The sequence below is a fragment of the Vigna angularis genome, chromosome 5 (assembly GCF_016808095.1).
Source record: "Vigna angularis cultivar LongXiaoDou No.4 chromosome 5, ASM1680809v1, whole genome shotgun sequence".
In the NCBI taxonomy this organism is placed as follows: Eukaryota; Viridiplantae; Streptophyta; class Magnoliopsida; order Fabales; family Fabaceae; genus Vigna; species Vigna angularis.
Window position 1 is genome coordinate 225792 of NC_068974.1, and position 142932 is coordinate 368723.

The 142932-nt window shown below is 34.7% G+C and overlaps 13 protein-coding genes and 1 long non-coding RNA gene across 31 annotated transcripts; 6 read left to right on the forward strand and 8 right to left on the reverse strand.

The window, feature by feature from the left end:
* The first annotated feature begins 325 nt into the window (after nucleotides 1-325).
* Nucleotides 326-2063, forward strand: LOC108339597 (peroxidase 17). The gene is made up of 3 exons (XM_017576751.2): nucleotides 326-643; nucleotides 738-929; nucleotides 1294-2063. Exons 1-3 carry the CDS (start codon nucleotides 425-427, stop codon nucleotides 1927-1929), a joined length of 1047 nt encoding a protein of 348 aa, XP_017432240.1. The 5' UTR covers nucleotides 326-424; the 3' UTR covers nucleotides 1930-2063.
* A 7183-nt stretch (nucleotides 2064-9246) lies between these two features.
* LOC108340272 (SCY1-like protein 2 B) lies at nucleotides 9247-20599 on the reverse strand. Its single transcript, XM_017577527.2, has 14 exons — nucleotides 19886-20599; nucleotides 19334-19438; nucleotides 18664-18774; nucleotides 17928-18110; nucleotides 17457-17583; nucleotides 14060-14121; nucleotides 13879-13965; nucleotides 13476-13562; nucleotides 12860-12973; nucleotides 12628-12756; nucleotides 12163-12225; nucleotides 10895-11056; nucleotides 10637-10755; nucleotides 9247-10525 (listed from the first exon to the last, which is right to left on the reverse strand). The coding sequence occupies exons 1-14, from the start codon at nucleotides 20375-20377 to the stop codon at nucleotides 9583-9585; spliced, it is 2784 nt and encodes a 927-aa protein (XP_017433016.1). The 5' UTR covers nucleotides 20378-20599; the 3' UTR covers nucleotides 9247-9582.
* A 3042-nt stretch (nucleotides 20600-23641) lies between these two features.
* Nucleotides 23642-52136, forward strand: LOC108340378 (molybdenum cofactor sulfurase). Of its 4 annotated transcripts, none has more exons than XM_052878398.1 (22): nucleotides 23644-23922; nucleotides 24064-24162; nucleotides 24286-24344; nucleotides 24737-24897; nucleotides 25504-25655; nucleotides 25724-25850; nucleotides 29837-29942; nucleotides 30024-30069; nucleotides 31359-31397; nucleotides 31471-31627; nucleotides 37146-37248; nucleotides 38316-38432; nucleotides 38592-38669; nucleotides 38842-38943; nucleotides 39248-39320; nucleotides 41090-41200; nucleotides 42873-42937; nucleotides 45428-45579; nucleotides 47095-47327; nucleotides 50646-50785; nucleotides 51656-51760; nucleotides 51852-52136. In XM_052878398.1, exons 1-22 carry the CDS (start codon nucleotides 23790-23792, stop codon nucleotides 51957-51959), a joined length of 2466 nt encoding a protein of 821 aa, XP_052734358.1. In that variant the 5' UTR covers nucleotides 23644-23789; the 3' UTR covers nucleotides 51960-52136. The 4 variants fall into 4 exon arrangements, with proteins under 4 accessions (XP_017433208.1, XP_052734358.1, XP_017433207.1 ...); XM_017577718.2 differs by having other exon boundaries at nucleotides 23646-23922; nucleotides 51656-51766; XM_052878397.1 differs by having other exon boundaries at nucleotides 23646-23922; nucleotides 41096-41200; nucleotides 51656-51766.
* On the reverse strand, nucleotides 26210-31545 carry LOC128196779 (uncharacterized). 2 transcript variants are annotated; one of them, XM_052878400.1, is made up of 2 exons: nucleotides 31418-31545; nucleotides 26210-28272 (listed from the first exon to the last, which is right to left on the reverse strand). In XM_052878400.1, the coding sequence occupies exon 2, from the start codon at nucleotides 28221-28223 to the stop codon at nucleotides 27591-27593; it is 633 nt and encodes a 210-aa protein (XP_052734360.1). In that variant the 5' UTR covers nucleotides 28224-28272; nucleotides 31418-31545; the 3' UTR covers nucleotides 26210-27590. The 2 variants fall into 2 exon arrangements, with proteins under 2 accessions (XP_052734360.1, XP_052734359.1); XM_052878399.1 differs by having other exon boundaries at nucleotides 26210-28280; nucleotides 31418-31541.
* Nucleotides 52137-53523: 1387 nt separating the features above from the next.
* On the forward strand, nucleotides 53524-57229 carry LOC108338849 (SUN domain-containing protein 4). 2 transcript variants are annotated; one of them, XM_017575895.2, is made up of 5 exons: nucleotides 53524-53677; nucleotides 53777-54026; nucleotides 54339-55636; nucleotides 55741-55826; nucleotides 56947-57229. In XM_017575895.2, exons 2-5 carry the CDS (start codon nucleotides 53849-53851, stop codon nucleotides 57191-57193), a joined length of 1809 nt encoding a protein of 602 aa, XP_017431384.1. In that variant the 5' UTR covers nucleotides 53524-53677; nucleotides 53777-53848; the 3' UTR covers nucleotides 57194-57229. The 2 variants fall into 2 exon arrangements, with proteins under 2 accessions (XP_017431384.1, XP_017431383.1); XM_017575894.2 differs by having other exon boundaries at nucleotides 53525-53677; nucleotides 54330-55636.
* A 697-nt stretch (nucleotides 57230-57926) lies between these two features.
* LOC108340293 (dynamin-2B) lies at nucleotides 57927-71329 on the reverse strand. The gene is made up of 22 exons (XM_017577571.2): nucleotides 70893-71329; nucleotides 70765-70815; nucleotides 70553-70673; nucleotides 70350-70442; nucleotides 69949-70010; nucleotides 69725-69842; nucleotides 69242-69584; nucleotides 68870-69017; nucleotides 67809-67910; nucleotides 67567-67686; nucleotides 66674-66757; nucleotides 66363-66490; nucleotides 65081-65168; nucleotides 64662-64809; nucleotides 63452-63528; nucleotides 61678-61734; nucleotides 60814-60958; nucleotides 60560-60714; nucleotides 60228-60341; nucleotides 60067-60134; nucleotides 59065-59234; nucleotides 57927-58702 (listed from the first exon to the last, which is right to left on the reverse strand). The coding sequence occupies exons 1-22, from the start codon at nucleotides 71040-71042 to the stop codon at nucleotides 58467-58469; spliced, it is 2778 nt and encodes a 925-aa protein (XP_017433060.1). The 5' UTR covers nucleotides 71043-71329; the 3' UTR covers nucleotides 57927-58466.
* Nucleotides 71330-75727: 4398 nt separating this feature from the next.
* On the forward strand, nucleotides 75728-81160 carry LOC108340655 (uncharacterized). 2 transcript variants are annotated; one of them, XM_017578165.2, is made up of 8 exons: nucleotides 75728-75930; nucleotides 76010-76121; nucleotides 76200-76390; nucleotides 76659-76753; nucleotides 76838-77263; nucleotides 77854-77962; nucleotides 78764-79409; nucleotides 80717-81160. In XM_017578165.2, the coding sequence occupies exons 1-8, from the start codon at nucleotides 75796-75798 to the stop codon at nucleotides 80836-80838; spliced, it is 1836 nt and encodes a 611-aa protein (XP_017433654.1). In that variant the 5' UTR covers nucleotides 75728-75795; the 3' UTR covers nucleotides 80839-81160. The 2 variants fall into 2 exon arrangements, with proteins under 2 accessions (XP_017433654.1, XP_017433656.1); XM_017578167.2 differs by having other exon boundaries at nucleotides 75790-75930; nucleotides 75997-76121.
* An 880-nt stretch (nucleotides 81161-82040) lies between these two features.
* LOC108339101 (uncharacterized) lies at nucleotides 82041-88023 on the forward strand. The gene is made up of 11 exons (XM_052877557.1): nucleotides 82041-82237; nucleotides 82325-82411; nucleotides 82607-82740; nucleotides 83539-83597; nucleotides 83670-83724; nucleotides 84820-84873; nucleotides 85113-85286; nucleotides 85732-85836; nucleotides 86644-86691; nucleotides 86942-87061; nucleotides 87216-88023. The coding sequence occupies exons 1-11, from the start codon at nucleotides 82189-82191 to the stop codon at nucleotides 87276-87278; spliced, it is 948 nt and encodes a 315-aa protein (XP_052733517.1). The 5' UTR covers nucleotides 82041-82188; the 3' UTR covers nucleotides 87279-88023.
* A 106-nt stretch (nucleotides 88024-88129) lies between these two features.
* Nucleotides 88130-89977, reverse strand: LOC108339655 (organic cation/carnitine transporter 3). Its single transcript, XM_017576835.2, has one exon. The coding sequence runs from the start codon at nucleotides 89767-89769 to the stop codon at nucleotides 88243-88245; it is 1527 nt and encodes a 508-aa protein (XP_017432324.1). The 5' UTR covers nucleotides 89770-89977; the 3' UTR covers nucleotides 88130-88242.
* Nucleotides 89978-92256: 2279 nt separating this feature from the next.
* LOC108339103 (organic cation/carnitine transporter 3) lies at nucleotides 92257-93951 on the forward strand. Its single transcript, XM_017576252.2, has one exon. It carries the CDS (start codon nucleotides 92298-92300, stop codon nucleotides 93819-93821), a length of 1524 nt encoding a protein of 507 aa, XP_017431741.2. The 5' UTR covers nucleotides 92257-92297; the 3' UTR covers nucleotides 93822-93951.
* A 3861-nt stretch (nucleotides 93952-97812) lies between these two features.
* Nucleotides 97813-99587, reverse strand: LOC128196780 (uncharacterized). Of its 2 annotated transcripts, none has more exons than XR_008249153.1 (4): nucleotides 99440-99587; nucleotides 99209-99299; nucleotides 98303-98638; nucleotides 97813-97978 (listed from the first exon to the last, which is right to left on the reverse strand). It is a non-coding gene; the product is annotated as an uncharacterized LOC128196780 (long non-coding RNA). The 2 variants fall into 2 exon arrangements; XR_008249152.1 differs by having other exon boundaries at nucleotides 98303-98681.
* Nucleotides 99588-102632: 3045 nt separating this feature from the next.
* On the reverse strand, nucleotides 102633-114060 carry LOC108338908 (uncharacterized). Of its 8 annotated transcripts, none has more exons than XR_008249157.1 (10): nucleotides 113886-114055; nucleotides 112963-113099; nucleotides 107931-108411; nucleotides 107109-107564; nucleotides 105575-105959; nucleotides 105014-105082; nucleotides 104834-104878; nucleotides 104635-104708; nucleotides 103120-103252; nucleotides 102633-102933 (listed from the first exon to the last, which is right to left on the reverse strand). XR_008249157.1 is itself a non-coding variant. In XM_052878401.1 (6 exons), the coding sequence occupies exons 1-5, from the start codon at nucleotides 107964-107966 to the stop codon at nucleotides 103155-103157; spliced, it is 414 nt and encodes a 137-aa protein (XP_052734361.1). In that variant the 5' UTR covers nucleotides 107967-108217; the 3' UTR covers nucleotides 102633-102933; nucleotides 103120-103154. The 8 variants fall into 8 exon arrangements, 2 of the variants coding, with proteins under 2 accessions (XP_052734361.1, XP_052734362.1); XR_008249156.1 differs by lacking the exon at nucleotides 104834-104878 and having other exon boundaries at nucleotides 107109-107178; nucleotides 107428-107564; nucleotides 113886-114049; XR_008249158.1 differs by lacking the exon at nucleotides 105575-105959 and having other exon boundaries at nucleotides 113886-114060.
* Nucleotides 114061-115304: 1244 nt separating this feature from the next.
* LOC128196493 (signal recognition particle 9 kDa protein-like) lies at nucleotides 115305-116000 on the reverse strand (the record flags this gene model as incomplete). The annotated part of the gene is made up of 2 exons (XM_052877558.1): nucleotides 115305-115616; nucleotides 115841-116000. Coding segments are annotated over 2 exons (237 nt in total), but the record flags the coding sequence as incomplete, so codon positions are not given.
* A 12336-nt stretch (nucleotides 116001-128336) lies between these two features.
* On the reverse strand, nucleotides 128337-136803 carry LOC128196781 (signal recognition particle 9 kDa protein-like). Of its 4 annotated transcripts, XM_052878404.1 has the most exons (6): nucleotides 136397-136748; nucleotides 136041-136306; nucleotides 134371-134507; nucleotides 134047-134115; nucleotides 128829-128922; nucleotides 128337-128604 (listed from the first exon to the last, which is right to left on the reverse strand). In XM_052878404.1, the coding sequence occupies exons 3-6, from the start codon at nucleotides 134440-134442 to the stop codon at nucleotides 128528-128530; spliced, it is 312 nt and encodes a 103-aa protein (XP_052734364.1). In that variant the 5' UTR covers nucleotides 134443-134507; nucleotides 136041-136306; nucleotides 136397-136748; the 3' UTR covers nucleotides 128337-128527. The 4 variants fall into 4 exon arrangements, with proteins under 4 accessions (XP_052734364.1, XP_052734363.1, XP_052734366.1 ...); XM_052878403.1 differs by lacking the exon at nucleotides 136041-136306 and having other exon boundaries at nucleotides 136397-136803; XM_052878406.1 differs by lacking the exon at nucleotides 136397-136748 and having other exon boundaries at nucleotides 136051-136288.
* Nucleotides 136804-142932: the final 6129 nt, after the last annotated feature.

The following is a 142932-nucleotide window of genomic DNA, read 5'->3' on the forward strand; positions in this document are numbered from 1 at the left end:
TTGTCACCTTATTTCCATCCAATGAAAGAAAGGTTTAGTGGTGGCCAAGGAAACACATTTCAAGTTGCCAAAAATATTTATTTATTTTATTCCAATAAAGTTCCTTCGATATTCAGAATGCACCAATACAAAAATGAAGAAAATGATGATCTTGAAGAACTACAAAAAATAGAAATTAGTTTTTAAAATTATATTTAGTATTTTTATACATTAAACGTAAAGATTAAGCAGCACTTAAAATAGATAATTTAGCGGTTAAAAGAGATTTTACTTTATCTTTGAAAAAGTGAGAGAGTAGCAGCTGAGCTGACACAAACCATATATAGGCATCATCTGATTACTGTCTGTGTCCGTGTCTGGTATACAGTGTGAATAGAAACTTCAAAATCAAAAAGGGGCCACCTTTGGAATCTTTGAGACATTCATGAGGATGGGGATGGAGACGAGAATGATGATGGCCATGGTTGTTCTCATGTTCCTTCTGCAGATGGTGGCATCATCGGATCTCCGACCTGGGTTTTATTCAGAAACATGTCCAAACACAGAAGTTATAGTACGAGATGTGATGAAAAGGGCCCTTGCGGTGGAACCCAGAAGTGTTGCCTCCGTTATGCGGTTCCAGTTCCATGACTGTTTTGTGAATGTACGTACGTAATTCCTGTTTTTTCTTCTTCTGTAAACTTGAAATTTTGTGAGTGTTTCTTTGATTTCTGATTTGGTGGTGCATGATGGTTCAGGGGTGTGACGCCTCCATGCTGCTTGATGATACACCCACCATGGTTGGGGAGAAGCTTGCTCTTTCCAACATAAACTCCCTGAGATCATTTGAAGTTGTCGATCAAGTTAAGGAAGCCCTAGAGAACGCATGCCCTGGTGTTGTCTCCTGTGCTGACATCATTATCATGGCATCCCGAGATGCTGTCGCTCTGGTTCCATTTTCTTTCTCTCTTCTCAAAACCCTTCCCTCCTTCCATCTCTGTTTTACATACAAGTTCCTCTGCCTATTACTTTTTTATGCACTGTTCCTTCCTATTTTCCATCAATGAAAACTATTTTCAGTATAGAAAGTTAACCTAATTATACAGATCTTGATTTTGATCGCATTTATTTTTCTTTGTCTACAGTTTCTTATCTAAATGGAAAAAAGTTAAATGCATTTTGTTTGAAACTGTATCTGATAATTAATTACTAGTAAAATTGAAATCAGTATTCTTTGAAAGAGGTGCATGCAGATGTTTGATGATGAAGCAATGAGTCTGGTATGAGTATGTGTTGTTTTTACTTTGATTGCAGACAGGTGGACCCGATTGGGAGGTGAGGTTGGGAAGATTGGACAGCTTGAGTGCTAGTCAAGAAGACTCAAACGAAATAATGCCGAGTCCAAGAGCCAATGCGTCTGCTCTTATCGATCTGTTTCAGAAGTACAATCTGACTGTGAAAGACCTTGTTGCACTCTCAGGGTCTCACTCCATTGGTCAAGGTCGGTGCTTCTCCATCATGTTTAGGCTGTACAATCAATCTGGAACTGGAAGGCCTGACCCTGCCATTGAGGCTGGCTATAGGGAAGAGCTTGAGAGACTTTGTCCGCTGGATGTTGATCAGAATGTGACAGGGAACCTTGACTTTACGCCTCTTGTGTTTGATAATCAGTATTTCAAGGACTTGGTTGCTGGGAGAGGGTTTCTCAACTCTGATCAAACACTTTTCACATTCCCACAGACAAGGGAGTTTGTCAGATTCTTCAGTACAAATCAAGATCAATTTTTCAAAGCCTTTGTGGAAGGAATGCTTAAAATGGGTGACTTGCAGTCTGGTCGACCTGGGGAAGTTAGGACCAATTGCAGAGTCGTCAATGCTCGCCCTGCTCATTTGCTCTTTGAGTCTCAACACAACCTCCTCAGTAATAATAAATCAATTTACGATATGTAAATCAATAGATGATGCATCATGTCTCTTCAGATTCATGCCTTCTATTTATGTTATCCAAGTTTTCAACTATGAACCAAACTCCACTGTTAAGGTTTGAACCATCTTTGGCTAATTAATTTTCGTCTTTTTCTTCACATTCCAACTTTTCAGATTATAAACTCTTGGATAGTTTAGTAAATGCATTCAATTTATAACGTACAAAATCAGTATATTCATTTAGTAACTATTAGTATGTTGAACCGTAAACATGTCGTGGAATATTGCTGCCAATTTATAAATTGATCAATGATTTATACAAGTAAACATCAACTTCGATTAGCAACTTTAGCTGTTATGAAAATTTCTTAATTTCTTAGCAAAGCTTAGACTTGTTTTTCTTTTTCTGAGTTCTTATAGAACTTAGCTAAAGAAATAACAGAGAAAGCAATTTCAATCATAATTTAATATGAACGTGCTAAATGAATATAATTATGATATATGGTCACTAATAGAGATGCATACAGAAGTAAATAAAAATTGTCTTATACATGAAAATGTGAAACTTTCAAAAAAATATGAGGATATGAAAGATGACTATTGATGTCCATGAATCCATAATTAACTCTACAGATTCTGATAATGTAACTCTTGATGTTAGATAGATGGAAGATTTTAAAACTTTCTCACAAAAAAGTATTTTTCATCACCAATGCTAGTAAGTCTATTATCACCGGAGAAGGAACTGTTTTTATTTCAATTTGAATTTTGTTGTTTCTTTTCTAAAATATAACTTATTGTTAGTACTCTTGTGATTTTAGTGACATTAAAATGAGAAAAAAAAGTTATGGTATCAGTTGGAGAGTTTTCAATAGGATAAAAGATTAAGAAACTCAAACTTGGATAAGTTTGTATACTCACTGTAATCATTTCTCATAAGTTGTGTGCTTAAGAAAAAGTTAGATGTAGTATGTGAGTTCAGTGAACTAGTATAAAATCTGTTAGTGCAGATGATATTACTAATCTTAATGGTCTAATCTACTGTTATAAACTTGGATAAGTTTGTATACTCATTGTAATCATTTCTCATAAGTCGTGTGCTTAAGAGAAAATTAGATGTAGTATGTGAGTTGGGTGAACCAGTATAAAATCTGTTGTGCAGATGATATTACTAATCTAAATGATCTAATCTACTGCTATACAAAAATAGTCTAAAGCTCGATTGATTGTCCTAACAATTACATTTATAACAAAAAAAAATGCTAACTTAAATATTAAATAATTATCTATTGTATATATTCTTCACAATGTGCATGAAGCTTTACAAACTCATTGTAATCATTTTTCATTTCTCATAAGTTTAAGAAGGTCAATTATCTATTGTATATATTCTTCTTAGAAAAATTTAAGAAAGTCAAACCTAGACAAGTTTGTGTACTCGTTGTAATTATTTATCATAAGTTGTATGCTTACGAGAAAATTGGATGTAGTTTGAGAATTTGAGTGAACGAGCATACTGTTCTGCACATGATAGTAGTGATCTAAATGGTCTAATCTACTACTATGCAAAAATAGTCTAAAGCTCAATTAAACTCATCCTTCTAGAGTCCATTGTTCTATCAATTACATTTATAACAAAAAAATTTCTAACTTAGTCAATTATCTATTGTATATACTCTTAACAATGTGCATCAAGCTTTAGCAAACTCTAGATTGAAGAAGGTGAATGAAGAAATGAGATCATTGAAAAGAAATAAAACATGGGAATTAGTAGATTTTTCAATTGGAAAGAAACCATAAGATGTATATTGGTGTATATTGTAAAATTTAATGCAGATTGTACTTGCCTGAACAACTTTCAATCTGAGAAAAATTTAAGAAGGTCAAACCTAGACAAGTTTGTGTACTCATTGTAATCATTTCTCATAAGTTGTGTGTTTAAGAGAAAATTGGATGTAGTCTGAGAGTTATAGTGAACCAGTATACTGCTCTGCAATCTAAATGGTCTAATCTACTGCTATGCAAAAATAGTCTAAAACTCAATTCAACTCATCTTCTAGAGTCCATTGTTCTATCAATTACATTTATAACAAAAAAAATTCTAAGTCAATTATCTATTGTATATATTCTTAACAATGGGTATCAAGCTTTAGCAAACTCTAGATTGAAGAAGGTGAATGAAGAAATGAGATCATTGAAAAGAAATACAACATGGGAATTGGAAAAAAACCATAAGATGTATATTGGTGTATATTGTAAAATTTAATGCAAATTGTATAACTAAGAGATTCAAAGCTACATAGAATTATACAAGCATGTGGAATAGATTTTACTGAAATATTTGTTCTCATAGTCAAAGTTAACATACCTTGATTTATGGTCAGAAGATCGTACTACTAGAATTTCACAGAAAAGGATTCAAGCAAACTCGGTCAAATGGTAACAAAAAAAAAGTCTTAAGAAGTGAGAAAACGCAAAGATATTTAGTTGTGGCATAATCATTTAGGACTTGCATTTTTTGGTTAAATAAAATAATTATTTGCCTGAAGAGTTTTCAATCTAAGAAAAATTTAAGAAGGTCAAACCTAGACAAGTTTGTTTACTCATTGTAATCATTTCTCATAAGTTGTGTGCTTAAGAGAAAATTGGATATAGTCTGAGAATTGAAGTGAACTAGTATATTACTCTGCACATGATATTAGTGATCTAAATGATCTAATTTACTGTTATGCAAAAATAGTCTAAAGTTCAATTCAACTCATCCTTCTACAATCAATTTTTCTATCAATTACATTTATAACAAAAAAAATTTTAACTAAGTCAATTATCTATTGTATATATTTTTAACAATGTATATCAAGTTTTAGCAAACTCATAGAGAATTATACAAACATGTGGAATAGAGTTTACTGAAATATTTGTTCTCATAGTCAAAGTTAATATAGTTTGATATTGTTATCTAAACCTTGACTTATGATAAGATTTTACTGCCAGAATTTGACAGAAAAGGATTCAAGCAAACTCAGTCAAATGGTATGGTAACAACAGAAGAGTTTTAAGAAGTGAGAAAAGGCAAGGATATTTGATCGTGGCATAATCATCATTTTTTTGTTATATAAAATAATTATTTGCTTGAAGAGTTTTCAATCTAAGAAAAATTTAAGAAGGTCAAACCTAGACAAGTTTGTGTACTTATTGTAATCATTTCTCATAAGTTGTATGCTTAAGAGAAAATTGGATGTAGTCTGAGAGTTGGAGTGAACCAGTATATTACTCTGTACATGATATTAGTGATCTAAATGGTCTAATTTATGTAAAATTAATCTAAAGCTCGATTCAACTCATCCTTCTAGAACCAAGTGTTCTATCAATTACATTTATAACAAAAAAGATACTAAGTCAATTATCTATTGTATATATTCTTAACAATGTGTATCAAACTTTAACAAACTCTGGATTGAAGAAGGTGAACAAAAAGATGAGATCATTGAAAAGAAATAAAACATAGGAATTCGTAAATTTTTCAATTGGAAAGAAAATATAAAATGTATATTGGTATATATTGTGAAATTTAGTGCAGATTGTATAACTAAGATTCAAAGGTAGATAAGTAACAGAGGATGATACAAGCATGAAATAGGTTATACTAAAATATTTGTTCTCATAGTCAAAGTTAACATAGTTTGATATTGTTATCTAAATCTTGATTAATCCTTACAGTAATTTGTGGTGAAAATTTCCTTTTTAAAGAGGGAGTTTTCTATAAAAAAATTATATGGAGTTGATTTCCAAGATACATGAAAAGAAGTTATGGAAGATAAGAACATACTAAAGCTACACCGCAAGCATGAAGTCCATATATTATGTCATGTTGTTTGCAAGATTATGATTATACAGGTTAAGATAATATATATTTGATTAACTAAATTATAGGTTTGTGTTTAATTTTTGTAATCAAAATTATAATTTTGTACAAAATATCGTATAATGAGAGCTTCCTCAATTTAGTGCTGATTTATATAAAGTAATACTATGTAGGGATACAGTACTACAATAATCATCATTTATAAACTCTGGTTCAAGTAATACTGTATATGGAGTACTACAATAAGAGTCTATCATTGTATAAAGGGATAAAACAAAATATTTGATTAAATTATAAATTTGTCTTTAATTTTTCTTACAAAATTATAATTTTGTACAATTTTGTACAAAATTATAATCTCATCTCTGGTTTAACTCATACTATGTTGGGATAAAATACTATAAGAAGAATCTATCATTATACAAAAAGATATGAATGGAAATCATAGAACAAATTCTTTTTCAATTTCTATATTAGCATTTTTCTTACTTTCTCTTGATTCTTAGAGAACTTAGACAAAGAAATCAATTTTAATGTAATATTAACATGCTAAATTAATATAATTATGATATGTGGTCACAAACTAATGCAGATACACAGAGTAAATATTATCTTATATCCATGTAAAGGTTATAGAAGATAGAATATGAAAAATGCTATGCTAAAAATCAAATAATACAAAGATGAATACTGATGTCATTGAAGCCATAATTGACTCTGCATGTTCTGTTCATTCATGTCACCCTCTTGATGTTAGACAGATTTAAAATCTTAAAACTTTCTCACAAAAATGTATTTTTCACATTGTATCCTTATCTAATTAGTTATTATCATTAGTTATCTTTAATATGTTTTCTTAATTACATTTATTTAAAATGTTATAATACATAAATTTCATTTATTATAGTAATTTTTTAATACAAATGTTACTATAAATAATATAATTGTGATATTTGATAAATGAATATTATTGTAAGTAAAATTAAGATAATATATGATATTATTTTTCTTGAATTTATGACATATAAAGTTGTATTTTTTTGTGATATTGATCTAAATAAAACAATATAGACAAACAAATTATAAGGGTCAACCATTAAATTTAAGTACTTCTAATTTTTAAAATACTTAAACTTTTCCACCTATACCTCATCGCACCCGGCAGCAGTACCTGCTTCAAGTTCCTCATTTTCTCATATTTGAAGAGCAGGTTTGTCTCTTATTTTTGCATATAAAATTATAATTTTGTAAAAAAATATTATACAATAATATATTTCATTAATTTTGTTTCTATAAATGTTACAATCATATATTTCATTAATCATATATTATACAATCATATATTTCATTAATCTTGACCAAGCCTTTGGCTCCTTATTCTTTCAAACAGTTTCAATCCAAGCATGTCATGTTTGATCTTTATATGTCAGCTTGCAGAGAATGTTAAATGAAACTTCTGTTCATCATCCTTTTGTCACAACTTCTATATCTTTTTTTATTATTATTTTAACTTTGTATTTATGTGTGTATAACTTGAACTATGTAAAAAAGATAAAAGAATTCTTTTATTGATAAAAAGTATATCAATTACATTCCAACGATTTCTATTTATAATAACCAAAACGTTTAAAATAATAAAATAAAAATATGTTAAAATGAATGGAAAGATTATGAAGATATGGTTTTCCAAATTATTACCAATATATTGAAAGCATTTTTATTCTATAAAATTCGGCTTCTGCACTATATACTTTTTTTTTTCTTTTTTTTTTTGCTTATTAACGTCATCAAACTTTCTTCAAAGAAACATGCATTTCTCATAGGTAACTTTTTTTATCCGTAAAAAAATATGCATAGCATAGTTTGCGTCATTATATTTCTTCAACATAAAAATATTTTTCTTTCTTGAAGAGTAACCCATTTAAGAGAGCAATTACATTTTTCTTTGGAAGATGAAACTTTCCTTCTTCTTTTTAATAAATAACCTCTATTTCAGGGAAATACTTAAGTTTTAATATGTTTTTTATATTAAATTTGGCCACAATTTTTTTTCTTTAAATCCAAATTCTATATTTCATCATCCCTGAAATAATCATGCCACATATATCAATAGTAATGTAAGTTGACTTGTAATAGAGTGTTTTATAAATAAAATATGATCTTCTTGATTTTGCATGTACCCTAAAGAAACTATTGTTTCTGAATCTCTCAAACCATGCTCTTTAAGATATTTTAAGACCATATAGGATTTTGGGGGGTAGAAATTTGTATGACATCAAAGGTAACATTAAAGTTATGATGTCTATTAGAGATTGTTAAGACAAGCATATTAAGAAATAAGATATCTAGTATTTTCTTAATAACACTTACCTCCTTATTATATTACCTTTAAGGCTCTTCAACTTTAGGTTAAACAACTTTTCGTCCTTTTAAAGTAAAAGTGGATTGTCTTATTTGGTTTAATCCCATTTCTGGTGACTTCATAACTTGAATCTTGAGTCCACTTCAAAGATATATATATGGTAATAACAAGAAAGAGGACTCTTCTACTTCAAGTGATGTCTCCACTCAAAGCATAAGACATAAGGATGACAAAAAAGAATGTTATTTCATAAGTGACATCCATGATGGTAAATGCACAATGATTATGAGGATGATAATATTTGTAAGACTAGACAAAGTAAATTTCACAATAGGATAAAAGAGATAAAAAAACAAAAGGAACTTATTGCAACGAATGTTATTTAAGATATGAGTGAGTAATCTATTATTGTCAATGTTAATTTACAAAGTATGTTAATTAACATACTTTTTACCTATTATTGTCAAAGTGAGTAACAAAATATGAACAAAACACCATGTGTTTTTTTTCCTTTTGCTTTTGCAACCTTTTTCCTTGATCGTGATAAAAATTTATTATCGACATCGATCGTAAATTGATTAAATGATTTTTTCCCGTAATGTTCTTCAAATTTCATAAGACAAGCAAATTGAAAGTTAAATTGAAAGTGAAAACCTTCAAATAATCATCAGTGTAGGAATAAATAATACGAGGATACCAGTTCTCTACTAAAGCAAAATTTATTCAAATCTTGTGAATGAAAGATAAGAAAAAACTTCATCTCTCACACTAATTCATTTGCCTCAACTCAAATTACTCTAACAAATGTGAATCCTATATAATGAGTCACAATTGTTACACTAATTTATTCATTTCTTATACTAATCCAAATTACTACTAAAATACTTTTAAAAAAAATGAAAAAATTGGATGCAGCATAGTTCACAAATGAAATTACACGTCTAGTCAAGAGTTACAACCAAAAGCTCAAATGAACCTCAACAGTAAGAAAAACAAAACCTGTTCTTAGCGTTTCAGTCCCAACATCATTTCTTCCCCCAGGACGTCTTGCATCTCAACCTACGCAATTTCTAACATGCTAACTGTCAAATCATACATATCAGAATTCAAATCCTTGTGTACAAAAGAAACTTTATGACAGACTTTATTATTTCCAACCCGGTCACAGTAACAAGGACTTTTCTGAATACACTTTGCCCGAAGCCCTAAGAATGAAATATAACATAGCAAGGACAAAAAAATAAGAAATAATAATCCAAATTTCGCAAAATCACTATAGACTAAGCAACATACAACAAAACCTTTACATAGAGTAGCCGTCCCTTAAAACATGTTGCCTGGCAAGATTTTCTGGAATCTCCCATCACACTAAATGTCTCCAAGCACGGGATGTTGCACAAAATGTACAATCTCAGCAGTAACCTACTAATACATGGGCAATAGAAGCAAGTTACCCTAACAAATCCAAAAGGGGTGGCTGCTCAGCGTGTGACTTAGTGTGAGAGGACCTAGTGGTTGACGCAGCTCCCCTCCCTCTTCCTCGTCCTCTACCCACTGCAGATGATGGGGGAGGTGCAAGTTTAGGCGCAATGTGTTCATTCTTGTTGGAAGAAAATATTGATCCTAGATCTGTTGCTGGTGACTGAACATTATTGTATGAAACATTGGATGCTGGAAAAGCTTGACTTTGCTTTAGGAACCCAAGAGAATTCTGATGCCCAAGGCCACTATTCAGGCTACCCACTGTGGAACTAGTCCTTGAGTTCAAACTAATGGGATCTGCAGAAATTTGGGGACTAGCAGACCAACTCATGCTAGTTTGGGAACCAATATTGCTTGAAGTATTTGTCATCGAATTAAACCCAATGTTCAGTGGCATTCCTGAACTACCATTGTTGGGAATTCCAGATCCACTTGATACTGAGCCATTAGGACGTGGAGGCCAATCAGCAAAAGGATCATCAGATTCAAGATTAGACGTGGATGAAGTTCCTGCTCCTATTGTGTGCTTCTCAGTATCACTAAATTGTGGGGTAACACCAGGAGATGCCCGAGGTGGCCATTCTACATCTACTGACGGGCATGACTTGGTTGTTTGCTGAGCAGATAAAGCAGTTAAGGACAAATGCTTTTGTAAAGATGTTACTTGACCCACATGGCTGCCTGCCAGAGATGGACGGGCTGCATCAATAGAATTCTCAGTAGATGAGGCACTGTACTCTGTTTTGGGACCCCAATCTTCATCCCAAGAGGAGCTGCTTTTAGCTGAAGCAGGCACAGAACTGCTGCTTGTCCGCAGGGCTTCGGATTGAACACCATTAACCACGGGAGACCGTTTTACCTCTGGCATTCCAGAATCAGTCACAGCCACTCCTCGCTTCTCTTCTATTTTGCTGTACAAAGCAAACAATTCCAAAAAATATAAGAGGTTTGTCAGAGATCAAGAACAGAGGGGAAGACAAAGAAAATGTAAGAGTTAGAGGGTGTGAAAAATTAAAGAATACTGGAGCATATCCTTGACAAAGAGCATGTATTTGGCAAACTGTTGGACGTTCAATTGTTGAGCAGACAGGAGGGGCATAAGCAATGGAAGAACATGCTCGGCAACAAATTCTACTCCGTACTGAATACGAGAAATCAAACAAGACTTAGGTATTACTCCAAAATGCTATTTAACAACAACTCCAAATATCATTGATCATAGCAGTCAATAATATAAAAAACTAAGATTCATGTTTGGCAAATATCATTGGAAATATCACCTGCTTGAAAATAGAATTTGCAACCCCCAGGGTACACATAAGGGTTGGAGGGGAACGGTCAACAGCAGTACAGCGTTGAATTGTTTGCAAGATGTCCAAGACAGAATGTTTATCAAGTCGGTTAACCATGTCTCCTAGGCACAACAATGCGTTGACTCTAACCTATCAAACAAAAGAGAGAAATACAGATATGTGTGCATATAAGGAGAAAAGACCAGCTTACTAACACAATGTCAAACTCAGATCTTACCTCCGATCGGAGGCAGAAAAGAAAAACACAAGATTATCACACGAAAGTCCTACCAATTATATAAAATTAAATTCAAGGATACACGCACATCAAATAACACAAATAAGCCATAATAATGATAAAATAACATACACATCTAGCTGGGTAAAACAAAATCACGTTAAGCATTAAAGAATCTCCCAACTCTGAATGCACATCAGATACAAGTTTGTAAGGTTATGTACAAGCCAAGACAAAGGATCCTAAACTACCAAAGACAAGCCTTGTAAGAAAACAAAAGGCTTCTAACCTATCAAAGACAAGTCTTGTAACAAAATAGGTTTCTAAAACAGTTGAAGTTAGTTGTAGCAATTCTCAACATTAATGAGAAAAGACTGAGATTATGTGGCAGAAACAGGGGTACCACAAAAGCATCACTCACAGACCAGCACAGCTCAAAATTTGAATACCCCAAAACAGATTAGCAGACCCACAAACCAGATTGCAATAACAGAGTAAGGTTATTGCATTCACGGAATCCAACCAAGAATAGAACACTCATTTATTCAAAAAAAAAGGTGCCAGAAATCAGTCCCATCACCCATTCCAGAACCCATCCAAAGCACAAAAATCAAGGTTGAGCTTCAAAAATACAATAGCAAGAAAGGTTCAAAGAATTAGAAACCCATAACACTTGTCCAGCAAGAGTTTGAAGAATAATGCGCGGACCTCACAGTAATGTTCATAATGCAATTTGAAATAAGATAATAACAAAAACAACAGTATTGACACCAGAATGTCCATTTGTTAAATGAAGGAAATATGTGAAACATGAAAAAAAAAATTATATGAAACTTTGACATGCTAATAACTACAATTTAATTAAATAACAACCCTACAATCAAATAAGGATCTAATTATTCTGATTTAGGGTTAGATGCTACAAAAACACCATATATGTGCATCTGAGTGTGTGGGCAGAGTGTCAAGCTGAGACATTACAAGTAAAGGTAAAAGTTCAAACAAAATATTAACATACCGCTGCAACCGTTGTTTTAAGTGCTAATCCATGAACGCGGGGCAAAACCACTTGCTTGACAAGCTGATAGGTAGAACAAGAAAATTAAAAAATACAACAGATGTTCCTACTTTGAAAACAAACATTTGAATTGAAGTTTAAAAAAGTGTTAAGTTTATCTGGTTATGGGCTGGACAACACTAGGGAAATGGAGAAATAAGGTGACAATTAAGATGGCAAGAATTATTCAATTTATTGTAACTTATTACAATAAGGTACATTCATTATAACTGTTAGCCTTTCTCTCCATTTTTCCTTTTCGTCGTTCAAATCATAAAGTTTAAACAGTCCCCAAAAACAAATATTGCAAGTTGAAACAACAGAAGTTAAGAAGTTTGTTCCCAGTTTACAAAGTACTAACATTCAATGGAAAACATTTGACAATTTGAAGAATTCAAGTCTACTCCATTAGAAAAGAGCACTCACCTGGGGATCTAGTTGTTTGGAAAGGGATGTAGACTTTTTCAGGACCTCTTCTTGCAAACGAGCATCATTATCATCATAGGCCCGAACAATCATTGGAAGAACATGAGAAACTAAATGCTCTTGACTAGTCTAAGATAACAATAATGATCTGATAAGTTCGAATAAACTTAGCCACTAGATACATAGATTTTCAATCAACAAAATAAGGAAACTTATATAAACTCTCAACTACCTTGTTTATTATAAGATCAGCATGCTTCACAAGCAGTAACAGTGTCTCACCAGAAGCAGTACTCAACGCGGGGACAAGAGCTGGAAGTGTATATTGCTCAAAATCGTTCTTGTCCTGAAAAAGTATATTATTCTTTGCACTTCAATTTCATGAATTTCCATAAAATTAAAAAAGAAACTTAAAATATTAATCAATCCCTTGCATGTATGTGATTTATTATTGATACACTACTCTTGTTTATCAAAAACCAAAAAAGAGGTTAACAGTTGCAACAAAATATTAACTCATTTCATCTTTGTAGAGACTGAATTGTTAAATTTCCTAAACCATAGATCAAGATAAAGCAAAAAACAGAATGTCTGCTTCAAAATAAAGCAAGCAGACACAAGTAATGAGATATCTGATAAATTAACAACCAGTAGGTCAGGAGAAACAACCAAAGCCTCATCTCACAAGGATGGGTGGGGGATAAAAATAGGGACCGAACCACACCATTGGTCTCCATTAAAACCAAATTAAAAAAAAAATCAGAGCAATACAATTATTAATAACTTCAGAGACTCAAAAATTTAGATATTCTAAGGAAGTGAGGAAATGTAAGAGGGGATATTAGTACCTGAGACTCTGCAATAGTAAGAACCATTGGTAGAATCATTGGCTGTATCACCACATTCCTAAGCTCTGCACAAAGTGGTGGAAGGACCTGCATGAAAATTTATTTGTCCAAATTACATTAATGACAAAATTAGAAAATCATAACTTAGAAGCAACCATATTTGGAGAAAGCAGAACAACATGACTTTAACACATGCAACATAAATTCAAAATTCATGAAAGATAGAGAGTACATATTGGCTATCAAAGTTACAGGGCACAGGACTAAGTAATCGACAGAGTAAGATTATACTGAATTGTAAATGCTAGCAAGAGTACATGAATTGTGTATGATGGGAGAGAGCTAGATAAAATTGACTAGCGGAAACAAAACAGAAATTTTAGCAAAACAGCATATAGCATACCTTGTATCGCAAGACACGGGAATCAAAATCTTTCCACATATCTGACAATGCTTTTAAGAACTCTGTCTTCTGCATGTTATCTCTTTCCTAAAAGAAAAGAAGACACATAATCAAGAAATTCAACTCTAAAATTTGCATGTTATCCATTTTGTAATACTAACAGACAGCTAAAAATTCTTACAAGCATGTGGTCAAGGAACCGTAGGGCACGCAACCTAGTGTCATGCCGAAAAAATGGTGATCCTGCAAAAGTGAGAAGCACATATTATCATGATGACAGATTATAATGGAGCCAAGAAATACAGCAATCATGTTCAGCAGACTATCTAAAGGCTCCAACAGCCAGCAGAGACTATATTAATTGCAATATTCAATGACAACCAAATGATTTTGCTTACTCGATCCTGTAGAATTACACATGTAATCGATGCAGACCATAAACAGTACAGGCAATAACACAATAATCACCGAACGAACTTAAGAGAAGGTGAGTGTTAATTTCAGTGAACTAAGAAATTACAGTATAGAAAGCCAGGTTCCTATGTAGAGATACTGCCAAAGAGCAACACTCCTATAGAGAACTACTAGCAGCAACCCATACCAAATATACTTAATTTTCACACAGACGTTTTATTACTCTAATCCCATCTCTAGTAACCGCACCACACTCGCATAACTAATTTCCTCCCTACTTCCCTCTCTCTTCCAACACAACCATCACAGCATCACCCTCTATTCCTCCTAGTGCACACCTTCCAAGTCTTTTAGGCCCACTTGACATGTTTAACATGAATGTGCAAGACCTCTCTCTGGATTTCCAAATTCTTTAAATTATTTTGTGCCCTATCACTGCCACTGTCTTCAGCTTCAGCCTTGGCGTCAAGGTTGAACTTTGGAGGCTTGCTAACAGTGCAGCAGGCTCCAGCACATCAGCATATTCTCTCTCCAAGCCTAACAGGCAACTCTTTCCACATGACAATTCCCAACAGCCCTCTTTAATAATGATACAAGAACATGAGATGTATCCTTGAAGTGGAAGGGAGTTCAGGCTTATAGGCCACTTCAACCAAACATTCCAGCAACTAAAAATGTCCATAGAACCATCCAGACCGATCTTGGCACTGATTCTTGTTTATGGGGATGCAATTTCAGAGAGAAAAAAAACCCATTCTCCTACTTCAAAGCTCCTCTCTCAAATATTTATCCTCCCTAGTGCTCTCTGGGATGATATTTCAGTGTCCTAAGATCCTCATCCCAACAAATTAGTTCTCTTTGAACTGCTTGCAACCATGTTTCACCCGGTACGAACATTGTACTCATGGGTGGCTTTCTTCCATAAGCTGCTTCAGAGGGTGTCACGGCTATAGTTTCATGAAAATTAGTGTTAAAACTCATACCAGTATTCAGCCCAATGCAAGCATTGAACCAAGTCCAGAGTTGATCAGTAATAAAGCATCTCAACATTCTCCAATCTAAACACACCTACTAACAACCTTGGTTTGCCCATTTGTTTTTGGAAGCCAAACTCATTTTTTAAGTTGAGTCTCTAGTAACTTGAAGAATTCTTTCAAGAAATTACTTGGACAATTGCAGTGGACACTGAATGCAACCTTGTCATCTGAGCCTTCAACCTCTCAAACTCCTATACATTTTCATTAATACTGGCCCATTGATGTAGAGTTTTTAACAGCTCATAGCTTGTCCCTCCATACCTTTTTTATAGCTCTGATTTGAGCTGCTCCCATATCAACCCTAGCTCATAAAGCAGCCAATTGAAAAAATGGATAGTGGTCATTCCATACATAACTGTGTTAGATTCACTTCTGTGTCCTGCACCTGGAAGTATATTTACACTCTAGAGATCTCAACAGTGTGGGGATCGTCACCATCAAACACTGGCAAGAACTGCTTTGGAATTCCTCCAATGATTCCCCTTGCCTTTACCGTAATTACTAGCTTGTTCAATTCTTGGAGACTTCTAATCTTTTGCACCTTCGTCATGCTCTGATGTCATCTCATCATTGTGTTTTGCTTTTGACCCAAACCTTTCTCCAGCATTGACACCGATTTCTTCCACCATCAACAGCATTGTTGCTAAGGTTGTCTTGAGGTTTGTCATTTCATTCTCCAGAATGGCAATCTTAGCATCCATTTTTTAATGCGACCTTCAACTACCCCTTTCCTAAAATTCTGATCCCTTTCCTCAAGACTTCCCCTCTCAACAAATCCAGTAGATGGGAAAAGTTTGATGCAATCAAGAAGCGGTATAGGTAATAACACAGAAATCATTAAACGAAGTGAAGAAAATGGTGGGTATTGTTTCTGTAAAGAACAAAATTATAGTGGAGAAACCCTTCTACAGCAACCAACCGCCAAGCTCCTACAAAGAACTACTGCCCCCACCCAAAATAAACATGTTTAATTTTCACCCAGAGGACTTTCTACTCTGCCTGCATTATCTAATAACTGCACCACACTTACGTAACTAACTTCGCCCCTATTTCCATCTCTCAGCCACTCACAGCATCATTCTCTGTCCCTCAACCATTCAAGAAGATTCCTAAAGATATTATGGATCTGTGTGATGTAGGGATACTGCACAGAGCACAAATTGCTCCCTAAGATCTCAACCGGTGAGATTTACTTTAACAGCAAGGGTAAGTAGACCCAGTCTACAAAGATTTTCCAGAAAAGTAGCTGCAAGGCTGTGAGAACAGCTGCCACAACCTACAGCACAGTGAAAACAGGAGAATAATGGGGGAATCAAGACACTAACTATAGGGAAAAACACAAGTCCCATGTTAAATATAAATAAGGCCAAAGTAACGTATATATAGGAGTGGGAGACAACCATCACCTCACAAGCCTGTTCTGTAGGGTTGAGATAAAGCACAAACCCAACTTTTATGATGGTATCGAGTTGTATCTTAGCCTTGTCAATGGATCCACCTACTATATTATTCACTCACCAAACCGATATGGCTGGGCATGAGAGGGTGTCCTAGGACAAACCCAAATCCTACATTAACTAGAGATAAGGCGAAAAGTGTGTATATAAGTGGGGAAACCTTATCTTGAAAGCAAATATGTATGATTGAGTTAGGATCAAACCCAAATTCAAAGAAAAACAATGGTTTTGATACCATGTTGATATGTTTAGGAGAAAAAGAAAGGAGACTCACAATAATATTCTGAATGAATGATAATAGATTGATATTGATGTGATATAAATTACAAAAGTTTTACCTATTTAGTAATGCACTACAAGCAGTACTAGCCTAGACCAGTGAAACAACCAACCTAACTAGATAATATAATAGCACTCAAATATTCTAACTTTCAGGTTCAAACACTTCCTAAGAATACGCCATCAAGGTAACCAACTCAAGAGTCATCTGTTGTGAAATGTAGAATTATACCTTCCTGTTCAGATATGTCACCAAAAGCTTTAATTAATGAAATTAACACCTATTAGAAATTCATTTACAAGAAATTCACCAAAAAAACTACTCTAAGATGTCATGTGTTTTTTATTTAAGCAATGGAGAAAATGCATTGATTCTCCAAGCTATCTTTACCTGTAAAATCCATTGCTGTTGGCCTGGAAGACTCATTCGGAGAAAGCATCCTTTGCAGGTCATGAACCAGTTCTGATGGGATAGATGAGAATGCATCACTGGATAAGTAAGTCAAGGTATTTGTGTACTGCATAAGTACAAAACCAAAATTTCTTATTACCTTCTAACGAATGAATAATAGAGCCTAAAATCTTGTCGTCAAGTAATGAAACTAATAATTTTCCTTCCTTCTACTTAAGTAATTAAAAAGTCTCTTCAAGGACAAGACACGTGCAACCATCAATGAGAATCTATTCAGAAAGTTTAAAAACAAAAATCTATAACTTTAAAATCAGTACAACTTAATTGCAGTAGAGGGGCAATTAAATGATTTGTACCTACCACCTTCACATTGTTCTTCACATTGTTGTGGCAGTCCAAAAAAAAAAAACTTAATTACACAAGGTAAAAAAATAAAGGATTTGTATGTACCATCTTCACATTGTTGTGGCAGTCAAACAAAGACTTGCGGGTGATTAAATGATAGGCAAGGCATCCCAAACTGAAAATATCAGATGAACTCCCAGCTGAAGACCCAGTGCTCCTCACCAGCTCAGGAGCAGTGTAATTAAGTGATGGCTGAAGAGGCAAAATAGAGTCCTCGACATCATATTCCTGTACAGAAGTTGAAGTGAAATAGCATCCATTACAGATTGTTTAAGCAAAACTTACTTTGCCCCTGAGGATGAGAATGAGATAGAGATAGAGATAGTATATTTCTCTTTTAGAAGTGATAACTTTATGTGGCCTTCTTATAAATCGCAGTTTAGACCCATATATTACAATTATAATCACGAAAATCAAGCCACAATATACACAATCATGTTACATGTACCAGGAAGAATAATAGCACAGGTATGATTACAAAATGCAGAGACGTCTACTTCCAGAGGAATATAAGGGTACTGAAAGTAGAGTTTGTGTCTAAAAATAAGCAAAGGAAGAAAATGTTGAGATCCTGATGAAGATGAAACATATAACACGAAAGAATCACTTTGTAAAAAATTATATAATATAACTGGTAATATAACACTGAATTGATCAAATATATATAACAAATTTATAGAAATGAGTTATTAGTATTAAAACCAAAAAATAGACATCATATACACATCAAGGAGATCAAGTGAACAAAGTTAATATTAATCTTATTAATTGTTCCACTCACAGCATAATGGAAGGGTTGCAGATTAGATGAGTCACCAGAAGTCTGAGTGGCAGAAACTGCAAAACCAAATCCAGCAAGTTTCCAGGCTCCACTCAAGGTGATAAGAATGTTCTGCAGAACATATACAATTATATTTAATTCACCAATCTTAAATTTCACAATGAAGGAACAAAAAAGGATTTGTACCACAGGGTAACTATTAAACGAAGAAGCGGTCCATATGAATGAACTGTGAAAGGTTAAATAGGACACCTCCGAAAGAATTCAAAGAGCATAAAATACCTTTAAGGTTAAGCTAGGCTGTGAAAGTGACAATTAGAAATACATAGATGCTACCGACGGGTACAAAAAAAATTTACAATACAATTAATTGCTATAAACCATTTCCAGTAATATGCCATACACGGGCAACTTACTAGCCAGAATTTCTTCGTTTATAAAATATGGGGCTAAACAAAAAAGAAAAAAGAAAAAATATTAAGGGGGAAATTAAGTTGAAGCAATATTTTCAAATAGTCCACAACTGTATTTTAAGTCGCGTCAATACTTTTTTAGGTGTCAACGACCACAATTGTGGCCCCATTGTCCACAATTTCCTACAATATCATGAAATCCGAAACTGCGACCCATATTAAGACCATGAGTTGCAGTAATGCTAAAAGATTATCACCTCGGGTGCTATAGCTCGATGAATAAGATGAGCTTGGTTGTGGAGAAAGTCCAGGGATTCTGCAATCTGAAGTAAACCATGCTTCACCTCCAACAGTCCCATTTCCTGAAAAGCAAAGGCTCTATCCTCAGCAAGAAGTGAAAATAAGTGTAAACCCCATTCTAGTCCCCTAAATTTAGAGAAATGTAAGTAAATCCCAAAAATTTAAAATTCGAGCCTCTAATATGCACAATTTACTATGCTTACAGTCCATCGCGAAGTTAAAGGCAGAACTAAAGTGACTAATGGATTCAAAGACAGGGACCAACAAAAATAAAGACAGAGACTAAAGCGAAAACAGATTTAAATCCCAGGGATTCATGTACCACGGTATTAAAATTCTGAGACAACTGAATCAAAACATCACGAACTCAGACTAGAATAGAAGTCTATTCCGAAAAGAAACAGCAAAGCAGGAAGTAGATCGAGTGAAGCTAGCAGATCACGTAACAAAACGAAACGAGATGTGGATCATTTACTACGTATAAGAAGGAACTGAAAAAAAGAAGGTACCATTCCCCTGAGATCTTTAGGAAGAACAGGAATGTTATCAACAATGGCAAGAGTATTGGCAGCGGAAGCAAACAAGGGTTCGGTGACCATAGCCATGGCGTTCTTGCTCTCGTCGAGGGCCTGGACGACGTGAACGACCCCAGGATGCCTGAGGCGAACGAGCTTGGCGGCATCGGTCCGAATCAAATCGAGAAAGGAATCCTCGGCGGCCTTGGTAAGGCCCGCACGCATTCGGGCCTCGGAAAGAGAGCGCTTGTCCAACACCCAGACACAGACGACAGGGTATTGGTGCTGGCGCGCTGGATCACGGGCCCGGGCCGAGTAGAGCCTCCAGACGAGCCCGGGCCCCGCCGAGCCGATCTGGTCAAGGAGCTCGTAGTCCTGAAGTGCCTTGGGGCCCGTGACCTCCTGCACCGTTGTCTGCACTCTCTTCTCTATGACCGCGGCGGTTTTGGCCAATGCTTGGGTTAGGGTTTTCATATTGAGCGACATTTTTCGAAGATTTTTATGACTGAATTAAACAGCACGTCACAGGGCACAGCTCCCTCTAATTCAATTCAGTTTTTGAAGATGGATTGCAGATTTACACTGTGCCCCGATCACCTTCTCTCTCTCTCTCTCCTCCTTTTCCCTTTCTCTTTCTATTTCTCCTTCTATGCTCTTACATTCATCTTCCTTAGCACACCCACCTTCTTCTTTAGTCTATTTTGTCCTCCTTCATCTTTTTCTTCTACCATGCCTTCCTTCTTCTTTTTTCTTTTTTTCTAAAAAAATTATTATACCATTCAACCCTTCTAATTTATTAACTAAAACCATAAATATATCTTTAAGATTTTTCAGACATATTTACTTTCAACCTATTAGAGTAAGTTGTGATAAAAACAAGAACTTGAAAAAAAAACATTATAAGTAATTATCAATTTCTAGAACAAAATTAGTTATAGTTAATAAATATTTAATGAACTTGGTCTCAATAGAGGAAGTCAAAAACGATTTCCTATTGGGACATTGTTTTATATTCGAAATAACATGATATGATGATATAGCAAAATTAGTAGACAAATAAAATTTTTATTTAATTTCTTATGAAAGATGATTCTTCAAATCCTAATTATTAAACTAATATATGAAATTCAACTATATCCAATATTTCAACTAGTTTCCAATAATACTTAAGCTAGTAATCTAACCACATAATTTAGTATTTTAAGATTAAAATAACCAAACAATGTGACATACACGGTTCTAATAACTAACTCATATTTGGTGGTATACTGTGTGGTTCTCAACTAACAAAGTCATTCTAACTAGGAAGATAGAGTCTAACCTCCTTAACTTAATGTTTTTTATAGATGCTCTAAATTTTAAGTAGTCTTAATTGATATTAAATATTATTTCTTTTGTAATACGCCTTAAACTTTAATTTTTTTTTTCTTATTGACTTTTTTTTAAAAGTTAATACCTACATATAATAGAACTTTATTTTAATTAATCCTTAAAAAAAATTCTAATAAAATGAATTGCAGCAAAAGGAAAAACAACGAAATTAAAGCTCAAGGTATATATTTATGAGAGATAAAGTTTGAGAATAATTTAAAGTTTAGGCTATCTGCTTTTAAAAAAAAAGTCTAAGACAATTATAGCCTTGTGTGTGCAAATAATAATAGAAAGATAAAAGTAAACAAATCCCTCTCTGCCTTGTAGTTTAGGTCTTTCACTTGTAACAGATAATTTAGCAAGTAATATTTACTCATGAGGCTAAAATGGTCATATTACTTGGAATTAAAGTCTCACTCAAAAATGACAACACCTCATTATATGTTCCTATCGAAAAAATTTAACTTTTGTTTAATTGATGAAAACATATTAAAAATGAAGAAATTGACTATTTTTATTAAAAATAAAATATTGAAAAAGAAAAAAAAAGTGTTGTCATATATAAATAAAGTAGAAATAGTAAGGTAATTTAATTGAAGTATTTAACAATTTTAAAATATTAAACTCCACGTTCTTAAATACCCGGGGTTCAGTGAAAAATAAACTAATTTCTCACGATAGTTTTTTGCATAAATATTTATAAGAATAAAAAAATATAAGATGACTTTTCTTATAAAGTAAAATTAGTTCTGTACAAATTTTAAAAATATAAAAATTGTATAAATTCTTTTACAAATTCTTGTTTGTTTGGTAAGATATTTATGAGGATAATTAAAAAACATCACAAATCCTATCTCTACCTTTCTCAAAAAAAAAAAATCTTTTATTTACTTTTCTCAACTTTCTCATTATATTGTCCATCTTAAATTTAACACTTAAACAATGTACCATAAGGTTTTTTGACGTCACCAGATCGATCACCTAAGCCAATTATTAGGTTAACCACCATATTGACTACTAGGCCAATCACTTAGGACGACCACCAAGCTGACCATCAGGCTGACCATCAGATCGATCACCTAAGTCGACCACTAAGTTCATTACCAAGCTGACCATCAAGCCGACCACACAAGTCGACCACTAGACTAACCATCCACCAGGTCAACTAACCACCTAGTTTATTGTTTTACATTAACTACTGGAGTTTGTTGTAAAATTTTATGTTATTTTTTGACCTAACATTAGGTTATGTTTTAAGGATCCTGATTTTTTTAATGCTACGTCTCACACCAATAACCACCTCGAGTAACTGCCCATTGTGTTCCTCTTTGTGAGTTTTAGTTCAACTTTCTTATTTCGTAAATTTAATATTGATATAGTACACATTATATTTTTCCAAATGCTTTGGTTATATTAGGTTGAATAAGAATAAAAAGTAACTAGACACACATTTGTGTGTTTATTTCCACATAAATATTGTTTAAAATAACATAACTATTTTCATAACGTAAAGAGCAAAATATAACCATAAATATACACAAATGGTATGTCTTCACCAAGGATGTCATTTTATTTAAATATCATCATTGTAGAAAATAAATGACAACAACATATAATTGACATTCAACCGTTTGAAAATTGTTGAACTTCAAATAAAGAAGTGGAGTTTTGAAACATGTTAGTTCCCATAATTCGTATGTGTTTTGATTATATAGTATTGGTGAAAGCGTTACCTCGCGTAGACTTTTGCTTCTTGCATCCCATGGCTATTATTGCACCTTAATTAGGGAAAACTTTCAAATTGCATAATCTGTAATGTTTTTGAATTGCTCACTTTGTAAAAGAAAGACAAATGTTCATGTAGTATTTCAGAAAATATTTCATATTGGTTTGGAAATTTTTTTCAAAAAAGTTTGTGCCAAAATATTTTTAAAATAAATAATCTAAAAGTCACCATTTTATAATTTTTTTTTCATTTTAAAAATCCTAATCAGAAATCTTTAGGATCATTCGTGATCTTTTCGAATTATGGATCTTTTATGAGAAATGAAATTTTATATAGTATTCCGAAAGGTATTTATCATATTCTAAAAAAAAACAAAAAACATCACATATATTTTGGAAAAATTATTCTATTTTTATTTTATTTTTATTCAAAAGACTTATTTTAAAGAGTTTCTAGAATAAATAATCAACCAATCACCATAAAACATCAATGATAATGTTAAAAGTTATAGGTGTGCAAGCAGTAGTTATGGGGTGCAGGAATAAAAACCTTTTATCACATGATGTACAAAAAAACGGCGCACGTGGCATATATATCTATCTCTCTCTCCCTCTCTCTCTCTCTATATATATATATATATATATATATATTGTCCATGTGTTGGCTGGTTAGCTCATGGAAGAAGCTTTTGGGCAGTCGCTTTCCATCTTGTTCGCAATACCCTTTAGTTTATTTGTGCCTTTGGAGCTTCGTCGGGATTCTTTTTACGGTTCCGTGTCACACTAGCATTCTACTCGAGTCATGGCTTCACACATGGGCGACGGTGCCAAAGAAGAATTCCTCAGAGATTTTGGTGAACATTACGGCTATCCTAACGGCCCCAAATCCATTGATCAAATTCGAGCTACTGAATTCAAGAGATTACAAGTTCAAGGTCATACTCATACTTCCCATTGATTATCCAGTTTCAAAACGCTATCAACATGATAAAATAATATCTATTTCCACTTGCGAATGGATTGTCAATTTTCTTCTGTTTTTCTTTTGTTTATTTTTGGTTTTCCTGCTTTTACAGATCTTGTCTACTTGGACCATGCTGGGGCAACTCTATACTCTGACCTGCAAATGGAATCAGTTTTCAACGATCTCACTAATAACGTATATGGAAATCCTCGTATCCTAACATGTTTCACAATCTTTATTGTTCAATATTCTTAAGACTGACTGCAGGGTGAATTTGCGTAAGTGGTGGTTGACACCGACTTTATGAAGTGAATTTCCTTAACATTGATACTAGATAGCCAAAGTGACTCCAGTTCTGCAACTCTTGACATTGTGAAGAATGCCCGCCTCCAGGTATATGTAAATTTTTAATTATTTAGCATGTTAAACTTCTTTGCAACTAAATTATGATAATTTTGTGATTTGATTCGGGATGATGATGTATCTTTTGTAGTGAAAAGTGGATGTTAATATTTTATGCAAGAATTTGTTAATCTATTTCTGGAGATGATAAAGGAGAGAGTAATAAAGTTCAATGGCAAACTGAACGTAATTAATTTTCCTGGGTTTACTTTGTCTTGCTTTGGTTGACTGGAGTGGACCATGTTGGGTCAGCCAAATAGGTGTGTCCAACTAGTAGTTGTTCACTAGGAAATTGCTATTGGTGTTTCTTTTTTGTACTTTTTCATATTTGTTCTGGAATTTTTTCTACATTTGGACGTATTATTGAACTATCAATCATGCAGGTCCTTGACTACTGCAATGCATCACCTAAGGAATACAAATGTATATTTACCTCTGGGGCAACAGCAGCGCTGAAGCTGGTTGGAGAGGCTTTTCCGTGGAATTATAGCAGTAGTTTTATGTATACAATGGAGAATCATAATAGTGTTCTTGGGATAAGAGAGTATCCTACGCAATTAAAAAATGATACATTGTTTAATTTTATAATAATTGCCTTTGGCCAACTTCTGGATACCGAAGGTTAACAATGCTCAACAACGTGGAGGTGACATCATGATATTCTAGTGTTCACTTTCCTGTCACTGAGCTGTTGTAAGGAAAAAGGATGAGTTTATCATGATAGTTACTGTTCAGTATATCACTGTACTGATGAAACAATACCTTTGTTTAAGTTTAGTAAAATGGGATGAATCTTGGCATTAGATGTCTTGAAGTCATTAAGATATTTCTTTTGGTCCTGATGTGACTTTAATTCCATTTCTTTTCAAACCATTTTTCTGTTCAACAAGATTCGAGGACTTAACTATTTTATATAATATTTTCAGTGATTTTTTTTTTTACTTTACCAAGTTTGTCTTCAGATAATGTCTTATTTTTTCATTCTGTCTGTTATTGAAAATAATTTTCTCTTGCAATAAAACTGCTGTAGTACAAATTTCCTGTTACTTTCTGATAGATGTGGATATGTTTTTAATTTTTTCCATTGTGACTGCTCTGCTACATTAGATGACTAATAACACCATCCTGTGTACCCCCTTAACTAGTATAGATATGCTCTTGATCATGGAGCACAGGCCATTGCAGTAGATATTGATGAAGATATACATCCTGGAATGACAGGAGAAACACTTTCTACAAAGATGTCACTGCACCAGGTTCAAAGGAGAAATGTCGCTGAATCACCAGAAGGAGAGCCAACAGGTAAACTCTTTAGGTCATGGATATGTTGCTGGGTTGGATGACTTATTATATTTGTTTCTTCAATGCAGGTGATGTGTATAATTTGTTTGCCTTTCCCTCAGAGTGCAATTTCTCTGGATTAAGATTTGGTCTAGACTTGGTGAACATTATCAAGGAAGACTCAAGCAATATTTTGGGAATTTCTTCAGTTTGCAAGTAATATACTTCATTCTCTCTTATTGACTCCTTCAATATGGCATTGAATCTTTTGTCCAAATAACATAATAAAGACTTAGTTATACATATCTATTTGATAATGCAGACTCTATCTATCAAATGACTTGTATGTCAAACTGATTATGCTGTGCAATTTATTATTTTCTTGTTTTTCCTCATTCAAAATATTCTTTATGTTTTCTTTGCGAGAGGTAAAGTATTGTTTTTGTTGAAAATAGTATATGATAGACAATAATTAAATAAACTATAACATTCAAATGTGAAACCATGTATGCAAGTTTTGTTTTTACACTTATTGTATATGCTAAATTCCTAAATAGTAGAGCTGCAGTGTGACTTGGGATTTTTGGGTGCATGTGTTATGTTTAAAACCCAATCCCTCAAGAGAAGCAGTAATTTAAAACAAAGGATGAAATCTGTGTGTGTATTATCTCAAGTATGGAAGAAAGCTACTGGAGTAGCATAAAAAGAGAAAGGACTGAAAACCGGAAATTGTTGAATTGCCAAAAAAAGCAGAAAGGAAGGGTTTGAGTCAGATTCTTTTCCCTTTCTCCATAACAGAATAGCTACATATTAGACCCTGCCTGTTAGGTTTCTGGGCAATGAAACCTAACCAACTCCCTCACAAACTCTCACAGAAGACACATATAGAATGATTAGAACTTCTGTATTAACCAAAAGAACAAATGTACACCTATAGTGATCTAACGGGAGCCTAATCCACCCCACAAGCCAATATCCTGTCTTTACACAAAGAATACAAAAAAAACTCCCTTCTAACAAAGAATAGAACTCTATTTATACAAGACCTCCCTTCCCACCCATCCTAATTGCTAGAACAGTTAGGATATTAACTCTGTATTAACTCTTCCTGCTCTCCTAAACCCACTATATCCTATTACTTTATATCCTATCATTATACCCCGCTGCAGAACAACCTTGTCCTCAAGGTTGGAATCGTGAAACTTGATCTCCTGGCTCCTCTTCATCACCGTGTTATCATATGAAGGGAACCCAATGGCTGCTGCCTTCCGATTCAGGTCGGGAGGCTTGGGTGGTGGCAAATCATTCTCCAATGTCTTCCATTCTTCTTGGATTCTATTAACTTCCAGCATTTTGGTCACCTCTTTTCCAGAATCATAAGCCCTGAGAAAATGGTCTTCAATGTCTTTCAATGCTTCAAGCAGCTCTCTCCCCTCTGCAGGTGTATCAATAACTACAAGCCCCCTTTGCTTCCCTTGGTCCTCGGTGGCCACATCCACCACCTTCACTATTTAAACACCGCTAATCGCTTGCTCCGCAACACCTTCACTGTTACTTTTATTATTATTATTATTCTCTTCAACTCTCACCAGGTTGTGCTCAACTTCTTCTCTTTTCACCCACGGAAAAACTGATTTTTCCTCACCCTTATTATCACTTCCCACCTTCGCCACCCCACTCACCCATGTTTCCTTCCTTCCGCACGGACTCCACACTCTCGGCGCCTCCCGATCGTTCCGGGTTATAGCGACTGGGCTCAGACGGCGTCACCGCTCTTGTCGTTCGCCCCCAAGACGCTTGATTCTTGGTTGTGCTCCAGTTCCCAGCCTTTGCATCGCTGTGGGCCTCCCTTATATCCCTTGCGATCCTCATAGCCTCCCTCAATTCTTGTGGGTCATGGGGTGGAACTTGATTGCAGATGCCCTCTTGCAGTCATGCAAGAAAGTACCTCATTAGCTATTCTTCCGCCACTCCCTTTGTCTGACCCACTAAAGTTTCGAAATCTTGATTATATTCTTCCACCGTCCCCGACTGCTTAATGGCCGCCAACCTTTCACAGATTGTACCCCTGTTCTTTCCTCCAAATCGCACCACCATTGCTCCCTTCAGACCTTCCCAAGGACGATTCTTGGCTTTCTCCTTCCAGGTCCGGAACCAATACCCAGCGCTTTCCTCCATGCTAATGTATGCCAGGCGCACCTTTTCGTCCTCCGCCATCCCTTGTAACTTGAAGAACTTCTCGGCGTGGTTGATCCAATTCAGCGGATCGAGTCCCTCAAAGGCCGCTAACTCCACTCGTTTCCTCCAACTGTATTGCCCCTCCGGACGTTCAACTTCTCTTCCTCCATCATCTTCTTCTTGCCTTGCCCTCCCATTTGCATTCACGGACGCTTGACTTCCGTTCGATTGTCCCTCTTGGTCGCGGTTCCTTCCTCCCAAGATTCTCATGACTTCTTGCAAGTCTTGACGTATCACTACCGAATCTTGATGCAACACTGCTGTCTCAGCCTTCATTCCATCCACATCGATCTCCATAGCTTCCGGTTGACCCTCCACTACGTTTAATCTTCCGTCGATTCTGCCCTCCATTTGGCCCTTCTCCCCCAAATTGGATCTGGTAGGTCGGACCAATTGTTACCTAACCAACTCTCATAGAAGACATATATAGAATGATTAGAACTTTTGTATTAACCAAAAGAACAAATGTACACGTATAGTGATCTAACGGGAGCCTAATCCCCCTCACAGGCCAATATCCTGTCTTTACATAAAGAATACAAAAAAAAAAATCCCTTCTAACAAAGAATAAAACTCTATTTATACAAGACCTCCCTTCCCGCCCATCCTAACTGCTAAAACAGTTAGGATATTAACTTTATATAAACTCTTCCTTCTCTCCTAAACCCATTATATCCTATTACTTTATATCCTATCACTGCCCATATGTAATCCTTGAGACTTGGATTGACGCCCGCATGTAATCTTTGAGACTTGGATTGACTGTTTTGATTCTCCCACTTATACTCTTTCTCTGATTATGCACATCTACTGCCACCTGGCCATTAGTCATTACATATTCAGATTCTTCTATGTGTTTCATTTGTCCTTTTTGTATTTTTACTTGTTACAACATGCATATATTGACAGCTACATTTACTTTTGAGACATCTCTGAACACTTGAGTTATAATAGTCATGATTTCTTGGTTCATTTTTACTGTTTTTTAGAATATAAGGACACATCAATGAGACTAATCCTGTATGCAGGAACTTTAACTTTAGTACTCTATTTCTTTTATAAGCAAACGTTTTAAGAGGGAAAACAGAGGTAAAGAAGCAAGATGATAAAAAATCCTCAGAAACTATCAAGAATAAAAGGGTAAAAAAAGAAACATGTAGCAGCATGACGATCTCTCTAGATCTACCAAAAACACCACTCTAAAAGAGAGCATTAGTTGTACAACATTTATACTTCACATATTTATTTACTTGCTTTTTCTTTCACTTTGTCTTGTTCTTTTCAATATGATGGATACCCCAATGACAAAAGAAGACTATATATAGATGAATTACTTTGTCTTTTTTAAGTCACTCTGAGAGAGCTTTATTTCTTTTTGGAAATTCTTTGAAGCATAGATGTTTGGTGTAGGAGAATATAAGCAAATGTCAATTTCTTTATTTTCTGTTTTCTAAGCTGTTTGTAAACGGTCTCTTATTCTTTGTATCAGGATATAACCTTCATCATTACATTTATAACTAACAGAGCTGTCACCTCATGGCTATAGCTTTCATTTAAAATGTTTATATATGTTTCTTGTGCAGAGAAACACTTCAAAAGGTTAGGGTAGAGATTAAAAGTATGGAAGAAATTATGATTCAAATACTTTATCTAAATAGTACAAGAGGATCCATTATACAGAACTCTTCCACCCTACAAACAAGTACAAAAAATTAATAATATGAAGAGATTTATTTGTCTTTGAAAATTCTTTGAAGTGTAGATATTTGCTTACTTTTTTCTTTTCCTGTAAAAAACAAACAATGGGCTGTTGTTTTCTTTAAGCCACTCTCTCTTTTTTATTTTGTGCAATGTTTGTCTATATGTATGGAGAGAGAGAAGATTTTATTTATCTTCTGAAACTCTCTAAAGCGTGAAGCATAGATGATCGTATATTTGCTTATTTGTATATTTCTTTTCACAAGAAATGGGCAATGGATGGTCTTAATTGATGCTGCCAAGGGATGTGCTACCATGCCACCTGATTTATCTAAGTATCCTGCTGATTTTGTTGCTGTCTCATTTTACAAGGTAAAAGAGTATATATTTTAATTTTGTTTTACTAAGGACTTCTTCGAAAACTAAAGTTTTTTCTTTCTGCGTTTCTGTTAGCTTTTTGGCTATCCAACTGGGCTTGGAGCTCTCATTGTTCGAAATGGTAAGCTACTGGTTGTGTTGTGGGCAATGGATATATATTCTAATTTTATACTGTTAGAATATAACTGAGTAACTCACAAAACGGAGAACAAACAGGAAAGAGGACAAGAGATATGGGTATTCAATATGAAATTTATTTCTCACTTATTAGGAGCAGTTAGTTAACAGCCCACTAACTACCTAACTAACATACAGCACTAACTAAATTATTTACGACACTCCCCCTTAATTCATATTAGCAGTAGACAATAATCCTGTCTTTTCTCTAATCAACTTGAATTGGTCAGCCTTTAGAGGCTTTGCTAAAATATCAACCATCAGTGTTAGATGTTAAGATGTGTGTTTCTGTTATTTGGGCTTAGTCTATTCTGTATTAAGGGCATTGGCCCATATCTTACAATATAAATAAACTACCCTATGTGTATGCTAAACACACAAGGGATATTTTCTCCCAATCTTCTCTATTTCTCATAATCAGTTCATTAGTACTACAGTATTTTACCTCCAACTTCCCTTTACTGACTTGATTCCTTAGTAAGTGAAATTTTGTCTCTATATGCTTGCTCCTTCCATGAGCAATAGGATGTTTAGCCAAGCTAAGAGCTGACTTGCTGTCTACTAGCATATTCATTTGCTCTTCTCTTCTAATCTTCATTTCTGACATCGAGTTCTCAAGCAGTTAATTAACAACCCACTAACTGCCTGACTAACATACAACAGTAATTGAGTTATTTATAATATTCCCCCTTAATTCAGATTAACAGTGGTCAACACTCCTATCATCTTTCTATGCAGCTTGAATCTTCACTAAACACACTCACAAATTAGGGAAGAAAAAGGAAAAAGAACAAGAGATATGGGTACTAAATGTGAAATTTATTTCTCAGTCATATGTATCACAATACATCATTACTATTTATAGTACTTTTACAAGCAGTTAGTTAACAGCTCACTAACTACCCCACAAACATTCAACCCTAATTGAATTATCTACAAAGTATATAGTTTTTATGATTTGATATTGTTATTAACCTTGGCTAGAACTATATTTTATTCTTTTATTCATTCATTCATTCACTGATCCATTGACTTTAAGTACAAGACATTTATCTATGCTAGTATCTATATCTCAGGATGCAAATGCTTGATTGATTCACTGTATGCTATTCTGGGTGAATTCTGTTGATGCTGTGCCTTGTTTCTCTTGAGCGTGAAACTTGTGTCTCATGGCTATTAATTTGACTCTAGAAGTTTTTCTGTTATTGACTATTCTATTCTCTTACATTGCAGATGCTGCCACACTACTGAAGAAGACTTACTTTAGTGGAGGTTTGTGGCTTAGAATTTACCTGCTTCATTGCGGTTTATACATGGTTATTTGATTGATAGGACCCCATCACAGGAACGGTTAGCGCATCCATTGCTGATATTGATTTTGTTAAAAGAAGGGAAGGCATCGAGGAAATGTTTGAGGATGGAACTGTTTCATTCTTGAGCATAGTATCTATCCGCCATGGCTTCAAAATCCTGTCTTCTCTTACTGTATCAGCAATATCAAGGTATATAAAGTTGTATAAATATATAAAATATCCAGATTATGACATGAATTTACAATCATAATATTATTTACCATTTGAAGTTCTTGTTATATATTATATTAGTCTTTTTTATCATATGACTGATTTAACTTGTTGCTTATACTTTTCAAATTTCAACATCTGATCAAGGAAAGAAAAAAAATAGACATCAGTATAAATTAGTTATTCTAAGTATGTGATAGGGATTCTGTAGCAGCATCACATTGTTGCTAGAGTTGCTGTATTGGAATTCTGTGGAGCGTAACCCAAATGTTTTAGCTGGTTGAAGGGACATCAATGACTTTTTTTCATTGTTCAATTTTTTAAGAAATTTATGTATTTTTACTTGGGTTCTTTAAAGATAAAATGGACTGTTAGTTTATTTTCAAAAGTGTACTTTAATCCTAATTTAACCTCATAAAGTTGGCTTATAAGAAGAAATTTGCACTCATATATATTATAATTTGGTCATATATCTTGTCACTGTGAAATTTCCAATTGCCCTCTTATGTCAAGAATTCAACATCTCGACTATGACTAGATATTTGTTAGTGGTTTGATAGTAGGATGGTAGTAGGTGGCCCAAATTGTGCAACAAACCTCGCTTGGATAGATTTTGATATCATATTAAAAAGTAGACTTTAAGTTTAACTCTCCTTCATAAAATCAGTTTGTAAGTAGATATTTGCATCTACTTATATATTATAATTTAACCATATCTCTAGTTGATATGTGATCTCTAAAAGTTTGTAACTATTAATAGAAACAAGTTAGTTTTTATCGTTTATATTGTCATCACATGTAAGTCATTTTGTATAGCTGTAGGTTTTATTAATGAGTTACTTGGTACAGCTATCAGTCAGTATACAACTTTCAGTAAGCAATGCCTATAAATACATTTTTGTACTCATGTTTCCACTGAAATGCGATGATAAAAATTTTCAGTTCATGTTCAATTCATCTTCTCTAATTCTCTCTTTAGATAGAGTTACACAAAGGTTACAAACATCTATCATCTAGTGGCAGAATACATATTTCAAAGAATATTATTATTAATGAACATAGATTTCCTTTTCCTGATCTTTTTCCAAATACACCAAATTTTGTCAAAGATCTTAGTCAATATTTTAAGTTCAAATCTGACAACCTCAACAGCCTTTAAATCCTTTGTCTAGTACTTCCATGACACCTGATTTTAGTGTAACTTCTTCTATCCTACACCCATTATATCCTATTACTTATATCCTATCATTACACCTCGTTGCAGAACAATCTTGTCCTCAAGGTTGGAACCGTGAAACTTGATCTCCTGGCTCCTCTTCATCATCGTGTTATCATATGAAGGGAACCCACTGGCTACTACCTGCAACTTCAGGTCTGGAGGCTTGGGTGGTGGCAAATCCTCCTCCAATGTCTTCCATTCTTTCTTGATTCTCTTAACTTCCAGCGTTCTGGTCACCTCTTTTCTAGAATCATAAGCCCGGATGAAATGGTCTTCGATGTCTATCAATGCTTCAAGCAGCTCTCTCCCCTCTGCAGGTGTATCAAAAACTGCAAGCCTCCTTTGCTCCCCTTGGTTCTCGGTGGCCACATTCCCCACCTTCACCTTCACTGTTTCAACATCACTTAGCGCTTGCTCCGCAACACCTTCACTGTTACTATTATTATTAGTATTATTCTCTTCAACCCTCACCACAACGTGCTTAACCTCTTCTCTTTTCACCCACGGAAAGAATGGTTTATCCTCACGCTCTTCTTCATGGCTGTCCTCTTGCCTTTGTTCAAGTTTGGGCTTTTGAATGTGGTGCCTGAACTTACTTCGTTGCCCTTTTCTTTTGGACCAAATTTCCACGGGGGCGTCAAGCACATCGTTCCCTGCTTCGGTATCACTCTCGGGATCAACCATGCCCCGCTCCTCACGCGCCCTCACAATGCGTTTGACGGCCTCAATCAATTCGTAATCGAAATTCGACGACAACTTGGCTCCAACTGCGGCTGTTCCCTTGAAGCGGTCGTAATCAGAGAGCAACACATGCCACTTGCGGCGGCACTGAGCGAGGTTGCACTGCACGTCCAAGGCCACGCAATTCTGGGCGATGATGTTCCACTGCTGGTAGGAGGAGAGCGCGATGGAGCAATCGGCTTCCACCGTTGCGACTTCGTTCACCAAAATGAGCGACTCGATGATGCTTCAATCCGGAGCTGCTTGGGAGCGCATGCAACGAAACACGCTAGCCGTACCTGAAGCGTCGATGACGTCATCTTCGTAAATCTTCATTTCTTTTTGCCCTCCAAATCGCACCACCATAGCTTCCTTCAGACCTTTCCAAGAACGATTCTTTGCTTTAGCCTTCGAAGCCCGGACCCAATACCCAGCACTTCCCTCCATGCTAGTGTATGCCAGGCCCACTTTTTCTTCCTCTATCACCCCCTGAGTCTCAAAAATTTTCTCCGCCCCAGCAATCCACTCCATAGGATCAAACCCTTCGAAAGTTGGTAGTTCTACCCTTTTTACCCAATTAGGTTGGGCGTCTCCTCGGTCTTCATCCCGTTCCTCCTTCGAGATCTCTCTTCCCCTTCTGCGATTCTCGTTAACCGAATGTTGATCTTTCTCTGAACCATCTTTCTTTCCTTTCATGGCAGATTCATCACTTCTTGTTGAGCCCTTTATCTGAATCTTGATATTCTGCATCATTTCTTTTATTTCTTGGGTAGTTCTTCTCCATTCTGCTAGCACTCTTTTCTGTTCGCTGGCCCACCTCTCCACAGTATTGATTCTTCCTTCCAAAGTATTGATTCTTCCTTCCATCACGTTCTTCTCTCCAAGGGATCTATTCTCTTACAATTGGATCCGGCAGGTCGGACCAATTTGTTAGGTTTCTGGGTATGAAACCTAACTATGAATGCTCCCTCACACACTCTGAAAGCACACACAGATAACGAAAGAATAGGTTTCTTGTATTCAAATGGGTATGATACACTCTACAAGCACTCAACTGGGAGCCTAACCTCCCCCACAGGACCAAAGGTTCCTGTCAAAGTCTATAACTGTCAAAACGTATCTAAAACAATACAAGAATTCTATTTATGCAAGTCACTTCCCGCCCATCCTAATTGCTAAAGCAGTTAGGATATTAAGTCTTTCTTCTATCCTACACCCATTATATCCTATTACTTTATATCCTATCATCTACCCTCTAATAGAAAGGTTGTTGGCTGTAAATGAGTTTTTCAAGCCAAGAATATTGCATATGGAAAATAAATAAGTATAAAACTCGTCTCGTGACAAAAGGTTTTCATCAAGTTCGTGGTTTTTATTTTCATGAAACTTTCTCTTAATTAATTTTTCATGAAACAATTAGAAATATTCTTATTATTGCCTCTCGTGGATGGAAATTGTTTCAACTTGACGACAATAATGCTTTTCTCGAATGTTCGATCTTGATGGCAATAACCACTTGGTTTTGAAGCGAATGACAAGTCTCTTGTTTGTATGTTAAATAAAGTACTATATAGTTTAAAACAATCACCACAATAATGGTTTAATTGTTTGCAAACTACTTTTTGATAATTTGGATTTGCAGTAGCACATGCAATTTTTCTCTTTTCGTCTACAGAGAGCCATTAGCAATCATCTATTTTTGGTTTATGTTGTTGATATTATCATAATTGACACTTCCACTACTTCGATCCAGCATATTACAGCCAAACTTTGCAAAACTTTTTCTTTTAAACAACTTGATTACTTTCTTGGTCTTGAAATTAAATATTTACCTTATCAATCTATTCTTATGCCTCAAACAAAATTTATATACAAGATTTGCTTCATAAAACACATATGTGTGAAGCTCATTCGATTTCTTCTCCTATGGTTTCTAATTGCAAGTTGTCCAAATATGGTGTTGATATGTTTTCAGATCCTACTTATATCAATTAGTCGTAGGTACTTTACAGTATAACACTCTTACTATACTTAGTTTTAATGTAAACCAAGTTTGTCAGTTTATAGCCAAACCCCTTGATTCTCATTGTGTTGTGGTAAAATGTATATCGAGAGATCTTAATGGAACTTTATTTCATGGATTACATATTCAATTTGCTTCACTTGATCACCCTTTGTCTTTAAAATCCTATTGTGATGCTTTTTGGCCATCAGATGTTTATGATTGAAGATCTACTTCATGAGCAACAATCTTTCTTGGTCCTAATTTGATATCTCGGTGGTCCCGAAAGCAGCAAGCTATTGCTCATTCAATTTCTTCTCCTATGGTCTAATTGCAAATCCTACTTTATATCAATCAATAGTAGGTGCTTTACAGTATACCACTCTTATTAGACTTAAAATTAGTTTTGTTGTAAACCGAGTTAACCACTTGATTCTCATTGTGCTGTGGTAAAATGTATATCAAGATATCTTAATGGAACTTTGTTTCATGGATAACATCTTCAATTTGGTTCACTTGATGACCCTTTGTCTTTAAAATCATTTTGTGATGTTGTTTGGGCAATCAATGTTGATGATAGAAGATCTACTTCATGAGCAACAACCTTTCTTGGTCCTAATTTGATATCTTGGTCTCAAAAGCAACAAGTTATTGCTCCTTCTAGTATTGAAGCTGAGTGCAAAGTTTAGCACAAACCTCTTCTGAGCTAGAGCTATCATGGATTACTACATTGCTTACTGAATTACAAATTTCTTTCACTACTTATTCTTTTATGTGACAATCAGAGTGTTGTATCTATTGCTCACAATTCAGTATTTCATAATCTTGCTAAGCACGAGTAGATTGATGTTTTCTTTGTTAGAGAGAAGGTTATGGCCAACTATGTATTTGTCATATTCTAGCTCTTGATCAATGGGAAGATATTCTAACCAAGCCTTTATCTGCATTTCGTTTTATGTTTCTTTGGAGCAAAGTCAATTAAAGAATTTTTCTTTAGAAAATCTTCTTCTCCTTGAGTTTGAGGGAGGATGTTAGTAGAAACAAGTTAGTTTGTACAGTTTATATAGTCATCACATGTAAGTCATTTTGTACAACTGTAGGTTTTATCTAGTTGATGTGAGACTTCCAATAATTAAATTTTTGTAATGGAAGGGGATCTTTCTTTTTACCAGGTCCTTGTGCTTTACATTATGATAACCCATGGATGCAGAGTGGGGATTGTTGATATTATTGGGTGTGGTAAGGAAGGTGAAAAGGAGGGAGCAAAGGTTCATGATGATTGGGTATTAAATTTGTGTAGCGCATTAAGATGTGTTACAAAATTTGTGAATTTGGGTTTATGGTCTAAGTCAACCATACAAAACTAATTTCTAAAGTGAGGATTGCCTAAGCCTTGTAGGAACTGTATTGGTAACATGTCTCTAGTCGATGTTGAATCTCGGCACATGTTCTAGTTGAAATTTATTATACTATTTTTTTGCTTTAAGTTATTTCAACGTTATCCTTTGGTTTTTTTTTTTTATTTTATAAAGCATGCAAAATTTGCTGCGTTGTAGACATGTAGCATCTCTTGCCTTGTATACAAGGAAAATGCTTTTGGCCATGAGGCATGGCAATGGATCTAGTGTTTGCATCCTCTACGGACATCATAATTCAAAGGTTAGTTTGTGCACAATTTCTTGTCCTATTTACTTTTTTATATGCAGGGTTGATTTTTAGTTATTTGTGCTTTAATAGTTGTACTAGAGTTTAGAGTGATTTTAGAAAGTGTTTTGTATTTTGAAGAATGAAAAACAACCTTACATAGATCATAGATTCAATTATATATAGTTGTACAAATAAGCATCAGAGAACTAACTAACTGATAGAGAGTCATAACACTAACAAGTTTTTAGAGTACATCTCTACTCTAATACCCCTCTAGTTCATGAGAAGGGAAGAATCAGCCAATAAGAAGTGAGTTTAATGCTAACTTATCCTCACAAAACCGATTTGTAAGGTGAAACCACTTTGAGCTTAGACCTTAGAATAATAAATAAGTAGTAAATAAGGCTTTAGTGAGGAATCAAATGTGGGAACATGAACTACTTACATGTTCTTGTTGATGACCCACTCTTGAACAAAAGAGAGATATAGTATCCAGTATTGCATTAGAAGAGTATGTAATAGTTGATTATGCGTTAGAGCTATAGTGCTCAAGTTGTCATAGGGAGTTGGAAAAATATTATTGGAGTCCATGATGTTTTAGTTCTGGCAAGCACTAAGTTGTGATATTCACTTCAAGTAATGGGTTGAGCAACTGCAATTTTCTTCTTGGATTAGTTGACATATCATGTCCATGTTGTGAAACCCTCAGGAAGCAAATTATTCTACAAGCATGTTCCCATGTAGCCTCTTCTGCAAGTTGTTCCTCTTGTTGAACATTGAGATGTTTTTTCTCCTTGCTGCATATATTATTTGATATGCCTTTTCATCTGGAAGTCAGGACAACACTGCAAAACAGCGTAGGAATATACTTACTTTGGTTATTGTTTTCTAAATAAAAAAGCACTCATTGCCTTAGACATACGATGCATGGAACCAATTAATACTTTTTTATTTTTCACCCAGAAATTGCATCATGAAATGGGACTGATAATTTCATTCAACATGGAACTGATAATTTCATTCTCTACATCCATCTTTGGTAACATGCAACCAATTAATACTTCTTTACTTTAACCCAGAAATTGCATCATGAAATGGGACCAATAATTTCATTCAACTTGAAACGGCCGGATGGCTCTTGGTATGGATATCGGGAAGTGGAAAAGCTGGCGTCACTTTCAACAATTCAGCTAAGGGTATAAATTATGATTCTCTTCTTGTTAATGTTTTCTTTTTATAAATTCATGTAATCATGGTAATAAACTATTTGTTTATTTGTATTTTTTCCATTCTTTTATATTAAGGAGGATACTGTTTGAATTCTGATTATTTATCTTCACTGGCTATCTGTTTAGACAGGATGCTTCTGCAATCCAGGTGCATGTGCAAAATACCTTGACTTGACTCATTTGGATCTTATTTCAAATACTGAGGTATTTCTACATATTCTGTTACTCACTAACAATCAATATCGATGTAATGAGTGTATACTATAGTTCAATAGTGCTAACCTAGTTAGTATTATCGAATGTATGGTGATGTTGTAGCATTCTTATTTTCATTAAAAATAATAGTATGACAGATGACGATTTTTTTTGTATTTAGGCTGGCCACGTTTGTTGGGATGATCATGATATAATCAATGGTAAACCTGTTGGTGCTGTAAGAGTATCCTTTGGCTACATGTCAACATATGAGGATGCCAAGGTTGGGAATCTCTAGACCATTTTGAAGTTTTTTCAACCTTTGGAAACATTGACCCCCATCTGGTTCTGGATTCATTTTTTGTTGTATTCATGAGTAAAACCTATACTTTAAAAAGAAACACCTATACTTAATATGGAAAAGGGGGCAACATATTGATTTTGGATAAGGTTCATTTTTTAATAGGAAATCAAAGACTATGTTATTACAAATTTCTTATTTTCCTTGATATTGGATTAAGTTCATTTCTCACGATTTTGGTTACCCATCTGACAAAACTAATTTTGTTATACCGTCTGTTTTTCAGAAATTTGTTGATTTTGTTGCAAGTTCCTTTGTGTCACCTCAAAATCACATTGACCATGGAAATCAAATGAAAGGTCAACATCCTTTTCCAAATTAATTTATTCTCCATAGTTGGTGAATTCACATCCTGTTGGTTATGTTCATCAAATGACAAGGACTTGCACTTTTATTGCATTTGTACTTTTGCTATTCTCCTTCCCACATGAAAAGGCACACGCAGATTTGTGTACATGAATATAGTGCATACTTTAATGCAGCTACTTAGTATGCTTACTTAACAATTTTCAGCAAGAGATTCTCCATAGTAAATACTTGTGTGGGTCTTCTAATAATATATTTAGGAAGTCTGTTTAACTGATATCAAAAATTTTAAGCTGTTGATTATTTTTCTTTTATGCGAGGGCAAGGCTTGGCACAATGGTAAATATTTGCCTTGTGTTCGGAGGTCATGGGCTCAAATCATGGAAATAACCTGTCTGCTTTTGGGGGTAAGGCCGCATACATCTACCCTCCCCGAACCTCACTTGGTGGGAGCCTCATGTACTGGGTTGCCTGCTTTTTCTTTTATGGGTAGTAGTCACCTAAATCTTCTGGCTGGGTCCAACAGTGGTCATCATGATTCCATGAATTTTATTATCTTCTCCAACATTCCTATTGTTGAATCCATTGAAAATCAAAGACAATTGCAAGTGCCAAAGACTGGCACTAGAAAACAGGCACAGAAGATTACCACAAGAAGGAACACCCTAGAAAACAGTCAATTAGAAGGAAGAACACCAAGTGGCTCCAAATAGATGAGTTTCCTAAATCAGATCAGACCCATTGGAACTTATCAAACAGACCCAGATCATTATTAGAATGTCACACACCATTGAAAAGCACCCTATTAGAGGTAAAAAAAAAATAAGGAAGCCAAATAGCAAGAAATAGACCACTATTTCCCACAAAGCTGTTTCAACTTGTGGAAAACTTTCAGGTTGAATATTTTGCGGAAGAAACAAGTTGGATGGTGTTGGGAATAAGGGTCCATCTGTGTGCAAGACATTGATTTTGGACCCTACAGCAAGTAGACCAACTATTTTTTGCATGCACAGTACTTGATGCAGCCAGTTAGAAACTGGACTAGGCCTAACTCAATTCCAAAAAGGTAGTTAAGAGAGGTTGGGGTTCAAGCCTTATATAACTAGTGTCTTGCCTTATTTCGAACTAATATGGGGCTTCTTAAGAGAACTGCTACCAAAGAATGTACATCTCGATTGGAGTATGAAGGTTACAGGACTAGACATGTGAATGACCTGATATTAAAACTAGAAATGCTTTGATGCCATACTAGAAATGAATGGATAACTAGAGGTAGAGGTAGCCTATGAAATATTCATCTAAAGGAGTTCCAAATTAAATCACTTTTTTGAAGGATTAGTTATGGATAGATACAATGGTGTCATTTGATTTATGTAGCTTACCTGTCTATTGGGAAAAGACTAGATTTTGTGTATAAAAAGCTTATGTCTCGATTGCTTCATACACTTCCTTGGGCAATGAATCTTTATATAATTTCCTCTAAAAAATTCTACTTGAATTTGCATTCAAGAAAGAGATACTAAAGGAGACAATAACCTTCCTTACAAAATTTCAACATCTGGAGTCGTATATCAAATTCAAATTTTTTATATGTATTTGTTAATCATCAATGAACTTATTAATTATTGTATTGCTGTTGTCAGATAAAAATCTAGGATTATGTTTAAAATCTGTTGTTAAAAGCCTTGTAGCACATTATTTTCACAGTATAATTATGCTTTTACTGTTTTAGATGGACATGTACTCAGTTGATCACCTGCAGGTGTAGACAATGGTTTTGTGGATACTGGTTATTATCTCAAATCAATTACAATATATCCAATAAAATCTTGCGGAGGTTTCAGTGCAAGGAGTTGGCCTCTTAGCAGCAATGGTAATTTTTTCCTGATTTTACAAGGCACATTTACAATTTTGTCAATTTCAATAATAAGAAAGTTAAAGAAAGAACAACCAGAAACTGTTGAAATTAAAGGATTTTGGTAAACAGAGATGAAAAATAACAATCAACAATAAAATATTATTGAAATTATTGTCAGAACATGCAACAAAACAAATGAATGAGATTAGAATCTCCATATGACAAAGGTCAAAGGAGAAATTGACACTAATAAACTTCATTTGGAAACAAAAGTTTGCAATGTTTCAGAACAATTTGTAGAACACGATTATTTGGGTGGCCAAGCCTATTGTGCCATACATAAACACTGTTATCTACAAAATTCTTCTTGTGTTGTTAGACCTGTCACTATTTGCCTTATTATTACTATTGTCCTTACCTCTAATTGGGAATTATTTCAATTGGGTGTTAACATTGCTCTTTATTGGAAGTCTTGTATCGACTAGAGATAAGTCCAAGTTACAATATATATAAATAAGTTCAAACTTTACTTTACAAGCAAGATTTGTAAGATTGAGTTAGGCTTAAAATATATTTTTGAATATGATATCAGAGTCATGGGTTAGAGCCTATCTTAGTGAAATTTGTCGTTTGTTAGGTCTATTTTTCTATGCTTTATCGGGTGGCTATCGAACCATCAATTAATATCTAGTCTCATACTCGATATGTATATATTTCAGTGTGAAGGAGGTATGTTGGAAGTTTCAAATCGACTAGAGATAAGACCAATTTACAATATATAAGTGGATGCAAACCTCATTTTATATGTTGATTTCGTAGAGTTGAGTTAGACTTAAAGTTTATTTCTTAACACTTTTCTTAATGGTCTTTTATAAGAGACAATTTACATGGTGCAACCTCTTGGTTTTGAAAATTCTAATAAATTTCTTGTCTGAAAGCTCAACAAGGCTATTTATGGACTTCAACAGGCACCTTGGACTGGTTTGTTGACTCAAATCTACCCTGATTCAGTTTGGGCTTATAGCATGCAAATGTGATCCTTCTTTGTTTGTCTAGAGACCTCATTCTCACACTATTTTTATTCTAGTGTATGTGAATGATATCTGTATTATTGGCCGTTCATTGTCATCATTCAGCAAGTTATAGCGCATCTTAATTCTACTCTCTCAAATAACTTGGCCACTTGGACTATTTCCTGGGCATTGAAATCGAGCAGTTACCCAGTAAATCTCTTCTTATGACTCAAAGCAAGTACATTTACAACCTTATTCAAAAAAACCAACTCTTTCTCTCTGAGTTAGAATACACTACGGTGCTTGATTATATGGGCTTATTGGGGATGCTGCAGATGATTGATATGATGGGGTCCTAACGTAGTCAGTATATTGATGGGGTCCTTACTTTTTGATTATAAAAATATAGACTTATTGCATTCATTACGCATGATAAGAGCATGTTTTGTTTCTCCTAAATGAGATATTTATGCCTATAAATTTGATTTAGTACATGATTCAGAATATTATAACCTGATTCTCAACACTAAATTAGTAGAGGTAGTAACCAACTAAAAATAAAACAAAGAACATTCCATTTATGGAGTAAAACTACTTTAATAGTTTCTGATTTCATTTTTTCAATCTACAATTTCGTATAGCTTTTGACAACAGTATCTTTGAATTTTTTGCAGGCCTCACCTATGATCGCCAGTGGATTCTTAAAAGCCCAACTGGTGAAATACTTACCCAAAAAAAGGTAATCTTTTTTTATGGCAGACAAGATCTTAAATTTAGATAATCTGTGGATGCAGGATGCAAACTTCGGGAACTGCATTTTTTCTTTTTTCTCAGTTTTGGTTTGGTGCTTCAATTTGGTTGATTTTTTGGAAATAGAGTGTAAGTGAATTCACAACACTGGGACTCTTTTCTCATGGGAGTTAGTTTATGCCATTAACAACAATTAAAAGGAACCAAAACGAAGGGTTGATAGATATTTACGACTTCAGGAATGTTTTGAATTCAAACTCTTAATTTTATTATAGATCAATGAAAATCTGAATGTTTGATATTATCATGTACATAAATAGAGTGAAAACGATTTAGTTGTGTTTTCTGGAATTCACAAATTAAAGTCTTATTTTATTTTACTGATTTAAATATTCTGATTTATTAGGCTAGTATTAAATATTCTGTAATTTAGTAATCAATTTGTGATGTTGACATCAAATCAGGTAAATTTTTGTGATTTCCTTTCTAGTTGCAACCTGTCATTGTGGTTCTTTATTTTTAAGAGGGATTGAACTTCAGTATTGTTATTTAATAATATAGACAAAATATTCTCGGAGGGTATCAACATTAAAAAATTGTGTAGGAAACACTTGTAAATATAAATATTTGAGATTATCTCGTGTGTCCTTGTACTCTGTCTACCCAAAATGTCTAGGACCACAATTGTACCGAGGAAAGAAAATTGTATATTGGGTGAATTGATTTTTTCCCAGGTGTCCTGTATATGTTGATCAAAGACCAATACAATTTATATAATTTAAAATCCTGATGCATTTAGAAGTAACCTAATAACCTGGTTACAACTAAGCGACTCAGTCAAAATGTCATAAAGCTGCTGTCCCATCCTTGCGTGAAATGTGGAAATAAGGTTTTGTTGGAGTCTTTCTTGGAAAAAAACTGTGGCCAACCTCAGTATGCTCCATCCTCTAATGAAATCAATTTCTTCAACTAATTGTTGTGACCATTTCAACTCTCAAGCAGTTTGATCAAGGTCTATATTTCAAGTTTATCTTTTGGAAATCAGTTTACCAGTACCATCAACAAAAAACAATAGCTTATATTTAACCTCCTACCCTAGGGACACATAGTCCAATATTCACCAAAGTGTTTAAGGAATTTCCATAATATTGATTCATGCGTGCTAAAACAATGTTCTATGAAACTAAATGAACAAGACCCAAATCCTCTTTCGATGATGAATACAAATACTTCAATGACGAAACATATGATGTCTTGTTGACTTTGATTCACCTGACTATACAAGGTCCTTCATAATTATGTGTTTTCTGATCTCTCAAGTGCATGGAACAAAGATAAGTTTAAAGAGACATTGTGGAATAACATACCCGTTAAGGACATCCACCCCCCAAGAAAAAAAGGCCTTTTCAAATTCGTTATGTTTCAATTGCATGGTCAAACATACATGTTGTATTCCACAAAATTCTGAAGAAATATTTGTTAATTCCTAAATGCATTCTTATTTTTCTTCACACTATATTTTTAAGCATTGGCTATAAACATCCGAGTTGCTTTTTCTATCAAAAGATGGAAGTTCTTAAGCATAACTTTGTCGTTTTGGAATCTTAGCTATGTTAGCATCCCTAATAACAGCAATCAGTTTCAAGTGGGGAGGCTAGCTCAAAACCCAAAAGAAAGCCTATAATGTTAGACACTTAACTTTTAATCAATTTGGTTGCTTCTGAGTATAAATTTTCCTTTTTGGTAATAAAAAGTTTAGAATTGGAGGATGCTCTACCCATTCCTAGCCTTGGTAAATGGCCAAGCATGACAAGGATATACACTTTGAATCTACAATTTTTAGATATTCATTCATCTAATTTGCTTGGCGACCCATGCTTGTAATGTTTATACACTTGTTAATATTTGTTGGAAGTCCCACATCGACTAGAGATAAAGCCAATTTATAATATATAAGTGGGTGCAAACCTCACTTTGCAAGCTGGTTTTGTAGGGTTGAGTTAGGTTTAAAGTCCTCTTCTTAGCATGGTATTAGAGCTATGGTTAGAGTCTATCGTAGCGATATTTGTTGTTTTTTTAGGCGTATTGTTCCACCTGCTATCAGACCACCCATTAATGTCTAGTCTCACGCTTGAGATGTATATACCTCGGCGTGAGGAGGTGTGTTGGAAATCCCATATCAACTAGAGATATAAGTGGGTGCAAACCTCATTTTATAAGTCGGTTTTGTGGGGTTGAGTTAGGTTTAAAGTCCACTTCTTAACAATACTTATTCATCATGTCTATATGATGCTTATGTGAATTTAGGTACTAAGCTAACATTTGTAGTGTTGTTACCTTCACCAATCTTTAATGATGATGTTCTATCCAACTCTGTCTATCCCTCGCTTTGAATTGTGTTGCTTGTTTACTTAGCTTTTACTTTTGAGGATGATGGTTATTGTTAAGTTTTGACTTGTTTGATCTGAATTTTGTGTAGGTTCCTGAAATGGGCTTTGTAAGCACCTTAATAGACCTTAGTCAGGGAATTTTGTTTGTAGAATCTCCATGTTGCAAAGAAAGACTACAAATTACACTTGAGTCAAATGTTTATGAGGACGCTATAGAGGATATTGAATTATATGGTCAGAGGTATACAATCTTATATGCATAATTAATTTTCTATGTATGCTAATTAAATTGGACTCTTGCAAAGATGTCGATGAACATACTTTTACAAATATATGATTGTGCTTGAGAAAGTTCTTGGGATTGCGAATAAGTTGAGTAGTTGAGTAAGTTACTATTCACTTTTGAATTGGTTGTGATTATAAGGCGGAAAAGGTGGTTCTAGTTCCTAAATACATTCTAAGAACAAAAAGTAGCTATGTAACTGATTTTGAAAATGAATTGGTACTAATTTGGGTAGGCATTTAAATACTATATCCAGGACTCTTCCTCAAGTTGAAACATAAATGGTCTAATCTTGGAACACATACATTGAATTCTTGATTGTCGGACAACTTTTGTGAAAATATTACTACAAATACAAATTTTGGAAAATTAATTGCTACACTTTTAATCTTTTATTTTATTATTAGAATTCGCAAATTTAGTGACACCTTTTTAGAGAACTTTCTTGCGAGTAAAATGAAAAATCAATTGCAGTATGTTAGGACACTAGAGTGGAGATATGGATAGAGCCACTTCATTATTATGGCATAATTTCATTTTCCAAGTGTTTCCAAACTTCAATTCTTGAAGTTGTTTAATCCAAATGAACTTACACGTGGTTGTAGTAATATTCCTATATTTTACTTCTGCATATATGTGTAAAAAAGAGTAAAAAGTAAAAAAAAGTTAAAGGCTAGGATTTGGTTAATTGCTTAAGAGAATAAAGCTCCGAGCAAAACACACACAGACACACATATATATATATATATATCAAATTATTTCCAGAGTAATTTTAAGAGACTTACTAAGTCAACCATTCATTTTCTCTTAATTTAGTTGTTAAAAATGAGTTACATTCTAGAACTATCAGATTAGGGAAAAAAATGAAGGGTCAAGATGGAGAGTAGTCTCTTCAAGTTACTTTGGAGGCAATTTGAAGCCTCCTTTATATGTATGTTTGTATAATACTATTTCCTATGGAAAAGGGCGATACATGAATATGAAAATACATGAACAGGTGTGTAGTTTCTAAAGCCCTTTTAATGTAAGTAATCAGATCATTGCATCCCGGTGATCATAATAGTGAGGTGGGTGACTATTCAATCAATCTTTGTTATCTTTTTTGGACGCTCTTTAAAAGTGGATCAAAGAGTTAGAAGAAGGGAAGATTATATTGTGATCCTTGATTGCTTTGGCCTATCCTTAAAACAAGCTTAGTCTTATGTAGTTAGCTCAAGATGCTTCTTGACCATCTGAAGAGTGTTGGAAGACATTACTTTCAGACTCTCGAATATTCTTATGTATCTTATGGGAGATTTCATTAGTTTCGTACATACACGGGCTTTGATTAATTGAATATAAGGGTATCTCATGAAGCTTAGTAGTTTGTCTTGTAATTGGAAAATATTTTCTATTCTAAGCTTTAAGAAGTTAATAACCTGTTATACAGAGTCAATTTTATTTTGGTCTCATAATTAATTTTTTTTTTCACAGGTACGAGGTATATAGTTATGACAATGAGACCAATGCATGGTTTAGCGAAGCCATTGGTAGAACTTGCTCTTTGTTAAGGTATTCTAGTTTCAATCAAGATTTTATGTTAAAAAAAATCAAAGGTGCAGCCACATGTAGAGATATGAAGAACAAACTTAATTTTGCCAATGAAGCACAGTTCTTACTTGTCTCTGAAGAAAGTGTGTGCGATCTAAACAGAAGATTAAGCTCAGGTATCCCATTTTCTGATATAGTATACCTGTCCTTGTCTTTTGTTGTTTTAATTTCATTACAAAATGTAACGGAAGATTTTAATAACTGTTTGCCAATTATAAAAAATTCTTTCATGATGCATGATGGATTCCTGTTTTGCTGATTGGTTTGATTATTTGATATTCATAATAATGCAAAAGGGATTTTAATATAGTCAACAAAGTGGAAAGGCATTTAAAATTCTTTAGAAAATATTAAGTTTTCTTCTCGATGTATATCACAAACTATATATGACTAATGTTTAATTTGCTTCCTTCTCTCGGCTTTTCATGTTTTATGGATTAGAGTTCTTTTACATTTTTTACTTTATATTTGTAAGGATCCAATTGCATGGTATGAAACTTGGATCCCACATTGGAAGTATGGGATTTTTGTGTAGGTTTACATGGCCTAGGGCTATCCCACTACAATGGTTAATTTTTGTGATATGTTCTCTCAGTTTGTATCACCTTTTCCTTTAACCAGGATGGCAGATTGTTTGCTTATAAATACTAGCTCTTTTTGGTGAATATATAAATACTAGGTTAGATTTTATTAGTTAGTCAATATATGCTTTAATAACACTACAAATTATGTAGAGTTTCATTTTACAATATGTGGAAAGATCCAAAAACATGGTATATCGCCTTATGGATATCACCTCAAGTTTTGCAACAAAGTAACACCAAGAGGTTAGCTCTAATACCAATTGAGGTAACATGCTAACTCTAGAAGGAGGGGAAAAGGGGAGGGAGAGTTGAATAGGGTCTAATACATTTTGTGCAAAAGCTTTTGTGATATTGATAACAATTGGTAGTCAGTCTAGAGACAAACATCTATACCTTCTACAAAAGATAAAAGAGACTACAAGTAGTTGTTCATTCCAACTTTTAGCTACATCCAATCCTCCTTTAAGAAACTTTTAAAAGGTTCTACCATAATCCTATTGATCACAAAATGAATACACAACATCACCCCTAGTAAAACACGAGTGTACAACGTCACTCTTTGCATACCAAGTATTTTTGATTGTCACTTCTCACTACAAAGGTATGTGAACAACTAAACGAGTCAACTCATAGAGGATGTACAATTTACCCTCCAAACAAGGATTTAATTTCAGTAGGTGAAGGACATGACAATGACTTTTTTCTTGCATATATCCTTCTTAAGATGATTGTATTGCTTGAAGGATCCTTTTCTTATATCTGATTGTTGTGCAAGATTCTTGTGTCTTTTTCTTTGAGGTCTTTATCTTTTATAGGTGTTTAAAAATGGATTTTAAGCCTAACTTAATCCCACAAAATCAACTTGTAAGGTGAGGTTTGCTCCAACTTATATATATATATATATATATGTATATGTATATATATATATATATATATATATATATATATATATACATATACATATATATATATATGTATATGTGTATATATATATATATATATGTATGTATATATATACATATGTATACATATATTCTAAATTTGTTTTATCTCTAGTTGATGTGAAACTTTTAACACACCCTCCTCACAGTGAGGTATATACATCTTGAGCATGAGACTAAATATTAATGGGTGGTCCAGTAGCGGCTTGATAGCAAGTGAAACAATAGACCCAACAAATTTCATGAGGACAGGCTCAAACTTATGACTATGATATCATATTAAGAAGTGAACTTTAAGTCTAACTCAACCCGACAAAACTGACTTGCAAGATGAGATATGCACCCACTTATATAATGTGAATTGGTCTTTTCTCTAGTCGATGTGGACTTCCAACACTCCCCTTCATGTTGAGGTTATACATCTTGTGCGTGAAATTAGACATTAATGAGTAGTCCGATAGCGACCAATAAACCAAACAAATAACAAATCTTGCTAGGATAAACTTTAACCTAACTATGATACCATGTTCAGAGGTGGACTTTAAACCTAATTCAACCTCACAAAATCGGCTTGAAATGTGAGGTTTCGACCCACTTATATATTTTAAATTGGTCTTATCTCTAGTCGATGAGACTTTCAACAGTAGACTTCATTGGAATGTATATATTATAGTATCATTGCAACTTTTTATTATGTGTATTGAAGTCAGTCTTCTTGTGATCTTGATATCTTGGATATAAGACTGATAATCTTTGATTTTGTTCCAAGATACTTTTTGTAGTTTTTTTATATGATATCTATAACAAACAAGAAAGAGGTGAAAATACAGAACATATCACAAATAGTATATTTCCTTTTATATGGAGATGCAGTATTTAAGAAAGTGTGAGATAGCTGTTTGCACACGATTTGTTCCAGAAATAAAGCATGTAAGGATATTTATTTTAAATAGCTCTGGTTTTAGAAAGATACTAAAGATCCTTTCATAAAGATAGTGCATTTGACGTTTGATACACTAGATGATCATATAGATGATAGAAGGTATGCTTGTTGTTATGTATAGAGAATCCATTTTATTTACATTGTAAAATCTTATGTATTTCTGATTACGTTTGATTAGCCAATATTACTTCAAAACGTAATCTCCTTTGTTATCATAAAAAATGGTCGTTCAATATGTCTAGACTGTTTGAGACTAGACATCCGGGTCTCAACAGGGACCAAAGCAGATGGATAACCTATACAACACAAATAATTCATTTGAACCTTAAGGGTAGGAAGAAAACTTAACCACATTGAAAGGAAGGATCTATAACTGAAAAGATCCTTGGAAGTACCACACCATAAGTAATACATCAGACTTGATGACTTTAATAAAATATAAAGTCCCTAGGAAGATGCCTTGCAAAATTAAATCTACTCTTAGTATTCCACATAATTGCATGATAGGACAAAGTACATAAAGATATATCTACACTATGTCAAGGACAAACGACATACATCCATTTTTGGATGTCAATTGTTAGATATATTGACAAGAGACTTCCTGTGGAAGGCTGCTGAGATCTTATTAACATGCTAGGAATGATAAATATTCTTTCACAAGTTGAGAGATGTGTTATTTGTTGTTCCGTTTTCATGTTGTACAAATATTTTTTTCTTTTATAGTTTTTGTTTCTTCTTTTCCTTTACTTCCATTAATTAGTATAGTGGGTTTGTTTTATATTTATGAGGCTAGATTTTATTAGGTGTCCTATAAATGTTGAAATCCCTCGGTACAGATTATTCCAGTAAAACTAATATTGAAGTCTCATTTCTAGTCAAACTAATAGTTATATTGTTTTTAGTCTCTCAGCCCCAATATTTTGGAATATTAAATGTGTTTGCTAACTGTAATGATGTTAATAGATGTACAGAAGGGCATATCTGGAAAAGCAATGGTGCAAGTTAGTGCAAGTAGGTTTCGTCCCAATCTTGTGGTATCTGGAGGTAGGCCTTATGCTGAAGATGGATGGAGATACATTAGGATTGGAAATAAGCATTTCAGTGTAAGTTCAAATAACCTTCTGTATGGCATGATAGAACAAATTTCTTATTATTGAAAAATTGGACATCGTAGATAACCCCTTTTGACTAACCTGAGCTACGCTACTTGCATTGATTAATGGTACTTGAGCAAATTCATGGATTCATTTACTGCTAATGTAGCGATATGCAAACTAAGATATTTTAGGTGCCAATATGTCTATTTGTATTTCATCTTTGTAATCTTTTCTATGAGATTTTGGGTACACAATATTTTATAACTAAAAAAAATGTAAATTTAAACCCAACTGAAACTAATGTGGAACTAGGGGAACCCAATAGTAGGTAACATGACCTAACACCTTATTAGGATAGATGGTAAATGACTCTGAGAAAATTAAAATTTATGTCTAATTTAAATTTAAAGAATTAGTTTGTAAAGTTAAGATTTCATACAATTATATATTATAATTTAGTTTTATCTTTTAGTTAAGAGCGTTGTCAATATCTATACACCAAACTTACAACGGCGTTGATAGGATATTTTAGAAAAAATTAACTTGAACTCTTAGGGATATTTCTAGAGTAAATTGATCTAACATCCCATGATGTCTTTTAGATTGCACAATAACCCTTCTTTTTGTCTCAACATTAACTCCCTTAATTGTTTAAAAAATAGTATCGTCATACCTCTTATACATTAAACTAACCCTAAAAGAAAGAGGATTATGTGCAATTTAGTCTTAATACTGATTCCCTGTAATTATGAGTTCTTCATGAAGGAATAGCTTGGAGAAATCCTAGTCATCCTAATTACAAAAAATATAAGAATGAGATAAAAGACAACATAATTCTTTTGTTTAATAATATATTTAATTTGATTTATTCATCAGTCGCTAGGGGGATGCAATCGATGCCAGATAATCAACCTTGCACTAAATTCGGGACAAGTGCAAAAGTCAAACGAACCTCTGGCAACTTTAGCATCCTACAGGAGGGTAAAGGTTGGCCTTTTTTTTTATCCAGAATTCAGTTATATATTTGATTTTCTTGATACATCACTGTTCTAATATAAATATATCAAAACAGGGAAAGATTTTGTTTGGCATATTACTGAAACATGCTACTGTTGATGGAGAGCAGCAACAAGGTGCTGATTCCTGGCTTCATGTGGGGCAAGATATACATCCGGATTAAAACACAAATACCTGCAAAATCATCTACTCAAACTCAAAAGCTTTAGTTCATGTGTCTGTCTGTATGTGAGAATGAACATTGTAAGAAAAACGCATATTCGCAATGCTGTCTATTGAAAACTGAAAATAAAAATAATCAATAAAGAACGTCAAGCTACGGGAAGAAACATGTTGGCTATCTTTGTTGTATATCTTTTATTTTTAATTTTAATCAAACGTTTTTAAGATCAATAAAAATACATATATAATTTATCTATCTTAAAATTGACCATATGGTCAATGTTAATGATTTCAAACTTTAGAAATATGAAAAACAAAAAATGACCAAATACATTTAAGTCATAAATATAATATAAAAAGGGACATATAACATGAAAATTATTTTCTTAACAAACAAATTAATTTATCTTAATTTGAATTTAAAATAAAGTGAAGAAATTAATGAATTCATTTATAATCAATGTAAAGGGTCATGTACCTTAGACTAAAACAAAATGATGAAATTCAAAGACGTGCTTAAAAAGAAAGTTAATTAATATCACATGCTGAAGTTAATTAATAAAATGTACTAACAATAGTAATAGTAAAAATCATATTTCACTTGTGTTCTTAATAATAATAGCAGTAATAGAAAAGAATGACTATGATCAGAATATGAAGTATTGTCGTTGTCCCAATATATTTAAGAAAAAAAAGTTTGTCACTTTAAATAAAGACCATTTTCTAATCTTATGTTATTTATTCTTTTACAGAAATACTCTAAATTTTTTATAATAATTATTGAGATTAACTCATGACTTCTTGTTGTGGTACCTTGCCAATGTATCCTTCCTAATCTAATGTACCAAAATGAAAAAATAAATCAAATTAGATAAAAAGCAAGTAAGGGGAAGAATAAAAAGAAAGTATATCCCAACAATTTAAGGGTAGTTTTTAAATATATATATATATATATATATATATATATATATATATATATATATATATATATATATATATATATATAAAGTGTTAACAAATTTCATAACAAAATTAACTAAATTCTTTACACAAACACAATAACGTTTTTTTTATGTGCGTTATTGTAGGTCTGTAACTGAAAAGTGTAAATTTACATTTGATAAAGTTTTTAACGTAATTTTACGTCTATTCACTTAATAAAATTCATAAATTTTTGTTTATATTTTTTATCTTTCTTCTATCAAAAATTTAATGTCTATTGTCTAGATGTCAGAAAATTGTGATAAGTTGTTTTTATGTTAGTGTTTAATAGAATAGAATATGATAAAACAAAATGTAAAATTATATCTTCATACACAAATAATTTTATGAAAAAAAGTTCCATGTTAGCTCAAGAAAATTAAATTGTAGTTGTACATTAAACATATAATTACAATAAAGTGTAACATATCTTAATTATTTTTAATAAACTCTTGTGTAATTTGTCTTATTTTAACAGTTAACCGAAACTCATAAGTATAAAAAAAGTTGAATGATATTCTCATTGTATATAATAAACTTTTTATTTTATAGTCATTTCAAAATCAAATCTAACCTAATTAATAGATAATTAAGAAAATTATAGTGACGGGGCAATGGAAATTGAATAATTCAGAATTGTATACAAGTTCCGTTTCTTGACTTTTGATTGAATGGTTTTTCTGTTTCTGAATTTTGATTTGTAAACACAGAGATCCCTTCTTCAAAACCCCAACACAGGTCAGATCCCTCTTTTGTTCCATTTTCTTTCGTTTTCTTTCATTTTCTTTCGTTTTCTGATCTCATCAAATGAATTGAATGTTTGTCAACGCATTGCAGAGAGGGAATTGATGCAGTTGTTGTGCTGAGCATAGGCACTCATGTGCAACTGCGTGTGCAATTGCAATTGCAATGCAGAAATCACGTGAAGCTCTTCTCCAAAGAAGAACAACGACAAAAACATCAACCAACGCTAAAACTGTCCCTGGGTGTGCTGTTTCCCTCTCTCTGCTTTTTCTTTTGTGGACTCTAATCTTCCTCTTAAGCTTATGGATCAGTCGCGGTCATGGTTACACCCCCAATCCCTCAGGTAATCAAATCAATCAATTTGTTTTCTTTTGGCATTAATTGAATTGAATGAATCATACTCTGTTCTGTTTAGGATTAGGAACTGACCCACAAACATCAATTCACCAAATCCTTTTCGTTTAGGATACCAAAACCCTACTAGGTCGTAGGGAATAAGTCACTCTAAAACCTCACAACCTACTCACTCGTTCGTAGGAGAATCTCCTTTCATACCATATTTCCACATGATAACATTCAACTGTAGATGCATGATGCATATTCTTATTAGTCAGTTTCTTATCTATGGATGTTGATGGATTTGAAGAATACTCAGTTCCTTTACCGAATTGGGAGGAAGATAAGCTTGGACAGTGTAAGAGCTCTGATTCTGCTATGAACGATTTGGTCGAAGAAACTATTACTTACATTCCCCCTGAAGCTTTACACTCTGAAGATGCCCAGACCAATGATTTTGTTCCCGAGTCACTCCCCAACGAAGAAACGCGTGATTATGCTGAACCTGGTGCTTGTAATAAGCAAGATTGTGACACTCCCATTATTGAGGTACACGAAGTTGAGAGTTGGAATTCTTCGGCCAGACTCGAAGATCATGTGCAAAAATCTGATCATTTATCTTGGGCTGTGCCTCTTGGCCTTGATGAATTTAAGAGTAGAGCAATTAGTTCAAAAATTAAACCTGGCACTGGTTCATCTGGAAGTGTAATGCATAGAGTGGAGCCTGGTGGTGAAGAATACAATTATGCTTCAGCCTCAAAGGGAGCAAAAGTTTTAGGTTCTAACAAAGAATCCAAAGGTGCCTCTAATATCTTAAGCAGAGACAAAGATAAGTATCTTCGGAATCCTTGTTCTGTTGAAGAGAAATTTGTCATCATAGAACTTTCCGAAGAAACCTTAGTAGATACAATAGAAATATCTAATTTTGAGCATCATTCTTCAAATTTAAAAGCTTTTGAACTTCTTGGCAGTATGAGCTTTCCAACAGATGTTTGGCTTTTCCTTGGGAATTTCACTGCCTCAAATGTGAGGCATGCTCAAAGGTTTGTTCTTCAGGAGCCAAAATGGGTGAGATATTTAAAGCTGAATCTTCAAAGTCACTATGGTTCTGAATTTTATTGCACGCTAAGTGTAGTTGAAGTTTATGGTGTGGATGCTGTTGAGAGGATGCTGGATGATTTGATAAATACTCAAGATAATATGCTCGCTCCTGGGGATGGTAATACTGACAAAAGGACAGTATCACCCCAGCAGCATCCTCATCCTTCGGAGAGTGAAGATGTTCATCAAAATACTTTTGGAGGGATTAATTTTGATCATGCTTCAGATATCTCTTCTTCTAATCATGAGAGACTAAACACCATCATTCCTGATCCAGTTGAAGAAACCCGTCAACAAGTTGGCAGGATGCCTGGAGATACTGTTCTCAAGATTCTGATGCAGAAAGTTCGAACTCTAGACTTAAATTTGTTTGTTTTGGAGCAGTATATGGAAGACTTAAATTCCAGATATGTCAATATTTTCAAGGAGTACAGCAAAGACATGGGACTAAAAGATATACATATACAGAAGATCAAAGAAGACATCAAGAATCTCATTGACCAGCAGGATTCTATAGTATGTTAAATCTATCCTGAATGTTGTTGTCACGTGTTTAATTCGTTAAAAACATTATTAACCTACATTTTATTCATTTTTCAATTGATTTGTTGACCTTGAAGACAAAAGATGCTCGTGATCTCAAATTCTGGAAGTCTCATATTTCCATGCAGTTGGATAATCTAGTCAGAGACAATGCTGCTTTGAGGTGAGAGTTTACGAAACAAGTTTTCTGTAGTTTGTATTATATGAACGTAAGAGCTAGTTCAAATTTAGTTATTATTTCACTTTGAAAGTGTCTTTAAAAAAGTAGAGTAGTTGAATATCTATGACAATTAAGGGAAAGGTTTAGAAGAGTATTAAACTACTCAGTATAGTTACTGTTGAGATAAAAAGAAAAAAGGTAAAATTTTAAATCTGTCTACCAATAATCTGCTGTGAAGAATAAAAATTTACAATCATATAACTTGCTGCTTTTAACTGTGTCTTAATTTTATGACTTTATCTGTTTAAACATAGATACTTTTACATGTTAGTTATTTATTATCCCATATGTCACACACACACACACATGATTTCAGATATAATATAGATAATTAAACCAAAATTATATAACTGTTGTCTAATTTTTTATGTTTTTGCTTTATTTAATTGTCTATTATATCTAAAATCTAGTGTGTACACACACACACATATATATATAGAGAGAGAGAGAGGACGTGTAAGTTCATTTTTAATTGAAGAAAGCTCTGAATTACGCTTTACATTGTACTGTTGTAAACTTGTTATGTAATCATGTAATTTAACAGGAGTAGGCATGGTTTGGATTTAAAACACAAAACCAGCTTTAGATTTGGAACCAGTGTGGATTTCAGAATCAATTTTATTGTTAGACCGGTTTATAAACTGGTTGTTGGTTTTTCTCTTTTAGTTGAAAGAAAGTTGTTGTCTTATCTCTGGCCATGTGACATGCCATTGGGATTGCCTACCGTGATACTTGCAAAAGGCATTATGATGAAAATACTACCGGAGCTTTTATGTCTTACCCCATCCTCTGACTATCTTCTTTCACTTTTATTGGGTCAGAAATAGGTAAAGAATCGGTTTTAGCAAATCAAATAAAATCAGTGAGAGATGGTAATGTCATTTGGGGGGAATAAATAAAAATAAAGCATGCCATAGAACGAAAATACTAAGAAGAAAGTTGATATATTATTTACTGTTTCTGGACCTTACCTATGTTGTGTACTTGCTCTTTGTTGCCATTAATTATTCCTGAAAGAATGATGCCATTAATTATTTAATTCGTTGGGATCTGATTTGTTTAGGTCCGAGGTGGATGAAGTCCAGAGGAAGCAAGCATCTTTAGAAAACAAGAGTGCGGCAGTGTTTTTCGTGTGTTGTATTTTTTCATTGCTAGTTATATTTCGTCTTTCTCTAGATATGGCTACTACTGTCTATAGAGTTCTAAGTGTTAATAGAACAGATTACTCTGGGAAATTTTTTGCCGTTAGCTCTTCGTGGTTTCTCCTATTATTGAATTGTATCATTATTATTTTTATATTAATTTTGTGATAGTCCATATTTTAAATGTGTAGTTAACTTGTGCGAGATGCTTTTGGTGATTGCGTTGTCTCTCTCAATATAGATGTAGAAACTTTTTCAAAGTTTTTTTATTAATCATTGTCACTTGCATTACTAAAGTGGCTTTTGTTTAAAACCAAGAACAGGGGAAGCAATACAGTTGACCAAAATATGGTACCGATAATAGTACGAATCAATTTCTTTTGAAGATAACACGTGAAGATGATGATCATATTCCTTTAAGTAACTATCGAGTAATACCATCTTCAAGTGAAACTGGCGTGTTCATGAAATAATGTCAAAAACACCAAATCATGATTTGCATACATATAACTTCGTATAGTGATATTTCCACCTCATACAATTCCATCTCCACATGAAAATAACTTGATTCAAACTTCACAATTAAAGAGACTGCCCTGTACTCTCTCTCCCTCTCTCTGTCCTGTTCTCTTTCCTTCCCTCTCTCCTCTCCGTGTTCTAATCAAATCCTTAAAAGTTACTTTAAAAGTTACTTTAAAAGTTACTCACGGTCATAAACTCAGTTCACGGACCTAATCTCAATCACGCTCATCTTCCAACCTCGATCACAAATCAACTTTTTATCCAAATAAAAATAAATTAAATGCGGACTTCAATAATTTTAAAAAATTACAAAGTATAAAATCCATACCAAAAATAAGCATATCACATTATGCACCAAAGTAAAAATTTTACACCATCATTATGGCATCAGAAAATGACACCATTTTACAAAGTTTATTTGAATAAAATCATGCAACGACCAAATTTTAATATAAACCAAATATAAGGGGCAAAAGTTTAACAGACCCACATAAAATAAACCCGTAATTAAGATACTCCCCATATGTCTAGTCCCAGATCCATCAGCGATGGTGTATTATTTCAATCATTACAAAACAAGATACATGGGTTGCATCCAAAAAGAGCAAATTCTAAACAAAAAAAAAGGAAACATTAAAAAAGCTATAATAGAAGTAAAAAGAATATTGAATAGCAAATGTATTCAAGTCCACCTTGATACCAAACTTCCGGATAATGAGACGAATGCCGGAAAACATACTGATAAACTATAGTCTTCTATATACACAAACACTTCCTCACCTAAATATACCACCGGCAGAGACAAAGAATTGGTGAAGGCCGTATCCTCAAAGGTATGAAATGGGGCAGGAGCATCCTCACCCTCCAAAAATGTATCAAAATATTAACTGTCAAGCGATGATCACCAGTCAGCCACATGTCAATATTTGTAACCTGAAGAACCAGGAGGGGCGGGAGGTAACCGATTTGGTGTTCGCCTGCTGCCGGAGTTTGAACCAGAGTTCACATCACCATTTTGTGCAGGATCACTATTATGTCGACTGTGACCATTGGATCCTGATCTTGAAGAACCACTTCTACTAACAGGACCATTGGCGGCTGCATCAAAGGCAGATCTCCAGTCATCACCAGGTCCACTGCTTTTTGGGCTACTCTCTGCAAAACAAATAAATAAGCACACACTTGAAAAACACAGAAAGGAACTACCAGTATTAACCAAGTATAAAAATAAAAACTAGTTTCAACAAAATAAGCCTACATGAATTGAGGTCAATTACCAGGACAATCAATGTATTAAGATATAAGGGTTGGATCCTTTAAAACAAAACACTTTACAAAGTAACAAGCAATTGGTAACGGCTAATGAAAAAAAATTGTGAATTCTAGGACATTCATAACACTGTTTTGTGTGTATTCTACTAAAATTAATAAGTCAACAGTAACCATCCAAGAAATAGTGAATGTTGATTATGCTCACCCATCCATATGAAAATGAGTAAGAAAGCAGCTTAACACACCTGCACTACCATTTGACCAGCCAGAAGCAGCAGCTGCTCGGTTGTCATGAATACTCAGTTGGCGTGTTAATTTTGAAAGAAGTGAGGATTGTTTCTGGATTCTCTCTCTTCTGCGCTTAACATTTTGATCTTCCAAAAGTAGCTCCTCAATCTTTGCAGTGCTTTGTGCACTAATCATGGAAACATAAGAAAAATGTCAACAATAAAATATACAAGGTTTAGAACTATTTATGAATAATCGTCATTGTCATTTTCAAAACTACAGCATCCAACTTAATTAGCATGTAACATAAATTAACACTGGAATCAATAATGAACCACGTCTCAGGTTCAGATAGTACTATACATTTAGGTTGGATGAATCACACAACATTATAATGTTCTATAGTTAAATCATGTATATAGACAAATTATAGACACAAATCCTTCTTAAATGGTTCGCCTGGTTTTCACTTGGATTCCTTCTACTTCTAGATAAGGAGCTAACCTCCACCCAATATAATCTCCTTCCTTGTTGTATATCTTCTCTACGCACACACGAACAACCTTCGGCAAGCCTCTACTATAGGTGCTACTCTACCTTTTTCCTCTAATGCATTCACTCCCAATATTGGCTAGTTTTGTCAACTCATTAAATGCAAAATCCTCATCTCCATTACATTAAATTTATTCACTTATTGGCATTTATCTACATACACATTAACTCATTCAATGCAACATCCTTGTCTCCATTATATTATATCTATTCCGTTGTTGGATTTTATCTACCAACATTCAGTTCCACAACGCATTGCAGGTCTGAAGCTGTGCAGCAAAAATATTCCGGAAATTTGGTTAGTCTCATTCCACAAAATTTTGAGGAATGTAAAGACAATTTAAAGGCATTTTGTAATCTCTTCAGTTCCTTCAAAATCTTCAAGAATGAGACTTGCACGTAATAGATGCAGCAAAGTAAACTAATGCAAGTGAGTAAAAATAAAAGGCAATAACAAATTTCTGAACCTGACAGAGCTATATAACTGATTCAGCATGTCTTCCTTAGCTTTTTCAACTTGACAGAGGACAACTGCCTATAAAACAAGTAACCAAAAAATGCATGAAACGTTAAATGGAAGAGCTGAAACAAATTATAAAAATAGCAAATGTTAAAAGCTGAATCTTACTTTTGGTACATTAGCAGCTAAACTATTTAATACTGCTTCAACATATCCACGAACTTCTTGTGACATCCACCGGAGTTCTTCCTCAGGATCTGCAGGTCTTCGAGCCATTGTGTCCTGAGACAAGATGAAATATAATAATAGCCAGTCAATAATAGCAAGACTGACAAAAAAGAGGTGAGTTGGCTCATTTTGCCACCCCTAATTAAACTTACATTAGATAAATGAGGCAGATTTTAATTTCTAAGAACTAGCTTTAATTTTCAAGCCTAATGAATGCACCATAAAAATGCCATGCGTGTTGTGTTAATAATGCCTTTAAGCCAGCAACTAACCAAGGAACCATCTGAGAGGCTTTGCCTCATGGTAGATCCACCGTCAGATGAGATCCTGATCTGTCCACCCTTTGCTTGTATAACACTATTTATCTTCTTAATCCACTCAACCTTATCAGATGCACTTTCAGCCTTCAAAACAACAGTACTATGTGCTGCAAGATAAAAAAACAATAATTAAAATGGTTTCAAAATTTTGTAAGAAATAAAAGTGTGCATGTTCCATTGGATGCTATATTAACAGAGAAATTTACCTTTCAGAACAGATTTATAAGGAACTCTATTGGTAATTTTAAATACAAGGTTGACTTTGCCAGAATCTGGTCCATTGGACTTCTTGTCCTTTGAGCTTTTGGATGGGGGATCATCTTCATCCCCAGCCTCTTCAATGTTACATTCCTGATGCAATTTAAATAGCATGCTTATCAAGAATTAAGATATGCATTGTTCCACTCATTTAATGGCATTATCAAAACCAAAGCCAGTGTTGAGTGAAATGTAGTCATGAAAAAATAGAAGAACGAATACGAACTCCGCAATAGTCAGAAGTAAAAGAAAATGGGTAGTCCAAAGCACGATGTATGCATCTTAATTGTAAATATTCCTTTTAAGGCAAATATGTCCAGAATGTTAATTTGGTACATGTGTCAACTTAACCTTAGTAATAAAACTCCAAAATGTTTGCTTAGACAAGGAGCATATTGTTAAACATCAACTGTACCAACAAAGTCATCATTGCTTTATTACAACTCGTGACTTGACACAGGATGAAATTTTCTGGAAAATTTCATTATCACGTTGTAAATTTCAAAAATAAAAAATATATATTTCAAAGGTTTTATAAATGGTGTGCAATATGTCATATTTTAAAAGTTTTATAAATCATTCTATTTCAAGTGAATTCCTTTAAAGACTAAACTATAGCATTCCATACACAGTACTAAAAAACGTGATAACGAATTGACAATCACTATGTGCGGGCACCTGCAGCATCTATTCAAGCAAATATAATGAATTGCAGAGTTGAGAATTCCATCATAATTTGTATGATGCACAGACAGTACTCTAGAATTTATTAACCATGATTTATATGAATAATTAATCAAAGTAGTCCTTACCTCCAATGTAATAACACCACGAAAATGTCTTTCCTCTTGTTTTTTTGTATACCCAAGCTGTGGAGTGAAAGGTTAAAATCGATACTACACAGTAAATTAATTAAAAGAAGCAAATTATAACTTCATATCTGAATGAAAAGAAAAGATCGACCACAGATTCAAAAATATGATAAACAGTTGAAATCTACAGGAATTATCATAATTCAAACATCAATGACAAGTTTTAAAGCGTTACAGCTGTTACTTGCTAGAATATTATGTTAGTCTGCTGTTAGTCTTATTAGGCCAGCTTATAAAAGGACTACACTACTCCAACTCCTAATTGTTATTTGTTAGTATGTATAGCTTCAATATCTTCGCAGACTATTTGTAGGATACCTTTAACAGAACAAACAGCAATTCCTGCTTTGCATTATTCTAATACTATAGTTATACATAGTATCTCTATTGTTTTCCATCTTTTCTACCTCAATCCTGTACTTTCAACATGGTATTAGAATGATCCCATCAACAATTGCCTACTGCAGTTACAATTACTCTGCCTCATTGCAAACCTACAACACTCTCTGGCTTTCACTTTCAGTGGCCGTCTTAACATTTTCAGGCAGTTTCTTTCAACACAAGCTAATATGGTATTGCAGTTGCCCCCATTTTGATCAAGCACAGGGCTGTTAGGCCTATTCTCTTTTCTTGTCTGAAACTTACTGGTTAAATAATTATAAAGCTACTAAAACACCACCACAAAGTTAATTTCACTACATATCCAGCCATCCCTTATTGCCTTTTGCTTCAACATCAACACCCATCAGCTTGCCTCATCTAATTTCTTACTCGGAAATTACCACAACTCATAAGTTAAACATTACATATTCATCTAAAGCCATGAGATTACTTTTAGGTCATTGAGCCCACATTATATTAAGATTATTTTCTTTCAGTGACCCTATTTGTAACAAGCTTGAAGTGTTTGTATAACAACAAATGTCATATCAGATATGATATAATAAAAAGTATCTGTTCTCTGTCACTCTCAGCTCAGAATATTCCTTTCCTTATTTTTTTTTCACCCAACAGTTCCAGCATTCTCAAACATGCTCCTTATGTTGTGTTTCCGTCGGAAGTTCACTATACTCAGTTATTCCTCAGAACTTACACCGAATTAGATAGACATTTTACAGTCAAAAAAGCACTTCGAAAGGAAAATGCATTGTAGTCCTTTCTATATCTTTAATTCACATATTCTAAACAAAATTTTATAACTTGGAACATTCTTTACTGGGCTTTAAGTTAAACGATCTTCAGTGTCCATCTTTTCTTGATATCTTGCTGGTTACAAGGGCTTTTCCATCTTAAATTGCATGCAATCTACTTTAACTGAGATCTAAATTTCACATACCTTCCAATGGCAAGTTTGAATATGTATATATATATATATATATATATATATATATATATATATATATATATATATATTTGTTATGTAAAGAATGATATAACCCTCAAACAATTTGGTTCAACAACACCACCACATTGTTAGTATCTTTCCATAACACCTGACTACCAGATACTTTCCCAAATTTCCAGAACATTACATCAGTGTGATGTTTTAGAGCACCAAGCCATCTTAGATGTTTATAATTTAACATCTAGAAAACTTAGCCATGAGTCAAAAGACTAGCATGTCAATTAGAAGAAAATGAAATTAGATTTTATAAAAAGAAATAATATAAGCCTCCATGTAAACAATTTAATAACTTGGCCAACACTTACTAACCTTTCCTGTCTTCTCATTTAGCACAAACCATCGCCTGCTCCAACCATTAGTTTTAACACTTTTCTTTAACAAAAATCCTGTAAACAACATAAAAAAACAACACTAGATTTAGCTTCTTAATGATTTTGAAATATAAAGTTTAGCAAATTCAAATTTCCAAATCCATGCATCATTAGGGAAGATTAGGCTCAGCTCCCATACCAGTCTTGGTTAATTAGCCAAAGAAACAGAGTTGATAGAACTTTTAGAATTAAGTTCATTTATGAAAGCCTGCCATTCAGTATCGTTTCAGAATAGCCCAGGTTTAATAGGAGTTGGGTTACACAGGAGAATGGCAGATCACATGTCAAGAACATCTATTAGTCATAGGTACAGTTTCCTGTTGAAGAGGTGAGTGCAGTCTAAGCGTTAAAACACTAAACATATTGTTTACTTAACATTGTGTTGTATTCTTTATTATTATATACACATATAATTATTATATTATTATATGTTATACATTGTCCTTCATATAATATATACATATAATAATGTTATAATACTTTTAACATTTTTTGGTTATAGAATGGCCCACTATTCTAACCCAAATAAAAGTATAGGTGAGGAGGAAGTGGCTGCTGAAATGAAACAAAGACAGAGGCTAGGGTTTATTTGGGTGAGATGGATGATTCGGAATGCATCAACATTGGGGCATCCTCCACCCCCAAATAGTTCAATAATTGTATAAAGGTTTTTGCTGCTTTTTTTTTTCATTTTACTCATTATAATATTATATTAATGACAACACTTATAATAAAATAAAATATACTGTACTGCATAAATCCCAAATCAAGTAAATTTCCAAGATGAAATAAAATTTTGTCCTGATAATTCCAGGAGCATGCTGGCAAAATTCAGAAAAGTACCTATACAAAATAGTTCAATAATTGTATAGAGGTTTTTGCTGCTTTTTTTTTTCATTTTACTCATTATAATATTATATTAATGACAACACTTATAATAAATTAAAATATACTGTACTGCATAAATCCCAAATCAAGTAAATTTCCAAGATGAAATACAATTTTGTCCTGATAATTCCAGGAGCATGCTGGCAAAATTCAGAAAAGTACCTATACAAAATACCAACCTAAGAGAGTGCCAAACAGAAATTTGAGATTACAAGACATTTCTGTCAGCAAACTGTAGTAGCATATAGAATAGGACATACCTGCTGTTATTTCTCCTTCGGGACCCGCAGTCTTTAAGCCCGAGCCTTCTTGCCCTTCTTTCTCTGACTGACCAGATTTGTCTTTTTCCTTCTCTTTCTTCTCCTCCTTCATTGACTTCATGCTTCCACCAGTTTGGGGACTACTGGCCTGCAAGTTAAAAATAAGCAGTTTAAAAATTCAGTAAGTCACAAAAAGAAGAGTAAAATATAAATTAAATAGATTAAAGTTATAAAAGGAAAATTATGTTTTAAAATTTATATATGTTGAAATAAAAGAGAGGGTGGCATAGGCTAAATCCCAAATCTGTATAGAACATATAGGATTAAGCATTTATGAATAGAAAAATACAAAGAGATGGACCTAAGCTCGCTACATCTAACAATATACAACTACTTGGTTACAGTATAAGACCACCTACCCGGTTAAGTATAGATTGCTCAGCATCTTGTCCTTTTTTTGAGGATCGCCCCCCCTTAAGCTCCTCTTCTCGTCGTTGCCTTTCCATCCTAAAGTGAATAGCATAGAATAAATAGATCAATAATGACCTCACAAATTTAAATTTGGGAGACAACTAGACATATAGTATTACAAATAAGCAAAAAATAAAAAGAATTTCACGGTTAACTATGCAACACTATTCAACAGAACAATCAAATGAAAAAAGGCATGTTCCAAAACAATTGTTCTTGGTGAACAGGAAATTGGACATGGTTCCTGTTTAGAAAATTTCCAACCAACAACTTTGTACTGTCAAGATAAGTGCAGGTTGGCTTGGTACTGTCAAGATAAGTGCAGTTTGGCTTGGTAGAGCCTAAGGACACATGCCCGAAGAAGATACGGGACAAATCCATAAAACATGGACCAAAGATGAGGAGATTTTACTATAGAAGAACAGGACACCGAGAGCACCCAAGATCACAGTAGTCAAGAAATTTGAACTTAAATTTAACTTTTGAATTTAAAGAATCCCAACCAACTTTAAATTTAAAGTTCCTATTTTTATTTTTGAAATAGCTTTCAAGCTAAAAGGTAGGTCAGGTGAAACACCACCTAAAGTTCCACAAAAGATGGAGCCCATAGGAGAACTGAGGCACACTAATTTAAAAAAAAAAATGCAATGGGATCCAATGCAATTCTTTGGTTTCAGCATAAGTTGATCATTATGCTTCAAAAATGGGACCCTAATCAAATACTTCGTGCTTTGGAAAGGTAAATGTGCTTCAAGTGTCCTAGTGGAAGTTTCTCTCGAACTTGTTAATGGTACCTGACCCACTCCTTCACCAAGGAGAATCTTGTGGAGGAGTATTCATAGACCCCAAAATGTTGGCATTTACAAGGATAAATAGACAAGGATAAACAGTATGTACAATAAAGGGGATAATAAAGTTAACTGTAGATTATAATCAAATGCTAAACCACCGGAGGAGTAATCAAAGGAAGATATTAGAATTCGGTTGGAATAAAATATAAGTTAATATGAGTGGAAAGGGGAATGATATAAGAGCTAGAGCCAGAGGTTATGTGCACATGCAAAACTCTAGATTTATCTTTTATTGTCTGCCTTTTTCTTTTCTCGTTGGAAGAGTTAGTGTGTCCATTGCTTCTACCCAAAGAAAAATAGTTTATAACAAAATGACAGAGTGTAGGGAACAGATCCCCAGTAGGAGGATCTAGATCCATTCAAGAAAAATCCAAATTACCTCCTTTGTACCAATCGAATGAAGTGTTGTGGTGGAACAAAAGCACGTTCCATATCAACTAGTGCAACCACCATTTTCTTCGATTCATTCTTAAACCCTTCCAGAGCAGAAGTTGCAATTGCCACAACCTTAAAAGATTTTTAAAAAATGTTATATAAAGAAAGGGAAGGTGCACTCCCACCAAGGGATACCTTAAAGAATAAAAAATGTATAAAGGAATGATTGACAACAAGGAAAAAGACTCAAATTTAACATAATAAATCAATGAAGACATCAAGTAGAGAATGAAAAGGAACAATAAAGTAACATACCTCTCTCTTGAAAGGTGGATATCTTCCTAAACCAGGTGTAGCATTGGCAGCAGATGAAACAATATCTATCAGGACACGATGTACCTGGAGCATATGGGAATGGAGAATCCCATGAGTAAAAAGTATAACAGAGGGAACACTACGAAAAATGCAGTGCCGCCATTGACAGCAAGTAATGTAGGATTTCTTATAGGAACTCATTTCCTCTGATACAGACATGGAGACTAGCGTTACCACTTATTCCAAACCCATTCTCTCCGATTCATGCCCTATCATGCACTAAACTATTCTAGCCTCTAAGAATCCTTTAATCCCATTTCTTTCTGAGAGCATTTAACATCCCACAATTTCTTTCCAGACATTCTGATGTGTTCTATATATGACAACATGAACACTCCTTTGAACTCCTATTCTGCCCTCCTCCATAATAGTGGTCTATCAATTGAGTTGAATTACAATCATGTGATTTACATAAAAATGACGTGATCATTCAACATGTGGTAATAAGAACCTTGGAAACCCCACGCCAAAATCTCATGCTTCCGGTGAGGGACTGAAGTCCCATACCTTGCAATTGGATCCACAATACAATGTACTTTGAGAGGAATCGCAAAAGCTATTAAAGGAATCCTTTTTAAATTACAAAAATTTTATAGTTCCACTACAAGTAACATGTTTTCACAATAAGTCGAATGAATACATCCAAATGGAAGGGAAGGGACAAAGAATATAGACACTAAATCAAAACTTCAAACCTAAATGACAAACCAAATGATGATCATACAAAGAAAAACACTTCAAGATATAAGGAACAAGATACTATCATTTAGAAACTCAGCAGAGTAAAGAAGGTTAAATATATTTCAAGTTCATTCTACACATTAAAGCATTACCTCATCAACACAAAGACGTGATGGTTCTTTCGCAAGCTCTAGAACACCTTTGATCAGAGATCTCAATCCCTTTTCAGGGGAAATAAGATAAGGCTGATAACCATCTGCTTCTAACACAATCTGATAACGGACAAAAGGGGTAAGCAACAGTAGTAACATCCCTCCCCCAAAAAATAAGGGGACAACGATGAAAAAAAGTACTTCAGAAGAAAGATATCAACAAACATAGGTCCAAAGCTTACCCTCTTCACATTGTTGATATCAAAATGCCTATCTAAAGGTAATTGCTTCATTCTATCAGGAAATCTTCCCTCAAAACAAGAAACAATTTTCCAACCAGATCCCTGCCAGATAATTTAATTGTATATAAAACAGGCCCAAGCAACAAATTAATTTCTCATTAACACAATATGGAAAAAAAATTAGTCCCAAATGCTGAAATTTCAAAAAAAATATAAATCACTGATCAATTAATCATACTGACACTTTCTTCATTTATTTCTCCATCATTTAGTAGATATCTACATTCAAAATATGATTTTGTAGTATTTGTCATGACAATTCAGAATTGGTATGCCCTAAGCTAGTGTGTTGGACCAGCTTCTTCATGCTCACTTTACAAGTGATTGGAAAGGAAAAAAACACTTGGTACAAATATGGGTAAATGGGATTTTTGGTTGTTTGTATGTTGGAAAGGAATGCTTGCATCTTCAAGAGTACATTTTTTCCATCATATCTTATTTTTAAAGAACTGTGAATTGTGTATATGGCTTCTCTTTCATATGCAGCACATGGCTCACAAAACAGATGGGACAGCTCCGAGCAGACTGTTTAGTTTTACAGGAATTCTGTTTGTGTCATTTTATAGACTTTATTTAATTAGTCTGAAGATTCGTTATCCTCCATCTTGTTTTTCCAGTTTTATTTTCCTATTTTTAATACAACTCTCATAAAAAAAACGCAATAATAATTCACACTACACAAAATAGCATCGTAGCAATAACAAATATCACATGCAAACTAAGTAGCCAACTACTTTTCATCTAAAGCACCATAACAATAATTAAGAAAATTGAATGCAAGTTAATCAGTTATGCTCTTTCTCAGCTCTAAAACCTCTTGAGCTAAAACATTCTAAAACTAAATTGAGCCCGTAAAATAGGGTTTATTCAAGAAAATGTGACATTAGATACCTATATACAGAATATGAAGCTACAGATTATTCTAAAGAAAAAACATCCAAATAGTAATTAACATCAAAATAAATAAAATTTAATTAAATGTAAGAGTCAAGAAAGTAAACCTCGCCACTGGTGATGTGCTGTAGGAACTTATCCTCAAATTCACGGCAAAGTTCCAAGGCTATAGCACGTGTACCCTCTGAAGTGGTAACCATTGACTCACCAAGCCTAGCCAATTCATCCTGAACTATCTGAGACTTCCCTTGTAACCTTAACAATATCAGTAAAGTAAAGATTAGCAGAGACCAGCTAAGCATATAGTAGACAAAATTATGAAAATTAAAAACACAAAAATACTTTACATGAAAAAAAAAAGGAAGCGCAGATCTATTGTCCACCAATAAGTTTTTCATTACTATAAACAAGAACCAACTCAAAACAACAATACTTATAATTAAAGTAGAAAATATCACACTGCACTACATATAACTTACCCAGAAAGAAGGTTAGGAAGCCGAAGCTTCATACGATTCTGAATTTGCTGCCCCAGGGCATCCACTAAAGCTATCCTTCCAAGCTTACTTTGAGGAGCTCCTGTCAATATGGACTTGAGGGTTTCACTCTCTGCTCTCCATGCAGTTTCTAAAGAATTTTCAGAACCAGCAGATCCAGATTGTGCCGTAGCTATTGAAACTGATTGACCAATCAATGCAACCCAAGGGATATCTGCTGTTTTTGGAGGACCCTGATTTAATAAGAGAGCTTGTACAGCAGCAAGTGCTTTTTGGTCTGAAGCAGCTTGATCTATTTTACTAATAACTCCAATGGTCCTGGTACCTATGAATATATGTTTTCGCCCATTTAGACAATTAACAATGAAAAAACTACCTAATAGAGAATAGAATCAAACAAATCCTCATAAATTCAACAAGTTTTACAAAACAATAATCCTAAAAAGAACCGTGCAAACAGTCTACCTTCTCCATCATATTCCTTTGCGTATCTTAGGGCTCGAGATGAAGCAATTTCGGGTGCTTGAGCTGCAGGTACAATAACTAGCAAAATGGCATCATTATGCTCCGCATATTCACTAACCTATGCAACGATCCCAATAAATAACATCAGAATCTCAAAGCCGTTCAACGATAACAAAAAGCAAGATGATTGGGAATCAATTTGTGAAATGTAGTACACCAGTTACCATTGACTCATCCATGATGCGTTGATCCAGCCCAGGTAAATCGATCAATTTAAGAGGTGGTGCTGGGAAGATAAGATGGTAGAAAGAATGTTAGTATTTTAGAACGTTTTGTTTGAAAGAAAAAAAAATGTACAGCGCATATAACTGGAGCCTGTGGTCATCTGATATCATAACATATTAATTGCATGCAGCAACACGAAACTCAAGTTTTCACATGGCTACTGTAACTCAAGAACTATTTTCATCAAACAAACCTCATTCTGTGGCTACGTATGGATAATCCAAGAAGCCATAACAAGTTATGATGTCAGGCAATTCACCTTCTCAAAGCTTTATAATTCTATATAATCGCACAACCTGAAGATGGTAAGGTGACTAAAAATCATCAATCAACAACAAACCTGTACTCGTGCGCAGCTTCAAATAAATTTGATCTCGACTCTTTCCGGAGGAACCCTTACTGAGTCTATCCTGCAACGAGTGCCTCAAAGCACCTGCGGGAACGTAACGAAGGACGCATATATGTTCGTCAGTAAAAAAGAAGCAGATTGTACAGATCAGGCACTTCGGCGCTTGTAGTTTGAAAAATAGAATTAGAACTGACTTGCGGAGACTTGCTGAGACTTGTTGTCAATCTGCAATATGATGGATTTGCTGCTCAACGAAGTGTCTCGCTGCAGATCAATGCATATAGGGGCCCGAGTAGCTCCGTTTTCACCAGTAGGCTGCAGAATAATACAAAATTCAACATTCAGTTTCACAGTTTCGCCTGCTTAACAGAGTAGGGTTTAAGAACGAGTTCAGAGTTGAAGTTACCAGAACGGGATGTCCAATCAAACTGTTGAGAGCAGCGGATTTACCAGCACCCTACAAAATCGGAATCACTGAGCAGTGAAGAAAGAGACTACGTACGAGAAGAGAAACGTGGGGAAACGGAGACTTACAACATTGCCGAGTGCAACGACGTTAAGAAAAGTGGACGGTCTTCGGGAATTGGAGGAGGAATTGGATTCATCGACGTCCTCGTCGGCGAGAAGCGCCGACGCCTGGCGCATCGAATCGGCAAGCTCCGACAAGTCCTCGATCGCCGCCATCGATGAATCGGTCGATCAGCAAATTGTAAACGAAGAAGCTTAGCGGATGAATCGAAGGAACACGCTCTCGCCGTATAGGGATCGATCGGAATCGAACCCTAAATCAGAGCTTGGGAATCAGGATCTGGACCAAGGTGTGAATCAGATCTCTGAGTTTCTCTCTCTAGGACTCAACAAGTGGGGGTTTCGTCTTTACTATATTGAACTTCGATTCAGAAATTTCAAAAAGCACACGCTCTTTATCTCTCTTTCTCTTTGCGTTTTGAAATGGTTAGTTGTCCCAGTCGTCTTGTCCTGTCTTTTTATTTTGAATCCTGTTTTGTTTCAACCTAATTAACTTTTAATTCACCGCCCAACGTCTCTTCACCCCTACATATGGTTTGGTTCAATTTATCATTCTAGGATTTTGATATATTACCTATGATGGTAATAAGGAGAAGAAAAATAATTAAAATTATATTATTTTTCTTTCATTCTTTCAGCTAATTTTTAAAAAATAATTTTGATAAAAAAATACATTCAGATTGTAAACTAAATATTTATCACATTCAACTACATTAACAATTTTGTTAGATATTTAAAGAATTAGTCAAGATATCCAATCTCCTCACGTATTAATCAATTCAAAATTAAATAAAGATAACTTATATTTGATTTCACGGTAATGATTTTCTGTTTCCTTATTCGGAGATGATAACTCAAAACACTTTTTTTAAAGTATTGCACAGTTTCACATTCAATTTCAAGTTGTTTTATTCTTTCGAGAATTTTGATTTAATACTTATTTAATTAATTTTTATTAATCATATTCGATATAGATTTTTTATTAATTAGACTAGTATAATTATGTTTTTTAATTTAATTCAAAGCGTAATGGTTTTAGGATTTCACAATTATGACAAAATTAATATGCAAGTTATTTAGTTATACTTTCTTCTTTTGATGTGAATTCAATGGTATATTTATTTTCAACAATTATATTTTTGTGTTTTTTTATATAAAGATGAAATGACATGTAGAAAATCAAAAATAGAAAAATAAAGAAGATATAGATGAAGATGAATAAAGTTATCAGTTTATTGTAAATTGCAATAACATACATTGTCATAACGATTTTAGGACACTGTTTTTACGTTGGTTTATTTTGTTATACGAGCTTGATTTATAACTTTTAATTTTATAAAATTAAATTATTATATTTGTGAATATATTAATTTATAAAATAATATGTATTGAAATTAAATATTAATTTTATTTTCATAATTCACGTTATGTTGTAATAAAACATAATTTATTTTATATAAGTATTTAATTCACCATATGAGTTTGATTTTTTAATATTTTTACTCAAACAAAAATAGAACAAAAGCTTGTAATTAACTATGGATTTTATTTTAACTAATTCAAAATAGAGTTGGAAAATAATCTTGTTTTTTTTTGTCACATTTCGTTCCGAAGAGTTTTCTTTTAAGCAAATATTGCACTGTAATTCAAATGTTGAATGTGTCCATTTTTCACTAAAATGAACGTATTTCACTCAAATTATTTCTTTTCTTTTTTTTTGGTCAGTTTGTCTAATTAACTATATATGAGTTGATAAATATAAAATTGCTTCTTATATTTGACTTGATTGTAATTTTATTTAAATAAAGGTTTAATCCTTTTCAACATCCTTATTTGTGTAGGAATGTCTGAGATAGGCCTCGTTTTGTAAAGTGTATCAAAATGGTCCTTAATTTTGAAAATTGAGATCAATTGAGTCCTTCCCGTTAAGTTGACTGGACGGCGTTAAAAAAATTGATGAGTGGGATGCTGAGGTGTCATTTAATTACGAGGTGGCATGGCATCAAAAGAGTCTTGTTGACTAGCTTTGACTGATTCATAACGTGACCAGTGAAGACATGCCACATGTCAACCCCTTTCCCACCCAAAATTAGGGTTTCAGATAGGGGAAAGGAGGAAACCCAGAAACCCTAGCCGTCAGCCACCTTGAAGCCACCACCGTCAACCTTCAAATCACCGCTATCCACCATCGCAGAAACGTGAATCGTATCAGCCACCAGAATCGCGATTCCTTCGTCCTCCGCCACCAAGCGTGATTCGATCTCCTCCTCGCAAGCTTCGCCGCAACCTCCCCCAAACCAGAGATGCAAGCCTCTCCGAATCGCGCATTTTTTTTCGCATCTCGCAGCTGCTTCGCCAAACCTTAGCGCCACAAAACCGCCGTGAAGACGCTGCCATGATCGCAACCACTAACCTTCATCACCCTCGCACCTGTCAGAGAAAACACGCAGAAACCCAATCACAGAGAAAATCAAAATCGCGCAGCTGTTCGAAAGCCATGGCGCGAATCATCTTTTCCTTCGTTCATCTCCACCTGTAACCACAATCAGACCTGCAAACAAACCCAGAAACAGAAGAGAGTCATCTCCATTCGGAAATTCGCGTGAAGGAGATGGTGGTGAAATGAATTGGGATTCTGGCTTGGAGTTTGATTTCGGCGTTTAGGATTCGAAGGATTTTTCAGATCGGATTGGGTTTTTGGATATGCAGGTCTGAGATGATGATTGGGAAAATGAATGGTGGCACGGTGATGATGACTTGTGGCTGGCGGTGCGGTGGCACGATGTTGTTTGCGGTGGTCCGGGGTTGTGCGGCGGTGATGTTGCCGACGACGCTAGGGAGAAGATGGTAAGGAGACGCCAGGTCATAAAAATTTAATTTTTTTAAATATAAAAACTCACCATTAAGCCAAGTCAACAACAACACTGTGCCACGTCAGTCATCTCAATAACCACACATCAATTTCTTTAACGCCGTTCAACCAACTTAACGGAAAAGATTAAACCTTAAATAAATTATATTATAACGTAGTATATGTTGAGATTGATGAAATTTATATAAAATTGAAGTCTTACAAATATAACACTTTTAATATTTATTTTTTATAGAGATATCATTGTTTTGTTAACTATTTAAGTCATAAATATTAAGAATCAAGAAATATTGGGAAAAAGAATCTTAAATCTATTATTAATGCGTGACATGAATGGTGAAGTCAAAATTTATATTAATTATTATGTTATTATTTAGTAATACATACTTAATATTTTCTTCTGAAAAAGTATATTTCGTTTCTTTAGTGATATTTCGTTTGTTAAATATCTTCTAATATATAAATTAACGTGTGATCTATATAATAAATTTGGATTGTTTACTAATAATTAGTAATCAATTTTTTTATATTAAAAAAATATTTTTAATAACTTATCATGTTTTATTTGTGTTAAAAGTCTCAGATCGATTAAAAATAAATTAATTTTGAGTATATATATATAGGTACAAATTTTATCTTATAAGACAATTTTGTATGATTAAATTAAATTTAAAGTCAATTTCTTAAAATTATAAGTTCGAATTTATCCGAATGAAATTTGTGTTTGTTTAAAATATCATTTCATCACCGTTATTAAATTATCAAATTTTGTAAAGCTGAATTAGACTTAAATTTTATTTTTTAACAATCTGGTACGTAAGAATAAATACATAAGCTAATAACATGGTATTTTGAACTTCTTTTATATTTATTTGGATATATATATATATATTTATTTATTTATTTATTTAATTAAGTAGGACTCCAATATTTTAATAACATTTGATGATGTATTACATCTTACTATTTTATTGGTCTATATATTTGAAACAGATCAATTATAAGTTACCACATAAATGGTTTGTCGAAAATAGTTCAACATTTTCCATTTATGGATGACAAATTATAGTATAAAAAAAGTATTAGTGTAGCTTTTACAATAAGTTGAAGGTTACTTATGCTTTAATTAACTTTTGTACGGGTTTATGAGTTTTGTTTTATGTCAAATTGACCAAAAGTAGATGTTTTAAGTTAATTTAAACACATTTATTGATACACTTGCGTGCCCTCATTTATATAAACGAAAATGATGTCATAAAAAAATGTAACGAAATGTTGTAGTCTACCTACAAAATTTTGTTTATAATTTGCATAATAAACTATAGAAAATAAATGAAAGAAAATACGCGGGTAAAATCTAATCACACAGAGTTGTAAACTATAGTTATTAAGAAAAAAAAATTAAACCTATTAAATTTAGTCCCTTTGGTGGTAAGCATAATGGGATATTATCGCTATCGTCAAATTTGAATCAACCACAGAAGTTTAAAATATTTTTTTTGCTAAGAATAATAAAAATGGATAACCAGGTTATCAGGATATGATAATGAAATTATTTACTGAAAAGAAAGTGCTAGAAATATCATTACCATCTTACATCCCATTCAAATATAAAAAAAAAATGAACGGTGTATATTTTTAATAAACCGAAAGAATTATTATAAAGTTACAAGCCTATTATATTATCATTCTTGAAATTTAACAATTTGTGTTACAGAGGTAGATCAATATAAGAAAGTCAATTTGCTTGAGCTTTTTCTAATGTGAATAACTCAATTTCTTCTAACTTTAAGTTAAAAACATATTTAACTCTAAAAATAAAATAAATTAAAAGTTTAAATATAGAAAGTAAATTATTAATTAATCATAAGAAATTACATAAGATTTTGTAAAGAAAGAAAATCGGTGAGAAAAGGTTAGCTAGGTTACGGAGGTTATTTATTTATTTATTTAGAGAATAAAAGAAGGAAGGAAAACTGAGAGTGGGTTGTGTTTGGTGCAGAGAAGCGAAGCGAGTGAGTGCGAGAGAAGTAGAGAATGTTCAAGAAGGCGGTGGAGGCGAAATCTCACCAGAGGCTCTCTGGTGCGGACAGAAAGAAGCTCAGACGAAGCATTAAGGACAAATTCCAGAGGGTTTCTGATTCCGACTTAGACGCCTTGCTTCCTCCCAAGGTAAATCAAATTGTTCGCTTCTTCTCATTTCGATGATTTCGTTTAACACACACCAGTCATTAACAGAGTGATTGAGCAGGCAGAGATTGCAGTGGCCAAGTTTCAAAACCGTGTTCATGTGTATGCTGTGGAGGGAGGCTTTCCGATGTTCTTCGACGTTGATGGTCGCGGCTCTGACATTTTTCCAACAGGTTTTCTTTCGTTACCTTTTCTCAGAATTGCGAATTCGAATGATAAATTGAAACTACATTCAGAATGATTTGGCGCAGTTTATGCACTGTGGATTGTCCCTGAGCTGCTGCCTGCGTTCGTGCTCAAGGGTGGTGAGGTGTCCCGGTTTGTTATCGGAGGCGCAGACTTGATGTTCCCAGGTATAACGGTGCCTCCCGAAGGTCTTCCTTCGTTTCGAGCAGGGGAGCCTTGGGCCGTCAAAGTACCCGGAAATCCTGCTCCTATTGCAGTATGTAACATGCATTGCTTCATTGTAGTGGCTTGAGCTTAATTTCCTTGCACTCATTTCTTTTTTATACTTTCAACTAATCACAAACCAATCATGCTGGCTTTTAAGGTTGTTATTTGAACATGTTTTCTGTGTGGATGACACGGAACCTTTACATTGTTGGTTCATATACTATATACTATATACTATTTCCTGTACTGTATTTGTTTCTGTCATCAGCATTTTATAGGTTTACGTGTAAACTTAACCTTCGTTTATTCTCCTGAAGGTTGGGAGTACCACCATGAGCAGCGATGAAGCATTGAAAGCTGGATTGCGTGGAAAGGCGCTAAGAATAACTCATTACTATCGTGATTTGCTTTGGCAAGTATAGCTAGAGAGAGCCTGGTGAGCTTTTTGTTCAGTTCAACTATTAAACTGAATCAATCTCGTTCACTGGATTTTCAGGGAATCTCCCGAAGGCTGTTATGTGCCTAATGCAGGTTTTTTCGAAGATGTTGTGTTTGAGGATCCTTCTTCGTTACAAGCTTCTTGTGATTCCGATTCGACTGATGTTACTGGTGAGACATCAACTGATCAACAGAACAACCAAAAAAGTGACGAAGTGGTGGAATCTCTGGATGTGAATGAGTTACAACATGATTCCGCCTCTGGATTGATGTCACCGGATGATGGTGAAAATGATGCTGCGACTGGAGTAACTGAAGGCATGGCCGATTTGAAGTTACCGGATACTGCGTCTGGTAATGACCCTAACGACCAACAGACTCTATCAACTGCAGATATAGATTCCCTGTTAGATAAGTGCCTTCTTCAAGCTTTACACACAACAGTGAAGGACAAAGACCTTCCATTGCCTGGAAGCACTCTATGGTGAGTTTTTCTCTCTTTGCCTCTTGGTTTACAAAGTTGAACCATTTGAAATAGATTGGCCAAAAAATCTTGCAAACAAGGAATTTTAGTTGACAATTCGTTGTGGTTTATATATTTTAAAAAGATAGTTCGCTCAGTAACAACACTGGCACCAAAATATGATCTATGTGGAGTACACTTTACATCATTAGAACTTTGGTAGTGATTTTTCAAGATCTCGATTTTTATACTGAGCAGGGGGCATTTAAGCTAAACTTGAAAAATTAGCTCTGGACAGAAGTGTTGAAAAATTAAGTTCCAAATTCCTGTTTGAAAATATTTCAGCTAAAGGTTGAAAATGTCGGTGTTTGAAAAATAATTTTTTTCAATTGACTCGAAAGAACTAACTTTTCATTCAAGCAAGTTATTGTCATCCGAGGTTCGCCGAAAATATTAGGTGATTATTCAAGTGCACTGCCATTAATATTGAACATTTTTTTTGTCTTAAATTTATTTCAGTTCATATTAAACATACATTTCTAGTGTGTATTGAATCGAGAAGTCAACTTTACCTTAGTGATCTAATAATTATTTGTTTTTGGGCGTTGCAGGTCGAACCATGTATTACCATGTAGACCTTCAGGAATTACTTTGGATATCAAGAAATCTTCCTACAAAAAGTTATCTAAGTGGTTACAATCAAAATCCACCTCCGGCTTGGTTTGTCATCTACTGCTTTTTTTTTTTTACTTGGATTTGTAGAATACTAGTAGAAACTTGCTGATATTCACAGTAAAGTATTTAAATTGTTATTTGAATCATAATATTAGAATCTATAATATGTTAAAATAGGTTCCTGCCAGAATACATTTCCCTAATGTTCTGTTCTGTGAGGATACACCTATAAATGAAGCATTCTGACACTTTGTGGCCTCCTTAGCACGTTAGATATGTAGCCTCCTTAGCACGTTAGATGTGTAGCCTCTTAGCATTTTAGATATGTAGGTCAAGGAACTATGGGAAATAAAGGTTGGACAACATTTTTATGCTTTAGATTTCGTTTCATGAAGGATTGGAATGGAGATAAGACTCATGGTGATAGGAGATTGGGACCAGAATAGTACCGTTAGATCGTGTGCAAAAGATTAATTAGATGTTTATATAAGAATCAGTAATTAAAAATTCATTACCTTGAGAAAAGACCCGGGGATTTGAAATTCATAATTTTCTTGTGGGTTGTAACTTGCTGGCCTTTTTGAAGTGTTTGGTGAATGGATTGCTTTTAGAAGGGATCATTGATATAGCTGCTAGAATAAACTCAATCAATGATTCTATATCAGGATGTTTCTTAGGTAGAGCTAGTTACATGTCTATTTTATGTAATACATCATGATCAAATGACATTTTCAATTTTTACTGCATTTTTCCTTTTAATAATTTGTCTTGTGCTGTTTCTTCATTGATATATTCTGCAATGCTGTTTCTGGATTCTTTCTTCACATGCATGCACATTTTGTACAGATATCAGTGAAAGAAGATAAACACAAAAAGGAAGTCATGCTGTTTACAGTAAACCGAAAGCATGCCGATTATTCATCCTTTAAGCCTGAAAAAATACGAGTTGAGAAAAGTGAGCAGCCTAGTGTTCAGTCTGCTAATGAAGTTCGTACGTCCAAAACTCTTGAAGTGGCTGAAATCTACAAGCCAAGTGTACATGTTAATGCCATATTTTCAGCTGTAGGAGCTGACCCAGGGAAACTTTTTAGTGCTTCTGAAGCTACCGATATTGTCTTCACATATGTTGAAAAAGAAAATCTTGTTAAACCAACAAATAAATCCATTGTGATTCTTGATGCACTGTTATGTGATTCACTGTACAAGGGGGCTATTAAAAAAGGAACAACTTATCCTACAGAAATTCACAAGAAGGATTTAGGATCAACATTTGTGAGCCGTATGCAGCCTCACCATGTTGTAACCAGAGGGAATGAATCTGTAGTTCGTAAAGGTGCACTTAAAACGATTCAGTTATTGACAGAACGACGGCAAGGCAACAAGAAGGTAACCAAACTCTCGGGTATGGAAAGTTTTCTTATAGATGCTGAAGCATTGGCGTCAGAACTGCAGAAGAAGTTTGCATGCAGTACCTCTGTCGCAGAACTGCCAGGTACTTATTGGTTGCATTAAAATTACAAGTTTTATTTTGGTTTGTGCTTCATTATCATCAAGAAATATGGGATTTATGAGCATGAGTGTCTGTATTACTAAATGTTGCTTTCCTTTATTTATATCCAATCTCATATTGTGTTGTCTGATTAATATATCTGCATTCATATAGAATATATACTTTGGTTTTATCTTCTATAGTTGATGGAATGCTGACGATACCTGAGATTATAAAACTACGTTTGTGGTCTCTTAGGTGGAAAGGATGAGGTATCAAATCTCAGCTGTTTATTCCTCAGCATTCATATAGAATATTTATTTTGTTTTTATCTTTCCATGCTCGATAAAATGCTGATACCTAAGATTATAAAACTACATTTTGGCCTCAAAGGTGAAAAGAGAAAAAAAAACTCACATGTTTAGTCCTCAGCTGTTATATCTTACTTTTCTTTGTTGTTGGTCTCGTCTCTTCTTCTGATAAGGCAGTTTTTTTTCATTGACAGACATTAATGGTAATATGTAATGAGCTTACATTTTTTCATTGACAGACATATTAATGGTAATATGTAACGAACTTACATATTAATGAGTAAAGCGAAAATAAGGAAATCAAGACATTATACCATCAAAGGAATGACATTTTTTAGTGAAGCAACAAAATAAGATTTTTGACCACTATAAAGAATACAATTGGTCGGACTGCTACTATTGTGAAACGGGTTTTACCTAAAATCTGGTTGTGTAAAAAATTGAAATGGTGTCGTCTGTATTTTGCTCTGTGTGTGTGTGTGTGTATATTAATTATTCATTATCGGATGAATTCTTGCAAATAACTAAAATTAATGACGGAGTTTGAAGGTATTCATTTAGTGCTTGAAGGGTACAGGAGTAAGGGGTCGTATGCGAAGCAAACTGATTTAATGTGGTGTTCGTGAGGTGTAGTGAGTGTAACCGCTGGCCATTATGATCTCTGTTGAGTTCATAGGGGTATTGTAATAAATGTTAGTTTGTTTCTTAGTAGAACAACTGATCAAAACCAGGGAGTGGTTTGCGGGGGTGAAGTTTTGTTTTATTTGCACTTCAAAATCTTGCATCCTTTGCGTAAGCAGAGTAGGTACTGGGTGAATTGACTGCAAGTGTATATGTTTCCATGTTTCTTGAATCAAATTTTTGGTTTGAAATTTGAATTGGCTTGGGGAATATGGTCAGAGTCTCACTCTTGCAACATCCATGGTTCTGCCTTGTGAACTATGACTGTAGTTTATTACATTGTGTATCTGAAATTCTAAGGCATTTGTTTGCTTTTAGGTAAAAAAGGGCATGAAGTTTTGGTTCAAGGAGGAGTTATCGATGACTTAGCTAGGCATTTGATTGAACAATATGGAGTTCCAAAGAGATACATTGAAGTTCTTGATAAAACCAAGAGATGAGCTACCGACGATGCTTTTATTTAACGCTGCTGGGAGTACTTTACTTGGATGCCTGTAGATGTATGTTCTGTATGTTTCGCACCCTGGTTTATTGGGTTGATTGAGATTAATATAAATGGAGCGAGCAAAGAATAGAAATGGACAAAACACAAATGTTCTTTCCGATTCAAAAAATTTCTGTTTTCAAGTTTATTGTGAAACTCTGAATGGAGGATGCCACCATTCAGATCAACGAACTTGATCAGTCGAGCCAACATTCACATTGTTTTCACTCTTCGATCTGTAAGCTATAGACTGAACTCTCCCTGTGGTCTTTGAGATTGGTACTATACTCTTAACTTCATAAAACCTTCACTTTAGTCTCTAATTTTCTAAAACATCATTACTTTAGTCTCACAGGTTTTTCAACTCAATAAAGTTTAAAATAAATGATGTTTGTAAAGTTTGAGGCTAAAATAAGGTGATTTTGATTTTTTTTTTATCTTGAATGTAGTCTTTTTATAATTTTAGAAATTTGTAATTTTGATCTATTATTAATTTTACATGTTTTTCTCTTTTGTTTTTATAATTACATTACTTAAATTATTTTTTACATTAAATGTAGTTTTAAAACAATGACTTAAGTTTTATAGAAATGAAAAAAAATAAAAATAAAGAATAACTATAAACTAATGTCTTTCTAACAAAATGCAACTTTTCTTTTCCTTTAATTTCTTTCACACGGAAAAGTACTAACATCAAAACTCTAGTTTGGAAATAACCCAACATATGGCACGTTTGTCTATTATTATGTTTGGTTTCTTTATGAAGCCCGATAAGTTGAAAAAAATAAAATCCCTCATATTAAATTATAAAAGTGAGGTTCGAATTTATGATTGTTACTTTTGAATATCTCTAACTACCATCTTTAATTCGAGGCTTAATTTCACATGATTATACATATAGATATGATAAATTGTTAATTTATAAAATGCATAGTGATTTTTTTTCTATTTTTTTAATTGGTCTTTGAGTATAATTATTTTCTATATATATATAGTCAACTTTCTTATAATAATTGTATTTTTTAATATTTCATACATGAAACAAACAGAAAAAGATAAATTAAATATATTTTACAAATTTTGTTTTTTTTATGGTTTTTAATTATAATATTTAATAATAACTTCTATTATTTTATTAAAATTTAAAAAATACGAATACCTTGTGAGTCGTTCTCGCGAATCCAGAAACATCCTTTAATTTTAAAAAATACATATAGATACCCTTTCCCTCCAAATCCAGAAACGCTTACGTCGTATAACTGTTTTTGAATCACCGCGAAACTCGTTTCTCCGATTGTGGAAGAAGATGGAGGAGTACTTGCAGTACATGAAAACTCTCCGCTCTCAAATGAACGGTACCTGCGAATCGGAATTCATTCAATGTTACTTCATTCATTTATTTATTTTAATCGAACTGAAAATGGAAACTGAAATTGAATTAGATGTGGAGGATGAAGCGGCGAAGATTTCCGTCGAAGAAGAAATGCAACTGACAAACGTACGCACTTTGGAAAGCGACATTGAATCAGGTCACCACTTTCCTTCAATTGCCTGTGGAGCGTTCATGATGTTACTATTATTTTATTTAGAGTTTAGTTTTCTATGAAGTGATTAATCATCATTGATATAATTTATCATATTTATAATATAAGTTTGTAACAAGAGGAAAATGTAAAATTCATGCATAATGTGAGCTGAAGTAGCTATGCTCTGTAACTGTGCAGCAAAATCGGGAATTACGCAACTCAAGGAAGACACTGAGAAGATGAGGGCCGCAAAGGGCGAGATATGCTCGAAGATATTGGAAAAACAGAAAAGGATTGCCTCTTTGGAGTTTGACACAATCAAACTCTCCCAGGTCTAATTCAATTGGTTCCATAATATAAGTTTTGGCATCAGGATTTTATCATTTTAAAACTGACCTCTGCGGCTTAACTGTGAACGTGTTGGAACAGTTTTTATTTATTTTTAGTTGAGCTACCTTTTCCCACTACAGTGTAGAGCGTGATATGTTCGTTGTTAATGTCATAATTTCTAAGTATGCATTTATGGTAGGAAAAAAGTCAATAAAGTAAAATGAATCAAGTTTCTTTTCTAAATGAAAGTTTGTTTATGTATTAGCTAATTTACCGTATCGGAGATCCTTCATCAATTATAAATATGATCAAATTATGTAATATAAGTTGTTCTTGGAACCGATATGTCCCGCAAGGTATGACCGAGATGGATCAAGTCCTATATCTCAGACTTACCAATCATCATGGCCGAGATGTATCGAACCCATCTTGGCCTAAATGTATTAGGCTGTACTATTAGGCTGAACATAATACATAAGTAGATTTATTTTAAAGTTGAGTTAAAATTCATTTTTTAAGATGATATTTGAGCCATTCAAAGCATATCTTAGTCAATTTTCAATTTTGTTTGACCTACCATTTCACCCGTTATAAAATCTCGAGTTCAAAAAAGCAAAACTCAAATGTGGTAGCTATATATACTTGCAACAATAAAGTAGAATTAACTTTAGCTTCAAAGTTGCCTTTTTTAGTAAGTCTTTTCTTGGGATTGGTTACGTAGAATTTGGGCCTTATTTCTTGTTTTGGTAAAGTCTTGAGCTGTGTTCATGGTATTCTTATCCTTGACTCTCTACCAACAGACTTTGGAGCTTATTCAGCAAGAGAGAGTTGGGTTATCTTCCAAACTCTCAGAGAAGAGGTAACTGAAGATACTTAGGGAGTAATCTTACACATTCGATGCATAGTCATCTAAATTTTTTAAACCTTTCAGAGCATACTATAGCAAGGTTGCAGAGGACATGAATGCCAAATTACAGAAGCAACAGGTTGACTTTCATTATTATTATTCTTTGTTATTTCTCGGTGACCTTTGGAGGGTAGGCTCAATGCATGAAAGCAATTGAACAATTAGCAACAATGTTGGCATCAAAGGGGTTATTATGTTTGGGAAATAATTCCATTTGAAATACATATAAGCGTTCTGCGTGGAAGAACGGTTTCCTGTTTTTAACTCAATTACTCTCGTGAACAGTTAGTCTATAAATATTTAGTGCCATCAATCTCTCTCCCTCTGTCTCTCTATCTCTCTCTCACACATGAATGAATTCTATCATAGATCACCAAACCACCTTTATATGTGGTCCACGATGCACCCACACCTCAAAGCCCAACACGTCCAACCCCTTAATTTCCATATTGTGAGCAAAATGGCCGACATCCCAAACCCAATATGCCCAACACACTGATCTTAGCACTACTCGAAGGGAAAATGGACGGAAGTTATACAATAAAGAAGTCATGACATAAGGAATGAGTCGTGCCATTAAGAAACTCTTCCCTTTTGACCTCAATGAAACTACCACTACTGCACCCTTTTTTATTCAAATTACCGCCGTTCTTAGCTACTGCATTAGTAAGAGAGAGGTCGGGTGAAGAGTCTTTATCATCAGTTCCAAAGAAATGTCTCTCGTCTCCACAATGGTGGATAAAAATGTGAATAGATCAATCAATAAAATGATCCGGCTAACAAGTTCTGTAAGGAATCAATAAATAAGAAGTTTACTAAATATTATGTTGAGCTGCATTGGAAATCACAAGACTGCACCGCTATAATTTCAGTAGAAAATTTTGCACTTTTAATTCTTTAATTATTGCTGGTTAGCACTTTTCCTAATGAAATCTTCCCATAAATATCGTTTATTTAATTCAGATTTAATTTTCAAAAATATTGAGTCCCTTGATATTAGTTGATATTTTCTTATGTTCAAATCCGGAGGGATTACTTTTTATTCACTGAGTAAATCTATTTTCCAGGATACTTGTCCCATTATTCTATCCTGTTATCAGCCATGGTTTCATTTTCATGCTAGTTCTTTCATTCAGTTAGTTGCAACTTTGTACTGAAAAGAAGTATCTGACAGGAATGGGTCAGTAGTACCCGGAAGATTAGCAGGGAACTGCAAAAGCATGACTTGGTATGCCCTTTTTTATTCTTAAAAATAACTATAAATTTATCAGGACTACTCGTATATATCCAAAAGTTCCTGTGAAAACATATGCCTTGGCATATGGTATGATTTTGTTTTATAAATTATTGACTGAAAGGAAGAATAAAGCAAAGAAAACTTCATCCCATTCTTAGGTTTTATTGATTTAATTATTTGATCTATATAATTTTCTGATGTCTTGTCACTTTCTTTTTGAGTTTATACAGGCCACCGGAAAGGTTGTGGGGGAAATAAGTAAAGCTGAAGGCATGGATCTATACTTTAGTGTGGTGTTTGACACAACTTTTAACGAAAAAGGACTCTTAAACTCCACCAAAACTTTCAGGAGAAAAGGAGATAAACATGTTCAGATAACTCGACACAAATTTAATAGCAACACATGATCAAACCAATGTTCTTGTACTTTAAGATGCATTAGAGTTATGACTGTCTATCACATTGTTGGACTGGTTCTAAGATAGCATGGCTTGGTTTAATTTCTCAAATTGAGAACCAGTTGAATTTTGTTCAGCAGTTTAAGCTTAAACTCAAACCACCCCATGAATACCTACTTATACTAAATCAATAATGATCGGGATACCTTGGTTTTGTCAAGGCTGAACATTGAATCAGATGTTTATTATTATTATTTTTTTGTTATTAAACTAACGGGCATTTTACAATCCATTTTTTAAAACTAAATTTGATGTCGAAGCTTTCGTTTCATAATTTGCAGGAAAGACTGGTGCGACTTGTAACCTTTTGGTGGATAACTTGGTAGACCACTTCTTTCATTAATATTTACTACATGGAGTTGGAATCTGCTAATTTATCTTTGTTTGACAGGGGAGTGTTGCAAGGACCAATTTAATCAATGAATTGGATTCTGCTAAAGCACGGCTTGAGGAGATTCTTACTCTGAAAGCCAAGGTTCTTACCGAGAACACCAAGGTTAGTTATCTGCATCCGATTTAGGCTGTGAAGTATAAATTACTCAAGCTTTCGGTTGTTAAATTTGTTTTTGCTGAGTGCAGAATATTTAATTCATTTTAGAAACTAAAATTCAATTTTAAATTAAACAAATAATTTCAATAAGATTTAAATTCTCCTGGTCCCTCCCAATTTTTGAAAATACGTTCCAGAATAACCTTCCTTCTTTCTCTTTCCTTTTTCCATTCCGTTTTCTACAGCTTCTACACTTTTTCCATTCCAGCCATATTTTTTATAATAATACATCACTGAATATGTACATGGAACATCCCATTTACCGTGATTAAGGTTGAACCCTGGCGTTTTAAGCATACGCTAATATTCTAATTTATAATATTCTAATTTAAAATGATTCAGTGTCTTCGAAGTTTGATCTGCTGAATTTTTGGAAAATTGATCTCATTTATACAAATGGATAGGCAAGGGCACTGTTCTCCTTAACTGAATTGATATTCTTTTTCTAGTTAGCAAAAGTTATTTTCCCAAAATTACCATTTTTCAAGTTTTAACAAAGTTAATTAGTTGCAGCCATTTTCCCCTTGATAAGTTTGTTAAAATAGTCGTTGATTGATTTTTACAAACATAGGGATGCAAAAAATGACCCTGAAGCGTAATTAGGGGTCTAAAGATATTCTAGGATTTCTTTTCCAACCTTTAGTTCTTTCAAGAAAATAAGAATAGGAAGATTTTGACTTTTAATATGGTATTATGCTCACATTTTCTGTATACTTTATTTGCTTCTTACTATTATGTCTTTTTTGTCTTCAGATAAAACTGGCTATCGAGGATGTGAAGTGCAGAGAAAATGAGTTTAAGGTCTGTTGTTATTGTGCAAGAATTATTGACAAATGTGTGATTATCATAATTTCCACTCCTAGGATGGTCAAAGTGAAAAATGATTTCCATTTTATTTATAAGTTTTTCCCAATACATTCATTTATATAAGATCTTTGATTGGTAAGCTGTTTTCTTTTCTTCTCTTATTGAGACAGGTAATAAATTTGTGGCTTATTATCAACGATTTTGTAAATTATTTTATTTAATTCTAATGAACGAGCTACGCTAGCCGGAGCTGAAAGCAGCAGGTTTAACTGCTCTTGAAGAGGAATATAAAGCTCTTTTGTTAGACAAAGCTGGAGAAACTGAATACTTGCAATCTCTAGAGAATCAAGTTGAGAAACTTAAGGTAAGATAAGTTTAATCCACATAAATTGTTTACGAGGTACTTAAATAGTCATTTGGAAGAATCATGACTTCAAATAGAATAATCCAGTGACAATATCCAATACCATTATCTTAATTTCCCTTGCACTTATGGAGATGCGCCTCTGATTTTACAGGAGATTCGTCACGTGGTAAAATGTGCTTGTGGAGAGGAATACAACGTCGCTTTAAATAAGTAATATTTTAAGAGAACATGAAACTTGAGGAGGCTGTGAATTTAGTTGCTCACGTTGATCTTGATACGACTGTACATTTTGGAAAAGAAATTGACTGAATGGTTTATGATTGTATTTTCCTTGATATATTAATATACAAAACTTTTGATTGATTTCTAGGCTGTTGTACTAGGGTTTACAGTCATTCAATCTAAAAAGAATGTTTGAGGGAAACAAATTCAATAGACAAGGCTGAGTAATCACAGTGCATGCAGAAGCAATCACTCAATATTCAGACTCACTGTAGGAGATGGATTTTGGAGGCATGATACTGCTTCTTGTGTTTTGACACGATATCAGCATGTACAGGAAACATGCACCAATAATGGAGCAACTTGTACTGAGACAAGACAACCCGCCCAACCGACATCACTAAAGTCTAAAAGAAAGATAGGCAGAAGATCGGGATGGAAAAATAATGTTAGAGAGAACCAAGTCAATATCACATGATGTGGACGGGGGAGTAATAGCCAAATGTAAATGCCATGAAGACTGCACAAACTGATAACCTGCTAATAAAAAAGGTGATATGAGGCCAAGAAATAAGTGACCATCAACTATCGGCACAATCAAAGATTAGAAAAAGGAGATTGCCCTCCTAACCAAGGTGATTTGAGTTTGATACCTAACATTCACTTCTGGAGGGGTATCAGCAAATGAAGGAATTCTGAAGATCAGCCAAAAAATACATAAACTAATTAATTTCAACCATACAAAACTGCATATATTTTGGTTAAATTTTATTTTTAGTCCTTTAATTTATTTTTATGTTTAGTTTGAACCTTTAAAATTTAAATAGTTTAGTTTAATCCGAATTAAACTTCGTAAGAATATTTTATTCAACAAGAAAACGTACATAACTTTTCCCAACAATGCAGCAAACACACTGAAACTAGAAAAGCAACATAAGCTGACCCATTTAAGCATTTTATGCAGATATGTTGTCCTTTTTCTCTTGCTGGTCAATGGTATCAGAAAGAGCTATTCCTTTGGTCTCAGGCAAACAGACCAAAGTCAAACAGGATGACATTATAACTACTCCAAACACGCCATAAGAGAAAATTTCATTCTTCCTCCCCGCAGATATAAGAAATGGACTGAATATGTTACCGAACACAACAGCTTGCCTCACCAACGAGGTCGCGGTGTTCCGTACACTCGTGGGAAACACCTCTATGACGTAAATGAGAAACACATTATAAGCAGTGACATCACAGAAAAATGCAATCAATGATATCCCCACTTTGGCCACTTTGATGCCATTGCTAACCACTGCACACAATATGCAGCATATCCCACTAGCTACTGAGAATGCAAGAATCGATGGCTTTCTTCTGCAGTTTTCCAAGAAGTATGTGGCCACACAAGAGGGTATTTCCATGAAGGCATTGAACACAACACCCCAGTAAATGTCGAATCCCAAGTTCCCCACGGCCAAAGGCATGCCAAAATACACCATGCCAATCCCAACACCAAGCACCATCATTGCCACCACCCGTTTGCCAACCCAACTTCTCTCAAACAACTCTGCTATTGATGAGTACAGTTCCAAAATTGACTTTTGTTTAACAGCACGAACTCTTAGTAGGCCTGCAGTTAGATTAGAGCCATTTTCTACTGCAGAATCAGAAATTCCTGTAAGCATTGCCATGGCTTCTTGCTCTCGACCTTGCATCAGAAGCCACCTCGGAGACTCGGCAACAAAGAAGTAAGCAATTACAGAATAACAAACAGCAGGAACGGACGTCCACACGTAAAGAAATTTCCATGAGGAATTTCTGTTCAAGTAAGCTATTCCAGGCAAGGTCATATACCCCAAAGTGAAGCAGAAATATTCAACAACACCCACAGTAAACCTCCACTCTGTGCTCACTTTCTCCGTCAGTAACACCAGAACACACGTTCCAATGGAAGAACGCCAAAAGCCAATGAGGAACTTAAAACAGGAGTAAGTCCAAACATTGGTTGAGAAGACAGTGGTAGCAGAAGCTAAGGACATAAAGAAACAGGACAGAACAAGGAGGTTCTTTCTTCCGAGAGATGTGTCAGCCAAGGTGGCAAGAACAAAGGAACCAAGAAGGCAACCTAAGAAGAAGGAGGATTGGGGTAAACCTGTGATGAAGCTGCTGGCGCATTCAAGGCCAAAGTGTGATATGATTGTCTTAGAAGAGGGTCCATCCCATGCCCATGATGATTTTGGGAGCTTGCAGAGATCGGAATGTGATGTGCATGTTGTGGGATCTGTGCAGTGCCAAGTGGGGTACTCGTCAGAGAAGATGGCGATGAAGGATTGCTGTGAATCGAAGTACATAGCGATGGACACAAGGATGCATTGAATCATCCCCGACCACCCAAATCTTCGCAAACCATTTTCTATCATTTCCTCCGAATACCGAATATTGTTTTCCTGCACAACAGAATCAGAGATTGTCAAAACTGGAACTGAATCCTCCATCTCTCTTGCTACTCCTCCAAGCTATGGTGGATGCGGAAGCTATATAGAAATGAGTGAAGGTGAAGTTGTGTTCGGGTACTCTCCAAAGAAGCTGGCCAACTTTCTCAATAGAAGTTCGCTGACTCAAGAGAAAGTGGCAAGAGAAAAATGTCTTGGCAAGCAAGCGCAAAAACCGATGTATCATTATTATTGAAGAGCAAAGCGTCCGGATACATTTTTTTTACAATATTTTAACACGTGTTATTACGGTTCAAAATTATTCTACAATAATAATAATTATATAAATAATAACATCGATCAATAACAGAATATCACATAAATATTAAAATGTTATTAAAAAATTATTATTAAAATATCACCTTTAATGTCTAGCTACAAAAAACTTACACTATTATTCTAGACTAAACAAAATTTTAAATTATTTTGGCCATTATGTAAGATTAAAAAAAAGGACCTACTTTACTGATAACAAGCCTGTCACCTTTAACCATTTCACATTTCATCCTATGACTTCACATTTAAAAAGTAGTTTTGGAATATTTTTTTCGATAGATATCGGAATTTATTGAAAGAAATATCTTATAACAAATTTCAAAATTTTATTAAAACACAAAAATTGAGATATAGGATTTTTTGAATTAAAAAGGATAGTTTTAATTTTTTCTTTTTAAAAACTGAAAGTATAGAAGAGAATGATTAAAGAAGAAATAACTAACATAGATCATTGACCCAAAATTATGGATCGCCATAGATGAAGTTCACTTTTTTTTTTATATAATATTGTCAAGTAATCTAGAGGTGTTAATAATATTTTCAATGTTTTAAATAATTTTATTATATTTTTAAATAGGAAATAACGATATTTATGCTGTGAATTAATAGAAGTGATCATAATGAGAATTATTACATTTAAATTTAACTTGGAAAAGTGAATATTTGCAACAGATTGAGAAATACACATGAAATTTAAAATAGAATTAAGTTTTTTTTTAATGAAATTTTGAGATTGAAGAATCAACTTTATATCCTATCAATCAAATTCTCAAAACTAAGTATGATTCCGTTTTTATTTTTGAATAAGAAATTATTCATGATTATATAGCAGACGTCTGAATCCAACTATGGTAATCGAAATTGAATAAAAGACTTTGCAATCACGCCGAGAAAGCATTTTATTATTGTGTTTAACCATTCTCAATTTGTAATTAAAATGATTAAAAAAATTAGTAAAATAATATTTAGAGTTATTAAGTGAGTTTAAAACAAAAATGGGATTTCAAGATATCAAGATCCTTTCAAATATGTTCTTGAAGACTGCTGCTATATTTAAATTAAGAATAATGGTAAGTAACAAACTTTTATATGTATTTGACAAATACTATAAAGATAAAATGATTATAAAGAAATAAATTTTTATATTTTTTCAAAAAAATAAAATAATAAAAGATAATATCAAATGAATATAAAAGTTTTATATATTAAAGTATATTATTTTTAAAGTAAGCATGATACCTTCTCCAATCATTTTTATATTGTTTAATTCTAAATCTCATGACGTATGAAATTCTCCAAATATTTCATTTTGTTCTTACTCTAATATTTTAATATTATTTCCAATTCTAAATTTAATCCTTTAAGGATTTTTATAAAAAATAAAAATAGACAAAAGAAGTTGAACTTTCTTATCTTCAAAAGTTCTTCTATTCTATCATAACCAAAAAAAAAACATCACACAATGTCTTTGCCTTGAAGTTCAACTATAAATTGCAAATAATTTGTTATTCACATTAGTGCTATTTAATCCTATAAAATTTGTTATTCACATTATAGTGTTAACTATAAAAACCTAGAATTTTTTTTCTTTCTAAGTGAGTATATTAGGTGTTAATAAATATTTTAAGTGTACATGAATAATTTTCTTATTATTTATTTATCAGTCAAAACTTTTTTATGTCTAGATTTATTGTACTTTCTACCCTTAGCCGTAGATAAGCATGTGATCAGCTTTCTTAAAATGACTTAAGTACATTTAGATAAAATAGTTTTGTTTAGAAAAAATACGCTTTTCTTATATTCATGCTTACTTTTGCTTGTTCTTTGCACTTTTAAATTGACAAATTAGTTCTTAAATTTTTAAAAAGGTCGTCACTCTGTATATCTTGTTCAATTTCATGACAGTAAAATCTGTTAATAATTAAAAACTCCACATTCTTAAAAATAAAATAAAAAGGTTAAATGATCAAAATCAAGTTTAAAAAAAATACAAGAATAAAAAACACATATTTTTGCTTTAGTTTCTTGTCATGTAAAAGACATCCAAAAGACATCCAAAAACATTTCTAAAAGCCAACAAACGGCTGCTCTTTCAAATATTCTAAAATCACTCAGAACTTTGAAATTAGAGAGGAAAACCCAATAACCTTTATCTTGACCTTTCATCATTTTTTAAAAATTTGTTCATTTCCATAATTATTTAAAAAGAAAATCAAAATAATGGTGCTTTTGCCTAAAGAAATCATCCTATAAGAATGTGCAGCAGCAGCAGCAAGCAGAGAATTGAAATGGAGGATTCTGTTAAAGATGCAACCGACCAACAGAAGAAGATGATTGTGTCATGGGATGAAATGATAGAGAAGGGTTTGGGGAACTTTGGATGGACACAGTTCCTTCAATGCATCCTCGTCTCAGTCGCAATGTTCTTCGATTCACAGCAATTATTCATAGGAGTCTACACTGACGATTACCCGACATGGCACTGCACCAACCACACGACAACATGCACCTCAAATTCCGACATCTGCAAGCTCCAAAAGTCTTCATGGGAATGGGATGGACCCTCTTCCAAGACAATCATTTCACAGTTTGGCCTTCAATGTGCCAGCAGCTTCATCACAGGTTTACCCCAATCCTCCTTCTTCTTCGGTTGCCTTCTCGGTTCCTTTCTTCTTGCCACCATGGCCGACACATCTCTCGGAAGAAAGAACATGATCATTCTCTCTTGTTTATCAATGTCCGTAATTTCAATCGTCATCATCTTCTCCACCAACGTTTGGATATACTCAGCCTTAAAATTTCTCATTGGGTTCTGTCGATCGTCCATCTCAACATGTTGCCTGGTGTTACTGACGGAGAAAGTGAGCACCGAGTGGAGGTTCACGGTGGGGATTATAGAGTTTGTTTTCTTCACATCAGGGTACATGTTCTTGCCAGGTGTGGCTTATGCCAACAGAAATTCTCCATGGAAATATCTTTACGTGTGGATTTCTGTTCCTGCTATTTCATACTCTTTCATTGCTTATCTTTTCGTCACCGAGTCTCCAAGGTGGCTTCTCATGCAAGGTCGAGTCAAAGAAGCAATGGAAATGCTGAAAGGAGTTAATGAAAACGCTGCAAATTTAAATCCACCAGCAAAAGAAAAAAGGGTTTCATTTTGTCAAGTCTACTCATCGATAGCAGTGTTGTTAAGAACAAGTTGGGCTCCAAAACGGATGGTGGGAGTTATGGGGTTAGGTCTTGGCATTGGAATGGTGTACTTTGGGATGCCATTAGCAGTGGGAAACTTGAACTACAACATATACCTTGCAGTTGGGTTGAATGCGTTGATGGAAATACCGTCTTGCGTGGTGACCTATTTCTTGGGAAACTGCGGGAGAAAGTTATCGATTCTTGTGTTCTCAGTAGGAAGTGGGATATGTTGCATAGTGTGTGTGGTGATAGGCAGTGAAGGTGTTAAGGTGGGGTTTGCAGTGGCATCGTTTTTCTGTGCATGCACTGCTTTTAACGTGTTTCTGATATTCATGGTGGAGCTGTTTCCGACATGCGTGAGGAACACTGCAGCATCGGTTGCGAGACAGGCTGTGGTGTTTGGGTGCATGTTCAGTCCGTTTCTGATATCTGCTGGGAGAAAGAACAAGGTTTTCTCTTATGGCGTGTTTGGAGTGGTTATAATCTCCTCCACTTTGACGTTGTTGGGTTTGCCAGAGACAAGAGGAATGCCTCTTTCTGACACCATGGATCAACAGCAGAACAAAGAAGGAAACTTGCCACTCTGAAATGGAAATTCTTTCTGCTTTTCTCAACTTCCCACCTCCACTGTCAAACATTTAACTTAGAAAATCGAACAATTTCATTATTAAAATTCTGTGTTTAGTTGTAATCGTGAGGGTTGTTAATTTTCCTTTTTGATCATTTTGCAAAATTTCAAAGCTTACATATTTATACTCGTATTAAAAAGAAAATCAAAAGCACATAACAAATGTAACTGTCTATTCTATACTTACATATAGAATCTAAGTTATTCCACTTTTGTCCTTTATTGGTACCTTATTCAATAAGACTTTCTACCCAAACTATGGTATTGTCAAACTAGTTATCCAACTGCCCTTACCCACACACTTTACTTAAGTCTTTCCACCACCATGATGTTTGCTTTACTGTATTATACTTTTAAGTTTCTCCATGATCCATACTTTGAGTTTAAGATCTCCTTCCATAGCCCCTTATTTTCCACACTCATTCTTCATTTCGCTAGTAAAGCTATATTAAACTTTTCTAGGTCTCTAATTTCCAACCCACCCTCAAACTTTGGTTTACATAACTTTTGCCATTTAATCCAAGCTATCTTTCAATCCTTTGAGCCCCCTCCCCCATCCGCACAAAAAAATTATTTGTATTTTCTTGATCATTTGACAAACACACTTAGTGCTTTGGAAAAAGGATAAGTAGAAAACTGGAAGAGTCGAAATAACATAGTTGATAAGACATACGCGTTGATAAGTGTAGGATACCTTGAATTTCGTATCAAATTTGACACTTAATGTATTAAATGATTGTATTTATAGGAAAATAAATCCTTTTTGGCTTAAGATACAAAATGAGGTATTAAGATTTGGAGTTTTATGAATTGTAATGATATTTTGCAGTGAATATGAGAGAAAATATCAACTATGTAGCTGAACTACAATCACTAGCATTGAGTCATGGAAGTAGAAAAGACCGAACATCATATTTTGACTTTCTGGCTGAGCACAACAAATTGGAGTTGAGCCACATGAGGAAACCCCTTTTGCAAGAAAAGTTAGAGCACCAATGCATGAGGTTGAGCAACCAAGAAAACCCTCCTAAGAGAAAAGGTCAAGTGTTGAGCACCAGGAGGACAAGGGGCTGAGCTGAGAAGAAAACCTTATAGAAGGAAACCTCTATGGTTGAGCACCAAAAATTAAGCTAAGCAACACCAAAAAATTTCTATAAATAAAGACCTCATGTATTCATTTAAGCATTGAGTCGATAAGAAATATAATAGTAGTAGGGTAGAAATAGGTCTTATGCTGCTAAAATTCTATTGCAACATTGTATGAGTAGCTGAACTCACTCATGTTGAGATTAGATGTAATCAATTTTAATTCTATGTACTCCTACTTCTTTGATATTTATCTATGCTTTCATTCAATAATTTGTGGTTTGATTTATACTTATTGCTTGGATGAATTGACAAGTCATCTTATTTTAATGATTTGGATTGAGTTGGAAGATAGGTCTCAAACTATGTGGATGAATTGACAACTCATTTCACTGGTTTGGATCTCAAACTGTGGTCTAATCACCATCACACTCTAATTAGAGGCTTCCACATGATCTAGACAATATGATTAATGTAAGAGTTCTACACTTAAGACAAGAATTCATTCAATCAGAATTGGAGGAATTACACTAGGTTTGAAAGTTCTTAGGTTCTAGGCTGAAAGAATGAGCCTAGATATACCTTTAAGAGTACTTTCATGATATTGAAAGATTTACATATTAAATAGACAAGATAGGTACAGTAGAATAAGAGGAGATGAAATTCAATTGTAGTCTCTACTCAACTCAATCTATATAATATATACTACTATCTATATTTACATGTACTTTTTATCAAAATCCCAAAAACTAACTACCAATATATTTGATAAAGTCCTTGAAATACAAAAAGTGTCATATGCAAATCGCAGCAAGTTAACCCTAATTGCATTGGTTCCAATTGTTACACCTTCAAGCATTTGCTTTCTAATAGCCTGTCTCACCATCCCAACCAACCACTCAGCTACTATTAGGTATAGGAATGGGGTCATCAGGTTTCCCTGTCTTAAACCTCTTATTGGTTTGAGTTCTTGAGTCACACTCCCATTTACCAACAAAAAAAATTGTTGTAGACCCCAAACATGAATGTATCCATCCAATCCATTCCTTGCATAATCCTAGTCTACCCATTATGTACTACAGAAAATCCCAACTCACAATCATACGCTTTTTCGTATCGTAATTGATAAAAGTTTTGTACCGTGAATTGAGTTTGTTCAAAGAATAAATTTTTTGAAAGGGATAAGGGTGTGAGGTACTAAAGCACATATACTCAGACAAATAATTTTCTTTTTTACATACTTTAGATGATCTTTGAATGTAGGATTACAATACATTATATCAAAATAATGATCTAGACTCCTATGAAAAAATAATCTTCTAAACTTTAGCAAGATGACAATTAAAATTAGAAAAATTATGTGAAATAACAAAAGGAATGTCATTACTATTAAGAGTTAAAGGAATTTATGGTATACATCTACAAATCTTGCATGTCAAACATTAACATTTTTACGAGAACATATAGTATTTATACTAATATTACAAGAAGCAAAATTACAATTATTTTGTAAAAAGTTTGAAAACAAACGACATATACAATTCTTTAGTAAAATTACCATTGACAATCTTCTTGGAGTGAAGCATCTCTTGGATAAAAAAAAATCTTTAAGAAAGGTGACTAACAAATCATCATACACTAATAAGACATTGAAAAAAAACAAACCAAGATTGAATTAAGTTAAAAAAAATTATAAAACACTAATGTAGGATAAAGTTGAACATCATTCATACGTACTACCAGAATAACATATTGATGGGTAATACATGGATTTTATTAATAAGAGTAAAAGTATAATAAAATGATTGATAAAAAAAGGAAAAAATAAAAATAAAAGCTAAACCATTGAAAAAAATGCCTGGCTTGTAAAATAAATATAATCATATTACTAAAAACGGTGGACCATTAGACATAAGAGTTTTCACCTATGACATTGATGACAGAAAAAAAATAATATTAGAATGAATGAGAAAAAGACACTTTTAATACCATATCAAGAAAAAAAAATAATCAAGAAAAAAAGTAATTCATTAAATCAAGATATATTATTTATAATTATAGATAATATCAAAACATACTAAACAAATGAATAGAAAAGAAAATAAAAAAATTGATTATATATAATTTATATAGTATATAAAATATGTGAAGACTAAACAACTCATTATCTACATTATATGTATACTATCTAATTGCATTTTATTATAATATGTATTATATTTTGATCAATCTAAACGGTTGGTAATTGTTAAAATCTATCAGTTATATCAAAATTATTAATAATAAAGAATCTGTCAATAAAATAAAATCAATGTTATTAATTAGTGAACATGACACAATGAATTAGACATAATCAAAATGCAACAATCCCTTTGCATTTTTAACGAAAAAAAAGTGAAAGCCAAAATATACTCACACTAATGCAGAAATGACGTATCAAAATGATCTATTATGACTTAATTTTTGCATAACATAGTTTTGAGGTTATAGTAAACCTGTTCATTTTATTAAGTAGCAAAAATTTACGTGATAATAGATTTAATATATTATGACATATTTGTTGTTACAAGTCATATTGCGTCCGATATGTATTATGATGTACGTTATTTCTAAAAAAAATGTGTTCATATTTAACATCTAATAAATTTACAATCAATTCTCATGGTTTATTATCTCATCCAATTAATCTACATTCAATTTACTTGGAAATCAATAAATCTAATTAATCTACAATCAATTTACCAGAAAATCAATAAATCCAATTTAACAAACAAAATGAAATTCATTTCTTACAATAACTTGTCCAATAATATTTAATACATTATTTGTACATAAAACTATATATTCAATTCAAAAATTACATTAACCTACTTATATAATACTAAATTGTAACCAAGTTCCTAACACTTAAAATAAAAAAAGCTTAGTTGGTTCTAGTGTCTTTATCTGATAGGAATATGAAGAGCATATGAAAAAAATCTTGATAGTATGGAGCATAGCTTTAGCAAACAATTGGATATTGCACAATACCTACACAAGTCAAAGAACAGATAATAATTAATGCTGAAGTTTATTATAAAAGAAATAGAAAAAGATGAATATAAAAGTAATCATGGACTTCAAATTTCAATTTGAAAATTCTGAAGTAATTATCATTGTTCATAGGGAAGGAAGACATAATTTTGATAGAAGCATAGTAATATTTAAACTATGGCCAACACTCCATTTTTTATAAAAAGCAATGAGCAGAAAAATTAAATAAAAAATAGCTATAAATTCCTGCACATTGCATCTTCATAAATTCCAAAACCATGTATGCAGAAACTAGAGCTTAAGATCAGTGGTTATACTCACCTTTAAATTTCCTGCACATTGACCAGTCAGGTATTGGAAGAAAACCATCTAAAGCAAGTCAACTCTTTGCCTTCAGAAGGGGATGGGAAACACAGATATATTAGTTTAGCAAGCAAAAAACTATCTCTTACCTGTTGAGTAGTGACAAGAAAATAGGTGAAGATCACTTTCAGCCTCTCTAAGGATCTTTTGACTGTTCAGATTCAGAACCTTCCCTCTGTGGTTTGGTTGTGATTCAGAAAGAGTGAACCTTAACGTCCTTGGAGAAGCGAGAGAGCAAGAAATTCTCAAATTCTTCCAAGCTGAATTGCTTAGGGCGTGACAGTGAATCTCAAACTACAACAGTGAATCTCAAATAAGATACCTTCACACAACATGGCTGCAGCATAAAACAAAAGTGAATTCAACTAATAACATGAAATTACCAAGCAATTGAGACAGCTTTATTTTCTTCATATGAATGTAGTTTTGTTTTAAGTGATATTCTTGGCAAAGGGAATGAGGGTGATAAAAGAATTTCAAACTACAACAGAGGTTTATAACACTTTTAAAAGAAAAAAATAAATTAAAAAAGTGAAATAAATCTCTCTGCGAGATATTGTATAATAGCTTCTCCAAAATATGTTTTTATACTCTTGCATAAGTTAATTTAAGTTTATGGAGAAGTTTATTTCATTTTTTTTTCTTGCTTTCTTCTCCTAAAAGTGTTAATAAAGAAGTTTACTCAAAGAGACCCCAAAACACAGTTTCCCAATAGTTTTGTGCAAACTCTATGTTGAACAAACACATTCCTTAGATACAATACTCAAATACATACTTTGACAAAGATATAAAGTGTTATGCGTTCAGCATACAAATCCCAAGATGACAGGGATATGCACTGTTCCTTTTAACAGGCTTACTCACAGCTGTATATTGAACAAAGGTCATTAGTTGTTGCATCACAATTTCTGCCTCCTCTTTCAATTGTTTTTGTGGTGTAAGCTCTGAACATAACCTAAACATCAACAAAGGCAAAGAAAACCATAACAAACACTATGTTAGATGTTACAAGAAAATATATAAATAAAGACTAAATCCATTCAGCTATATTTGTTCTTAAGAAATATAAGATTAAATCAATTCAACTACAATTACTTCTCAAAATAGCGATCTAGATTGTGCCACTGAGGATCCTTTTACTGCTAGAAGCCATTGGTAACTAAATTGAGAATAACAAAGTTATGTAATGTATGTGTAGGATTATGTTACTGAAGATATGGGAAGCATTTCCAGTTTTTTATTTGGGAGTTTAGATATTACTAAGGACCGGTAAAGTTGAATGTTAATGGTCAAATCAAGTGGAATTAATTTAGCCCTTTCAAGTGGAATTAAAAACAAATTTCAACAAACAGATTGAACAGAATATATGCTCCAAAGAAAAGAAAAACATATAAGAAGAAACAGATTTTTATATTAAAAAAAAGGAAAATGATACTTGAACAACCATTTTTGACAACATTTAGACACGTCACACGTGTCTAAATTTGAGTGGTCCACGTAGAAAATCAATTTGAAGATGAAATCTGACGTGGAAAGGGGGTGGGCAGGGTTTTCAAGACGTGCCTTTCAAATTCAAATTTGAAATTCATTTTTGGAAGAATTGTAGAGAGAGAAGCGCGAAGGTTGAGAGGGAGAGTGTGACCTAGAGAGAGGCCGAGAGAGTTGGAGAAAGGGCATTCGAGAGAGAGAGAGGTCCAACGGAGTGCTTGCCGGAATGCCGCCGGACAACGTTGAAGGCCGTGTCGGAGCTATTCAACCCCTCCAGCCGGTTCCGATTCACGGTCGCCGCAGCTCCGACGTTGGCCAACGAAACGAAGGCGGCATCGTCTTCCCTCCAACCCAGCGAACTAGGGGCGCGTTCTGAGTCTCGATTCGTCCCACCTGCTTCCCTCCCTGTGCCGGACCTTTGCATTCACCGCCGGAGCATCGCCGGAGTGCCGCCGGAGTGTCGACTGTTCGGTGGACGAAAAAGAGGGGTTTAGGTTTAGGTTTCTTTCCCATTTGGGGAGGTTTAGGGTTTGGTTTCTTTCCCATTTTCATGTATTGAACTGAGTCTCTTTGAAATTTTCTAGTTGAATCTGTTTCTCCACTCAAGTTTCTTATTCATTTTACGCTTTAACTGTTCATTGTACTGCAAGTTTTACTGTTCATCATCTCTTTCACGCTGCCATGGTAGGATTTTATTGTTCATGCTTGCTTTCAGTCGCTGGTTCCATTCAAGTTTGTGTTTCTGGGTTTGCGTTTTATGCTTAAGTTTAATTTGTGCATGAACGTAAGGTCATACTACGCGTTTTATGGTTCCATTCAAACTTTGATGTTTCAGCCTAAGCGTTCGGTTTTGGTGTTTTAGACTGAGCACAGTGGCAGCAACTTGGCGGTTTGGGTGGAAGGTTTCCGAGGAAGATGATGACGGTGTTGGACTGGTCACAGTGGAGAGTTACAGTGGTGCAATGGTGATGAAGGAGCTAGACGGTAGTATTGAGGATGGCAATGGTGGCTGAGGGGGCTTGGGATGATGACGGCTGTGACTCAAAGATGGGTTCCTGGTGGTCCCGTGGAGGTGCAACCTGGTGGCTGATGAGTGAAGTGGTCACGGTATTTGGCGGGGGTCAGAGGTGGTGATTGAAGGATTATGCCGTGAAAATGGATAATGATGTTGGTGGTGGAGTTCGGTTTGAATATGCCCAGGTGACCTTGCTGGAGATTCCGTTTCATTTTTCCCTCCCTTTTTTCGAATAAGGTAATGATGCTGAAGGTAAGTGGGAGGCAGGGCGTTGCACGCGTTTGGGATGCCAAACGGAATCAGCAGGGGTTCCATCTGGGCGCACGTGGAAGACAAGTGGAAGTGTTAGCCAGGAATATTCTCTGCTTCACCCCCCTTTTTTTAATCGCGAAACCCATATCGTCTGCCGCTTTCACATGGCAGACATTTTCGGCAGTCGACGGTGGGAATCTTCACTGACACATCAATTTAAAATGCAGCCAGTTTTGGACGTTCGGTCAATATGCAAACAAACGACCGTTCATAAAATAAACGAGCGCTCACAGTCTGAATCATACCGAACGCTCACAATCAGTAACACAGAACCAAGAGCGAGCGTTAAAAGCATATGCAATTTCGAGCGTTCGTTCGTTTTGGTTTAGTGATCGGGGCGTTCGTCCTTAAAGAGACCGAACGTTCAATCACACAGTACAAGACCGAACGTTCGTCCTTAAGCGCAACACCATACATGACGAACGATATCACAAAGAGACCGAACGCTCAATCACACAACCAAGACCAAACGTCCAGATGAAGAGCGAACGTTCATTAAAACAAAATAACCGAACGCTCTCAGTTACTGAAGAACGAACGATAAACCTGCATGGCCGAACGGTAGAACGCTTAAGACTTAAACCAAAAAGGTTTAATCATTCACTAAGTCCCTATTTTCGCATGGAATCTCAATTTCGTCCCTTTCTTTCTGAAAATATCAATTGGGTCCCAATTTTATGAAAATTGCAACAAATCGATCCTTTCCGTTAAATAGTGTCAAACGGCGTTAAAAAAATTGATGAGTGAATGCTGAGATGACGAACGAGCGCTCGTCCAGCAGCGAACGAGCGCTCGACCACCGAACGAACGGTCGTCCAGTGTGGAACGAACGGTTGTCCAGCAGTAAGAGGTCGACGAGCGTCCGTTCTCTGGTGGTCGAGCGCTCATTCGCTGCTGGACGAGCGCTCGTTCGCTGCTGGACGAGCGCTCGTTCGTCATCTCAGCATTCACTCATAATTTTTTTAACGTCGTCCAGCCAAATTAACGGAAAGGATCGATTTGTTGCAATTTTCATAAAATTGGGACCCAATTGATATTTTCAGAAAGAAAGGGACGAAATTGAGATTCCATGCGAAAATAGGGACTTAGTGAATGATTAAACCAACCAAAAATAAGACCGAACGGTGACCATGGACGCCCACCAAACTGAGAACAAAGCCATAACAAGAACGAACGCCACTAATACGTAAGTGACCGAACGTCTGGATAAAATCTCGAGTCGTCAAGACGAAGACCGAACGCTCGTCCTAAAACTGAGGCGAAGATGAACGAACGGTATGGGACGAGCGCTCAACAATTGGAGCGCTAGATGGGCGCTTGGGACGGACGTCTTCTTTCCTTTTTTTTTTTTTTATTTTTTGTTATTATATATATATATATTTTTGTATTTTTTTTATATTTAATTCTTTTTTTTTTATGAAAATAAATTTTATTTAATCAACCCGGACGAAATTGAGTGTTGACAACAACTATACTAAATAAAGAAAATTTCCATTGATATAGGAAGTTTGTCTTTAGACATTAGTCTTTCTTTGCACCTTAACTTGGAGCAATGGATGAGTTACAATGTTAGAGAAAGATAACGTTGGCATGAGGAATTAACAAGCTTCCTTAGTATGTCCTCTATTTTGTTGTCTTCAATGGGGTTCGGTGGAATGACCGGTATGGACGAAGTGTTTATTCGGTTTGTTGGCGTTGGATACAAGCCTTCTAGAAATGCATTGAGCTCAGTTTGTTTCAGATGAAGGACGTCTGATGGATCCAATTGGGAATGCTGAAACCAAAAGAAGGTAAGGTGGATGAAAATGATGTTCAATGTAAACAATGTCCCATAAGAGCAAACAAAGCGTAATTGTATTTTGTGGTGAACAATTCAATTACATGAACTTAAAATGTTAAATTTTGATTGTCATCAATGATGGTTGTAAAGAGCACATTAAAAAGGTTAATGAAAACACACCTGCCAATTACTTGGGAGACCCTTGGCGAGTTCAGTCATATCTGGCTATTGTTGGTTCTGCTTAATAGCATCTTGCGGTTTGCTACCAGATTCTTTTGTTGCTTGTACTCTCTTGCGTTTGACCTTCTCTCACCTGAAACAATAAATCTAATTATTTTCAGTATTTTCAGTTATGTCCTTTACTCGCTATTTTACTCATTACTCTTTCCACATAATTCCGAATGAATTGATTCTTGTTTTATTGGATTCCAGACTCAAAGATCTTTCTTTGGACACCAGACTCGTAACTTTTAGACAAGAGAGTCAACTGCAGTACAAATTTTAAGATCGACATTTTAATTACGTTTTTAAGTATTTTCAGCTATGACCTTTACTCACTATTTTACTCATTACTCTTTCCACAAAATTCCAAATGCAATGATTCTTATTCTTTTGGAATCTATACTCAAATATCTTTCTTTGGACACCAGACTCGTAACTTTTAGACAACAGAGTCAACTGCAGTACAAATTTTAAGATCGACATTTTAATTACGTTTTTCAGTATTTTCAGCTATGACCTTTACTCACTATTTTACTCATTACTCTCTTCACAGAATTCCAAATCAGATGATTCTTGTTTTGTTGGAATCTAGACTCAAATATCTTTCTATAGAGACAAGACTCGTAAATTTTAGATTACAGAGTTAGCTGCAGTAAAACTTTTAAGACTAGTATTTTAATCACGTTTTTCTGTATTTTCAGCTATGACCTTTGATGATTGATTTTCTTATAACTCTCTCCACATAACTCCAAATGAGTTAATTCTTTTTGGGTTGGACAGTAGACTCAAAGATATCTCTAATGACTATAAATTCATAAATTTTAAAGCATTGAGCTAGTTATGATTACTTTTTCAAATTTTCGTAAGTGTGCACAAAATTGCTAGATACCAACATGGGTGGAGAAGCAACAATACCAACTTCCAAATATAGATTACAGTTACATGATCTATTACTGCTATATAAACGGATGGATGGAGAGTTAATTAACGGATGCTACTAAACATGCTGACAGATAGAGCAACTGAGAGAAATTTGGAAAAAAAATATAAATAACAACATTGTAGGAAAATGCCCATGATTTTCAATCTCAATGAAGACAGGAACTAAGATGTTGTAAATCTTTTACTTACATAGAAAATGCAGAAGAATCGGATTAGCAAGACAACACAAAACTATAGAAACAAAACATTGATGGTAATATCTTTTAGGGGAGGAACTAGCGACTTTTAGGTGCTTATAGAACTATACAATAGAACCATACAACAAAACATAGATGGAAGGGGACATATTCTCCCATCTTAAAGTTCCAACATTATCAATCCCTTACATTACCCAACATATTCTCACAAGAATAACAACCAAAATTAACATGGGAAGATCTTTTGAGGACTAGAGATTTTCTAATTACTATATAACCATAAAACAAAAATGTGAAGGAGCAACATGGTATTCTGCTAGAAAGTTCAACTGACCTCGCTCGGTAGGGTGAGACCCTTGACAAGATGAATCCAGCCAATAGCCACATAGACCAGGGTTTCCAATGAAACTGCAAATAAAATGTGACGTCAAACAATCAATGAATCCAAAAGAACATACTAATGGAAAGCTACATTGAGTTGAAAATTACAAGCAATAAAGATAAAAGATTCACCAAGAAATGGCCTAACCTACCAGGAGAAAACCTTGAAAAATTATTGCTTGTGGGAATAACACCAACTAAATTTTTGTAAGATACATTAGTATAGATTTTTAAGTCAATAACCAATCTGTTAGGTAAAAGTTATATGATCTTTCCAGAGAACTATAATGCTAAATTGTTCCAAAAGTAAAATAAAAAAAGATAGAACTTACATCAAAGAAAGACTAAGGCAATTTACAAACGAAGACACATCCTCAGATAATTTGTTCATTTCTAGTCTCCTGTGGAATTTCAAACCAATAGATGTGATTAAAACATGTAAGAACCGAAACAAAATTATCATTGTATCATGATTTGTCAACTCAAATTAACAAAATAAATCCAAGAACGACAAAAATAGTTTTGGGTCTATTCAAGCAATTAAAGAACTTGATCTCAATACTCTATCAAATCTAATGAACATATATTCTAAGCATAGTTTATGAGAAATTCGTCCATAAAAGACAGCATATATTGCAACAAATTTATGTATTTCTACCATCCAATGAATCAGTAGAATTTAAGGAAGTTGGTTTACTGGAAAAAGAGATTTGCAAGTCCATAAAATATCATCAACTTAAATTAACAAGAACTTACAAAGCAAACATTGAATAAGCAAGAAAAGAGCTTGCAAAGATATCATGTTCTGAAGTTGGATCGTGAATAGGGTTCGCGAATAGTTCCACCGGTGGCACTAAATCTTCTACACAACTTCAACCCACACTAAACCATACCTTGAAAGGGTCCGCCGACACTTCGACGACACTCCGGCGATGCTCCGGCGGCCACCGCAAGGGTCCGGCACAGGGAAGGAAGCGGGTGGGAGGAATCGATACTCAAAATGCGCCCTTGGTTGGCTAGGCCGGAGGGAAGACGATGCCGTCTTCGATTCGTCTGCCGACGCCGGAGCTGCGGCGACCCGCAATCCGAACTGCCTGGCTGGGTGGAAGACGACGGACACCGACGGCACTACGACGGCACTGGATGGAGCGAAAATGGCAACGACAACGTCTACGGGCGGCGGATATCCAGCGAGAGTTGTGGTGGCTGGCTCGAAGGTTCGAAGGTTCGGTGCTCCGTGAAATGTTCTCCACCTTCTCTCTCTGAAAACATTTCAATCTGAAATTTTCGAAATAACCCTACAATTTGAATCTGCCCCCAATTCTCTCATTACCACGTCATTCTTTCATTTTAAAAAACAATTCCACGTGCACCAGTCACATTTAGACACGCGTCCAGTGTCTAAATGTTGTCAAAACAGGTTGTTCAAGTATCATTTTCCATTATAATGTTAGAGTCATTATTAAGTCTAAGAAGGGAGTAGTGTGTTGGGAGCTGCTTCCTGTTGTACCTAGTTATGTCCCTAGGTATCTAGTAAACTTTTTTGATCTTTCATCTTCCCATTATATCAGATTTCTATCATTATAAATAAAAGATGATTAGAGGGGTCTTTCAAGCCCTCAAAAATATATTTCCTCTCCGTTTTAATCTTAAGCTTCTTTTAAAAAACATTATACTAACATTCTTTATGCATTACAGTAACCACCCTAATTGTTTGAAAGCATTACACCGTCTACCCCTATAAGGAAGATGTTAATAAGCAGAAGGTGCTTGTGTAATTTCACATAACATTACACTAATTAGTTTAATTTATTCTACAAGCACCTCCACCTTTTTAACATTTACAATAACTTTAGAAGGAGAACAGAACACGAAACAAGAGGAAAGAGAGGATCCAGTAGGTTAGAGTAGAGAGGGAGAATTTCAAGGGAAGAGAGGAACAAACAAAGGCAGAGAGAGGGATCATGTATTAGGAAAGGGTCGTGCAGCAATTAGGGCAGGTAGGGTATTTTGATCAAAATGGGTGATACGACCTTGGAGTAACAATCCAAAGTAATTCACCCATGGAAGCAATTTAGCATGGCACACAACTCATTAGGGAGGAAAAAAAAATAATTGGATCATGCCATTCATCAAGTTCGCAGAAAAAATAGACAACCATGAACTGCAAGATTGCCAAACTCTCTAGTTAACTAATGAACTGTTATGTAATTTTGGATTGAGGAAACAAGTTAACTCTATCTCTCAACAGATAAACTTGGCTGAACACTTTAAACCCATTAAGACATTTTGTATAGAAGAATCAGATGATGATTTCATGTGAATCCACATTTACAATCTCAAACATGCACAAAATACTGACATTTAAAAATTAAAATACATTGAATATATATTTGTTTTGTTCTAGAAAAACAAACTGATACCTACCGGTTATCAGTGACCTTAAGTACCAACTTGCCATCACAGTGCCTGTACTTCATGACATACCGTGTTTGTTCTAAATACAATTGAAGAAGAAATTTCATTTTCAGTACGTTTTAATAGAACAAGAAGGACAAGTTCGATAACTTGGACAATCAAGAAACTGAATTATAAAAAATTAATTGAATATTGCACAACTGAATATGAAAACAGAGCAAATATACCAATTAAAAGCTTTTATAACAGTAAAATAAAACAAAAGTCTGAATGAAGTTTGTCAGGCTTCTACTTTAAGAAACGAGAAAAATTGTAGGTACAGAATTACAGAATCAGAATCAGCACGGAACAACTGAATGGATTGCTCCACGAATTTGTCCCACTCAGTAATGTAAACCATCGCACCAGACAGAGACTTCGAAACAATTTTCTGCCAATTGTCAAGCTGTGGTCAACTAAGTTTACCTGCGTGTCAATGAGAAAAAAATGAAAATATAAAAAACCAGTGTCACTAAATTGATAACAAAGTGTACATATGATGAAAAATTAGGATCTATAGTGAGCAATTAAATTTCTTTATCAACAAAACTAAAAAAACAACAAATTCAAATGCATAGTCTCACACCTCCCAAAATTTCACACGAATATTATCAACCGAATGAACCAATCCACATTCTCCGACAAAAAGAAACTCACGTTTATAATAAAATAAAAAACTTGTCAAAAAAACAAATTAGATTTATATTGAAGGAATATCTCATTCTTATCAATCTTTGATTTGTCTACAACCCTACTTTCTTAGTAAATTATGAAAACAACAATGCAAGTTACCCTATTAAAAGAGAGGAACATCACAAGAGAAGCCATTCAAGAAGTACGAGGTTCGTTGCTTTACTCTGACCGTCGATCCTATCCACGTGGCAGCTCCGGTCAGCTCTTCTTCTCCACCGGTCAGTGACGTTTGGAGCACTGGGTAAATGGCTTGAACATTGGGAGCTTTCCTCTCTCACCTTTAGCATTGCCCTAGCTTTGGGTTCTTTCTTCAAATGAAAACGAGGGGAAGAGACCCATAAGGCAGCTGCTGCTTGTGCGCACCGTTTAGCTAAAGTTGCAGACCCAACTTGTGCAATCAACCCAGTCTATGACAGCAGCGCCAATTCAGTGCATTCCAGCAGCGGTGCAGAAAGCTTCCTCGCGGCCCAGCTTAAGACGGCCCAATTCAGTGGCATCAGCACCAACTTCAAGCGTGGCAGCAGTGGCCCAAATGTTAATCAGCTTCAATTCAAACAGCCCAAAGAGTCCAGGAGCACCACTGCACAAAGAGTATTAATCCAAAATTAAAGAAAGAAAAGAAAATCAAATAAAAGAAAAGAATATTTATAAAAAAATTTTCTAAAAAAAATATTAATTTCCTAATTAGTTAAAAATTCTACAAAACACACCTAAAAACCTATTTTTAACTAAAATTATACAAAACTAAAGAATTTAAAGAAAAACCTAAATCTAGCCTAATTCTAAACAAGTAAAGACTAAAATAGACTAACATAGACTCCTAAACACTTAAAAGAATGCAAATTTAAGGAGTTATCACCCACTTAATTGCATAAAGTAAATATTCACAAAGTGGGGACCTACCACTATCAATAACAGCATGTCATGAAATCCTTCTAACATGACTCCCATTCATTCAACAACGACGTGGCAATAACAATTTAAGAATCAATCGAAATCAAATGATCCATGAAAAGTAAAAGACGTTATCAATTCGAGTCAATTTTGATCCATAGCAAAACAATCAAAATCGATTTAGTGCTTACCTACGAACTACGAGAAACAAAATGAGGCAGTGAAAACCTTTCGATGGAACACTTTGCGTAGTGCCAAAGCCGAAAGCTCGTAGGCACTGCAAGCAAGCCTTTTATACAGTAAAATTGGGTTAGACTTAGATATGCTTAAATGAAAAACCCAATTTCTGTTTCGTTATGTTTTAGAGAGGCGTTTTAACTTCTACATATGATTCTATAACTCTATCATTCCTTAACGAGTTTGACCATGCTTAAAATAGATGTTGAGCAAAACAGGTAGAATTGTAAAAAACGTGGAATTTCAGAGCTTTTAAGTTGGTGTGGATCTTGTTTAAGAGCCAACTTTTGGAACCGCGTTAAGTTTCTTTTTCATTTTGGGCTCTTGTAAACCTATGCCCATAAAACCCACTATCAACAGAGAAAAACACCTGCAATGACCTGACATCACTACATCCTTTTCAAACTCTATTGCAACATGTGTCATCTCTTACCAGGCCCCCAAAATGCATTGCATGAACCACTGCAACCAGAGCTCTTTATTGTGTGTTTGAGGTTGCAGACTCTGTTTGGTTACTCTACTTCTGCTGCTCGGCTTGCTTGGTCCATTGATTCTCTACTATGGAAGAAATAAGGATCTCTAGAGCAATTATTATTTCAATTTGGATATCTATTTTAGAGGTCTAGTCTAAGAGTTCAAATGTTGTGTTTTGCTCTTGGAATAGTCACTTGGCACTACTACAGTCATTTTTATGCTGCTTTGTTATTTATGACTTGTGAAATGAGGTTTGTGTGGGATTTAGCCACTGATTTTCATATGCTTATTAGTCTGTGACCTTTGTTATGTCTACATGGAGCAACTTCCTGGATTTGTTGCTCATGAGAAGTCATTTATATGGTATGTAGTCTAGACATCTAGGATTATTTTCATCTGAGGGCTAAAATTTGTTTAAGATTTGGATTGTGTTAGGATATTTACCCTATTTATCATCATTATATTGTATCAAGGGTTACCCTATTTATCATGATTATATTGTTCTATGGTTGCCCTATTTATCATGTACTCTTGTATAAATTTATTCTCATAAATAGAAGATTAAGAGAATGATTAATCAAGCCCTCTAGAATTATTTTACAGATTAATTCTCAAGTGATTGCTATCTTACAAAAGTGCTTTCATTGGCAATAATAGAATTTTATTTTAAATGGTCTTTCCCTATTCCTCTTAATGCTTCAGTTTAATATAATCTAGTAGGTTCAAGGATTCCTTGATACCACTTTCATTTAGGCCCCATCAAAGAACATGTTGAACTCCATAAAATAATGTTCTTTCCACTCTAATGAATCTCCTCACAATTTCATCAATATCCAAGCTATAATTGGATTGGTGGTCTCAATTACTTGAAGGTTTTGAATGGTTAGATATCTCAACCATGCCACCATTTGGACGAGTGCAGAGAATGCACAAGCCCTATACATGTTGAACTCAAGTCGACATAGATATAAAAGGGTGCATGGAAGGGACTAACTTGAGACCACCAGGCTTAAAAGGCATAAGAACCAATTCTCCTAAAAGCTTAAGCAACTAGATGTACACCTATAAATGGGTTTGAATCATTAAAAAATTAATGAGACTCGTCATTGAGAGTTGAGATCCCATTATTTTTACCCAATAGTAGAGTGTAATGGAAATAATTTGTTAGTGCATTGCATGGTATACAGAATCACATATGATTCTATAACTCTATCATGCCTTAACGAGTTTGACCATGCTTAGAATAGATGTTGAGAAAAACAGGTAGAATTGTAAAAAACGTGGAATTTCAGAGCTTTTAAGTTTGTGTGGATCTTGTTTGAGAGCCAACTTTTGGAACCGCGTTAAGTTTCTTTTTCATTTTGGGCTCTTGTAAACCTATGCCCATAAAACCCACTATCAACAGAGAAAAACACCTTCATTGACCTGACATCACTACATCCTTTTCAAACTCTATTGCAACATGTGTCATCTCTTACTAGGCCCCCAAAATGCATTGCATGAACCACTGCAACCAGAGCTCTTTATTGTGTGCTTGAGGTTGCAGACTCTCTGTTTGGTTTCTCTACTTCTGTTGCTCGGCTTGCTTGGTCCATTGATTCTCTACTATGGAAGAAATGAGAATCTCTATAGCAATTATGATTTCAATTTGGATTTCTATTTTAGAGGTCTAGTCTAAGAGTTCAAATGTTGTGTTTTGCTACTTGGCACTACTACAGTCATTTTTATGCTGCTTTGTTATTTATGACTTGTGAAATGAGCTTTGTGTGGGGTTTAGCCACTGACTTTCATATGCTTATTAGTCTTTGATTATAAATTTAACCTTAATTAAATGTTACATGGGTTTTTCTCTCTTATATTATATGCATTTGTACGAATTTTATATATCTTGTAGAACCTTATGCATCATGTTGTAGTTCCATGGTTTATGATTTTGTATCCCCTTTCCAAGTCTGAATAGAATCCCAAGTTGAATTCCTTGGTGTATTGCTAACATTACTCTAAAATTATCTAAATTATATAATGCTAGAGGAGAAAGGAACAATCAACAAAACATTAACTTAATGTCCAATTAGGCCATTGATCAACCTTAAACTCATATTTCATTCCAAACTATTTGGAAACACAATCAGGCAATGTTCATGACATTGATGGTCGCGAAAAAAAAACAAAAAAACTAATTTAGTCTTAAAGCAAACCGTAATGAGGTGTTTATAGCCCTAGAAGAAGAGTAGTCCATTAATCCTCTATCTAAACAAAACAAGTTATAAAGTGAGATACTAATATAGTCAGAAAGTAAATAGTCTCTAGATTACAAACCTCAACTTTCAAATCACATCAACGAAAAAATAAATAGTAGAGTAAATTGCACTAACCACCTCTTAAAAATACAAAAAACATTCCTGAATTTTTCCATCCCTGCACAACTCCCTTAATTGTTTAAAAAACATTATACTAACATTCTTTATGCATTACAGTAACCACCCTAATTGTTTGAAAGCATTACACCGTCTACCCCTATAAGGAAGATGTTAATAAACAGAAGGTGCTTGTGTAATTTCACATAACCTTACGACTGCTTAGTGTAATTTATTCTACAACCACCTCCACCTTTTTAACATTTACAGTAACTTTAGAAGGAGAACAGAACACGAAACAAGAGGAAAGAGAGGATCCAGTAGGTTAAAGTAGAGAGGGATAATTGCAAGGGAAGATAGGAAGAAACAAAGGCAGAGAGAGGGATCATGTATTAGGAAAGGGTCGTGCAACAATTAGGGCAATTAGGGTATTTTGATCAAAATGGGTGATACGACCTTGGAGTAACAATCCAAAGTAATTCACCCATGGAAACAATTCAGCATGGCACAAACCTCATTAGGGAGGAAAAAAAATAATTGGATCACGCCATTCATCAAGTTGGCAGAAAAAATCGACAACCGTGAACTGCAAGATTGCCAAACTCTCTAGTTAACTAACAAACTTTTATGTAATTTTGGATTGAGGAAACAAGTTAATTGTATCTCTCAGTAGATAAACTTGGCTGAACACATTAAACCCATTAACACATGTTGTATAGAAGAATCAGATTATGATTTCATGTCAATCCACATTTACAATCTCAAACATGCATAAAACACTGGCATTTAAAAATTAAAATACATTGAATATATATTTGTTTTGTTCTAGAAAAACAAACTGATATCTACCGTTTATCAGTGACCTTAACTACCAACTTGCCATCATAGTGCCTGTACTTCATGACATACCACGTATGCTTCAAATACAATTGAAGAAATTTCATTTTCAGTACGTTTTAATAGAACAAGAAGGACAAGTTGGATAACTTGGACAATCAAGAAACTGAATTATAAAAAATTAATTGAGTATTGCACAACTGAATATGAAAAGAGAGCAAATATACCAATTAAAAGCTTTTATAACAGTAAAATAAAACAAAAGTCTGAATGAAGTTTGTCAGGCTTCTGTTACTTTAAGAAACGCGAAAACGTTGAAGGTACAGAATTACAGAGTCAGGATCAGCACGAAACAATTGAATGGATTGCTCCACAAATTTGTCCCACTCAGTTATGTAAACCATCGCACCAGACAGAGACTTCGAAACAATTTTCTGCCAATTGTCAAGCTCTGGTCAACTAAGTTCACCTGCATATCAATGAGAAAGAAATGAAAATATAAAAAACCAGTGTCACTAAATTGATAACAAAGTGTACATATGATAAAATATTAGGATATATAGTCAGCAATTAAATTTCATTATATCAACAAAACTAAAAAAACAACAAATTCAAATGCATAGTCTCACACCTTCCGAAATTTCACACGAATATTATGAACCGAATGAACCAATCCACATTCTCTGGCAAAAAGAAACTCACGTTTATAATAAAATAAAAATCTTGTCAGAAAAAACAAATTAGATTTATATTTAAGGAATATCTCATTCTTATCAATCCTCGATTTGTCTACAACCCTACTTTCTTAGTAAATTATGCAAAGAACAATGCAAGTTCCCCTATTAAAAGAGGGGAACTGCACAAGAGAAGCAATTCAAGAAGTACCAGGTTCCTTCAGGGATCCAAAACCCACCAATGCCACATTGCATGCCATTTAAGCCTACACTTTGAACACACACACTCACAAGTGACTAGCTAAAAAAAACAAAACTCACTTAATTGCATAGAGTAAATACCCACATAAGTGGGGACCTACAACTATCAATTACAGCATGTCATGAAATCCTCAGTACATGACAACCAAAACCAAAATAGAAAAATCCTTCTAACATGACTCTCATTCATTCAACAAGGACGTGGCAATAACAATTTAAGAATCAATCGAAATCAAATGATCCATGAAAAGTAAAAGACGTTATCAATTTGAGTCAATTTTGACCCATGGAAGAAAAATGAAAATCGATTCAGTGCTTACCGCGAACTACGAGAAACAAAATGAGGCAGTGAAAACCCTTTGATGGGAGCACTTTGCGTGTTTTCTATTCAATCCGAAAGATCCTTAATAGTGCCAAAGCCGAAAGCTCGTAGGCACTGCAAGCAAGCCTTTTAAACAGTAAAATTGGGTTAGACTTAGATCTGCTTAAAGGAAAACCCCAGTTTTTGTTTCGTCATGTTTTAGAGAGGCGTTTTAACTTTTGCAAATAGGAAAAATAAAATAAACAAGTATCCCCAAAAGTTTACCTTTTTTTTTTTTTACAAATAAGGACTCTAAATTTTAGTTAATTAATGTTGAATGAAACCTTATCACATTTTTAAATGTATACCTATAACTTTAATTTTAGTCCAAGATCCTTAAACACTATCATTTTTATAAATAAGCAATTTAAATTTTTACTTTTATTTCAATTCATTCTAAAAACGTAACAATATTTATAAACAGTTTTTTTGAAAAAGTTTGAATTAAATTTCTTATATCAAATGTCAATGTTTTTTCAATTTTGTTCTTCTTCTTACTATGACTTGTTTTTTATGTATTAAAATACAATAAAAAAATAAGAATTTAGAAATAAAGAAAACAACAATCAAATGACCCATTTGCTTTTTAAGATATTTTATTTGACAAGACGTTTAAATTGTTTATGTAAAACTATTTTACTTTTCACAATTTCAGTTTATAATTTTAAAGAATAAGATTAAGAATCTCCATGTCCTAAACCAACAGAAGTATTAGAACCATTTAAATTTTATTAAAAAATCTTTAATTTATTTTAATTCAGATAAGTAACTATTAATTCAGATAAGTATTTAAATTTTTTGGTTTATATACACGCTTTAGCTCTATAAGAGCAATTGTAATTTTATATTATCAATTATTTTCTTAATTTTAATACCACTCCGTAACGAGATTCATGCCCATGCACTAACATAGAAGCGGTGAACTAATTTCATACGGAAAAATAAGTAACGCATAAAAGGCTTACGTTGCAAAGTTACGTTAGAATGGTGTCTTGAACAATGATTGAGTAAAACCGTCATGGGTTTGTGGTGGTCAAAGAATGATTGAATAAGGGTAAAATGGAATTTATAGTTTTATAACGGTGCAGGAAAAAAAAAAGTGTTGGAAGCAGCAGTCAATCCCATACCATAACAATAACGTGTAATCTATGGGATCTAAAATTCCATATTCCTTGGGGGATAGCATCCAATATTCACTCCCAGTGACTATGAACTATGAATCCTGCAAGTTGGCCTTAGCCTGTTGTAGCTTCAACAATTTGGCCACCAATCTCATTTAGACAGAAGCACACAACAATATTTTGTAATTGCTAAGTTAGTAAGGAAATTCTAGTTTGATGATGAACTGCTGACACAGTGGTTTGGCTGCACCATTGGATAGATGTAAAAGGATTCAATAACGGTAACGATGCACAGTAAATCTTGGTGGCATAACTAAATTCTGTAATACTCAAGACTTCCAAAAGATCAGAAATTCAGACTTCAAAACTTCAATATACAACCACTTTCATCATAGAATCTGAAGAAGTAATAATTAGATCGGGAAAAGTATAACTGTTCAAATTCTTAGAAAGTCCTCTGACTCAAAACCATCATGTCTCGCAAAGAGCAAGTTATTGCTTCCTTCCTCTTCCTTTCTTGCTTGGTTGAGCATCCATTTGCTCTTTTCCAGTGACTTCTGATAGATCAACTGCAGAATTACAAGTGATGGAGAATGTAGAAAGAAATCTCAGCACCAGACAAGAAAGAATATCCAAAACACAATCAATGTAAACCATAAAGGAATATTGCACTGAGTGGTTTCGTATTCTCAAAAGAATCTGTCTTTGACCAGTTTTATAGATAACACGAATGTTGCACAGAAGTCTTTTTAGTTAAAGCATCATCACATTAACAGCTTAGAGTAAGACATACCATCAGGACCACGGGCCATCAAAGCAAAGAACATATTGTTCAGTTTTTCCATCTTCTTAGCCTCCTGTGCTTGGTCTGTCTTGTACTTTAGACACTGTAAAAAGTACAACAATTGACAATTAGAAATTAAGATTACGAGGCTAATAATGTAAGAGGCAGTCAATCATAAAACAATGGAAAATGATGCTAATTGCTAGGAATATAATTATTACAAATCATTGAATAACAGATTTTGTTCTGCTAATTAAAATGAGAGCTCATACGCGGCTAAATTAAATTTTCACCACCAACAATCATGAGAATTTTATTAGTATATTATTTTCTTTGTCAGAATAATTATAATGTTAGAGTCATTATTAAGTCTAAGAAGGGAGTAGTGTGTTGGGAGCTGCTTCCTGTTGTACCTAGTTATGTCCCTAGGTATCTAGTAAACTTTTTTGATCTTTCATCTTCCCATTATATCAGATTTCTATCATTATAAATAGAAGATGATTAGAGGGGTCTTTCAAGCCCTTAAAAATATATTTCCTCTCTGTTTTAATCTTAAGCTTCTTTTATGCATATTATATTCTTCTTTAGAGAATCTGATAGAATAATTTTATTGGCAGAGTTATATACTATTACCCCTTTTTATTTTAAATATTGTTACCTTTATTGATGGTTATTCTACATGTACTTGGATTTTATGGTTATTCTAGATATATCTAGACATGGTTATTGAATGATCGAAAGTGTTTTCTATGTTTCAAACTTATATTTATGAAATCAAAAACACAATATTATATATGCATAACTTTTTTTCGTGGTGGCAATGCTCATGTGAATATTTGTCGAGCCAATTTCAATAAGTTATCAAATAATATCATTCACCAGACTTCGTGTAATCATAATCCTCAACAAAAAGGAGAAGCCAAAAACAAAAACATATATTTTATTCATACTATTTGGGTACTTCTTCATAGTCATCTTCACCAATTTTGGGGACATGTTATCCTTAGAACATGCTATCTCATTAATTGGATGTCATCATCTTTCCTTAAGAATTGGGTAGCCCGCTGTGTCCTTTTTTCCTTGTTGCCCTCTGTACAATCTTTATTGTACAAAACATCACACTTGGTTGAGATAAATTTTTCCTTGGTTATTTAAATGTGTCTTCATGGGATATAATCCTTGTCAAAAATGGTATCGACTTTTCTCTTCTGATCTTCATAGGTATAGTGGAGGACATGCCTAATCCTTCCCCATCAACCTTTCCTGCACTAGATCCGGTCTCCTCTAAAAATGATCGGCCTATTTTTGTTCAGAAGGTATACATTCTATCATTAACCCTCGTCCGCACCATACAAACCTTAGTTATCATCAACTTTCCACCATACACTATGCTTGTATATCCACATTATCTTCTATTAATTTTCCTAAGTCACACGGTGAAACTCTATCCCATCCAGGGTGGAGACAACCAATGATTGAGGGAGAAGTGTGCATTTCAAAGTAGTGGTACTTAGGTGTTGGTTCCTCTTCCAGCTAGAAAATCAATTGTTTGGTGATAATGGTTGTATACTCTTAAAACAAGACAAGATGGAACCATTGGTCGCTATAAAATTGGACTGGTTGCCAAAAGCTACACACAAATCTATGGCCAAGATTATATTGACACCTCCCCTCCTATTACTAAAATGACATCTATTTGACTTCTCTTTTCCATTACAGCCATTCACCATTAGACAATTTCAGCTTGACGTCAAAAATGCCTTTATTGTGTAAAAAACGTGGAATTTGAGAGCTTTTAAGTTTGTGTGGATCCTTTTTGAGAGCCAACTTTTGGAACCGTGTTAAGTTTCTTTTTCATTTTGGGCTCTTGTAAACCTAAGCCCATAAAACCCACTAGCAACAGAGAAAAACACCTTCATTGACCTGACATCACCACATCCTTTTCAAACTCTATTGCAACATGTGTCATCTCGTACCAGGCCCCCAAAATGCATTGCATGAACCACTGCAACCAGAGCTCTTTATTGTGTGCTTGAGGTTGCAGACTCTCTATTTGGTTTCTCTACTTCTGCTGCTCGGCTTGGTTGGTCCATTGATTCTCTACTGTGGAAGAAATAAGGATCTCTAGAGCAATTATGATTTCAATTTGGATGATCTATTTTAGAGGTCTAGTCTAAGAGTTCAAATGTTGTGTTTTGCTACTTGGCACTACTACAGTCATTTTTATGCTGCTTTGTTATTTATGACTTGTGAAATGAGCTTTGTGTGGGGTTTAGCCACTGACTTTCATATGCTTATTAGTATGTGATTATAAATTTAACCTTAATTAAATGTTACATGGGTTTTTCTCCCTTATATTACATGCATTTGTACGAATTTTATATATCTTATAGAACCTTATGCATCATGTTGTGGTTTCATGGTTTACGATTTTGTATCCCCTTTCCAAGTCTCAATACAATCCCAAGTTGAATTCCTTGGTGTATTGCTAACATTTCTCTAAAATTATATAATGCCAGAGGAGAACAAAACATTCAACAAAACATTAACTTAATGTCCAATTAGGCCATTGATCAGCCTTAAACTCATATTTCATTCCAAATTATTTGGAAACACAATCAGGCAATGTTCATGACATTGATGCACGCCAAAAAACAAAAGAACTAATTTAGACTTTAAGCAAAACGAGGGGAAGAGACCCCAAGGCAGCTGCTGCTTGTGCAATCAACCCGGTCTATGCCAGCAGCGCCAATTCAGTGCATTCCAGCATCGGTGCAGAAAGCTTCCTCGCCGCCCAGCTTAAGACGGCCCAATTCAGTGGCATCAGCACCAACTTCAAGCGTGGTGGCAGCAGTGGTCCAAATGTTAATCAGCTTCAATTCAAACAGCCCAAAGAGTCCGGAGCACTGGACAAAGAGTATTAATCCAAAATTAAAGAAAAAAGAGAAAATCAAATAAAAGAAAAGAGTACTAATTTTTATGAAAAGATTTTCTAAAAACAATTTTAATTTCTGTTCTTCCAAATTTTGGAATTGGACCGAGCCCAATTTATTCCTCTGTTTCGCAAGATGGATTAAAGCCTATACTCTTTTCCTCCAAAAACATGGACCGGGCAAGAGCCCAAACTTCTTTTTGTAGGGTAAAACTTTGTCAAAAGCCAGAAAGAGGGAGATCTCCTCTCCTTCCCTTTTCGGAAGCCAGCAGCCAGGGGCAGTTTCAACCTTCGTCTCTTCTTCTCCAACACAAAAACAGAAACCCCCTCTTTCTCTTATTTTCTATCTCACTCGACAACCACGCACAAAACTCAAATCTCCCTTTCCCAGCCGAGACCGGCCACCGCGTCATCTCCGCGCACACTGCCACCTCCGCCAGACCGGCCACTGCGTGTCGCCGTCCAAGTCGTCGCCAACTCAGCCGCCCACCGTTGAGCCCATCGCCGGTCGTCGCTCCAAAATTCCTTTCTCCTCTACCTTTAAAACATATTTTCGTTCGGTGGTCGAGCGCTCGTTCGCTGCTGGACGAGCGCTCGTTCGTCATCTCAGCATTCACTCATCAATTTTTTTAACGCCGTTTGATACTATTTAACGGAAAGGATCGATTTGTTGCAATTTTCATAAAATTGGGACCCAATTGAGATTTTCAGAAAGAAAGGGACGAAATTGAGATTCCATGCGAAAATAGGGACTTAGTGAATGATTAAACCATAAATAAACAAGGGAAGAAGAAAATATAATAAATAAAATAAAAAAAATAACAAAAAAAAAAAAAAAAAAACGTTCGTCTTCCATTGAGCGCGTTCGGTTCCATCCTCTGCATGAAACCGATCGTCCTTTACCATGCGTCTCAGTGACGCTCGCCCGCTTGTGCTCAACCGTTCGGTCATTCAGTTTGATAGGACGTTCGTTAGTTCTCAGCCTCAACCGATCGCTCATCCTCAATTGTTCAGCATTTCGATCTCACCTTAAACGTTCGGCCATCCATGAGGCATTCACTAGTCACCGTTCGGCCACTCGGTCCTTTAGGACGCTCGTCCTTCGTTTCAACCGTTCGGTCATCATCAAGCTTTCCACACACTACCGTTCGGTCATACTCAAGCGTTTCAATATATAACCGTCATCCTCAAGTGTTCCACTATTCAAGTGTTCGACCGATCGGCCTCGCATGTTTACCGTTCGTTCTTTAGTAATTATTAGCGTTCGGTCATTATTGTTTAAAAGAACGCTCGGTCTCTTCATTTGAACGTTCGGTTGGTGAAATTAATGTTCGGTCTGCATGATGTTGGTCTTCTGCGTACGTACTAATGGTGCTTTATTTTGATTAGCCTTCGGTTTAGTGCGTTCGGTCTAGTTTGATTTGATGTCAGTGTTCGGGGATCCAGTTGATTCGTTTTTAACGTTCGCCCTGCGTGATTCTTAGAGTTCGTCCAAACAGTCTGAGGCGTTAATTCAAGAACCGAATATCACAGACGTTCGGCTTTTTACAATCGTGCCGCTCGTCCAGGTCACTCCTTATTCTGGCGCTCGCCCAACTCACTTCTTTTCTACCGCTCGTCCAGGTGATTTCCCCATGCTCGTCAGGGCCCCAGGAGGCTTGCCGACAATTTGGGGATTTTCTGCCAATTTAAGGAGTGCACTGGCCTCCATCAAAGGGGAGGACACCTGAGATGATGATGCCATGACCGAACTTCAAATTCTGGAGGAGCCTTCATCTCCAACAGCCCATCATCTTCATCCCTTCATGACAGACAACCCCTTGATCGTCCTCACCTCCAACATCCATCAATATTCGTCCCTTCCCTCTTCGTTGTCACCTCACGGCCAACCCCTATCATCACCTCTTTTTACTTCATTTTGATCTCCAAATGTTAATGACCACGGCACAAAGCACTGGCTCCTCTCACCCGTAACCATCCCAACCATTTCTTCTTCACAACTCATTCACTACCTCCACTACATTTCCCGTCACAATCCTTATTCCCTCACCCAACCTTCAATCTTCATCCATTCCCAACAACCCAAATACACCCACGGCTACTGGGAATACCTCTACCTTCAACCATAATCCATCTCTTCATCCCTACGCCCACATGCTACTAGTAACTGCCCATCCTCCATATTCACCCATCAACACCAACACCTTATACACGGCTAAACACTCATTCCCCATATTCACACACCCACGGATATACCCGTAACCACCCTACTTCAACTTCATCTTTCAACTGTCAAAGAAACCAAAACCATTTTCATTTTTTTTCACACAGACAGTAAAACACCACCCTCCATCACGCACGTCACAAGAACCCATCACCCAAAAGCTTCATTATCTTCTTCCGTAACACTCACACACGGCCAAATCAACATCCAGTTCAACCACTAAAAACCCCAAGAGTCAAACCCAATCAAAGTACAGGAACAAAGGGGGAGAAACCGTTCCTTCAGCTGGCAGCCGATAACACCGTCACGCGAAGAGAAGAGAAGGGAGGAGGGGCCTGGATCTGGTGGCAGAAGCAAACCCCTCCCTGGGTGGCCGGATCGTGTGCAGCAGTGGTTGGTCTGGTTCGCGGCTTATTGGTGCGTGTGCGGCGGCGGCTGGAAGCAGTGACGCGATAGACAGAAGGCGAGCATCTCGGCCTCGCGCACGAAGAAGAGGTGGCAGCAGCGGCGGCCATGGCCGGGCAACGTTTTGGCTTGTAGATAGCGGCGGCTGGATGCGTGAGTTGGAGAACGAGGCAAGGCTCGTTGGGAGAGAAGCGGTCCGCAGGCTTTCTGGATGTTTGGAATGGAGAGAAGGGAATAGAACCCCTAAGGGATTCTGATTAGGTTTGAAAGAGGCTTTGAACCCTGAAACAAAAAAAGAGAACCTTTTCTGCACCCTTTGTTTCATGATTTGCACCCCTTTAATTTGGGCTTAAGCCTGCGAACAAAATAAGAAAAAAGAGATAAAGAAAAATAGAGAACCGGGCCTGACCACCAAATACTCAATGGCACCCCCAAATTTCATCTTTACACCCGTGGCAAATCCAAAGCTGAAGCAAAAAGTATTGGGCCTAAACAAAAGAGCCTCAATTTCACTCAACACCTCTGATTTTCGCCTTTGCACTCTTATTCTTCTCGGTTTGTTTTCCCTCGCTTTATTTTTAAGCTTTTATTTCTCTATTTTTATTATTTGTTTGATTGTTAGTTTTCTTTTACTGTATGTAGCCCTTTGTGTGATAACTACACTCTTGTATATTGTATCTTATATTTTGTCGGGTTTGTTAATAAAAAATATAAAAAATATATACATAAAATAAACAAAACAAAGCCGTGTGAGTGCTCGTGCGATCGTACGCATCAGCCTAGTGTTCATTACACAAAACAATAAAAAACCAAAGAAAAAACCGTGTGAGTGCTCGTGCGATCATACGCATCAGCCTAGTGCTCATTACGCAAAAATTTAAATATTATACAAAAAATACAAAATAAAAAAATATAAAATCTTCAAAAAACCAAAAACATCAACATTTTCAAACAACAAACAGTCTTGCTAGCTAGAACTACGTGATCCTTGATTCTCCATCAAAAGTGGAGATACGTAGGAGCAAGGCCAGTCCTTGTCAGGTTCACTTTCCCAAAAATCCAAAATCATTTTACAAACAAAATTCTCAAACAATTTCCAAACAAATTTTCTAAACAATTTTCAAACAAATTTTTAAGCAGTTTTCTAAAAGAACTACGTAACCCTGATTTCTCATTCTAAATGAGAATACGTAGGAGCAAGGTCAATCCTTGTCGGGAACAAAAAACTAAAAAATATATTTTGTTTATTTAGAAGTTTTATTTTAGGGGATAGTTAAACATTTTGAAAACCACATCATATTCGCATATTTAGTTAAAGGTACTGCCTTAGGGCAGGCGTTGTAGGGTGCTAACACCTTCCCTACACGTAACCGACTCCCGAACTTAGAATCTCATTTTCGCAGACCATGCCTTATCATTTTATGGTTTTTCCGTAGTTTTCCAGAATAAACTATGGTGGCGACTCCAAAATCTCTTTTTTTCAAAACCGCGTTTTTATTTTTCGGATCGTCGTCCCGTCGCGATTCCGGTTGCGACAACTACCATTACCAAATTTTAACACATTCATACTCATATTCATGATCATAATCAAGAAAGGATTAGCTCCCCTACCTCTTCTCCTTGCAAGAAATTCTTCACTCTTGATACCTCTAGACCACCACCTTTGCTTGTTTTCACTTTCAATTTCAAAGAAAATTCTAACTTAAATCTCTCTTCTTCAAAGAGAGCAATTCCTCTCCTCCTTGCTAGACCAAGTCAGTCTCCACACTTAGAACACTTAGGATTTTCGTTCACCTCCCACCAAGGACCTCTCTACTCTCCCCAAAACTCCAAATCTGATTTGGAATTAAAAGAAGATGCCTTAGACAACTAAGGACCTATGCACTTGGTACTTAGCAATAATAAACAACCAATGAACCATCCTAAACCATTTTTTTCAGCCCTAAAACATGGTAGGAAAGTCTCCAAAGGTTCCAAAATGTTCTCCTAGTGCAGAACACAACCTACCCACTCCAAAAAAATCGCAACTTGTAAAAATGTACCTAAAATTAAGGTTGGACGCTAGCCCCTGGACAGCAACACTGTCACGTTTTCCCCAGCTCAGTTAGACCCCTTCCCGAAGTCCAAAATATGCGTATGAGTATTCAAATTGAAGCTCTTTGAGTCTAGTTTCCAATGAAACAAGAATTAACTCAATTGGAGTTCGGTAGAGAGAGTAATAAGCAAAACAGTCATCATAGGTCAAAACTGAACCTACCTGAGCGTGATTAACGTTTCCGAGTTTTAATAATTTTACTGCAGCTAGCCCGGTAGTCCAAAAATTTATATTTATATGTCCAATTAAATATATTTGAGTCTAGTTTCCAATAAAACAAGAATCAACTCAATTGATATTTTCTACAAAAAGTTATGATTAAAATAGTAAACCATGTCAAACCTGACAGCATTCCATTTTACATTATAACTTGAACTTTTTACAACTTGGTAAATTCTTGAGGTTCTAGGGTCTTACATTCTACCCCCCTTAAAAAAAATTTCGTCCTCGAAAATTAAGATGTTACTCAAACAAATGAGGGTATTCTTTTATCATATAATCCTCTAGCTCCCATGTCATCTCTTGGGTTTCCTCGTTCCAAAGCACCTTCACTGTATGAATTTTCTTTCCCCGTAACTTCTTTGTTTGAACTTCTAACACCCTTACTGGCATCACTTCGATAATAAGATCTTCACGCACTTGAATGTCATCTGTTTCCAAAACATGAGTCGGATCAGAGACATACTTCCTCAGCTGCGACACGTGGAACACATTATGCAAGTTCGCCAACTGTGGTGGTAACACTACCTCATATGCTACTGGTCCAATCCTCCTAAGAATATCGTAAGGACCAAGAAACTTTGGTGACAACTTCCTTGATTTAATAGCCCTACCTATGCCAGTAATCGGTGTCACACGTAGAAACACATGATCTCCTTCGTTGAACTCAAGAGGTCTTCTTCTCTTGTCTGCATAAGATTTTTGTCGACTTTGTGTTGCACGCATCCAGTCTTGTATCAACTTGACTTTTTCTGTTGTTTGCTGCAATAACTCGGGACCTACTGAAATTGTTTCTCCATCCTGAAACCAGCACAAAGGTGTCCTGCACCTTCTCCCATACAATGCTTCATACGGTGCCATTCCAATGCTCGCATGAAAGCTGTTGTTGTATGTGAATTCCACCAAAGGCAAAACCTCACTCCAACCTCCCAAATGATCCAATACACACGTTCTCAGCAGATCTTCCAATGACTGAATAGTCCTTTCAGTTTGTCCATCTGTTTGAGGATGATATGCTGAACTCATTCTTAACTTTGAACCCAAAGCCTCTTGCAATTGCTGCCAGAACCTTGACGTAAACCTTGGATCCCGATCTGAAACAATGCTATTTGGTACACCATGCAATCTCACTATTTCCTGAATATACAACTCTGCCAATTTCTGCATTGACATTCTCAGGTTGATTGGCAAAAAGTGAGCACTTTTCGTCAATCGATCAACTATCACCCAAATGGAATCATGACCCTTCAATGATCTTGGTAAGTGAGTTACAAAGTCCATCGAGATGTTGTCCCATTTCCATTGGGGAATATCCAACTGTTGTAACATTCCACCTGGTCTTTGATGTTCTATCTTAGCCTTCTGACATACCAAACAAGAAGATACAAACTTTGCCACATCCTTTTTCATCCCACTCCACCAGAAAGATTCTTTCAAGTCTTTGTACATCTTAGTCATACCAGGATGTATGCTAAGACGACTTTTGTGTCCTTCTTCTATAATCATCTTCTTCAGCTCATCCTTTGCTGGAATGCAAACTCTATTCTTAAAACGAATAATACCATCTAATCCCAAACTGAAGTCTTTAGCTTGATCCGTTCCCAACAACTCCACTGTATCTTGTAGACTTGTGTCTTCCTTTTGTCCCACTTTGATCTCTTCCAAGAAATCATTTGTGATCTTTAAATGACAACACCAAAGGTGATCTTGGCTTAGCTGTAATCCCAAGTTCATATCTCTGAACTTCACTATTAATTCAAACTCCTTCACCATCAAAGCTGACATATGTATTCGCTTCCTACTCAAAGCATCGGCTACAACATTTGCCTTCCCTGGATGGTACTGTAACTCAAAATCAAAATCCTTCAAGTACTCCATCCACCTTCTCTGCCTCATGTTCAACTCCTTCTGATCGAAGAGATACTTCAAACTCTTGTGATCACTAAAGATTTGAAAACGTGATCCGTAAAGATAGTGCCTCCAAGTCCTCAGAGCAAAAACCACAGCCGCTAATTCGATGTCGTGCGTTGGATAGTTCCTTTCATGCACCTTCAACTGTCTCGATGCATAAGCTACTGGTCGCTTCTCCTGCATCAATACACAACCGAGCCCATGGTATGAGGCATCACAAAACACTTCAAAAACTTTAGAAGTATCAGGGACTGCTAATACTGGAGCACTTGTCAACCGTTTCTTCATCTCTTCAAAACTTGTTTCACACTTGTCGGTCCATAAGAAAGGTTGTTCTTTACGAGTCAACTGCGTCAAAGGACCCACTATCTTGGAGAAACCTTCGACGAACTTCCTGTAGTAACCAGCTAGGCCCACAAAACTTCTTACTTCTGACACCGTCTTTGGACGTTCCCACTTTAGCACTGCCTCCACCTTCGTTGGATCTACAGAAATTCCTTTGGCAGAAATCACGTGGCCAAGGAATTGTATTTCCTCCAACCAAAATTCACATTTAGATAATTTCCCAAACAATTGATGCTCCCTAAGAGTCTCCAACACAATCCTCAAATGTTCAGCATGTTCTTCACGATCCCTTGAATATATAAGAATGTCGTCTATGAACACAACAACAAATTTATCTAGCCACAGTCGAAATATTCGATTCATGTAATCCATGAATATAGCAGGAGCATTGGTCACTCCAAACGGCATCACCACATACTCGTAGTGACCGTAACGTGACCTGAAAGTCGTCTTCTAACTATCCTCTGATTTGACCAAGATCTGATGGTAACCAGACCTCAGGTCAATTTTTGAAAACACACCAGCTCCTCGCAACTGATCCAACAAGTCATCAATTCTTGGTAGTGGGTACTTGTTCTTAATCGTCAACTTATTCAGCTGTCGGTAGTCGATGCACAACCTTGAACTACCATCTTTCTTCTTTACTAACAAGACTGGAGCTCCCCATGGTGACACACTCGGCCTGATAAACCTCTTCTTCAGTAGTTCCTCAATTTGTCTCTTCAGCTCTGCTAGCTCTGTCGGAGCCATCCTATACGGAGCCATAGACACTGGTCCAGCTCCTGGTACCAAGTCTATAGAGAACTCCACTTCCCTGCTTGGTGGCAACCCTGGTACTTCATCTGGAAAGACATCCTATACGGAGTCAATTTTGATCCATAGAAGAAAAATGAAAATCGATTCAGTGCTTACCGCGAACTATGAGAAACAAAATGAGGCAGTGAAAACCCTTTGATGGGAGCACTTTGCGCATTTTCTATTCAATCCGAAAGAGCCTTAATAGTGCCAAAGCGGAAAGCTCGTAGGCACTGCAAGCAAGCCTTTTAAACAGTAAAATTGGGTTAGACTTAGATCTGCTTAAAGGAAAACTCCAGTTTTTGTTTCGTCATGTTTTAGAGAGGCGTTTTAACTTTTGCAAATAGGAAAAATAAAATAAACAAGTATCCTCAAAAGTTTACCTTTTTCTTTTTTTTACAAATAAGGACTTTAAATTTTAGTTAATTAATGTTGAATGAAACCTTATCACATTTGTAAATGTATACCTATAACTTTAATTTTAGTCCAAGATCCTTAAACATTATCATTTTTATAAATAAGCAATTTAAATTTTTACTTTTATTTCAATTCATTCTAAAAACGTAACAATATTTATAAACAGTTTTTTTGAAAAAGTTTGAATTAAATTTCTTATATCAAATGTCAATGTTTTTTCAATTTTGTTCTTCTTCTTACTATGACTTGTTTTTTATGTATTAAAATACAATAAAAAAATAAGAATTTAGAAATAAAGAAAACAACAATCAAATGACCCATTTGCTTTTTAAGATATTTTATTTGACAAGACGTTTAAATTGTTTATGTAAAACTATTTTACTTTTCACAATTTCAGTTTATAATTTTAAAGAATAAGATTAAGAATCTGCATGTCCTAAACCAACAGAAGTATTAGAACCATTTAAATTTTATTAAAAATCTTGAATTTTTTTTAATTCAGATAAGTAACTATTAATTCAGATAAGTATTTAAATTTTTTGGTTTATATACACGCTTTAGCCCTATAAGAGCAATTGTAATTTTATATTATCAATTATTTTCTTAATTTTAATACCACTCCGTAACGAAATTCATGCCCATGCACTAACATAGAAGCGGTGAACTAATTTCATACGGAAAAATAAGTAACGCATAAAAGGCTTACGTTGCAAAGTTACGTTAGAATGATGTCTTGAACAATGATTGAGTAAAACCGTCATGGGTTTGTGGTGGTCAAAGAATGATTGAATAAGGGTAAAATGGAATTTATAGTTTTATAACGGTGCAGGAAAAAAAAAAGTGTTGGAAGCAGCAGTCAATCCCATACCATAACAATAACGTGTAATCTATGGGATCTAAAATTCCATATTCCTTGGGGGATAGCATCCAATATTCACTCCCAGTGACTATGAACTATGAATCCTGCAAGTTGGCCTTAGCCTGTTGTAGCTTCAACAATTTGGCCACCAATCTATTTAGACAGAAGCACACAACAATATTTTGTAATTGCTAAGTTAGTAAGGAAATTCTAGTTTGATGATGAACTGCTGACACAGTGGTTTGGCTGCACCATTGGATAGATGTAAAAGGATTCAATAACGGTAACGATGCACAGTAAATCTTGGTGGCATAACTAAATTCTGTAATACTCAAGACTTCCAAAAGATCAGAAATTCAGACTTCAAAACTTCAATATACAACCACTTTCATCATAGAATCTGAAGAAGTAATAATTAGATCGGGAAAAGTATAACTGTTCAAATTCTTAGAAAGTCCTCTGACTCAAAACCATCATGTCTCGCAAAGAGCAAGTTATTGCTTCCTTCCTCTTCCTTTCTTGCTTGGTTGAGCATCCATTTGCTCTTTTCCAGTGACTTCTGATAGATCAACTGCAGAATTACAAGTGATGGAGAATGTAGAAAGAAATCTCAGCACCAGACAAGAAAGAATATCCAAAACACAATCAATGTAAACCATAAAGGAATATTGCACTGAGTGGTTTCGTATTCTCAAAAGAATCTGTCTTTGACCAGTTTTATAGATAACACGAATGTTGCACAGAAGTCTTTTTAGTTAAAGCATCATCACATTAACAGCTTAGAGTAAGACATACCATCAGGACCACGGGCCATCAAAGCAAAGAACATATTGTTCAGTTTTTCCATCTTCTTAGCCTCCTGTGCTTGGTCTGTCTTGTACTTTAGACACTGTAAAAAGTACAACAATTGACAATTAGAAATTAAGATTACGAGGCTAATAATGTAAGAGGCAGTCAATCATAAAACAATGGAAAATGATGCTAATTGCTAGGAATATAATTATTACAAATCATTGAATAACAGATTTTGTTCTGCTAATTAAAATGAGAGCTCATACGCGGCTAAATTAAATTTTCACCACCAACAATCATGAGAATTTTATTAGTATATTATTTTCTTTGTCAGAATAATTATAATGTTAGAGTCATTATTAAGTCTAAGAAGGGAGTAGTGTGTTGGGAGCTGCTTCCTGTTGTACCTAGTTATGTCCCTAGGTATCTAGTAAACTTTTTTGATCTTTCATCTTCCCATTATATCAGATTTCTATCATTATAAATAGAAGATGATTAGAGGGGTCTTTCAAGCCCTTAAAAATATATTTCCTCTCTGTTTTAATCTTAAGCTTCTTTTATGCATATTATATTCTTCTTTAGAGAATCTGATAGAATAATTTTATTGGCAGAGTTATATACCACCCGAATTAAAAGGGCAACCCAACTGAAACATTAACGGGTAACTTCACGTGTATTGCCGTAGTTAAAGAAGTATGGAGTTACTTAAGATTAAAAACAGAGAAAACACTTTTGGAGGGCTTAAAGGACCCTCTTATGGTCTTCTATTTATAACAATAAAGAGCTGATACACTAGGGAGATGAAAAAATCAAAGGATTGTACTTGACTGCTAGGAACAGAACTAGGTATAGTTGGAAGAGACTTCCCAACACACTACTCCCTACTTTAGACTTAGTGATTACACTAGCATACACAGATTTAATTATTATTCCAACAAAATTGATATTATATAATCAACATAATCTAGATTATATATGTATTATTAGGAATGTTTTTATTTATTTCCATATCACATATTTATTTTCAGAGGATATCAAATTTCATCTATTCATTGCATTCATTCCTTTTTCTAGATAGATATAATTGAAACACCCACGTTGCTTCATAAACACGGTCTTAGCTCAATGTTTCTTTCTTTTCTAAAGTTTATCATAAGATCTTGTTTTTCGGAAATGTGTCCGGTAGACCCATTTGTCTTTGAAGGATTTTTATTTTTTTGCAAACCTTTCACAGGTTCCCTTTCACTATTTAGGCACAGCTTCCAATGAGTTTTTGACAACCACCACTCTTTCTAGCAAATATAGGGTTGTGATCGCATCGTGCCAATTCATCCACAAACATCATCCAAAATGTAAACCATGTTATGTCATCGCATTGGACATACAATTGATAGGTATTTGAAGCTAAATGGGAAAACCCCTCAATCACACAATATTGCCCAACCATATATTGTTAAGTCACCTGTTGCTCCTACCTTATTGGTTGATTTATCTACACCAATGTTTAAACACTTTATGGTATGCAACATGCCAATCCTCCAGTAACACTGCTTTGGTGGCACACACCGTAATTCATTCACTGGTCTCTCTCAATCTCCCTCCCTTGGTCCTTGAGTCATTGACTCCAGTGCAATTGATCATGTATCTAGTAATCCTTCTCTTTTCTCTTCCTTTACTACCGTTGTCAATTTTCCTTTTATAACTGCAATTAATGGTTCACAAACACAAGCTTGTAGCATAAGTACTACATAACCCTTCTCATACCTTACAGTTGACTTTGTTGTTTTTATACCCGTAATTGATCTCCTAATTTACTTTCTATTACCCATTTAACCAATTCCCATGATATTATCCTGAACTTTATTAAAAATAATGTTACCTTGAAGGATCGGATATCAAACCAGACAATTGATGCTAGATTTGAGTCACATGGCTTTTACTACCTCTCTCCATCACCACGGCTATGTGCTTCGGTGATCTATCAATGATGATTCATTAAAAATTAAGACATCCCAGGTTGACAAAATTGCAAAAGGCAATGTCTGTCTTCTTTGAAATGTGAATCATAATTAAGTAAACATGTTCCTCGATCTTTTCTTGACTGTCTTAATAAACAAGTTGTCTCTTTTTCCTTTAATTCACTCTGATATTTGGCATCCTTCCCATACTATTACCCCTTTTTATTTTAAATATTGTTACCTTTATTGATGGTTATTCTACATGTACTTGGATTTTATGGTTATTCTAGATATATCTAGACATGGTTATTGAATGATCGAAAGTGTTTTCTATGTTTCAAACTTATATTTATGAAATCAAAAACACAATATTATATATGCATAACTTTTTTTCGTGGTGGCAATGCTCATGTGAATATTTGTCGAGCCAATTTCAATAAGTTATCAAATAATATCATTCACCAGACTTCGTGTAATCATAATCCTCAACAAAAAGGAGAAGCCAAAAACAAAAACATATATTTTATTCATACTATTTGGGTACTTCTTCATAGTCATCTTCACCAATTTTGGGGACATGTTATCCTTAGAACATGCTATCTCATTAATTGGATGTCATCATCTTTCCTTAAGAATTGGGTAGCCCGCTGTGTCCTTTTTTCCTTGTTGCCCTCTGTACAATCTTTATTGTACAAAACATCACACTTGGTTGAGATAAATTTTTCCTTGGTTATTTAAATGTGTCTTCATGGGATATAATCCTTGTCAAAAATGGTATCGACTTTTCTCTTCTGATCTTCATAGGTATAGTGGAGGACATGCCTAATCCTTCCCCATCAACCTTTCCTGCACTAGATCCGGTCTCCTCTAAAAATGATCGGCCTATTTTTGTTCAGAAGGTATACATTCTATCATTAACCCTCGTCCGCACCATACAAACCTTAGTTATCATCAACTTTCCACCATACACTATGCTTGTATATCCACATTATCTTCTATTAATTTTCCTAAGTCACACGGTGAAACTCTATCCCATCCAGAGTGGAGACAACCAATGATTGAGGGAGAAGTGTGCATTTCAAAGTAGTGGTACTTAGGTGTTGGTTCCTCTTCCAGCTAGAAAATCAATTGTTTGGTGATAATGGTTGTATACTCTTAAAACAAGACAAGATGGAACCATTGGTCGCTATAAAATTGGACTGGTTGCCAAAAGCTACACACAAATCTATGGCCAAGATTATATTGACACCTCCCCTCCTATTACTAAAATGACATCTATTTGACTTCTTTTTTCCATTACAGCCATTCACCATTAGACAATTTCAGCTTGACGTCAAAAATGCCTTTATTGTGTAAAAAACGTGGAATTTGAGAGCTTTTAAGTTTGTGTGGATCCTTTTAGAGAGCCAACTTTTGGAACCGTGTTAAGTTTCTTTTTCATTTTGGGCTCTTGTAAACCTAAGCCCATAAAACCCACTAGCAACAGAGAAAAACACCTTCATTGACCTGACATCACCACATCCTTTTCAAACTCTATTGCAACATGTGTCATCTCGTACCAGGCCCCCAAAATGCATTGCATGAACCACTGCAACCAGAGCTCTTTATTGTGTGCTTGAGGTTGTAGACTCTCTGTTTGGTTTCTCTACTTCTGCTGCTCGGCTTGGTTGGTCCATTGATTCTCTACTGTGGAAGAAATAAGGATCTCTAGAGCAATTATGATTTCAATTTGGATGATCTATTTTAGAGGTCTAGTCTAAGAGTTCAAATGTTGTGTTTTGCTACTTGGCACTACTACAGTCATTTTTATGCTGCTTTGTTATTTATGACTTGTGAAATGAGCTTTGTGTGGGGTTTAGCCACTGACTTTCATATGCTTATTAGTATGTGATTATAAATTTAACCTTAATTAAATGTTACATGGGTTTTTCTCCCTTATATTACATGCATTTGTACGAATTTTATATATCTTATAGAACCTTATGCATCATGTTGTGGTTCCATGGTTTACGATTTTGTATCCCCTTTCCAAGTCTCAATACAATCCCAAGTTGAATTCCTTGGTGTATTGCTAACATTTCTCTAAAATTATATAATGCCAGAGGAGAACAAAACATTCAACAAAACATTAACTTAATGTCCAATTAGGCCATTGATCAGCCTTAAACTCATATTTCATTCCAAATTATTTGGAAACACAATCAGGCAATGTTCATGACATTGATGCACGCCAAAAAACAAAAGAACTAATTTAGACTTTAAGCAAAACAGAATGAGGTGTTTATAGTCCTAGAAGAAGAGTAGTCCATTTATCCTCTATCCAAACCAAATACCTTATAAAGTGAGATACTAATATAATCAGATAGTAAATAATCACTAGATTACAAACCTCAACTTTCAAATCACATCAACAACAAAATAAATAGTAGAGTAAATTGCACTAACCACCTCTTAAAAATACAAAAAACATTCCTGAATTTTTCCATCCCTGCACACCTCCCTTAATTGTTTAAAAAACATTATACTAACATTCTTTATACATTACAGTAACCACCCTAATTGTTTGAAAGCATTACACCGTCTACCCCTATAAGGTAGATGTTAATAAGCAGAAGGTGCTTGTGTAATTTCACATAACCTTAGGACTGATTAGTGTAATTTATTCTACAAGCACCTCCACCTTTTTAACATTTACAGTAACTTTAGAAGGAGAATAGAACACAAAACAAGAGGAAAGAGAGGATCCAGTAGGTTAGAGTAGAGAGGGAGAATTACAAGGGAAAAGAGGAACAAACAAAGGCAGAGATAGGGATCATGTATTAGGAAAGGGTCGTGCAACAATTAGGGTATTTTGATCAAAATGGGTGATACGACCTTGGAGTAACAATCCAAAGTAATTCACCCATGGAACCAATTCAGCATGGCACACAACTCATTAGGGAGCAAAGAAAATAATTGGATCATGCCATTCATTAAGTTGGCAGAAAAAATAGACAACCATGAACTGCAAGATTGCCAAACTCTCTAGTTAACTAATAAACTGTTATGTAATTTTGGATGGAGGAAACAAGTTAACTCTATCTCTCAGCAGATAAACTTGGCTGAACACTTTAAACCCATTAACACATTTTGTATAGAAGAATCAAATTATGATTTCATGTTAATCCACATTTACAATCTCAAACATGCACAAAAGACTGGCATTTAAAAATTAAAATACATTGAATATATATTTGTTTTGTTCTAGAAAAACAAACTGATACCTGCCGGTTATCAGTGACCCTAAGTACCAACTTGCCATCACAATGCCTGTACTTCATGACATACCGTGTCTGCTCCAAATACAATTGAAGAAATTTCATTTTCAGTACGTTTTAATAGAACAAGAAGGACAAGTTGGATAACTTGGACAATCAAGAAACTGAATTATAAAAAATCAATTGAGTATTGCCCAAGTGAATATGAAAACAGAGCAAATATTCCAATTAAAGGCTTTTGTAACAGTAAAATAAAACAAAAGTCTCAATGAAGTTTGTCAGGGTTATGTTACTTTAAGAAACGAGAAAACGTTGAAGGTATAGAATTACAGAGTCAGGATCAGCACGAAACAACTGAATGGATTGCTCCACAAATTTGTCCCACTCAGTTATGTAAACCATCGCACCAGACAGATACTTCGAAACAATTTTCTGCCAATTGTCAAGCTCTGGTCAACTAAGTTCACCTGCATATCAATGAGAAAAAAATGAAAATATAAAAAACCAGTGTCACTAAATTGATAACAAAGTGTACATATGATGAAAAATTAGGATCTAAAGTCAGCAATTAAATTTCATTATGTCAACAAAACTAAAAAAACAACAAATTCAAATGCATAGTCTCACACCTCCCGAAATTTCACACAAATATTATCAACCGAATGAACCAATCCACATTCTCTGGTAAAAATAGAAACTCACGTTTATAATGAAATAAAAAACTTGTCAGAAAAAACAAATTAGATTTATATTGAAGATATCTCATTCTTATCGATCCTCGATTTGTCTACAACCCTACTTTCTTAGTAAATTATGCAAAGAACAATGCAAGTTACCCTATTAAAAGAGAGGAACATGACAAGAGAAGCCATTCAAGAAGTACCAAGTTCCTTCAGGGATCCAAAACCCACCAATGCCACATTGCATGCCATTTAAGCCTACACTTTGAAAACACACACACACTCACAAGTGACTAGCTAAAAATACAAAACCCACTGTTAAACTGATTTTTGTCACCTAAAATCAGAACCAACTAAGTTTTTCCACTAATGTAGGGGTCAACCTAGGTATCAATCCAAGGACTCAGTACAATTAAAGTTAACTCTTGTATTTTATTTATTTACTACCTATTAACTAATGCAAGGTGGGGAAATAAAAATGAAAGAATGAAATTTATCAAGGAAAAGAGAATTTAAAATCTGTAAACTGTTTAAAAGAAAAAAATGAAATTAATCAAAAGAGAAAATGTCAAAACTAAACTATTCTAAATGAACAACATCCTATATGAAAAGCTATTTAACTGTCACTCATTAAATTGGATCTATTACTATTTACACACAACTGAAACAAAACTTAAGACTGTGTATCATGATCAAAGAATAAAATCTGAAATTGAAAATACAGAAAAATCTAAACTAAAACTATTTTAATTTCCAATCCACAGTAACATAAAAAAATGAAATTAACATGGAAAAGAATTTCTAATCTATGAGAAAGAGTTCCAATTTAAAAAAAATAGAAAACAAGTAACTAGACCTACAGGTTGCAGATAGAATGCTCAAACTAAAATGAAGAACAATTTAACAAGTAACACCTAACTAAGGAGCAGAACAAACTCATTGGTTAAAACCATGAATCAGAAACCTAAAAGCAAAGATTAGTGCAGAATAGTATTCACTTGCAACTCAGGAAGACATCCTGTAAAATCATACCCTCTTGTATACTCTCTGTACCAAACCATAGCAATTGTGAGTCTGATGCAAGCTTTTATTCAATATCAAATGCACAGTCTAGTCTAAATGCACTTAAAACATACAATCTAATTCTAAAAACCTATAAATTTTCAATGAAAACAAACTGCCAGAAACAACTTATCGTGAACAGCAAATGAAATCAAGTAATAAAACCTAAACTATTATCAACCAATCAAAAGAATCCATCCATAAAAGGAATCAGAATTGCATTAAACATTAAACATTGAAGATAAAAGTACATGATACCAGAAATCACCGAAAATCACGGCCTGTCACCCTCGCAACTCAGTGAAATCTAGAATCGAAGAAAAGCGCGATAAACCATGAAAGCGATAAACCTATCACGCAGTGTCTGTCACCCGCCGCTCTCTACTCTATGAAACTAAAGAATTGTCTCTCGCTCTCACTCTCGTGATCTCCAAGTCTCGTGAGTGAAGTCTGTCACCCTTCACATACTCGTTCGTGGAGTCTGTCACCCTCCGCGATTCACTCCCTAGAGCTAAGAATGGCGCCTGTCACCCACCACCCGTGTCTATTTACATAAAGGAAACCCCGGGTCTAAAGAAAAGAGAAAATGAAAAAAAGGAAAAGAGGAAACTTGCTTGTGATGCTTTATTCTTCTCTTCATCATCGGACGGCTACCGTTTATCTGTTTCCTTGCTTTGCTCTGACCGTCGATCCTATCCACGTGGCAGCTCCGGTCAGCTCTTCTTCTCCACCGGTCAGTGACGTTTGAAGCACTGGCTAAATGGCTTGAACATTGGGAGCTTTCCTCTCTCACCTTTACCTTTGCCCTAGCTTTGGGTTCTTTCTTCAAATGAAAACGAGGGGAAGAGACCCCCAAGGCAGCTGCTGCTTGTGCAATCAACCCGGTCTATGCCAGCAGCGCCAATTCAGTGCATTCCAGCAGCGGTGCAGAAAGCTTCCTCGCGGCCCAGCTTAAGACGGCCCAATTCAGTGGCATCAGCACCAACTTCAAGCGTGGCAGCAGTGGCCCAAATGTTAATCAGCTTCGATTCAAACAGCCCAAAGAGTCCAGGAGCACCACTGCACAAAGAATATTAATCCAAAATTAAAGAAAAAAGAGAAAATCAAATAAAAAAAAAAGAATTTTTATCAAAAGATTTTCTAAAAACAATTTTAATTTTCTAATTATTTAAAAATTCTACAAAATACACCTAAAAATCTATTTTTAACTAAAATTATACAAAACTAAAGAATTTAAAGAAAAACCTAAATCTAGCCTAATTCTAAACAAGTAAAGACTAAAATAGACTAACATAGACTCCTAAACTCCTAAAAGAATGCAAATTTAAGGAGTTATCACCCACTTAATGACATACCGCGTCTGCTCCAAATACAATTGAAAAATTTTTATTTTCAGTACGTTTTAATAGAACAAGAAGAACAAGTTGGATAACTTGGACAATCAAGAAACTAAATTATAAAAAATCAATTGAGTATTGCACAACTGAATATGAAAACAGAGCAAATATACCCATTAAAGGCTTTTATAACAGTAAAATAAAACAAAAGTCTGAATGAAGTTTGTCAGGCTTCTGTTACTTTAAGAAACGAGAAAACGTTGAAAGTATAGAATTACAGAATCAGGATCAACACGGAACAACTGAATGGATTGCTCCACAAATTTTTCCCACTCAGTTATGTAAACCATCGCACCAGACAGAGACTTCGAAACAATTTTTTGCCAATTGTCAAGCTCTGGTCAACTAAGTTTACCTGCGTGTCAATGAGAAAAAAATGAAAATATAAAAAACCAGTGTCACTAAATTGATAACAAAGTGTACATATGATGAAAAATTAGGATCTATAGTGAGCAATTAAATTTCTTTATCAACAAAACTAAAAAAACAACAAATTCAAATGCATAGTCTCACACCTCCCAAAATTTCACACGAATATTATCAGTCGAATGAACCAACCCACATTCTCCGTCAAAAAGAAACTCACGTTTATAATAAAATAAAAAAACTTGTCAAAAAAAAACAAATTAAATTTATATTGAAGGAATATCTCATTCTTATCAATCTTTGATTTGTCTACAACCCTACTTTCTTAGTAAATTATGCAAACAACAATGCAAGTTACCCAATTAAAAGAGAGGAACATCACAAGAGAAGTCATTCAAGAAGTACCAGGTTCGTTGCTTTACTCTGACCGTCGATCCTATCCACGTGGCAGCTCCGGTCAGTTCTTCTTCTCCACCGGTCAGTGACGTTTGGAGCACTGGGTAAATGGCTTGAACATTGGGAGCTTTCCTCTCTCACCTTTAGCATTGCCCTAGCTTTGGGTTCTTTCTTCAAATGAAAACGAGGGGAAGAGACCCCAAGGCAGCTGCTGCTTGTGCAATCAACCCGGTCTATGCCAGCAGCGCCAATTCAGTGCATTCCAGCATCGGTGCAGAAAGCTTCCTCGCAACCCAGCTTAAGACGGCCCAATTCAGTGGCATCAGCACCAACTTCAAGCGTGGTGGCAGCAGTGGTCCAAATGTTAATCAGCTTCAATTCAAACAGCCCAAAGAGTCCGGAGCACTGGACAAAGAGTATTAATCCAAAATTAAAGAAAAAAGAGAAAATCAAATAAAAGAAAAGAGTACTAATTTTTATGAAAAGATTTTCTAGAAACAATTTTAATTTCTGTTTGATGAGTCCATATTTTCTACACTTCACTTAGTTTATTGTGCTAGAATTAATCGGGGAATTGTGCTTAATTGTCCAGTATTTTCCCGTTTTCACTAATTGTGTTAAATTTGATCAGAAATTCTTATTTTAACTAATTTGAATTATCTGAGCTAATTATTTTACAGGGAAAATTTGGAAATACAATTTGGGACATTTGAAGGTTAAATGAGAAATGACAATTGAGCTCAATATCTCCCAACACTCAAGGATTCAACACACATACATCTCACTGTTTTAGAGCTTTCATGTTGATAAAAATGAAGTATGAATTTTACAATGGAGGGACCACCTTTGTTCGGAAGCTCACGGTCATGGAGAGAATAATGCAAGCACATTTCTTTTGTTGTCATTTTGGTTTCTAAGAGAAACAAGAAGCAATCTCACGGCAATAGCTAGCACAAAGGCACACCAATTGAAATGATGGAGAGGGACCACCTTGCATTCAGCCCACGGTTCTCAAATAATTGGAAGATAACAAATTGTAATTTTTATTATGGAGGAAGGCCACGTGAATTGCAAACTCACGGCACACACAAAGGAATTTTCCTTCTCCTTGCAAGTGTGGGAGCCGCCACTTCTCATTAGAAAAACATGACAAGGGAATGAAAGAAAGGGACCACATATAAGCAAAAGTTTTCACGTTTTTGGAAGACCATGCCCATGGACAATTCATATGAAGCATTCAGCAAATACACAATGCAAAAGTGGAAGCAAAGAAGGGGCCACCACATTTCAAGAAGCAAATCACGTCCACATGCAAAGGAACACATGGCCCCCTCTTCTTTGTCATTGAATAAAATTTTCCAATGCAAGGCTACCATTTCACGGCAAGTTGGCTTAGTGCAGATTTCTTTTGCTCTTCCACTCCACACAAACCTCACGGTTTTCAGCTTGGTGTAGAATTTTTCACATGCTTGTCCACATAAAGTTCACGGACCTATCCAACAAAACAACAACAAGAACTTCATGTCTAGCTGGGAGAAAGGTAGAGAAGGAAGCTACAGCTGCCATGACTTGGAAAAGAGGGTGTCTCGGTCCAGCATAACATCCAGCTAGAAGAAGAAGCCGTGAGCAAGGTGCTGGAAAATGGAAGCAAAGGCAACAACACCAGCAGCACTTGAAGAGTTACGTTCCAGCACATGTCCAGGGAGAAGAGTGGATTCTTGGAATGAAGAAGGGAGTTCTCGGCAAAGAGCTGAAATAGCCACGGTCCAGCAGCTTCACGTGCAGCAACAACAACATCCAGCATGCACAGTAGAGGAAGCTACAGCAGCTTGAAGTGTAGGCACCTAGGTTGGTTGAAAGGAATTTGGCAACATCAGTAGGGGAAGCAAAGTCCACGGATACTACAAAATTATGGGGTCCACAACCTCATTTCTTTTTGGCACATACAGAAAAATGCTGAGAACAAGAAACAAACAAACTGGAATTAAGGAGGGATTACGGGGTGTTAGTCCAGAGAGTTGGCTATAAATGACCAGCAGCATCCAGAGATTTCATTATTAGATTTTAGGAGTAGATTAGGAAGCTCCATTTACGTTTCTGTTCTGAAGTTCATTTGCCCCCTCCCCCTTGGGAGGGTTAGGGGTTTTGTTTCCATTGATGTCCAGTAATGAATTTGGTTTTATTTCAGTGAAGAATTTTATTTGATGGACTCTGCATTTCTTAGTTGATGTTGATTTTCATATGCAAATTACCTTCTGTTTACAATTCCATTGCATGTTTAAATCTTGAATCCAATCTCTGCCATTTTCAATTTCATTGCAATTATCATTTTTGCTCATTTAATTCACCCAATTTCCTGATCGGTTTTCAAGTTGCAAATTTTAATTCTACCAAAATATTTCATTTTCAATTTACATTTTCATCAACTTTATTTTCACTGCATTTATTTAATTTTTCCTACAAAACAATCACAACCCCCCCACTACGTGTTTAATCTGAAACTGAACCACCAAATTGGTCCTTGAGAGACGACCTAGGAGTCAAATCCTAGACTATACTACATTCATTATCTGCAATCAAATTTGTATGACCGCGATAGTCGTATCAAATTTTTGGCGCCGTTGCCGGGGACCAATAACGGTTTGGTTTTAGATTCTTGTTGTGTAAAGTTTTGTTCTGTTAATATGTTTGTTTTGTGTGTTTTGCCTTGTATATTTTTGTAGGCGACAACGACACCTTCAGCAAATTTTGACGGCGTTATCACTTCAGTCCAGGTTCTTGTTTTAGATTTTTACTGTTTTTGTTTTATTACGTGGTTGTAATATATGTTTTGTCTTTTATATTTTTATTGTGTTGTGTTTTGTATTATGTCTGTTAATTAAAAAAAAAATTATGTTCTGTCTTTTGTGTGCATGTAACATGTATAAATGTGTTGTGATTTATCTGTTTCGTAATTTTTAGTATTTAGTTTTTATTTGTTTTATTTTTATTTTTCGATGTCTACCTATTTTAATTTCGTGAATAGTGCTTATTCTGCGAGTGCCTGTAATTATGATTCTCTTTCTGCATATTACTCTGATTCTTGTGCTGATTTTAATACTGAGAAAAATATGGATCATCCTCAATTTCCTGAGCTCACTTCTCGTGAGCCGGTCCCACCTACAAAGGATGATATTCATTGCGTTCTTAGCACTGGACTGATATATCCGCTCCCTAAGTTTCATGGATTTGCTGGAGAATGCCCACATAGACATTTGGAGGAGTTCCACAACATGTGTTCTTCAATGAAGCCTCCACATGTCCCTCTTGATCACATTTTCTTGAGGGCATTTCCGCACTCATTACATGGAGCAGCTAAGGATTGGCAAGATTCTCTTCCTCTAGGATCCGTTACCAATTGGGGATATCTTGAGCATCAATTTCTGAGCAAATTCTCCCCTGAGCAGTATGGATACATCAACGATCCTGAGTGGAATGATCTTAACAACGAATGGTACAATACCCCACAAGATCATTATCTAGAACCACCATTCGAGAGTACTTTTATGCCTCCACCAGTCCAGCAATATGAGAGTCAGCAATATGATGCTCCTGCCCAAATAACTCCTCAGCCTTCTACTTCTGAACCTACAATGAAGGAGTTACTGGAGCAGATAACCATGAAGAGCATTCAGTTCGAGCAAATCAAGCATGAAACTCAAGCTGCCATGAAGAATCTGAGCGATCAGGTCGGGCAGATGGCCACTTTTGCATCTGAGGAGAATGCTGAATATTTTGAGGACCAGGCAAGAATAAGCAGTAGTTTTGAACCAGGTAGACCACCTTCATCTTCCCACACTCTATCAATCTTCAAGGAAGTGGAGGTAAGCATACCACAAATTGATTATTCTGTTAATTGTACTGTTGATTGGTATGCTGATAATTGTATTGTTGCTGAGCATGTTTTTAATTCTCCCTTTGAACATGAATCTGAGTCTGTGTTTGGTAATGCATGTAATTTTGAAATTGATTCATGTTCTGAGGATATATCTGAGGTTCAGCCTATTACATTGGGATTGGGTGTTATACCCCTGCATGAAATTTCTGTAGTGCCACATTGCACTAACCATGTTGTAGGAGGTACGTATAAACTTGATGAGCAGACACCCACAATTGAAGACAAAGGTGCGAGCACCCAGAACTGTTTCAACGACAACAGACACCTGCTGAACCGGCTCATCAACAATTTCTGCTTTGATCCAGCTGTGGAAAACATTTCACTACTAGATCAGATTTGGAGGATGAAGCAGTTCGTCCTCAAAACGTCCAGGCTGGAATCTAAGTTGGAAGACATCTCCCTGATGATCCAAAATTGGCAGCTTCCACCATAACCTACGGGAGTTTGCATTTTCTTTCTCTCCCTTTTTCCTTACTTTATTGCATTTGTCCATAATATGTTTCCTGTTTTGATTGCTGATGACATGCCTAGAACACATTGAGGACAATGTGTAGTTTAAGTGTGGTCTATTGGGAGAGATTCTGAATTTTTCTTTGTTTTGTGTCTTTTGTGTGTTAATTTTTTTGTTTTTGAGTGTTAAATTTTTTCTGTTTTAAGTTGTTTTTATCGAGTTTTGTGTGAAATAAATTTTACATTTTTCTCTTGATTTCTGGATTTTGTCTAAGTTGTAGATTTTTCCTTCACTTCATTGATACTTAGTTTGAAATCCTTGCTTTTCTCTGCTTGGAAGATGATTATAAATGTTTAAGAGGTTGATTTGATTGTGACAAACACCCTGTGTGAGATTTGAGCCACTTAATTTTCTTTCTTGTGTGTGACATGTATCTTGATTGCTTGCACATATGCCTTGGCTTGATTCTTTCTGATATACTTTGATTTATATGCATGTTTTAGAAATGATAAAGGCATTTTATTTCTTGAGCCTCTTTAGCCAAATAAGCCTACCTTGTTATTATCCTTTGATAACCCTTTTGAGCCTATACTTTCCCTATTT

Coding starts and splice junctions, on each gene's coding strand:
- LOC108339597 (XM_017576751.2), top strand. CDS start 425: ATGAGGATGGGGATGGAGACGAGAATGATGATGGCCATGGTTGTTCTC. Junction 644..737: donor TCCATGACTGTTTTGTGAAT/GTACGTACGTAA, acceptor ATGATGGTTCAG/GGGTGTGACGCCTCCATGCT. Junction 930..1,293: donor CCCGAGATGCTGTCGCTCTG/GTTCCATTTTCT, acceptor CTTTGATTGCAG/ACAGGTGGACCCGATTGGGA.
- LOC108340272 (XM_017577527.2), bottom strand. CDS start 20,377: ATGTCGCTCAATATGAAAACCCTAACCCAAGCATTGGCCAAAACCGCC. Junction 18,775..19,333: donor ATCGAGCTATAGCACCCGAG/GTGATAATCTTT, acceptor TATGTTCTGCAG/AACATTCTTATCACCTTGAG. Junction 14,122..17,456: donor AACAGCAATGGATTTTACAG/GTAAAGATAGCT, acceptor TCACTTTTGCAG/GATCACCATTTTTTCGGCAT.
- LOC108340378 (XM_017577718.2), top strand. CDS start 23,790: ATGGCTTCACACATGGGCGACGGTGCCAAAGAAGAATTCCTCAGAGAT. Junction 24,163..24,285: donor TAACGTATATGGAAATCCTC/GTATCCTAACAT, acceptor CATTGATACTAG/ATAGCCAAAGTGACTCCAGT. Junction 38,670..38,841: donor ATCTTATTTCAAATACTGAG/GTATTTCTACAT, acceptor TTTTGTATTTAG/GCTGGCCACGTTTGTTGGGA.
- LOC128196779 (XM_052878400.1), bottom strand. CDS start 28,223: ATGGAGGGCAGAATCGACGGAAGATTAAACGTAGTGGAGGGTCAACCG.
- LOC108338849 (XM_017575894.2), top strand. CDS start 53,849: ATGCAGAAATCACGTGAAGCTCTTCTCCAAAGAAGAACAACGACAAAA. Junction 54,027..54,329: donor TTACACCCCCAATCCCTCAG/GTAATCAAATCA, acceptor ATGGATTTGAAG/AATACTCAGTTCCTTTACCG. Junction 55,637..55,740: donor TTGACCAGCAGGATTCTATA/GTATGTTAAATC, acceptor TTGACCTTGAAG/ACAAAAGATGCTCGTGATCT.
- LOC108340293 (XM_017577571.2), bottom strand. CDS start 71,042: ATGGCGGCGATCGAGGACTTGTCGGAGCTTGCCGATTCGATGCGCCAG. Junction 70,443..70,552: donor GTCTCAGCAAGTCTCCGCAA/GTCAGTTCTAAT, acceptor ACGTTCCCGCAG/GTGCTTTGAGGCACTCGTTG. Junction 60,342..60,559: donor GCCTCTCAGATGGTTCCTTG/GTTAGTTGCTGG, acceptor ATCTTGTCTCAG/GACACAATGGCTCGAAGACC.
- LOC108340655 (XM_017578165.2), top strand. CDS start 75,796: ATGTTCAAGAAGGCGGTGGAGGCGAAATCTCACCAGAGGCTCTCTGGT. Junction 77,963..78,763: donor CAAAATCCACCTCCGGCTTG/GTTTGTCATCTA, acceptor CATTTTGTACAG/ATATCAGTGAAAGAAGATAA. Junction 79,410..80,716: donor CTCTGTCGCAGAACTGCCAG/GTACTTATTGGT, acceptor GTTTGCTTTTAG/GTAAAAAAGGGCATGAAGTT.
- LOC108339101 (XM_052877557.1), top strand. CDS start 82,189: ATGGAGGAGTACTTGCAGTACATGAAAACTCTCCGCTCTCAAATGAAC. Junction 83,598..83,669: donor TCCAAACTCTCAGAGAAGAG/GTAACTGAAGAT, acceptor TAAACCTTTCAG/AGCATACTATAGCAAGGTTG. Junction 83,725..84,819: donor CCAAATTACAGAAGCAACAG/GTTGACTTTCAT, acceptor AGTATCTGACAG/GAATGGGTCAGTAGTACCCG.
- LOC108339655 (XM_017576835.2), bottom strand. CDS start 89,769: ATGGAGGATTCAGTTCCAGTTTTGACAATCTCTGATTCTGTTGTGCAG.
- LOC108339103 (XM_017576252.2), top strand. CDS start 92,298: ATGTGCAGCAGCAGCAGCAAGCAGAGAATTGAAATGGAGGATTCTGTT.
- LOC108338908 (XM_052878401.1), bottom strand. CDS start 107,966: ATGGCTTCTCTTGTGATGTTCCTCTCTTTTAATAGG. Junction 104,709..105,013: donor TGCCTTAGTCTTTCTTTGAT/GTAAGTTCTATC, acceptor TTTTATTTGCAG/TTTCATTGGAAACCCTGGTC. Junction 103,253..104,634: donor GTCTCACCCTACCGAGCGAG/GTCAGTTGAACT, acceptor TTATTGTTTCAG/GTGAGAGAAGGTCAAACGCA.
- LOC128196781 (XM_052878403.1), bottom strand. CDS start 134,442: ATGGTTTACATAACTGAGTGGGACAAATTTGTGGAGCAATCCATTCAG. Junction 128,923..134,046: donor GGGTCACTGATAACCGGCAG/GTATCAGTTTGT, acceptor TACTTTTTACAG/TGTCTAAAGTACAAGACAGA. Junction 128,605..128,828: donor GATGGCCCGTGGTCCTGATG/GTATGTCTTACT, acceptor GTAATTCTGCAG/TTGATCTATCAGAAGTCACT.